Below are 105,169 nucleotides of genomic sequence, written 5' to 3' on the forward strand. Positions count from 1 at the left end.
GCTTCCTAATCTTCCCCCCGGGCTCCTCCCGTTAGACCTGTGCTTAGTACAGTGCCCTGCACACAGTAAGCGCTCAATAAATACGATTGAATGAATGCTCCCCTGCCTCCTCCCCCTCCTCTAGGGACCAAACCCAAGAGCAGAGATCCACACCAAGAGAAAAATGCGGATAAAGGACTTTATTTCTACTCCTGACCCAGGTTCGGGGGACGGAGGAAAGCTGTAGTGGCGGGGCGGGGGCAGGAGGGAGGAGCCGGGACAGGTGCTGGGGGTGGCATGCTGCAGGTGTTGGCATGCGTAGCCCGCTGGGGTGGTGGGCACGGGGTCAGGGGAGCTGGGGACGGCGGGGCGGCCCCACTTGGCCCCACATCCGAAGGCAGGCCCGGCGACGGTGGGGAGGGGTAGAGACAAGTTAATCGGGTCAGACACAGTTCCCGTCCCGCACGGGGTTCACAGTCTAAGTAGGAGGGGGAACATATATAGGTTGCCAACTTGTATTTCCCAAGCGCTTAGTACAGTGCTTTGCACACAGTAAGCGCTCAATAAATACGATTGATTGATTGATTGAGGGGGGCAAACCGGCTCCATTCCACTGAGGCCTTCTGGGTGGCTTCTAAGGGAACTGAAGGGGAGGGATGTGAACCACTCAATCGATAACCAGAACCTCCTCCTCCTCCTCTTTCCCTTCCTTTCCTCTTCGTCAGCCACCCTTCCCCTCCCTCTTCCCGGCCTGGGGTCCTGGGGATAGAAGCTTTTCCGCCCAGTTCACGGACCTGACCGTGATCCTTCACCTCCCGGATCAATCAATCAATCGCATTTATTGAGCGCTTACCGTGTGCAGAGCACTGTATTAAGCGGATCTGCCAGGAGGCACAGGGGAGTAAAGTGTGGGGATTTCGGGGGGGAGGGCATGTAGAAGAACTAGCCCCACCAGGGAGGGTCCGAGGGAACGGACCCTCTTTCAATCAATCGTATTTATTGAGTGCTTACTGTGTGCAGAGCACTGTACGAAGCGCTTGGGAAGTACAAGTTGGCAACATATAGAGACGGTCCCTATCCAACAGTGGGCTCAGTTACCGGGGGCTGAGACAAATTGTCGATTCTCAACCAGGGTCAGAGTGGGGAATCCGAGGGTGAGGAGAGAACCGCCCTGGGGTTTGTCTTGTTTTTTGTTTCCGCGGGGTGGGATATCCGTTTGTCCTTCATCTTGGCTCGGGGGTTCCAGTCCCCCTCGGGAAACCGTGGCAGGGGGAAGGGGTTGGGCTCTCGAGAAGGGGGATCGGGAGAAAGACAGCAAACAGCATCAGTCCTCGGAGGCCTCCTGCCCACTCTCCCGGTCCCCCGGCTCAACCCGGTCCCCCCCCTCAGCCTCCACCGTGACCTGGTGGGCGACGCTCATGGCGCTGCGAGGGGTCACGGGAAGCCGGCTCCCCGGCTCGGGGACGCGGAGTCGCTGCATGAAGGTCGTCACACGGATCGCTTTCTGGAATTGAGGGGGGGGAAGCAGGTGAGGAAGGGAGCCGGCTGGGGAAAACAAAGCTCAGGAAGGGAACTCCAAGGACACTGGAGCCCCAAGAAATGGGTCAAAACCAATGCTGGGAACTGGGGGCGCAGCTGGAGAGAGCAACGGAGCCTAGTGAAGGGAGCAAGGGTGTGGGAGCCCGTGGACCTGGATTCTCATCCTATCCCGTCTGGACTACTGCATCAGCCTTCTCTCTGATCTCCCATCCTCGTGTCTCTCTCCACTTCAATCCATACTTCATGCTGCTGCCCGAATTATCTTTGTCCAGAAACGCTATGGGCATATCACTCCCCTCCTCAAAAATCTCCAGTGGCTACCAATCAATCTGCGCATCGGGCAGAAACTCCTCCCCCTGGGCTTCAAGGCAGTCCATCCCCTCGCCCCCCTCCTCCCTCACCTCCCTTCTCTCCTTGTCCAGCCCAGCCCGCACCCTCCGCTCCTCCGCCACTGATCTCCTCACCGTACCTCGCTCTCGCCTGTCCCGCCATCGACCCCCGGCCCACGTCATCCCCCGGGCCTGGAATGCCCTGCTCCCTCTGCCCATCCGCCAAGCTAGCTCTCTTCCTCCCTTCAAGGCCCTGCTGAGAGCTCACCTCCTCCAGGAGGCCTTCCCAGACTGAGCCCCTTCCTTCCTCTCCCCCTCGTCCCCCTCTCCATCCCCCCATCTTACCTCCTTCCCTTCCCCACAGCACCTGTATATATGTATATATGTTTGTACATATATATATATATATTTTTAAACTCTATTTATTTAATTTGTTTGTACATATCTATTCTATTTATTTTATTTTGTTAGTATGTTTGGTTTTGTTCTCTGTCTCCCCCTTTTAGACTGTGAGCCCACTGTTGGGTAGGGACTGTCTCTATATGTTGCCAATTTGTACTTCCCAAGCGCTTAGTACAGTGCTCTGCACATAGTAAGCGTTCAATAAATACGATTGATGATGATGATGATGATGATGATTCTAACCCTGGCTCCGCCACTTGCCTGCTGTGTGACTTCGGGCCAGTCCTTTAACTTCTCTGAGCCTCAGTTTCCTCAGCTGTAAAATGGGGATTCAATACCCGTTCCCCCTCCTACTTAGGCTGTGAACCCCGTGCGGAACGGGGACTGCGTCTGACCCGATTAACTTGTCTCTACCCCAGCACTCAGAACGGTGTTTGACCCCCTGGTAACAGATATCACCATGGTGTATCCCATTGAGAAGCAGCATGACTCAGTGGAAAGAGCATGGGCTTGAGTGTCAGAGGTCATGGGTTCAAATCCCATCTCGGCCAACTGTCAGCTGTGTGACCTCGGGCAAGTCACTTCTCTGGGCCTCAGTTACCTCATCTGTAAAACGGGGGTGAAGACGGTGAGCCCCCCGTGGGACAACCTGATCACCTTGTATCCTCCCCAGCGCTTAGAACAGTGCTGTGCACATAGCAAGTGCTTCACAAATGCCATCATTATTATCATAAAGGAGAAAACTCTGTGCCTCAGTTACCTCATCTGTAAAATGGGGGTGAAGACGGTGAGCCCCCCGTGGGACAACCTGATCACCTTGTATCCTCCCCAGTGCTTAGAACAGTGCTTTGCACATAGTAAGTGCTTCACAAATGCCATCATTATTATCATAAGGGAGAAAACTCTGTGCCTCAGTTACCTCATCTGTAAAATGGGGGTGAAGACGGTGAGCCCCCCGTGGGACAACCTGATCACCTTGTATCCTCCCCAGCGCTTAGACAGTGCTTTGCACATAGTAAGTGCTTCACAAATGCCATCATTATTATCATAAGGGAGAAAACTCTGTGCCTCAGTTACCTCATCTGTAAAATGGGGGTGAAGACGGTGAGCCCCCCGTGGGACAACCTGATCACCTTGTATCCTCCCCAGCGCTTAGAACAGTGCTGTGCACATAGTAAGTGCTTCACAAATGCCATCATTATCATCATAAAGGAGAAAAAGGGCCCATTTCCAGTCCTCAGTGCCTAGAAATAGGGCAGTTGGTGGTGGGGGTAGGGGGGGAGGCGAGTGAGAGCTTCCTCTTTCTCCTCCACAGGTCTTGCCACCCCCGAAGGAGGGTATGGAAGATGCCACCTCCTCCACAGGCCCTACCTGCCATTTGGCTTTGGCGAAATTCTTCTGGATCTGGGCGCACACACCTTCCCGCAGGTTCTTCTCAGCTGCCATGTTCCCCGAGATCCTGGGGGAAGGGTTAGGGGGGGCGTCTGTCAGGACCCGCCCGGCTCTGGCGACCCTCTCGTCCCGGCCCTCCCGTCCACCTGGTCATCCCTGCGGGCGCTCCCCCACCCCAATCCCCTCCAGGCCCCTCCGGCCTTCCCCACCAGACATGGCCGAGCGCTTCCTGGGCCGTGATGCGTTGGTCCTGATCGATCTCCATGAGCCTCATCACCAGCTTCTTAGCTGCGGTGGGAAAGGGAGTGATCAAAGGGGCGGGGCAGAGTTAGGGGATTGGGAGGGGGCAGTTGGGGTCAGGATCGTGGACGGGTAAGGGGTACCTGCAGGGGAGATGTCTCCCCAGTACAGGGGGTCAAAGCTGTAGTCTCCTGCCAGGATCTTGCGGAAGACGGCGCGGTTGCTGCTGCTGCCGCCGCCCCCCTCCTCCTCCTGCTCGTCGTAGAAAGGGGGATTCCCAGACAGCCTAAGGGGCAGAGGGCAGTCCCAGGGGTCAGGGGTCCCCCAGGAGAGCCCACCCGTGGATCAGCAGGTCGCAGTGGTCTGAGAGCCGGGAGGTCTCCAGCGGGGGAGTCGGCGGGGGGCGGAGGGGGGGACCTGGGATCAATCGGCAGCCTGGGTCCCGGAGACAAGGGGAGGAGGCCTTGGCCGGTGGAAGGGGAGGAGAATCCAGGGAGGCAGGGGTCAGGCTCCAGGGGGAAATCGAAATCCCCTCCTACCTCACCTCCCTTCTCTCCTTCTCCAGCCCAGCCCGCACCCTCCGCTCCTCTGCCGCCACTCACCTCCTCACCGGGCCTCCTTCTCGCCTGTCCTGCCGTCGACCCCCGGCCCACGTCCTCCCCCTGGCCCGGAATGCCCTCCCTCCGCACATCCGCCAAGCTCGCTCTCTTCCTCCCTTCAAAGCCCTACTGAGAGCTCACCTCCTCCAGAAGGCCTTCCCAAACTGAGCCCCATCCTTCCTCTCCCGATCCCCCCCGCCCTACCTCCTTCCCCTCCCCACAGCACCTGTATACATGCTGGTACAGATTTACTACTCTATTTTACTTGTACATATTTACTATTCTATTTATTTTGTTAACGATGTGCCTCTAGCTTTAATTCTGTTTGCTCTGACGACTTGACACCTGTCCACATGTTTCGTTTCGTTGTCTGTCTCCCCCTTCTAGACTGTGAGCCCGTCGTCGGGTAGGGACCGTCTCCATATGTCGCCGACTTGCACTTCCCAAGCGCTTAGTACAGTGCTCTGCACACGGTAAGCGCTCGAGAAATACGACTGAATGAATGAATGAGGCAGGCTCGGGGAGACGCACGTTACTCACAGGATGAACATGATGACCCCAACGGCCCAGCAGTCGATGGGGCGGCCGTATCGTTGCCGCGCGACAACTTCGGGGGCTGAGGGGAGAGACCCACCGCGCTGACATACGTAGCCACGCTTTATTGATTTATATTCACGTCTGTCACCCCCTCGACCCTGTAAGCTCCTTGTGGGCAGGGAATATGTCTACCGACTCAGGCTGTACGGTTAGGGTAGTGCCCCGCACACAGTAAGCGCTCAATAAATACCATCGATTGAGCCAGGGATCTGGATTTGGGAGTGAGCGGAAGCCCTCACATACCTGACTGTGAGCCCACTGTTGGGTAGGGACTGTCTCTATACGTTGCCAATTTGTACTTCCCAAGCGCTCAGTACAGTGCTCTGCACACATTAAGCGCTCAATAAATACGATTGATGATAAATACGATTGACGATGACCTGCGGGAATGAGCTCCGGACCCGAGCCCCATCCCCGCCCCGGCGGACGCACTCACCCAGGTACTCGGGGGTGCCGCAGGGCTCCGTGAGGGCTCCGCTCTCGAAGCGGGACAGGTAGAAGTCTCTGAGCATCACCTTGGAGTGGCTGTTCTGGGAGTAATACATCAAGTTCTCCAGCTGGAAGAGTGGAGGGGGAGGCCGGAGATGAATTCAGGGGGGCCGGGGCGGGGGGGACCCGCCCTGTCCCTCCCGCCCCGCCGGTCACCTTGATGTTGCGGTGCACGATGCGCAGACCGTGCAGGTAAGCGAGGGCTTCCAGCACCTGCCGCACCACGCCGGCTGCATCGCGCTCCGTGTAGGAGCCCTGCTCCAGGATCCAATCAAACACGTCTCCCCCCGTGGCCCTGGAAACACGGGGCGGAGACATCCCTCGCTCCAGTCATCCTTTTAAGGGGCCAACCGCTAGCGACCCCCAGAATGACCCCGGGCCTAGACAGGTTCGGCTTCCTCCTCGGGTGAGCTCCCGCCCGGGCCAGCCGAGGAGGTGGCCACTTGGGTCACGGGAGATTCAGACGGACGACGGATGGATCTGCGGAAGCTCGGAGCGGGCAGGGGGTCTGGGAAGGGAGCGGGGCGGGGATGCAGGGGGCTCACAGTTCCTGGATGATATAAAACTCCTTGCGCGTCTCAAAGGTGTCGATGAGTTGCAAGATGTTGGGGTGATTCACCCTGAGGAGGAGACTCGGGGTCAAGACCACCGTCGGAAGGCCTGAACCCGCCCCCTCCGCCCGAGACCCCTCATCTCCAGTTCCCCCGGCTCCTTAGCGGCCCGGCTCACATCTTGAGGATGAGGATCTCGTTGCGGGCTGCCCGGCGCACCTGCCGCCCATCTCTCTTCAAAAATTTCTTGCAGACATAGAGGCGTTCCGTCCGGCGCTCCCGGGCCACGCACAATTCGCAGAACTCCTTCCTGGGAGGGGAGGGAGGGAGGCAGGCGGGCGGGCAGGTCTGCCCCGAGTCCCGCCACAGCTCCGTCCGGCCCTCCCTAGCCGGCCCGGTCGGTGCTCCCCGCGGCCCCGACCCCACAGTCCCTCCCCGCCAAGACCTACTTCCCTGCAGCCTCCCCCGATCCCGTGACCTTTCTGAGCGCCCTCCCTCCCTCCCTCTCTCCTTCCCTCCATCCCTCCCGCTGCGGCCTCCTGGTCCCAGCAGCGATTCCCGCAGCCCGGCCCGGGTGGCCCCGGCCTCATCCCCTCCCTGCGGCCTGGGCCCGCGGCCTGGACTCCCCCAACGCTCCCATCCCACCCCCCTCGAGCCGCCGCGGCGACCCCACCCTGACACTCACGCCCGCAGCAGTGCCCCCATCTCATACTTGTCGGCGATGTCGCTCTCGCTGTTGTAGTTTTTGTCGTGGCGGAGGCCCAGGCAGCCAAACGGCATCGCGGGCAGCCCCGGGTCAGGCCAGGTCAGGGGGCTGGGACCGAGGGCCGGGGGCCCCTCCCGGGGGAAGCGGAGGGACTGGGGGGTTAGGAATCCACATGGAAAGGAATCCGGTTAGCGAACTCCCGTCCCCTTGTCCCCTCCCCTGGCCAGAAAGGAGGGGGGGGACACGACAGGAAATCATCACTAACCCCTCAGAAGCAGCCCGATACCTGTAATGGAGCCGTCACCATGGCAACTGGGCTACAGGCACTCATTTGGACCGGGAGGAAGGATAAACTAATGTGCAGAGAGGGCCCAGGGGAGTGATAGCATGTGTGTCTGTTTGTGGGAGTCTCAGACGTCCCTACGCATGCGCATGAGGAACCCAGAGAGAGATTCAGAGACGGACGGAGAGACGTGGAGGAAAGGAGAGGCAGCGAGAGAGAGAGAGAGAGACCAGGCGAGGCAGTGACAGAAGCAGGGCCGTACGCAATCCCGATCCCGGCTGTTACCCTCTCCGGTCGGAAGGAGGTACGGGACTCGGTCGGGTGTGAGGTCAGAGGTCACCGTCAGGGATGCGCCGGTTGGAGAGACTGGCGTCCCAGGGGAGACCCTACAGCCCAGAAGAGGAGGGGAAGGAGGGAGGAATGAGGGGCATTTTGGGCTGTGGAACGTACCCGACGATAAGGAAGCTCAGGAGGAGCTGAGGCCAGGCCCTCTATGTCCCCGGACATCTCCCTCCGGAGTCTGAGCAGTTCTCCGTGTGTGGGCGGATCGGAGGCGGGAGAGGCTCCCCCCAACCGGGTAGGTGAAATGCAACCCACGGGAGAAGGGGGAGGCCGTGGAGGGAGGGGGCGAGCGGGCAAACCATCCACATTTTCAGCTGGGGAGGAGCCGACCGGCAATGTCACACGCGTCACTCGGACCGACCCGGCGAGACGCGGGCGTACGGCTCCACCTGCCTCAACCTTCACACCTAGATCACGGCCCCGCGGACGCAGGTGAGGGAGCGGGAGGCGATCGCCCGCTCTGCCACCCCCTCGGCCCGGCCCTGACCGAGGCGGGGCGACTCATTTGGCGGCCCTGACCGCCAAGCGCGGAGATGCGGGGAGACTCATTTCGGGGGGCGGGGTTGGGGGGGAGATTGTGCCCTCTGGTCTCCCCTCCTTCCCCTCCCAGAGATCTCTACCGAGCCCAGGGAGGGGACGGGGACCTCCCTTTAATGGATCGCCCTGAGATCCTGGGGAGGGAGAGTGTGAGTCCCTGGGACCCAAAGGGGTCCGGGGAGATGGATGGCCCGAACCTGGGGACTGCTGGGCTTAGACGACCGCCGGCCTCGCCCCGGGGGGCTCTAAGGACCCCGGAGAGCCTGCCCCTCCCGCCCCCCATCCCCGGGCCTCCTCACCTCGGGGAGTTGATGAGCGAGGCCGGTCCGGGGCCCTTTGGGAGCCGTTGGGAGATGCCCTTCGGAGCCGTTCGGAGATGCCCGTCGGAGCCTCCCGTCGGAGTCCGGTCCAAGCCCGGTCGGAGCGGGAGCCGAAGGCGCAGTGCGGCCGCGGGGCCACCAGGGGGCGCCTCCCGCCCGCACGACGTGGGAGGGGCGGCCCGGGACCACTCATTCAATCAATCTATCAATCAATCAATCAATCGCATTGATTGAGCGCTTACTGTGTGCTGAGCACTGGACTATATGTTGCCAATTTGTACTTCCCAAGCGCTTAGTCCAGTGCTCTGCACATAGTAAGCGCTCAATAAATACGATTGATTGATTGATTGATTGACTAAGCGCTTGGGAAGCCCAAGTTGGCAACATCTAGGGACAGTCCCTACCCAACAGCGGGCTCACAGTCTAAAAGGGGGAGACAGAGAACAAAACCAAACATACTAACAAAATAAAATAAATAGAATAGATATGTACAAGTAAAATAAGTAGAGTAATAAATATGTACAAACACATATACATATACACATATACACATACACCTCCTTCCCTTCCCCACAGCACCTGTATATATGTACATATGTTTGTACAGATTTATTACTCTATTTATTTATTTATTTTACTTGTACATATCTATTCTATTTATTTTATTTTGTTAGTATGTTTGGTTTTGTTCTCTGTCTCCCCCTTTTAGACTGTGAGCCCACTGTTGGGTAGGGGGTGTCTCTATATGTCGCCAATTTGTTCTACCCAAGCGCTTAGTACAGTGCTCTGCACATAGTAAGCGCTCAATAAATACGATTGATGATGATATACATAGATACAGGTGCTGTGGGGAAGGGAAGGAGGTAAGATGGGGGGGATGGAGAGGGGGACGAGGGGGAGAGGAAGGAAGGGGCTCAGTCTGGGAAGGCCTCCTGGAGGAGGCGAGCGCTCAGTAGGGCCTTGATCACTGTACTAAGCTCTTGGGAAGTACAAGTTGGCAACATATAGAGACGGTCCCTACCCAACAGTGGGCTCACAGCCCTATTTATTTCTTTAAATGGCATTTATTAAGCGCTTACTACGTGCAAAGCACCGTTCTAATTGCTGGGGAGGTGACAAGGCGACAAGGCGACAAGGTGGAGAAGCAGCATGGCTCAGTGGAAAGAGCCCGGGCTTTGGAGTCAGAGGCCATGGGTTCCAATCCCAGCTCCACCACTTGTCAGCTGGGGGACTTTGGGCAAATCACTTCACTTCTCTGGGCCTCACCTGGAAAATGGGGATTAAGATTGTGAGCCCCCCCCCGTGGGACAACCTGATCACCTTGTAACCTCCCCAGTGTTTAGAACAGTGCTTTGCACATAGTAAGCACTTAATAAATGCCATAAGGGCCCCCTGTCTTCATCCCCATTTTACAGTTGAGGTAACTGAGGCCCACAGAATAATAATAACAATGATGGCATATATTAAGCGCTCACTATGGGCAAAGCACTGTTCTAAGCGCCGGGGAGGTTACAAGGTGATCAGGTTGTCCCACAGGGGGCTCCCTGTCTTCATCCCCATTTTACAGTTGAGGTAACTGAGGCCCAGAGAATAATAATAATAACAATGATGGCATTTATTAAGCACTTACTATGTGCAAAGCACTGTTCTAATTGCTGGGGAGGTTACAAGGTGATCAGGTTGTCCCACGGGGGATTCCCAGTCTTCATCCCCATTTTACAGTTGAGGTAACTGAGGCCCAGAGAAGTGACTTCATTCATTCATTCAATCGTATTTATTGAGCGCTTACTGTGTGCAGAGCACTGGACTAAGCGTTTGGGAAGTACAAGTTGGCAACATATAGGGACGGTCCCTACCCCACAGTCTTCTAGACTTGCCCAAAGTCACCCAGAGGACAAGTGGCGGAGCGGGGATTTGAACCCATGACCTCTGACTCCAAAGCCTGGGCTCTCTCCGCTGAGCCATGCTGCTTCCCACTTATTGTGTGCACAGCACTGGGCTAAGCGCTTGGGAAGTACAAGTTCATTCATTCATTCAATCGGATTTATTGAGCGCTTACTGTGTGCAGAGCACTGGACTAAGGGCTTGGGAAGGACAAGTTGGCAACATCTAGAGACGGTCCCGACCCAACAGCGGGTTCACAGTCTAGACGGGGGAGACAGACAACAAAACAAGACATATTACCAAAATAAAATAGAGTAATAAATCCGTACAAACATATATATCCAGGTGCTGTGGGGAGGGGAAGGAGGTAAGGCGGGGGCGATGGGGAGGGGGAGAGGAAGTTGGCAACATATAGAGACAGTTCCTACCCAACAACGGGCTCACAGTCTGGGCTCGGGTTGGTTCGCCCCGGGCCAGGACGGGACGGAGACTCTCCCCCCCCGACCCATCCCGAAGCAGCGTGGCTCAGTGGAAAGAGCCCGGGCTTTGGAGTCAGAGGTCGTGGGTTCAAATCCCAGCTCTGCCACTTAGCTGGGTGTCTATGGGCATGTCACTTCTCTGGGCCTCAGTTCCCTCCTCTGGAAAATGGGGATGAAGAGTGTGACCCCGCCGTGGGCCAACCTGAGGACCTTGGAACCTCTCCAGCACTTAATAAATGCCATCATTATTATTATCATCTCCTCCCCCTGGCTCTCCTGCAGGGTCGGGGGGCGGACAACTGGCCTCCCTTCACGGGCCCCCACGGGCCTGACTGGGGGCAAAGCGAGGGAGAAGTTGGGGCCACTCCACCGGTCACGAACCGCCTTCCGCTCCTCCGTCTTCGCTGGGTTGGACGGACCCGGTGGGGGTTGGGGGTCTTCGGGCCGGTGGCGGGGGTCCGGGGGCCGTGAGGCCAGCGGCGGCGGCTGGCACCGCACACAAAGACCCCCACGGGGCTCTGGCCGCTGCTAAAGGGCACACGGGCATCAATTATTAACTGCTCAGCCCAGGAGTCTGATCCTGCGCTTTTGGCAGGGAGGAGGCGGGATGAGGTCTCAGCCTTTGAGTAGGAGGGGTGGGGTCTCAGCTGGGGGTCTCACAGCTGGGAGAGCCATCCTGCCAATGCCCAGACCCCCACATTCCCCTCCGGCGACTTGGGGTGGTCGGGGAGGGGACCTCCCTCGGGCCGGCCCTCCCTCAGGAGGGATCGGACGGCTCCGGGGGGACGGAGGAGGGGGCTGCCCCCACCCCGCCGCCATCCCCTCCCGGGAAAAGAGCCTTCGGAGCCGGAGCGTGAGAGTGAATCATTTTATTGGGGGAAGGGGGGGACAAGGAGTCGGGCTCAGTCGTCGTCATCAGGCAACACGATCTTGCTGGGGTCGAAGTAGTTGGAGACTATGAGGGGCAGGCCCTTCGCCTCGCGCTCCTTCACCTGGCGCTCCGCTTCCCGCCGCGCCCACTCCCGCATCCTGCAGCGCCCGCCACGCGGGGGGACAGAGGGTCAGGGGTGGGGGGGCTGCGGGCCGGGGAGCGGACCCACCTCCGGGGCCCCGGGCGGCCTGGGTCTAGCCGGGCGGTCTTCCTGCCGCGAGGGCCAACGGGACGGGAGGTCGGGGGGCGTTTTGAGTCGGGGGAGCTCAGCGGCCACCCCCAGAGATGGGAGGGAGGGGCTGTGGACAGAGCTGACGGCGGAGGAGGGCGAGGGGACGACCCCCGGAGGGGACGTGGCCGGCGGGCAGGGGCGGGCTGCACAGAGGGGGAGGGCAGTCCGAGGGACAGGGAAGGGAGCCTCGCATGGAAACAGCCACGGCGCTAGCCGCCCGGCTCCGCTCCCGCCCCCCACAGCTCTGCCCTACATTCCCAAAGAGCTATTTCGGGCACATTCCCACGTCAACGCTCCTGCAGGGAGGCGGGGGAGCGGCAGCCCTGCTGGGCCCAGGGCCTTCTCCCCCAGTCCTGCCGCACCCCACGGACTTGTGCGTTCCCGTCACAAAATGCGGGCCTTCTTGCAGTTGGAAAGGGCGTCTGGCGGAAGCCTCCCACCCGCCTCTCCAAAAATACGACAGGGAGGGAGCGCTGGGCGCCGGACTCTTACTTGAGCAAGCTTCCCCGCACCTCCCCAGGGCCTCAGGGCAGGGCCGGGGGAGGGCGGCAACCGGGGCGGGCTGGGGTCCCGGGGAGCGGAGGGGGAGAGGGGGCCGGGGCCCTGCTCACCGATAGTCAGGCAGATAGGCAACGAAGACCGAGCCCAGAACCAGGGTGATGGAGACTCCACAGAAGAAGACAAGACGCATGTTCCACAGGTCCATGACAGGGTCCACGTGAAAGCCGTGGGAGTCGGGGTTCTGAGGGAACGGGGTGCAGGCTCAGATGAGGGAGGGAGCTCCCTAGCCTGCACATCCCTTCCTCCCTAAGAGCTGGGGTAGCCTGAGGTATCTTCCGAAGCGGACAACTGGCCCAGGACTTCCCCAGCTCACTCGCTCACCTCCGGCGACACCGCCCGCGAGACTGTTAGCCCCCGGGAACGGGGAGCACACATGAGGAGGCAGGTGTGGGGCAGGGGAGGGTCAATTCTATCATGCAGCATGAATGGGGGAGCGAATGAGTGAGTGGCTGGACCGCGTCCAACCCGCGTTGCTTGTATCTACCCCAGTGCTTAGTACAGTGCCCCACACGTAATAAGCACTTAACAGATACAATTATTACTATTAACTGCGGAGTAGCCACTGCCACGTGTCCAGGGTAAGCGATACCTGTCTTTGGCTCACCCCAAGGTCACCGCTCCCTCTCGTCCCGGCCCGGCTCCGGCCCGCCGCCCCCCGCCCCGAGCTGTCCACAGTTTACCCATTCACAGCATTCACAGCAAGGTGGTGGTGGTTTAAGCTTGGTTTTTTTGCTGGAACAGGTGAATGGTTTGCAGGTGACAGATGGGCATGGGGGCTAAATAGAGTATCCACTCATCCACGCAGGGCTCTGTCCACCTAGCCTTGCATAGCTGAAGCAAGCACCCCCCATCCCCGGCCCCCACAACCAACCCTGGCCCTGTTTTGGGAACAATCAGATGGAGGAGCATGTGTCCAAGTGGGGCTGGGGTACCAACGGTTTCCAATCAGACCCCAGCAGGCAGAAGCCCCACAGGACAACACCTGGAGTCCAAGCCCCGGGATAAGGGGGGTCACTTTGTCTGACACTCCTATCCTCCCCAGCCTCGCTGCTGCCTTCCCCAGCCCCTGCCCATGGGGAGAAAAGAAAGGGGAAGCGTCCCAAATGTACAGCCCTACCCAGGCACGGGGCGGGGGCCGAGGAGGATGGTCATAGAAAGTATGAAAGCCTAAAGCCTCTTTCTGGCTGTTGTGACATCATAAACAAGAAAGGGGCAATGAGAAAGTGCAACTTAGGAAAACTGAGTGGCAGATTTAACAGATGAAGAAGGGGATGAGAATAATAATAGTGGTATTTGTTAAGCGCTCACTGTGTGCCATGCACAGTATTAAGCCCTTGGGGTAGATACAAGGTAATCGGGTTAGACACTGTCCCTGTCCCACCTCAGGCTCACAGTCTTAATCCCCTTTGTACAGATGAGGTAACCGAGGCACACAAGTGAAGTGACTTGCTCAAGGTCCTACAGCAGGCAAGCGGTAGGGCCGGGATTAGAACTCGGGTCCTCCTTACTCCAAGACCTGTGCTCTCTCCACTAAACCACACTGCCCAAGAAAAAGGCCCACGAAGCCGGGGGTCAGAGAACTGGGAGCACGTGAAAATACTCGTTCTCGCTACCCACTTCACTGCTAGAGGAGAGGGAAGGGAGAATGGGGTAGGGTGGAAACGGTCATCACTGCCTTCCAGTCTCAGGGGGCAGGACCCAGGGTAATAATAATAATAATGATAGCACTTATTAAGCGCATACTATGTGCAAAGCACTGTTCTAAGCGCTGGGGAGGTTACAAGGTGATCAGGTTGTCCCACGGGGGGCTCCCGGTCTTCACCCCCATTTGACAGATGAGGTCACTGAGGCAGAGAAGCGAAGTGAATTGCCCAAAGTCACCCAGCTGGCAATTGGTGGAGCCGGGATTTGAACCCATGACCTCTGACTCCAAAGCCCGGGCTCTTTCCACTGAGCCGTGCTGCTTCTCTAGGTAGGAAGGGAAGCCGAAATAGCCGCCAGGAAGAGGGACGAGTCGAGGGGAAGAAAGAGATTCCAGCACCGGCTCCTCGCCCCTTCATGGGGTCCCATAGGGGATCGTAACGACGTCAGCCACTGGCTCGGGAGGGTGGCCCCAAGACAGATTCCCCCAGGCTTCTGCCTTCCTTGCCCAGAGGCTCGGAGAAGCAGTGTGGCCTAATGGAAAGAGCACGGGCCTGAGTGTCAGAAGACCCCCTGGGGTCTAATCCCAGCTCCACCACGTGTCTGCTGTGTGACCTTGGACAAGTAACAACTTCTCTCCGCCTGTTCTCCCTCCTACGTGAACCGTGAGCCCCACGTGGAAGAGGGACCGTTTCCAACCTGATTAACTCGTACGTACTCCAGTGCTGACAGCAGTGCTCGGCACAAAATCAGTTCTCAACAAGTACCATTATTACAGGATTTCTAGGGCCTTGGTTACAGGATCTTCCAACCCGTCCTATCCCCTGGGAGTGGGAAATCTATTCAGTGGCGAGCGTGGGACCCGAAGAAGAGAGGGAGAGCCCCCCATCCCTCCCATCTCCATCCAAACTCAGGAACTTTTGACATTTTAGGAACTCAGGAAGCAGCCACAGATCAAGTTTCCCAAAAAGGGGCGGGGGGGTAGGGGTGGGAAGAAGCCTGTTTTCCAATGGGGGCTGGATCAGCCCAATTTGCACTTCCCAAGCGCTTAGTACAGTGCTCTGCACATAGTAAGCGCTCAATAAATACGATTGATGATGATCAGCCAACCTCTTAGGCATCATACTACACACATCCCCTTTTCCATCTTCCTACTACCTGTAAGCTACTTTTCTGTCTGTCTCCTAGACTGCAAAGTTCTAGAGCGCAGGGATCATGATTACTTGTTCTTTGCTACTCTCCTGAGGGTTTAGTACAGTGCCCGAAACAGTGCACACCCTGGGCATCAGCTTGGTCCTTGGGAAGTCAGCGGACTGTATTTACTGAGTGTTGGAGAAGCAGCGTGGCTCAGTGGAAAGAGCCCGGGCTTTGGAGTCAGAGGTCAGGGGTTCAAATCCCAGCTCCACCGATTGCCAGCTGTGTGACTTTGGGGGCAAGTCACTTCACTTCTCTGTGCCTCAGTTCCCTCATCTGTAAAATGGGGATTAGTCAATCAATCAATCAATCGTATTTATTGAGCGCTTACTGTGTGCAGAGCTTGGGAAGTACAAGCTGGCAACATATAGAGACGGTCCCTACCAACAGTGGGCTCACAGTCTAAAAGGGGGAGACGGAGAACAAAACCAAACATACTGACAAAATAAAATAAATAGAATAGATAGGTACAAGTAAAATAGAGTAATAAATATGTACAAACATATATACATACATACAGGTGCTGCGGGGAAGGGAAGGAGGTAAGATGGGGGGGATGGAGAGCCCCCCGTGGGACAAACTGATCACCTTGTAACCTCCCCAGCGCTTAGAACAGTGCTTTGCACATAGTAAGTGCTTAATAAAAATGCCATTATCATTATTATTATTATTATTTACTGTGTGCAGAGCACTGAACTAAGCGCTAGGGATAGTACAAAAGAACACTAGCCAAGCACCTTCTCTGCCCACGACGATCTTACAGTCTGAAGTCCCTCTTTGACCAGGCTTCTTGGTGGCCGGAGACTGCCTGGGTTGCTTTACATCTAGCCAAGAGCACGGGAACTTGAAAACCCCAGGAAGATCGGGAGCCTCCCTCCAGGAAAAACAACCCATTCCGAACAGGCTCCCGGGGCCAGTTAGAGGCCGGAGAAACCCCGAGGATGGAGGGTGGAAGGATGGACAGAAACAGCGTGGCTTAGTGGAAAGAGCCCGGCTTTAGGAGTCAGAGGACGTGGGTTCTAATCCCAGCTCCACCACCTGTCTGCTGTGTGACCTTGGAAAAGCCATTTAACTTTTCTGGGCCTCAGTTACCTCATCTGTAAAATGGGGATGAAGAGCGCGAGCCCCACGTGGGACAACCTGATTACCTTGTATCTACCCCGGCGCTTGGCATAGAGTAACTGCTCAACAAATACCGCAAAAGAAGTCGCCTGCAGGAGCTCAGTGGTGATAAAGAGAAGCTGCGTGGCTCAGTGGCAAGAGCCCGGGCCTGGGAGTCGGAAGTCGTGGGTTCTAATCCCGACTCTGCCACTTGTCAGCTGGGTGACTTTGGGCAAGTCACTTCACTGGGCTCAGTGACCTCATCTGGAAAATGGGGATGGAGACTGTGAGCCCCACGTGGAACAACCTGATGACCTTGTATCCCCTCAGTGCTTAACCCATAGTAAGCGCTTAACAAAAGCCACCATCATCAAGCAGCGTGGCTCAGTGGCAACAGCCCGGGCTTGGGAGTCAGAGGTCATGGGTTCTAATCCCGGCTCCGCTGCTTGTTAGCTTTATGACCCTGGGCAAGTCGCTTCGCTTCTCCGGGCCTCAGCTTCCTCATCTGTCAAATGGGGACAAAGACTGTGAGCCCCACGTGAGACGACCTGACGACCCTGTATCCCCTCAGTGCTTAACGCATAGTAGGCGCTTAACAAACGCCACCATCATCAAGCAGCATGGCTCAGTGGAAAGAGCCTGGGCTTGGGAGTCAGAGGTCATGGATTCTAATCCCGGCTCCACCGCTTGTCAGCTTTGTGACACCGGGCAAGCCGCTTTGCTTCTCTGGGCCTCAGTTCCCTCATCTGTAAAATGGGGATAAAGACTGTGAGCCCCACGTGGGACAACCTGACGACCCTGTAACCCCTTGGCGCTTAGAACAGCTCAGTTCCCTCATCTGTAAAATGGGGATTAAGACTGTGAGCCCCACATGGGACAACCTGATCACCTTGTAACCTCCCCAGCGCATAGAACGGTGCTTTGCACATAGTAAGCGCTCAATAAATGCCATCATCATCATTATTATTATTAAGAAATACTACCATTATTATTAGTCTTGGGTTTATGAAGCGTGTCGGCCGTGTGAGGCAGGGCTCCCGCCCCCCAACCCCCTGCAGACCACCAGGCCCTGGGCAAGGGTGGGCTGTCTGTCTCCTGGAGATTCCCAGCTGGAGCTCCGGCCGGCCCCGGCCCTACGTAACTTGGCATTCAATACGGGCTTTGCCTAACGGCTGGGGCGAGAGCCAAATGTCATTGCTATATACTGTCAATGCCATCACTATATACTGTCATGTATATATGACATATGCATATTGCCACTGCTATATATTGTCATGTATATATAACATATATATTGTCATGTACATATGACATATGTATTGTCATGCATATACGACATATATATCGCCATATATTACTATATATTGCATATATTGTCACTGCTATATATATTGCTGTCACTGCCATTGTCAATGGCATAACAAATACCATTGCTATAACTGTCCAAAATATAGCTGTGGCATCCGGATCGGGCAGGTTCTGGGGTCAGGGCTGTCAGTGGCCCCTCCAGGAGTCAGCACTTCGCAGGCATAAAAAGGCCCAAGGTCCAGCTTAGCTGCGGGGCAGGCGGCCGGGTGCACGGACGGCTCTGCATCCAAACACTATTCTATTTATTTTATTTTGTTCATATGGTTTGTTTTGTGGTCGGTCTCCCCCTTCTAGACTGTGAGCCCGCTGTTGGGTAGGGACCGTCTCTAGATGTTGCCAACTTGGACTTCCCAAGCGCTTAGTCCAGTGCTCTGCACACAGTAAGCGCTCAATAAATACGATTGAATGAATGAATATGTCGCCAACTTGTACTTCCCAAGCGCTTAGTCCAGTGCTCTGCACACAGTCAGCACTCAAGAAATACGATTGAATGAATATGTCGCCAACTTGGACTTCCCAAGCGCTTAGTTCAGTGCTCTGCACAGAGTAATTGCTCAATACGATTGAATGAACGAATATGTCGCCAACTTGGACTTCCCAAGCGCTTAGTCCAGTGCTCTGCACAGAGTAATTGCTCAATAAATACGATTGAATGAATGAATATGTCGCTAACTTGGACTTCCCAAGCTCTTAGTCCAGTGCTCTGCACACAGTAATTGCTCAATAAATACGACTGAGTGAATGAATGTTGCCAACTTGTACTTCCCAAGCGCTTAGTCCAGTGCTCTGCACACAGTAAGGGCTCAATAAATACGATTGAATGAATGAATATGTTGCCAACTTGGACTTCCCAAGCGCTTAGTCCAGTGCTGTGCACACAGTAAGCGCTCAATAAATTCGATTGAATGAATGAATATGTCACCAACTTGGACTTCCCAAGCGCTTAATACAGTGCTCTAAGCGCTCAATAAATATGATTGAATGAATGACTATGTTGCCAACTTGGACTTCCCAAGCGCTTGGTCCAGTGCTCTGCACACAGTCAGAGCTCAATAAATGCGATTGAATGAATGAATATGCCGCCAACTTGGACTTCCCAAGCGCTTAGTCCAGTGCTCTGCACACAGTAAGCGCTCAATAAATGCGATTGAATGAATGAATATATTGCCAACTTGGACTTCCCAAGCGCTTAGTCCAGTGCTCTGCACACAGTAAGCGCTCAATAAAAATGATTGAATGAATGAATATGTTGCCAACTTGGACTTCCCAAGCGCTTAGTCCAGTGCTCTGCACACAGTAATTGCTCAATAAATACGGTTGAATGAATATGTTGCCAACTTGGACTTCCCAAACGCTTAGTACAGTGCTCTAAGCGCTCAATAAATATGATTGAATGAATGAATATGGTGCCAACTTGGACTTCCCAAGCGCTTAGTCCAGTGCTGTGCACACGGGAAGCGCTCAATAAATACGATTGAATGAATATGTCACCAACTTGGACTTCCCAAGCGCTTAGTCCAGTGCTCTGCACATAGTAGGTGCTCAGTAAATACGATTGAATGAATGAATATGTCGCCAACTAGGACTTCCCAAGCGCTTAGTCCAGTGCTCTGCACACAGTAAGCGCTCAATAAATACGACTGAATGAATGAATATGTTGCCAACTTGTACTTCGCAAGCGCTTAGTCCAGCGCTCTGCACACAGTAAAGGCTCTATAAATACGATTGAATGAATGACTATGTTACCAACTTGTACTTCCCAAGCGCTTAGCCCAGTGCTCTGCACACAGTCAGCGCTCACTAAATACGATTGAATAAATGAATATGTCGCCAACTTGGACTTCCCAAGCGCTTAGTCCAGTGTTCTAAGCGCTCAATAAATACGACTGACTGAATGACTATGTTGCCAACTTGTACTTCCCAAGCGCTTAGCCCAGTGCTCTGCACACAGTCAGCGCTCACTAAATACGATTGAATAAATGAATATGTCGCCAACTTGGACTTCCCAAGCGCTTAGCCCAGTGCTCTAAGCGCTCAATAAATACGACTGAATGAATGAATATGGTGCCAACTTGGACTTCCCAAGCGCTTAGTCCAGTGCTCTGCACACAGTCAGCGCTCAATAAATGCGATTGAATGAATGAATATGCTGCCAACTTGGACTTCCCAAGCGCTTAGCCCAGTGCTGTGCGCACACAGTAAGCGCTCAATAAATATGAATGACTGAATGAATGGTCTTGCTGCTGCTGCTGCTCCTCCTGCCGGTCCCCCCCCCCCGCCCACTTCCGGCGCCCGTCGGCCTCCTTCACCTTCTCGTAGAGATTAAGCGCTCAATAAATACGATTGAATGAATGAATGAATGAATGAATGAATGGATGGTCCTGCTGCTCCTGCCGGTCCCCCCGCCCCCCCCACTTCCGGCGCCCGCCGGCCTCCTTCACCTTCTCGTAGAGATTGACGTCCTCCGGCTCGGGGTCCTCCTGGGGCCGCAGCACCGGGTCCGGGCGGCCCTTGTCCGCCGCCACGGCGCCCACCCCGCCGGACCGCCAGCGCGGGCCGCCGCCGCCCCCTGGGACCCGGGCCGCCCCGACCAGCCGGCGGGACCACCAGCCCCTCAGCCACGGCAGCCCCGCCGCCGCCATGACACCCGCGTCCTCCTCCTCCTCCTTCTCCTCAGCCAGAACCGGAAGCGGAAGTGGCCGCTCGCGCAGGCGCCCTGCCGGCCCCCGCGTCCCCGCGCTCCTTGCGTGAGGCGAGGCCCCGATCGCCACAACGACGCTACTACTACTACTAATAAAGATGCGGGTGTTTGTTAATAACAATAATAATAATAATAATGATGATGTTGGTATTTGTTAACAAAAACAACAATACTACTACTACTAATAATGATGTTGGTATTTGTTAATAATAATAATAATGATGGTATTTATTAATCATGATGGTATTTGTTAATAAAAACAACAATACTACCACTACTAATCATAATGATGTTGGTATTTGTTAATAAAAACAACAATACTACTACTACTACTAATGATGTTGGTGTTTGTTGATAATGATAATAATGATGTTGGTATTTGTTAATAATCATGGTGTTGGTATTTGTTAATAAAAACAATACTACTACTACTAATGATAATGATGTTGGTATTTGTTAATAATAACAATAATGATGTTGGTATTTGTTAATAAAAACAACAATACTACTACTACTAATAATAATGATGATGTTGGTATTTGTTAATAATAATAATAATGATGTTGGTATTTGTTAATAAAAACAACAATACTACTACTACTACTAATAATGATGATGTTGGTATTTGTTAATAATAATAATAATGATGTTGGTATTTGTTAATGATCATGATGTATTTGTTAATAAAACCAATACTACTACTACTACTACTAATGATGTTGGTATTTGTTAATAAAAACAACACTACTACTACTACTACTAATGATGTTGGTGTTTGTTGATAATAATAATGATGATGTTGGTATTTGTTAATAATCATGGTGTTGGTATTTGTTAATAAAAACAACAATACTACTACTACTAATGATAATGATGTTGGTATTTGTTAATAATAATAATGATGTTGGCATTTGTTAATAAAAACAACAACACTACTACTACTACTACTACTAATAATAATAATAATGATGTTGGTATTTGTTAATAATAATAATAATGATGTTGGTATTTGTTAATCATGATGTATTTGTTAATAAAAACAACAACACTACTACTACTAATAATAATGCTGTTGGTATTTGTTAATAATAATCATGATGCTGGTATTTGTTAATAAAAACAACAATACTACTACTACTAATAATAATGATGTTGGTATTTGTTAATAATAATGATGATGCTGGTATTTGTTAATAAAAACAACAATACTACTACTAATAATAATGATGTTGGTATTTGGTCATAAAAACAACAATACTACTACTACTACTACTACTACTACTAATGATGTTGGTATTTGTTAATAATAATAATGATGTTGGTATTTGTTAATCATGACGTATTTGTTAATAAAAACAACAATACTACTAATAATGATGTTGGTATTTGTTAATAATGATCATGATGTTGGTATTTGCTAATAAAAACTACAATACTACTACTAATCATAATGATGTTTGTATTTGTTAATAATAATCATAATGTTGGTATTTGTTAATAAAAACAACAATACTACTACTGCTACTAATAATAATGATGTTGGTATTTGTTAATAATGATCATGATGTTGGTATTTGTTAATAAAAACAACAATACTACTACTAATCATAATTATGTTGGTATTTGTTAATAATAGTAATGATGTTGGTATTTGTTAATGATGATGATGATGATGTTGGTATTTGTTAATAATAATAACCATGATGTTGGCATTTGTTAAAAACAACGATACTACTACTAATAATAATAATGACGTTGGTATTTGTTAATAATAATGCTGTTGGCATTTGTTAGTAAAAACAATACTACTAATAATGATGTTGGTATTTGTTAATAAAGACAACAATACTGCTACTACTACTAATAATGATGTTGGTATTTGTTAACAATAATAATAATGATGGTATTTGTTAATAATAATGACATTGGTATTACTTAATAATTATAATGATGTTGGCATTTGTTAGTAAAAACAACAATACTGCTACTACTAATAATAATGATGTTGGTGTTAATAATAATAATGATGATGTTGGTATTTGTTAATAAAAACAACAATACTACTACTACTAATAATGATGTTGGTATTTGTTAATAATAATAATGATGTTGGTATTTGTTAATAAAAACAATACTACTACTACTACTACTACTACTAATAATGATGTTGGTATTTGTTAATAATAATCATGATGTTGGTATTTGTTAATAAAAACAACAATACCACCACTACTACTAATAATGATGTTGGTATTTGTTAATAATAATAATGATGTTGGTATTTGTTGATAAAAACAATACTACTACTACCACTACTAATAATAATGATGCTGGTATTTGTTAATAATAATAATCATTATTATTGAGCGCACACAGTAAGCGCTCAATAAACACGATTGAATGAATGAGTATGTTGCCAACTTGGACTTCCCAAGCGCTTAGTCCAGTGCTCTGCACACAGTCAGCGCTCAATAAATACGATTGAATGAATGAATATGTTGCCAACTTGGACTTCCCAAGCGCTTAGCCCAGTGCTCTGCACACAGTAAGCGCTCACTAAATACGATTGAATGAATATGTTGCCAGCTTGTACTTCCTAAGCGCTTAGTCCAGTGCTCTGCACACAGTCAGCGCTCACTAAATACGATTGAATGAATGAATGAATATGTTGCCAACTTGGACTTCCCAAGCGTTTAGTCCAGTGCTGTGCACACAGTAAGCGCTCAATAAATACGATTGAATGAATGAATATGTTGCCAACTTGGACTTCCCAAGCGCTTAGTCCAGTGCTGTGCACACAGTCAGCGCTCAATAAATACGATTGAATGAATGAATATGTTGCCAACTTGAACTTCCCAAGCGCTTAGTCCAGTGTTCTGCACACAGTGAGCGCTCAATAAATACGATTGAATGAATGAATGAATATGTTGCCAACTTGGACTTCCCAAGCGCTTAGTACAGTGTTCTGCACACAGTAAGTGCTCAATAAATACGATTGAATGAATGAATATGTTGCCAGCTTGTACTTCCCAAGCGCTTAGTCCAGTGCTCTGCACACGGTCAGCGCTCAATACATACGATTGAATGAATGAATGAATGTGTTGCCAACTTGGACTTCCCAAGCGCTTTGTACAGTGTTCTGCACACAGTAAGTGCTCAATAAATACGATTGAATGAATGACTATGTTGCCAGCTTGTATTTCCCAAGCGCTTAGTCCAGTGCTCTGCACACAGTAAGTGCTCAATAAATACGATTGAATGAATGAATATGTTGCCAGCTTGGACTTCCCAAGCGCTTAGTCCAGTGCTCCGCACACAGTCAGCGCTCAATAAAGGCGATTGAATGAATGAATGAATGAATGAAAAGCCCCCGCCCCGCCCACCTCGGACGTCACTCTGTTTTATGGCGTGATTGACAGCTACGAAAGTCCCTTTGCAGTTCGTCTGGCCCTTTAAAACCTGGCGGGGGGGCTAACGTCCCCGACGAATCGACCAATCGCGGGGCTTCCTTCGGTGGGGGGGCGGTGACGCACATGCGGAGGGGCGGCCGGAAGTGCCTCCCGGCCCTGACGGACAGCGGCGCCCGCCAATCCCCGCCGGCCCCCGGACCTCGGGGCGGGCCCGGGCGAGGGGGGCGGGGTCGGGGTCGCGACGGGCAGGCGGGACCGCCAATGGGGAGGGCGCGGGCCGGGCTTCCGGTCCGCGGGAGCCAATGGGAGGCGCCGCCGTCGTCCCGAGCGTTGAGGGGCGGGGGGCTTGCGGGGCGCCGCGGGGGCCGCCATTTTGTGCCGGGGGTTGGCGGCCGCCGGCGGTGATGTCCGGGGCTTCCCGCCTCGCAGCCCGGGCTGAGGAGGTGAGCGCGCGCGCGCGCGCGTGTCCGCCGCCGCCGCCTGTGGGTGTGTGTGAGGGGAGGGCGCGCGCGCGCACGTGCGCGCTCCCGAGGGGTGGCGGGAGCCCGCGCTGAGGGGGCGGAGGGCCTGGGTTCTAATCCCGCCACTGCTCAGCCCGCCGACTTCGGGCAACTCACGTCGCTCCTCTGGGCCTCAGTGACCCCATCTGGAAAATGGGGACGAATTCTGAGGGCCGACCTGGAGTCCTCCCTCAGCGCTTAGTACAGTGCCCTGCACACAGTAAGCGTCCAATAAGTACGATTGATTGATTGCCTGGCACGTAGTAAGCGCTCTATAAATGTCACCATTAATTCTCTGGGCCCCTGGCCTCAGTTGGAAAATGGGGAGGAAGACTGGGGGCCGACCTGCTCACCTTGTGTCCTCCTTAAGCGCTTAGTACAGTGCCCTGTACACAGTAAGCGCTCAATAAGTACGGTTGACTGATTGGCACGTAGTAAGCGCTCGATAAATGTCACCATTAATTCTTTGGGCCCCTGACCTCAGTTGGGAAATGGGGAGGAAGACTGGGGGGCGACCTGGTCACCTTGTGTCCTCCCCAAGCGCTTAGTACAGTGCCCTGCACACAGTAAGCGCTCACTAAATACGATTGATTGATTGCCTGGCACGTAGTAAGCGCCCGATAAACGTCACCAGTAGTTCTTTGGGCCCCTGACCTCAATTGGAAAATGGGGAGGAAGACTGGGGGCCGACCTGATCACCTTGTGTCTTCCTCAAGCGCTTAGTACAGTGCCCTGCACACAGTAAGGGCTCAAGAAGTACGGTTTATTGATTGCCTGGCACGTAGTAAGCGCCCGATAAATGTCACCATTAGTTCCCTGGGCCCCTGACCTCAATTGGAAAGTGGGGAGGAAGACTGGGGGGCGACCTGGTCACCTTGTGTCCTCCTCACCGCTTAAATCGGTGCTTCAAGCGCTTAGTACAGTGCTCTGCACACAGTAAGCGCCCAATAAGTAAGACTGATTGATTGCCTGGCACGTAGTAAGCGCCCGATAAATGTCACCATTAACTCTCTGGGCCCCTGGCCTCAGTTGGAAAATGGAGAGGAAGACTGGGGGCCGACCTGCTCACCTTGTGTCCTCCCCAGCGCTTAGTACAGTGTCCTGCACACAGTAAGCGCCCAATAAGTACAATTGATTGATTGCCTGGCACGTAGTAGGCGCCCGATAAATGTCACCATTAGTTCTCTGGGCCCCTGGCCTCAGTTGGAAAATGGGGAGGAAGGCTGGGGGCCGACCTGCTCACCTTGTGCCCTCCACAAGCGCTTAGTACAGTGCCCTGTACACAGTAAGTGTCCAATAAGTACGATTGATTGATTGCCTGGCGTGTAGTAAGCGCTCGATAAATGTCACCACTAGTTCTCTGGGCCCCTGACCTCAATTGGAAAAGGGGGAGGAAGACTGGGGGCCGACCTGCTCACCTTGTGCCCTCCTTAAGCGCTTAGTACAGTGCCCTGTACATAGTAAGCGGTCAATAAGTACGATTGACTGATTGGCACGTAGTAAGCGCTCGATAAACGTCACCATTAGTTCCCTGGGCCCTAGTTCTCTGGGCCCCTGACCTCAATTGGAAAAGGGGGAGGAAGACTGGGGGCCGACCTGCTCACCTTGTGCCCTCCTTAAGCGCTTAGTACAGTGCCCTGTACATAGTAAACGGTCAATAAGTACGATTGACTGATTGGCACGTAGTAAGCGCTCGATAAATGTCACCATTAGTTCCCTGGGCCCCTGACCTCAATTGGAAAAGGGGGAGAAAGACTGGGGGCCGACCTGATCACCTTGGGTCCTCCCCAGCGCTTAAAACAGTGCCTCAAGCGCTTAGTACAGTGCCCTGCACACAATAAGAGCTCACTAAATACGATTGATTGATTGCCTGGCACGTAGTAAGCGCTCGATAAATGTCACCATTAGTTCTCTGGGCCCCTGACCTCAGTTGGAAAATGGAGAGGAAGACTGGGGCCCGACCTGATCACCTTGTGTCCTCCCCAGCGCTTAGTACAGTGCCTTGCACACAGTAAGCGCCCAATAAGCACGATTAATTGATTGCCTGGCGTGTAGTAAGCGCTCGATAAATGTCACCACTAGTTCTTTGGCCCCTGACCTCAATTGGAAAATGGGGAGGAAGACTGGGGGCCGACCTGCTCACCTTGTGCCCTCCCCAGCGCGTAGTACAGTGTTCTGCACACAGTAAGCGCCCAATAAGTAAGATTGATTGATTGCCTGGCACGTAGTAAGCGCCCGATAAATGTCACCATTAACTCTCTGGGCCCCTGGCCTCAGTTGGAAAATGGAGAGGAAGACTGGGGGCCGACCTGCTCACCTTGTGTCCTCCCCAGCGCTTAGTACAGTGTCCTGCACACAGTAAGCGCCCAATAAGTACAATTGATTGATTGATTGCCTGGCACGTAGTAGGCGCCCGATAAACGTCACCATTAGTTCTCTGGGCCCCTGGCCTCAATTGGAAAATGGGGAGGAAGGCTGGGGGCCGACCTGCTCACCTTGTGCCCTCCCCAAGCGCTTAGTACAGTGCCCTGTACACAGTAAGTGTCCAATAAGTACGATTGATTGATTGCCTGGCGTGTAGTAAGCGCTCGATAAATGTCACCACTAGTTCTTTGGGCCCCTGACCTCAATTGGAAAAGGGGGAGGAAGACTGGGGGCCGACCTGCTCACCTTGTGTCCTCCTTAAGCGCTTAGTACAGTGCCCTGTACACAGTAAGCGGTCAATAAGTATGATTGACTGATTGGCATGTAGTAAGCGCTCGATAAATGTCACCATTAATTCCCTGGGCCCCTGACCTCAATTGGAAAATGGGGAGGAAGACTGGGGCCCGACCTGATCACCTTGTGTCCTCCCCAGCGCTTAAAACAGTGCCTCAAGCGCTTAGTACAGTGCCCTGTACACAGTAAGAGCTCACTAAATACGATTGATTGATTGCCTGGCACGTAGTAGGCACCCGATAAATGTCACCATTAGTTCTCTGGGGCCCCTGGCCTCAATTGGAAAATGGGGAGGAAGACTGGGGGCCGATCTGGTCACCTTGTGTCCTCCCCACCGCTTAAATCAGTGCTTCAAGCGCTTAGTACAGTGCTCTGCACACAGTAAGCGCCCAATAAGTACGATTGATTGAGTGCCTGGAACGTAGTAATTGCCCCATAAATGTCACCATTAATTTTCTGGGCCCCTGACCTCAGTTGGGAAATGGAGAGGAAGACTGGGGGCCGACCTGCTCACCTTGTGCCCTCCCCAAGCGCCTAGTACAGTGCTCTGCACACAGTAAGCGCCCAATAAGTACGATTGATTGATTGCCTGGCACGTAGTAGGCACCCGATAAATGTCACCATTAGTTCTTTGGGCCCCTGACCTCAATTGGAAAATGGGGAGGAAGACTGGGGGCCGACCTGATCACCTTGTGTCCTCCCCAGCGCTTAAAACAGTGCCTCAAGCGCTTAGTACAGTGCTCTGCACACAGTAAGCGCTCAAGAAGTACGATTGATTGCCTGGCACGTAGTAAGCGCTCGATAAATGTCACCATTAATTCTCTGGGCCCCTGACCTCAATTGGAAAATGGAGAGGAAGACTGGGGGCCGACCTGGTCACCTTGTGCCCTCCCCAAGCGCTTAGTACAGTGCTCTGCACACAGTAAGCGCTCAATAAATACGATTGATTGATTGATTGATTGATTGCCTGGCACATAGTAAGCGCCCGATAAATGTCACCATTAATTCTCTGGGCCCCTGACCTCAATTGGAAAATGGGGAGGAAGACTGGGGGGCGACCTGATCACCTTGTGTCCTTCCCAGTGCTTAGAACAGTGCCTGGCACATAGTAAGCGCCCAATAAATGCCACCATTAATTCTCTGGGCTTCTGACCTCATCTGAAAAATGGGGAGGAAGACTGGGGGGGGGCAACCTGATCACCTTGTGTCCTCCCCAGCGCTTAGAACAGTGCCTGGCACACAGTAAGTGTTTAGTAAATGCCACCATTAATTCTCTGGGCCTCAGTGACCTCATCTGGAAAATGGGGAGGAAGGCTGGGAGCCCGTCGTGGGACAACATGATTGCCCTGTATAATAATAATAATGATGGTATTTGTTAAGCACTTAATAAATGCCACCATTAATTAATTTAATCATTCTCTGGGCCTCAGTGACCTCATCTGAAAAATGGGGAGGAAGACTGGGAGCCCCCCGTGGGACAACCTGATCACCGTGTAACATCCCCAGTGCTTAGAACAGTGTTTGGCACACAGTAAGTGCTTAATAAATGCCACCATTAGTTAATTCTCTGGGCCTCTGACCTCATCTGGAAAATGGGGAGGAAGACTGGGGGGCGACCTGATCACCTTGTGTCCTCCCCAGCGCTTAGAACAGTGCTTGGCACATAGTAAGCGCTTAATAAATGCCTTCATTAATTCTCTGGGCCTCAGTGACCTCATCTGGAAAATGGGGAGGAAGACTGGGAGCCCATCGTGGGACAAACCTGATTGCCTTGTATAATGATGGCATTTGTTAAGCACTTAATAAATGCCATCATTCCTTACTTAATTCAATCTCTGGGCCTCAGTGACCTCATCTGGAAAATGGGGAGGAAGACTGGGAGCCCGTCGTGGGACAAACCTGATTGCCTTGTATAATGATGGCATTTGTTAAACACTTAATAAGTGCTATCATTAATTAATTAATTCATTCTCTGGGCCTCAGTGACCTCATCTGGAAAATGGGGAGGAAGACTGGGAGCCCGTCGTGGGACAAACCTGATTGCCTTGTATAATGATGGCATTTGTTAAACACTTAATAAATGCCATCTTTAATTCATTCATTCTCTGGGCCTCAGTGACCTCATCTGGAAAATGGGGAGGAAGACTGGGAGCCCATCGTGGGACAAACCTGATTGCCTTGTATAATGATGGCTTTTGTTAAGCACTTAATAAATGCCATCATTAATTAATTCATTCATTCTCTGGGCCTCAGTGACCTCATCTGGAAAATGGGGAGGAAGACTGGGAGCCCCCCGTGGGACAAGCCTGATTGCCTTGTATAATAATGATGGCATTTGTTAAGTGCTTACTCTGTGCCAAGCACTTTTCTAAGCGCTGGGGAGGATACAAGGTGATCAGGTTGTCCTACGTGGGGGTCACAGTCTTCATCCCCATTTTACAGATGGGGAAACTGGGGCACTCACCCTGTATCCTCCCCGGCGCTTAGAACAGTGCTTTGCACTTAGTAAGCGCTTAACAAACGCCATCATTAGTATTAAGTGACTTGCCCAGAGTCACACAGCTGACAAGCGTCGGAGCCGGGATTTCCACCCCAGTGTTTAGAACAGTGCTGGGCACCCAGTAATGATAATGATGGCATTTGTTAAGCGCTTACTATGTGCAAAGCACTGTTCTAAGCGCTGGGGGGGATACAAGGTGATCAGGTTGTCATCATCATCATCATCAATCGTATTTATTGAGCGCTTACTATGTGCAGAGCACTGTACTAAGCGCTTGGGAAGTACAAATTGGCAACATATAGAGACAGTCCCTACCCAACAGTGGGCTCACAGTCTAAAAGGGGGAGACAGAGAACAAAACCAAACATACTAACAAAATTAAATAGAATAGATATGTACACATAAATTAAATAAATATATAAATAGAGTAAAAAAATATGTACAAACATATATACATATATGCAGGTGCTGTGGGGAAGGGAGGGAGGTAAGATGGGGGGGTGGAGAGGGGGACGAGGGGGAGAGGAAGGAAGGGGCTCAGTCTGGGCAGGCCTCCTGGAGGAGGTGAGCTCTCAGCAGGGCCTTGAAGGGAGGAAGAGAGCTAGCGTGGCGGATGGGCAGAGGGAGGCCATTCCAGGCCCGGGGGATGACGTGGGCCGGGGGTCGATGGCGGGACAGGCCCATGTGGGGCTCGCAGTCTTCATCCGCATTTTACAGATGAGGGAATAAATGCTATTATTATTATTAAGGGGCAGGTGGAGGAGCTGGCCAAGGCGCAGGGAGGCCCCAGGTGATCCCCACTAGGGAAAACCGGGAAGGTTCACGGACCGGGAACCCTTGAAAAGCGGCCTTCTCCTCGCCGCCTGGGGCTTCGGGCCAGCAGAGCAAAGTGAGCCAACCGGCCTCCGTGCCACGGGACTGACGGCCAGCCCGCCCGCGGGGGCCGGGTGGCCCACCTGGGGAAGGGAGTGAGATTTCCCGTCAGGAAAATCCCTCGGCCGTTGGGAAAAAACGGTGCTTCCTGCTCCTTCCTCCTTGTTCTCAGAGGAGAACAGGCCACCAGGCTGAGGAGAGCCCTCCTGGGGGTGCTGAGCGGCCCGCTTCTTTGGGAAGGGGCAGGGGCCGGTGACTCTCTTAGACTGTGAGCCCACTGTTGGGTAGGGACCGTCTCTATATGTTGCCAATTTGTGCTTCCCAAGCGCTTAGTACAGTGCTCTGCACATAGTAAGCACTCAATAAATACGATTGATGATGATGATGATGATGACTCCGTCTCCAGGGTGGATGCGGCCTTGGCACTGAGCTCGGCAGCCCGCGAGGGGTGGCTCACGTGGGGCCTGTCACCTAAGGCCCCCACTCTGGGCCTCAGTTTCCCCCTCTGGGACCTCACAGAGTGTCAAGGGAACAGGTGGGCTGTATGTATGTTTGTACATATTTATTACTCTATTTATTTTACTTGTACATATCTATTCTATTTATTTTATTTTGTTAGTATGTTTGGTTTTGTTCTCCGTCTCCCCCTTTTAGACTCTGAGCCCACTGTTGGGTAGGGACTGTCTCTAGATGTTGCCAATTTGGACTTTCCAAGCGCTTAGTACAGTGCTGTGCACATAGTAAGCGCTCAATAAATGCGATTGATGATGATGATGATGAGCCGGTCCTTGGCCCCAGACCCCAGCGGTCAGTGACAAGGAAGGAGCTAAAGGACCTGGGTGGGGGGTCTGTATATCTATATATACGTGTGTGTGTGTGTGTACACACAACTTGTACTTCCCAAGCGTTTAGTACAGTTCTCTGCACACAGCGCTCAATGAATACGATTGAATGAATGAATATATGCGTATATGCGCGTCTATATATATATATGTATATATATGTGTGTGTGTGTGTGTGTGTGTGTGTATATATATATATATATATATATATGGGAAGACCCGTTTTCTGTTGATGTAATGGTTTCCGAGCACTAGGATCCCTGCCTCCGTACAGAATAGCAAACCATCACACCTCCTCCCCAAGGAACTGATGTACCTTTATTTTTGGCAGTGCGGTAGGCTCCCTTTTGGGCAGTTGGACACCCTCTAAAACAGGGTGAGGATTCTGACGTCGCGTCTTTCCCCAGGAGCAGCATGGCCTAGTAGATAGAGGACGGGCCCGGGGAGTCCGAAGGACCTGGTGCCTAATCCCGGCTCCTCCGCTTGCCTGCTGTGTGACCCCGGGCAAGTCGCTTCACTTCTCTGTGCCCCAGTTCCCTCATCTGTAAAACGAGGGTGAAGATGGGACAGCGACTGTGTCCAACCTGATTAGCTTGTCTCCCCCTTTTAGACTGTGAGCCCACTGTTGGGTAGGGACTGTCTCTAGATGTTGCCAATTTGTACTTCCCAAGCGCTTAGTACAGTGCTCTGCACATAGTAAGCGCTCAATAAATACGATTGATGATGATGATGATAGCTTGTATCTGCCCCAGCTTGGAGCAGTGCTTGACACTCGTAAACGCATAACACATGCGTGGGAGCGGGCGTTGTGCGTGGGATCATGGCTCGGTGGGAAGAGCGTGGGCTTTGGAGTCACAGGTCATGGGTTCAAATCCCAGCCCTGCCAGTTGTCAGCTGTGTGACTTCGGGCAAGTCACTTCACTTCTCTGGGCCTCAGTTCCCTCATCTGTCAAATGGGGATGAAGACTGCGAGCCCCCCGTGGGACAACCTGATCACCTTGGAACCCCCCCAGCGCTTAGAACAGTGCTTTGCAATCAATCAATCAGTCAGTCGTATTTATAGGTGAAGCAGCGTGGCTCAGTGGGAAAGAGCCTGGGCTTTGGAGTCAGAGGTCATGGGTTCGAATCCCGACTCCGCCACTTAGCTGTGTGACTTTGGGCAAGTCACTTCACTTCTCTGTGCCTCAGTTCCCTCATCTGTAAAATGGGGATGAAGACTGTGAGCCCCACGTGGGACAGCCTCATCACCTTGTATCCCCCCAGCGCTTAGAACTGGTGCTTGGCACATAGTAAGCGCTTAATAAATGCCATCATTATTATTATTGTTATAACACACCATAATTAATCACCAGGCTATTATGGAGTTGGTTCATTTTGCTCCTAAATCATCACTGTACGATGAAGTCCCCATCCGGGAATGACGGATGAGCCCGAGTGAAGAAATGGATTATCCCGTGAGAGCGGTTTGCACAGGGCCAACTCCTACTCTCTCCTCGCTGCCAGTAATATTCCTTCTGGGGCACAGATTGCAGTGAGCAAGAAGGCGGGCAGGGGTTTAGACCCTTGCGTGAGAAGCTCAAAGGCTTTTTGCGAGTCAGGCCCATCTCCGGCCAAGCGAGCGCAGCATAGTGCCGAGGCTGGGCCCTCGTTCAATTAATAATAATGATGGTATTTGTTAAGCGCTTACTATGTACCAAGCACTGCTCTAAGCGCCGGGGGGATGCAAGGCGATCGAGTTGTCCCACGTGGGGGCTCACAGTCTTCACCCCCATTTTACAGATGAGGCCCGGTGAAGCGAATTGCCCAAAGTCACACAGTCGATAAGTGGCGGAGCCGGGATGAGAACCCACGACCTCTGACTCCCAAGCGGGAACCGCTGCGGTTTACGCCGCCCGTGTCGGCCGGCTGTTCTCCAGGTTCTCGGCAGGGCCTGTCCACTTCGTGGAGGTGACTCTTCAGTCCGAAACCTTAACCACCAATGGCATAGCCTCAGCAGGCAGAATTAGGCCTGGAATTCCGATCTCCCGATTCCCAAGGCGGTGCTCTTTCTCTTAGATCCACAACAGAGCTCCTCGGCATCAAGCTGTTGAGGTGACGACTGGATATACGTGAGAGAGCTTACTCTGTTCCCGGTTTCGGGAACCGTTGTCCCCCCCAAAGCACCTTTCCGAGGCAGAGCGTTCCCGCATTGGCCAAGGCCGTTGATGCGTAAAGCGGCAAAAGCAACTTGTCCTTGAGTAGTGTTGGATCTAGGACTAGAATTCCCAGGCTTTGTGATCCATTGAGTGTCCTGAACCTCCTGACCCATCAGACTCTAAACTCAACTTGGTTTCCCCAGCCCAAATAACTAAAGTTGGCCTGGGGTGAAGCGGTCTCGCAGGCTCTCAGGTGCAAGGATCCTGTGCACAGAATCCCCTACCCCCTTCCCCACCCCCTCACCATCCGCAACAGGGACCGAAGGGTCGATTTTGGGGGGTATCGGGGCAGGGCGGTGACTAAATGCCCTTATCCTTCCATCAAGGGCCAAAGCGGGGCCACCTGGACGTCACAGAAGAGCCTGCTTGCCAGTGTGGCTATGGGAGACCTGGGTCACTTTGAGCAAGACTTAATGCTCCTGAATGAGATGATGAGTGGAAGTCAAAGCCCAGCAAAATAACCCCCCCACTTCCTCTGATCCCTGAGCTTGTTGCTGACTGAAAGCCATTTAGCTCAGCCCCCGAGCAGGCCTAGCCAGCTTGCGCGGGGGTGCCGTGGTCGGGGTGATTTGGGGGTGTGGAGGGGCGGTGGTGGGGAAAGTTGGGTTTCTGTGACTGTCTGGAGGGACAGAAGGGCCAGGAGACAAAAGAACAGGGAAGCAGCTTCCGTGTGAAGGGAGACTGAAAAGAGAAGGCCTTTCCAGTTTGGCAAACTGAAGGCCCAGAGAGGCCGCAGCTGGAGGCCAAAATCCAGAAGAGTGCGGGAAGGGCTACCGTGGGATGGTTGTTCGCCAAGTGCCACACCAGTAGGTGAAGAAGGCCCCCATTTAAGCAGAAAGACAATAAGTTCAAGACAAATGCAGTGCAGCCCTTTTCAACCCAGAGAGAAGCGGTATGACCTAGTGCATAGAGCACAGGCCTGGAAATCAGAAGGACCTGGGTTCTGATCCTTCTTCCCTCTATTGGAAGGTGTCTACCAACTCTTACTTGGTACTCTCCCAAGCGCTCGGCACAGTGCTTTTCACACAGCGCTCAAATACACTCGATTGATTTACGTGTCCTCTCCTGGGCTGGGCTTCTGTAGCGGCCTCCCTCAGTCACCTGGCGGCTCAACTGAATCTTCCCTTTTGCGCTCTCTCCGCTTGCCACCGATTCGTTGTCCAGCGTTGATTTGGATTTTTTTCCTCTTGTGTCTTAACTCTTTCCCACGTTCTGGGTGTTTCATTTCACACTTTCTCCTCTTCCATTTCAGAACGCTTTTTCAGTCCCCGCCTCCTCTCTTCCAAGCGTAGCCTCTTGGTACCGTTCGCCTGCCATCCTTTCCTCCTCCGGGCCTAGACTGTCCATCCCGGGGTGGTGACGTTCTCCTGGTCTGCCGGTCCGTTAGGTTTGAGCAGGCGGGTAGGTTGGCGGGTGTGGCAGAGGCCAAGCAGACCAGAAGCCAAATTGGATGTGGCGAGGAGGGCCACGTGTCGGTTCTCAGAAGGTCGAGGACTGCTGGTACTTAGTATAATAATGAGGCTAGTAATTACGGCATATGTTAAGCACTTACAGTGTACCAAGCACTGTTCTAAGCATTGGGGTAGATACAAGGTCATCGGGTTGTCCCACGTGGGGCTCACAGTCTTAATCCCCGCTTTACAGATGAGGTAACTGAGGCACAGAGAAGTGAAGTGGCTTGCCAAAGGTCCCACAGCAGACAAGTGGCGGAGCCAGGTTTAGAACCCACATCCTCCGACTCCCAAACCCGGGTTCATCCCACTAAGCTCGATGCCTTTCCGCTCCCAGTTGGGCAGCTGGGAGGGCCGTTACTTTGTGGTGGGGGCCCAACAGCGGGTCGCGTCGTACCGCCAAGACTGCCAGTGGGCACCGGAACTGTCTGGCCCAGCTCCGAAAACCAGCGGATCTGCAATCTGGGGCTCGTAGGAGGGACGTTGGGAGCTTAAGTGGTTTTCCGTCCACGGCCATGCTCTGGCCCCAAGACCGTGAGTACTGGGGGCTTGCGACCTCCCCCATTATCGTTCCCTCCCCCGCTGTTAAGTTCGCTGAGGCCCCGTAGGGAGAGAAAGGGATGAGACAGGCAACTCATAAGGAACTCTGCTCCAGCCCCACGTTCGACTGCTGCCAATGGGAGCTGTTTTCCTGCAGTCCTTGTTGAGGCCTAACGAAGCGTCGGGCTGTCACCGTGCGATCCCCTTTGGGCTGCCAACACGCCCTCCTCGGCAAGTGTTTTAATTCCCTGAGAGCCCGAGTCATTTCTCTTAGGTTCCTGCTCGGGACTGCTGCCCGGCTGCCTTCTTGAGTTCCCCTCCCTTCAGTGCATGTGAAGAGCATCCCTGGGAGAGGCTTAAAAGAGGCTTTTTTTTCCCTTTCTGTTTTTCTAGACTGCCATTTGGAAGGATCCTAAGTGGGCTGTAAAGAGTGGTTGGTATCTCACCCACCTGGGCCAGAGCCTTGCCTTGGAAGGGAGTGCCTTTTGGACCCGCACCCACTCCTCTTGTTAATTCCAGGTTGGCTTTCCAGGAGGATCCGCTCAGATCCCCGAACTCTGCCCCCGAGAACCGGGGGCGGAGCCCTTGGGTCGCTGGCTCCGTGGCCTCTTTGTCCCGGACCGAAGTCCTCAGTCAGGTTCAGTGGGACGGAGCCCCCAGCGCCCCGTAGGACGGGGCGCCCGGCTCTGCCGTCGCCACTGCGCGTTTGGGCTAGCGCGTGATTAGAGAGTCAGGGAGCCCGCGACGCGAGGCCGTGTGGCTACGGGGCGCCGCGCTCTCCGGAGGAAAAGTTTCCGCACAGCTTGGGACACGGTGAGTACTTCCACGCCGGTCTTGCTTTCCGCAGGGTTTTGCTAGAATGCAGGCCCCGGGGAAGGCGCATGCCGGGAAGGGAACCCAACAATCGCCTCGTCGGACCCGCCGGCCCTTCGTCTCCGTGAGCCTCCTTCAGATGTTTGGACTGAGGCAGGAGAGGCAGCCCACGCTCCGCCTGGTCGAGGGCGTGCGGAAGTTGGGCTTTAGGGGTCCTTTTCCCCGGTAGTCTAAGCCGACTTGCCAATTTCGGGGGGGGCCCACCCGTTCGGCCACTCTGGAGGCTCCCAGAAGGTGCCGTCCTCCGTTCCTGGTAGTCAGAGCTCCTGACTTGGTGGAGGCAGGCCCTCGCGCTTCCAGGCTCCGTAACAGAAGCCCGGGTCTTCCCTGTCCGCTGGGAACGCTTCAAGGAAGCAGTGTGGCCTAGTGGCTAAAAGCATGGGCCCGAGAGCCAGAGTTTAATCCCGGCTCCACCACTCACTTGCTCTGTGACCTTGGGCAAGACACTACACTCCTCTGTGCCTCAGTTTCCTCAACTACAGAAGGGAGATTCGATAGCTGTTCTCCCTCCCTCTGAACCCCACGTGGGACAGGGTCGGCATCCGGCCCGATCGACTTGTAACTACCCCAGTGCTTAGAACAGTGTTTGACACCATAGGACGTACTTAACTGCCGTAAAATTAAAAAAAGAAAAAGCACTTGAGTAGCACGGCGTGTCCAGCTTTTGTCAGAGAGCCACGTCTGGGTGTGGGCCGGTCAGCTTGCTGAAGCTGGCGCTTGGAGAGGGCCCCGATTTTGGGGGTGAGGTGGGATCAGGGAATTCCGGGCAGCTGAAGATGTCCAGGAAGGATTAGAGGGAGGCTCGGAGAGCTCAGAATTCTGGGGCCTGGTTAAAGTCGTCGTCATCTTTCCCTCCTTGCCCTCTCTCCCTCCAGGGTGGGATGAAGGCATATCCCACTGGAAATGACGGATGAGCCTCATGCCTGTGAGGGGGAATCGGTCCCCCAGAGCGAAGCAAGTTGGCAGACCAGGGGCAGCACGCCGCCCGGGCCGCGGGGACGGGGGTCATATCCCACGGGACTCATTTACGGCCAACACTGCTGGGGCATCCGTAGAGTTACCGTTACCCGGCCGGGGCTGTCGCCTCAGTGACCCCCGGGACCTCGACCACCCCAGGGAACATTTTCGGAAACCCTTTTGGGTCCATCCACCTGATGGAATGTGCCAGGGAGTTTTTCGGTCAGAGCCCCCCATCCCTCCCCACGAAACCCCTACTTGCCGAGCCGGACCCAGGACTGGGCCCTTTCCCCTGGAGCCCCAGCAGGATAAAACCCGAGGCTCTTCCCAGAAAAGTCCCGTCTGCTCCTCCGATCCTCCACCTGTCCAGTTGTGGCTCAACGGAAATAGACCGATGGGAAGCTCCCAGGACTCGGCTTTAGTGAGTCGTTCACCCTGTTTTCTAAAAAAGTAACTGAAATCAACTCTGTCGGCCCGGGAAGCCCAGCACCCTGTTGAGCGGCTCTCCCCGAGACCGATTTTTAGAGGTGCCGGATAGGATTTGAGCAGAAACGAACGGCGCAGGAGCTGCCTGCTTCCTGAGGAGCCAGAGTCCCGCTCAAGACATCGGAGAGAGCCAGCCTGGGCCTGGGAACCAGGCTTCTAAGTCCGCGGAGGCCGGGGTCAGAGTTGGATTTCTTCCTCGGCAGAAACGAGACGGATTGGGCCGGCTGACCGGGAAGGAAAAGGAAGCAGGCTTGGCTGAGGAGCCCGGGGGTTCGGCCCTCCTCATTCCTTCCCTCCCCGACAGATGCGGGAGGTTCTGTCGTGTCCCGTGTCCCGTCCCCCTGCCTCGGCTGATTCTCGGCTTCCTTGGTTTTGGCAGGTCTCCGGTGGGAGCCCGTCCCCCAGGCTGGCGGAGCATGGTGGCAGCGGCGGTGGCGGCTGGGAACTGAAAAGGAGCCAGCGGCCGAGGAGGGGCCCCTGCAGCCCCCGCAGGCCCCAGCAGGAGATGGAGTATGAGAGACGGTAATGCCCCCGCCTCCCACCCCGTCCCGGCCGGGGGAGTGGAGCGGAGAGGGAGGGAGGGAGAGGCAGGGGTGAGTCCGGCGGCCAAAATCTGCCCTTTTCCCAGGCCCCGCGGCCTGGAGGTCTGCCCCGGGGGACAGAGCGACCACTGGCCCCGCTCCTTAAGGAGCTTGAGGGTGAGCTTGGTGATAGGCTCCTCCCTGAGGCAGGTAGCGGCTGCAGCTAAGCCCCCTCCCCCGGCTCCAGCCCCCCACCACCAGAGTTCTGCACCCCAGTTTGCCGGAGAAGCCCAGACTTCTATCCAGATTTTCCAACCCCCGACTCGGAACTCTGCCCTTTCTGTGTGCTCCAGCAGAAAGATCAAGGGCCTGGGAAGCAGAAGACCTGGGTTCAGTCCCGGCATTGCCCCTTTCCTGCTGTGTGACCTCGGGCAAGTCACTTCACTTCTCCGTGCCTCAGTTCCCGCATCTGTAAAATGGGGGCTCAGCACACTAAGACTGTGAGCACCATGGGGGACAGGGGACTTGATGATCTCGCATCCACCCCGCTGCTTGGCGCATTGTAAGCGCTTAGTAAAGGTTATCATTATTATTTCTTTTGACCCCCTGCTCCGGGCCCCCACTTCTTTGCCTGGGAAATAGAAAGGATCACGTCGGGGGAGTGGTCCGGGGAAGCTCTCCGTTAATCGGTAGTATTTATTGAGCGTCAACTCTGTCCCGAGCACTTTCCTAGTCACCTAGCAGAGTGTCACGTCCCGAAGAGAAGCAGCGCGGCCCGTTGGGAAGAGCAGGGACCTGGGAGTAGTCCGAGGACCTGGGTTCTAATTCCGGCTCCACCACTTGTCTGCCGGGTGACCTTGGGCAAATCATTTCACTTCTCGGTGCCTCGGTTCCCTCATCTGCAAAATGGAGAGTCAATACCTGTTCTCCCTCCTACTTAGACTGTGAGCCCCAGGTGGGATCTGATGATCTTGGATCCACCCCAGTGCATAGCCCAGTGCTTGGCACGTACTAAGCGCATAACAGATACCACAGTTACGATGATTATTCCTGCACCGGAGGAGTTTACAGCCTAATGTCCTCCCAGGCAGGACAGTTAAATGCTTTCCCAATCAACGAATAGAATACTATTACTTGGATGGGGATGAATCCAGAATAGCCCCCGGAATTGCTTCACAATGGGAACCACCAGGGCAAGCGTCGTTGACGCCCAGCCGCGCTTCGCCAGCAAGCCGATTTCAGGGCGGGCCAACTGGCTCTTTGGCGTGCCAGGGCCTTCGTGGTTCAAAGCCAAGGCACGTACCTATGTGGGACGGGGATCGACCTGATCCGATTAGACTACCGTTCTTCCGGGGCTGCCGGTGGGAGGCAGAAGAATCTCAGGGGGGCCCGCCGAGAAGCAGAGGAGCTCACGATGGTCGGCCGCTGGGATTGCTCCCCCACCCCACCACAGCCACTGGGGCCACCGAACCCCGCTGCTGGTTATCAGCCGTGGGGGCTCTGCTGGCAGTGATAGCTGCAGCCCGCAGCCTCCCCTGCTACTGTTTCCATCCCTTTCTGCCTCGCTCCCGGGGTCTCTCTGTTTCCCTCTTCTTAACCCCAGGCAAAGTAGGGGTCGTTCTCCTAGTTTTTAAAGCGAGAGATGGCCAGCGAGACAGACTGCTAAATGGAATGGGAAAGAAGCTACTTGCGGTTGTGCTATTACAACTCACGGGGGGAACCCTGTAGGGAAGAGAAGCCTGGAGCCACTGTCCCCACCTAAACCGCACAGGTCGGGGGCCTCTGACTCCTGCTGCCGCTGTAGCGGAAAATCAGGTGGAAACCGGAGCCCGTGAAGAAGAACGTGATGGTCGTTCTTCCGTCGTTTACCTATTACCTCCCTCCCTTCGGCCTGCCTTCCTCCCACCGTCGGCCTGGGGGGTCCATCTTAGGGAGGCACAGATGGACCAGGGGGTCCGTTTTAGGGAGGCACAGATGGACGGAAGGGTCTGATTCGTCGACGTGTGGAGTTTGATCCCACTTCTGCCTGCTCATGGCCCTTCTCGGTGCTCCTTCCCACTGGTTGCCCGGCCGAGTTGAAAGATGCCTCCGAAGGTGGGCGGTGGGGAGGGGAGCCCTCCTGTGGGAAACTAACCCGCCCTCGCGTCTCCGTCCCCTCAGAGGCGGCCGCGGAGATCGAACCGGCCGCTACGGCGCCACCGACCGCTCCCAGGACGACGGGGGGGGAGAGCCGCAGCCAGAGGGACCATGACTATCGGGACATGGACTACCGCTCCTACCCCCGGGACTTCGGCGGCCAGGACTCCAAGCACGACTACGAAGACTCGTCTGAGGAGCAGAGTGCAGAGGTGAGGGTTGAGGCGCCGGGCCCCAGGTCGTGTCTCTCCTCCCAGCCGCCCTCTCCCTCGGCGAGAACGGAAGGACGCCGGCACCTCGTCGTGAACGTGACCCGGTCTCCGGGGAGAGACTGGAGATGGGGCAGCTGGGGACCCTTGGGCGTCGCAGTTCGTGGCTTCCTTAGGCCGGCGGTCGGGAGTCGCGCGATGGGCCGGCGGGGAGTCGGCCCTGGCTGAGGGAGGCCGTTTAGACCCAGCCGGAGTGATGGGAATTAGGGAGGTGGGACCGTCGTTTGTCTCCCACCCAGAGGTCTGACCCAGATGGGCACCGTGAGGCTCTGGGGATTCTCCACCTCCTCCGGGGCCGGGGTTTCTGGCCGCGTAGGCGTCTCAGTCGGCTAGCTGGGGTGGAGAACCGCCGGCTGCTAGGTCGAGCCATCCTTCCCTCCCCCGTCCAACTCCTTGGCTGCTACGGAAGTCCAGGTCAAACAGGGTCAGGGATGCGTGCGCTGAATGCCCCCGGCAAGGAGATGAGACGAGCGTGGATTGGCACGGGCGGGTTATCCCGCCAACCGGCCCCCACGGATCCATCGCGCGCTTTCTTGACAAGCGGCTTGAGCTGGGCCCAGGGAAAGCGGCGGTCTTTTGTCCTGGGCCTTAAACTCCAGAGTTCGGAGACTACGCTAACCCTCCCCGAGTTGGGTTTTGGCCCGGCTGGGCCGACCTCGGCCGATTCCGAGCCTGGGCTTGTCGGGGCGGGGCGTCCTCTCTGCAGGGTCCCAGAGACAGCACTTGGAGCAGGCCATCCGGGATGATGCCCGGCTAATCGGTCCCTGCTGGTTCACTTCACTAGCATCCTCCACCAGGTTCTCTAGCCGGAATTGGGGTTGGGATCTCCGTCTTCCTCCTCCGCAACCGTCCCGTGGCCTTGGTAGTCTTCAGCCCCCGCCGAACGGTTCTCCTCTCCCAAAGTTTTCTCTGGGACAAAGTCTCTGGTCTCGCTGCAGGAACAGCGGAACAGGGGCTTGGGGTTCTGCGGCTTGCCCCACCTGCCGTGCGGCCAAAGTCCCGTCTCATCTCCCGATGTCGGGAACTAGCCGGGTTTTCCCTGCCGGGCCGGGTGGCGTGCTGACACCTGGAATGGAGTGGGTCGGGTGCTGAGCACCTGAGGATGACCTAGGGACCAGAATGGTGGGCTCCCCGGGGCCCTCGCGGCTGTTGCCTCCCTCTGCCCCCCGCCTCATCCTTTCCTTCCCCACGTCTCGGGGGCCTTCCATGTACTTTCTGCTAAGCCTTCCGGGGTGTCCGAGCAGGGTGAAACCTGAGGGCCAGTGGGCTTAGGTTCTTCCTGGTTTCTCTCCCCTCCCTTGTATCCATCCAGAGAAGCTTTTCCCCAGTTTCTGCCACTCGCCCCAGCTTCTGGTCCGAGTCAGGTTGCACCCTAACGGAGCCCCCCACCCCGTCCCCGGCCTTTAAGGTTCAGCGGCCGGCCTTCCTGACGCAAACGCTGTCCCAGGCTGGCTGCTGGGATTTGGGGCGGGCCCGGCTTGGGAGCAGGGCTGGGAGGGGCAGGCCGTAATAAGCCAGGCGCCTCATTCAGATCCTGTGAGGAAGCCCGTCTTTCCTCTGTCGGGGTCTTGGTACATTTGGTTGGTTTTGGGGGGTGTCAGCAGAATCGATGCAGTGGGGCAGGGCAAGAAAGAGGTGGCATTTCCCTGCCCTGGGATACCGGGGGGATTTGGCTTCCGCCCTTGATGTTGCCGGACGGAACTTCGGTTGTCCTGAAAGAAGCAGGTGGGGCGGGACCATCAGCTTCAAAGTCTCTACCCGCCCTCTGTCCTCGTTCGTCCCTTTCCCCCCACCTCCCCCAGAGACTGATGGATAAGCCCTTTGTCCCTCTCTGCCTGAGACTTGGGAGGCTAGAAGACTCTGTCTCGCTTTACTCTTCCCGGAGGGGGACCGTGGTGGTGGAGTAAAGAGCCCGTCAGCGTCTCCCCCGTTAATGCTCCTAATGTCGAGGGGTCAGAGAAGGGGCCGTGGACCGTCTGCTCCCAGTAACGTGGTCCCTGCTCCGGCCCGTCTACCGGGGCTCCGGGGGCTGCCGTCCTAAGGGTGGGAGGTAGGGGCAAGAGAATAACTGAAACCAACGCGTTCTGCTCCGCCCGATGGCGGGCCACCAGCAGAGAGGAGAGAGGTTCGGCGTTGTTTTTAATCACACGTGGGGTTTCGGTCGGCCTGACCGAGACAGTGGTGTTTATTGAGGACTTACTGAGTGCAGGGCACTGTCCTGAGCCCTGTAGAATATTGTACGTAGAATCGGTCCCTGCCTCCGAGGAGCTTACAGCCTAGCCGGGGAGAGAGATGTCAGCATCAATTTCCAGGAAGAAGAAGCAGTCGAGTCTAGAAGGGTTCAGTTGGGGTGAGGGTGTAAACGCTTAGAAATGCAGACTTCAGTGCAGAGGTGATGCATCCGGAAGGGAAAATGGAACGGGGAGGTGAGAGGTTAGTCAGGGAAGGCTTTCTGGAGGGGCTGTGATTTTAGTAGGTCTTTGAAGATGGGAAGGTGGTGGTCTGTCTGATTGATTCAGTCGTATTTACCGAGCACTTAAACCGTGTGCAGAGCACTGCTCTGAGCGCTTGTAAAGTACAGTTCGGCAACAAATAGAGACAATCCATACCCAACAGCGGGCTCACGGTCTGATGGGAAGTGGGAGGGAGTTCCCGGCGGGAGCGAGGGCATGTGTGCGGACTGGGCGCTGGCGGCGGTCCGGGGGAGCGAAGCCGATTGAGTCCTCCAAGTTGGGAATGGCAGTCAACGGCCCCAAGCCAGTCACGGCAGGGCCTGCTTAGCGGCGTCTTACCGGGCCGGGGCCGGGATTAAGGGGCACTAGCGAGACGAGCTTCACTGCCGCTGTACGTCCGAGTCCCAGGATCCTCGGCGAGGAAATCAGACGGGGTGGGGGAGACGCCCTCCGCTTGTCGAGGCCACCGATTGAACGGAGCCGAGCTGGGGGATGCGTAGCTGAATCAGCCCCAGAGGGGAAGGCCGTCAGTGGCCAGCTTGATGCTGGACCAGTCTCTGCTCCCATTCATCGCTCTCCTTGCCCTCACATCTGGGCAGACGTGCCCGCAGACCGTCTCCTGCTCTGGCTCCTGCCGTCCACCTCGCCAGAGACAAAGTCTTCCCTTCCGGGAGCCCGCCACGGGCGCCGCGTTGCGCCGCTTGCCTCCGGAGCCGGATTCCGCTGGCCCGGTTCTTTTCCCCCCCCCGGGTTCACCGTTGGTTTGCCGTGCCTCACCTCCACCCCCGCCGGCCTGGCCCGGCACACGGGCAGACGGGACTTGGGGAACCCGCCTGGTTGACGGGGCGTCCGGATCCCGGGAGGGAAGGGGTGAGAAGGAAACCCGCTCCGGTCTGTCGCGAACTACGGGCCGAGGAGACGGTCGCTAGACAGTGGGAGGAAGGGGAGCCATCGGTGGGGTGTAACCGGCCTCGCTCTACGGTGCCCGGGCCTCCCCCCTTCAATCTCATTTAGGTGTCGTCTGTCCGCTCTGTGCGGACTAAGGCGGGCCAGCGGGTCTTGCCTGAGACCCCGCCTGCTCCTCGTGAGCTGTGGTGGCAGCACGGTCCTCGGTGGCCTCTGGGTTGTCGGTGGATGAGGGGTCTCTCCCAGGGCTGGCGGCCCTCGGGCTCGAAGCCGTGGCCGCCCCACAGAAACGTCCCCAGCCCTTCCTAACGTCTGGCCTGGTTGCCGAGCGATCTCTGGTCCCAGCCCCCACCTTGCTCCCCTAGACCGTGGCAGGAGAGGTCTGCTTCTGGGAACAGCCAGGTGGGCCAAAGCATGGCCCCCGAGGCGGCCGGTCGCTTAGCCGCCTGAGCTGGGAAGGATCAGGAGAACAGCCGGCTGGCTTGGAGAGAGCCGCGGGCTCGGCGGACGGGGTCCGTGGGGAGGCCGAGGGCTGCCACAGCCGTCTTACACCTGCAGGCCCCCACATCCTCCCCGGCGAGGTCCTTGCTGGCCGCCCGACCCGGCGGCGGTCACGGTTCTCGGCGAATCCCTCCTCCAGTCCTCTCGGTCAGCGCTCGGCTTCGTCTCCGACCCGGCACGTGGGGGGCTGGGGAGAGGGGCGCGGCGGGACTCCCAGCTCGGTTGGGCCCCTTTGGGGGCTGCCTCGCTCTCGGCCGGCTCCCCCCACGCCCCAGGCAGAAGACGGTCGGGCACGTGGCCTCCCAGAGCCCGAGAGGGGCTCCTGAGCACCGGCTCTTCGGAGCCGTGAGCAGCCTTCCCGGTCCCCAGGCCGGGGCCGGGCTCACCGTCCGGTCTCGTCTCGTTCTGTTGATCAGGATTCCTATGAGGCTTCCTCGGGGTCTGAGACTCAGCGCAAGCGGGACAGCCCTACCGAGCCGTTGGGTTTCCCCGGAGACGGCGACTACCGGGACCAGGACTATCGGACAGAGCAAGGGGAGGAGGAGGAGGAGAAGGCCAGTAACATCATCATGCTGAGGATGCTCCCTCAGTCAGCCACTGAAAACGACGTACGTGCAGCCAGGGCTTTGTGCGCTCCCCTCCTCCCCGCTTGGTTGGGGACCCTGGCCGCGAACGTCCGAGATTCCGAGCAGCCCCAGATTTGGGGGGGGACGGGCCGGGGGCCGGGAAGGGGTGGGACCGTGGGGGGCGGACGGCCCCGGAGCCGCTCTCCGCTGCCTCTCTCCTCTTGCCTCGGGCCGTAGCAAGGGCCACGCGACTCGAATCAGGTCCTCGCTGCTCCGCTCCCGCCTGCGGGCGGGGGGCCGGCGGGCAGGAGAGGTGACAGCTGAAGGGGGGAGAGGCCCGCTCGTATCGGGAGAGCTCCGGGACGGAAGCGTCGGTAAAGTCGAGGAGTGCGTTCGGGGCCGGCCGTCTGTCCGCGCCCCTCGCCCACATGGACACACCGGGGGCCGCCGAGGAGAGCGGGGGTGGGGTGTCTGTAGTGCGCCGCTCCAGTGTCATTTGGCAGGAAGCCGCTCTCGGGAGTGGGGTGTCTGAGGCTGAGCTTTCCTGGCGTCGGAGAGGGAGCGGGGCCACGAGGGCACTCGGGAGTTCTGGGTTTCTCAGGGACCGGGATGTTGCTCGTTGACTCCTAGGCCCACTCGTCTTGCCGCCCCGCTCCCCGAGGTCGTCTGCTTCCCCGGGGCGGGTCGCTCCGTGTGGGGAAGCTCCCTTCGCTCCGGAGACGGCCGTTTGCTCTGGTGGGGTAATGGACCCCGTCCCTCGGCTCTGGTGGTTCCGCTCCGGCCCGGGGCGGGGGGTCGATCCAGGTCCGAATCCTGAGCCCCCTTCTTTCTCTCCGCCCCCCGAGCTTTATCTTGTACGCCGGCAGCCGGGGCGGGGAGGAGCCCTGGGCTGGAGGGGTTCGTGGGCCGTGTTTGTCCCGGGGCCGCTGGTGTCCGGGAGGCTCCCCGTGGTCACTCGTTCCGGTTTGTCAGCAGGACCCGTCCGGACCTGGGCGGGGGGGAGGAGGACGGGGCAGGGGATGGAGAGCGGCCCAGCCGGCCCAAGCCTACTTGTCTCTCCATCCCTGGTCTGGGGATGGCGGCGGGGGCTGCCGAGGAAGCGGAGTCGGGCGTCGTCCGGCCCCGGGGCGGCCCCGGTGAGGGCTGCGCCTCCTCGCCGGGGGTGTCGGCGGGAGTCCCGCCCCTGGCACGGGAACCTCCGAGCAAGGAAGCTTTCGCTCTGCCGCCTCGTGGGGAGGGCATTGAAAGAGCTGCGAGGGCAGGCCCGCCGTCCTTCCCCACTCTGGCCAGTCCAAGCCACGGTGGGGTCCGGACTGCCAGGCGACGAGGGGCCCGGCCGGTTGGGGGTGTGGAGGGAGCGCCTCAGGGTGGAGCCGGGCAGAGGAGCGGGCATCCGAACCCTGGGCCCGCTAGAAAGAAGCGGTACCCACCCGAGACGTCCGCAGAAGGGCCCAAAAGGCCGTGCGGGGGTTTCCCGGATCTCCCCCAGGCGTTCCGCCCCAAGGAAAAAAGCCACACGGGTCCACGCGTTTAGCAGCCTTGACGTTCCTTCTGCTTCTCCACAGATCCGAGCGCAGCTGCAGTCACACGGGATCCAGGCGCGGGAGGTGCGGCTGATGCGGAACAAATCATCAGGTGAGCTTTCGTTCGCAGTGCCGCCTCCTTCTGACCTCAGTGCACACATCTCTCCCCTTCCCGCCCTGATTCTTTCCCTTCCGCCCCAATTCCTGCTGTAGCTGCAACTGGAATCGTGGCCCTCTCTCCCCCACCCCTTTCCTTCCCTCTCCTTCCTTTCCCGCTCCACCCAGCAACTCCCGTGAGGGGGATTGTGGAAACTAGCGGCTGCTTCGAGGGATGGGTGCGGGGCCCGGGGGGCAGGCCCAGGCCCGGAGAGGAGCAGTTCCTCCGCAGAGCTTTCCCCGGGGATGCTCCCCCTCGACCGGGCCTCGGGCGGCTGACGAGGCGACAGCCTCTGCCCAGAAGTCAGAGGGAAGTGTGCCTAGTCGTGCCTGGAGGCACGTACCCGGAGAGGAGAAAGGGGCGGTCCTGTGCCGGGCCCGTCCCAATGAGAGGAGGCACCCCATATTCCCTCCTTCCCCCAGCCGGTCAGTTTGGAACTGATCTCTCACTTGGAAGTGGCTCTCAGCAGGATGAAGCAGAGTGGGGCATCACTCTGTGTTTCCTATTGCTTCTTCTCTTTCTCCCTGTCACGCTCTCACTCTTTTCTCCAGGTCCCCCTTCCTCCCTCCCCCTCTCCCCCCCCCGCGCCCCCCGTAGCCCACTGCCAGGTTTAGCCCCCCCGAGTTAGTCGTGCCATTTTCTCTAAGAATAACCAAGACTGGCAATTTCTTGCCAGTCAGGTCTGCTAAACCGTTGCCCTCTCCCAAATGCTTAGAACGGTGGTCTGCACACAGTGAGTGCTCAGTAAAGTGCTTTGCACATAGTGCTTAATAAATGCTATTATTGTTATTAGTAAATTGAAGATGGGGGGGGTCCCCTCAAGAAGCTTTTTCTTCCCTTCCTCTCCCCCAGCTGAGCAACTTTTAATGGCCCTGAATCGAATAATAATCATCATCATTTCCTCAAAGAACCTCTCCAAGACTCTGGCCTTGATCGGGGGCAGGATTACCAGTTCAGACCTGTGCCCTCCCCCCGTTCCAGTAATCACTAAGCCGAACCCCCTAGGTCAGATCGGCGAGGTTTTGCAGACACGGCCTCCTCTTCTCTCCCGGAGGCTTCGTGGTTTCCCCCCCCCCGTCTCCCCAAGTGGAGATCAGCGGGGCCCGGGGCCGCTCCAGATGGCGGTTCCTGGCCGGGAGCGCACCTCGGCCACTGCTCTCCGTTGGATCAAGTGACGCGGCCCCGTGGTGGGCTTTTGGGCGGCTCTCCGTGCCAACCGTAAATTGCGGTCCGGGGTGGGGTGAGGGTTGGTTTAGCCGCTCCTGAAGGTGTGGGGTCTGAGAATGAGGTGAGGGGGAGGCTCTGTGCTGGAAGCCCTTAGCTGTGAGGGGCCGGGAAATCCTTAAGATGGAACGGAAAGGGGAGCATCATCCTTTCAAAACCCGTGACCGGGGCTTGGGCAGGCAGAAGCCATGCCGTGGCCTTGATTTTCCTCCCACACATCGGTGTTTGGGCTGAGCCAGAACCCTGAGGGTCTCCAGGATGCCCGGTGGAGCGGGAGCCCGACAGACCCAAGTCAAGTCCCTGCTCGTCTGTCGCTTTTATCCCCCCTACCCCGCCGTAGTTACCCTGGGGGGTGAGTTGTGTGTTCCCGAGATTGGCCCGTGGCCTCATCCAATCGACACCGTAGTACCCTCGCTCTCTGAGCCTGGCGTGATCTGTGTCTCGGTTCCACCCACGCTTCCGGCCAGTGATGTTCCCGGATGATCCCAGGAGCCCTCCCCGGAGGTTGGGCTGCCATCCCCTACGACTTAGTTGCCTCCTGGCCTCCCTGCCGAGGCAGCCAGAGGCCGGCCGTCACCTCCCGGGCTCATCGCGGTTGCCCTTCTAACCAGAAATCTTGGGGCAGATTAAGAATATTAACCCGCCCCCACGTCCTAGAGTCAGAGGACCCCGTCGTTAGCCCAGATCGCTCCCCTCCATCCCCGTTTCTTCAGCTCCGTAATTGTAGAGAGAGAGAGGAGCAGGCGAGCTGAGTGTTTCTTTCAAAGCCTGGGCCCCAGGCCCTGGTTTATGAGTGCGACTGCTGGAGCACGTTGCCTTTAGCCGAGCCCCCGTGGGCAGGCAGGGCCCCTCCCGTCCCTTCCCCGTCCCCCGCCACCCACCCCTTCGCGTCCCTCCTCCCCGGGCCCGCATCCTCTCTCTTCTCTCTCTTTCTACCTCTTCCCCTTCCTTCCCTGCCCCCTCCCGGCCTCCCCTCCTTCCCCCCCCCCCCCCCCCCCGTTTCTGGTACAGCCCCCCGGGAACGTGATGTGACCAAAGCTGTTGACTAACCCACTGCGTCTGTATCTGAATGCTGTCTCCAGGTCAGAGCCGAGGCTTCGCCTTCGTCGAGTTTAATCACTTGCAGGACGCTACACGATGGATGGAAGCCAATCAGGTTGCTTTGCCGCACTTGAACCCCACAAGTACTCCTCTGTAAATGACCGCTCCCGTCGGCTGGGTCACAGCGACGCAGCTAGCTCTCCCCGCCCGCCGGCCCCCGGCCCCTCCTCCCCTCGCCGGGCTCCGGGTCGAGGACCCGGCGCGCCCACCGGTCCGAGACGGCGGCTTCGGGGGAAGCCGCCGCCTCCTCCGGATTCTCCCCTCGGCTCTCTCCTCCGTCCCCGTCCCCCCGCAGTCCCCGGGTGTCTGTCGGACACCCGCAGAGGAACCTGCGGGCCGGCCGCCGGCCTCGTTCTCCTCCGAGCCCTCGCTGCGCTGTAGGGTAAGCCCTGGCCGAGGAGCGCGGGCACCCGGAGAGAGGCGGGCCCGTTTCTCCCAGGAGGCCCGACTTGCCCAGTCTGCCGGGCCGGGCCGGAGCGGTTCCTCTCGCCCCCCCGTCAGGGACACCTCAAAGGAAGGCCCCGAGTTTCATCTCGGTAACGGCCGCCTCCGGTCACAGTGGTGGGCAGCGAGCGGGAGGAAGAGGGGGCCTTTTCGGGCCCCCTCAGCTGCCGCTCTTCCCTGGGGGGGCTGGAGAGTCCCTCTCCCTGCCCCCCGCGCCCATCCGCCCGGGAAGGATGGTCGCCTGCGGGAGCCAGGCTGTGGAGACTCGCGGGCGTTCGTTAGCCGGACCAGTCAGTGTCCTTTCTCTTTGCGTTTGAGTCTGCCGGTCGCTTCCCACCCCTCTCCCCGACCCCGGGTCCCTAGAGGAGCGGGGGCTTACCGCCCGTGGTCCTGGGGCTCCTCGTTGAAGCTGGTTGGCACGGGGCCGGGCCCGGACGGCCGGCGTGTGGCGGGCCGACGGGGCAGCCGTCCCTCCCGCGCTCCCGGGCCGAAGTAGGCTAGCGTCCCTTCCGGGGTCGGACCTGGGCGTCGGGGCCGGGAACCGTTTCCGCTCCCACGCGCATCAGGGCCAGAGAGGCGATCTCTAGCTGATCTCCATCTAGTTCCCTTGCCCCCGGGCCCCCCCCCATGCCCTCCGGTCGCCCCAGAGGGAGCAGCGTTTTGCTCCCGGGGAGCGGCGGCTCGGGGCGATGAGAGGCTGGGAGACGGGAGGCGTGGCCAAGGAAAGGGTCCAGGCAGGGCCGAGCCCCGACCGGGCCCCGGCGGTCGGTCGCAAGTAGCCGCGGAGGCCGAGGCTGGAACCGACGGCACGTAGGGTAGTGCGGCGGGCCCGGGGCCCAGCCGGTCGTGAAGGAGGTGGCCTCACGCCAGGAGCTTTCGTCTTTGATCATGGCTGCTTTCTCTCTCTTTGTCTCTTCTCTCTCTCTCCATCTTTCTGTTTCTCTCTCTCTCTCTCGTCCCTAAGCGTAGCCGCTGTAGCGTGGGCCCCGGGCCTGGCCAGTTATCAGTGCCAAGCCGGCCCCCCCCCGCCAGCGGGTTGACGTTGGTTAGACAGTGCGCGCGCGCACGTGTGTGTGGCAAAGCAGTGCCCGAGTGCCGCACCCTGAGGCTGTGGCCCCTGTCCCTCCGCTCCCTGTCCCTCATCCATTCAGCTGAAGGGCTCGTTCACTCTCTTTTCCTGTGCTGAGGCGGTGTGCCAGGCGCTGCCCCTCTAGCCCCGGCCTCATTGTCCTCTACTTCTTCCCCGCAGCACTCCCTCAGCATCCTGGGCCAGAAGGTTTCCATGCACTACAGCGACCCAAAGCCCAAGATCAACGAGGACTGGCTCTGCAACAAGGTGAGGCGGGGCCGGCCGGACCCCGAGAGAGGCGGGAGTCCCGGCAGAGGCCCAGGTCGGGGACGGGTGGGCCGAGTCCTTGCCCGGCCCCGTGGAGGGTGGCCGGGTTTTCCCCTCAGGGGTCGTCCCTGCCTCCGTTCGGAATCCTTGCCCTATCCCGGCGTCGGTGAGGATACTCCCAGGAGCGGCTCCGTAGTTGGGAGCGCCCAGGCCGTGCCCCCGAGCAGCGCCGACACGTTCTTTCCCCAAACTGTCTCTATATGTTGCCAATTTGTACTTCCCAAGCGCTTAGTACAGTGCTCCACACATAGTAAGCGCTCAATAAATACGATTGATGATGGTGATGATGAAATGGCAACTGAGAGAGAGAGAGAGCGCGGGCCGAGCGGCTTCCGTGCCCCGGGGCCGGGGTCTCGGCGGGCCGGCCCCACCTCCATCCCTCCCTCCCCCCCCGTCATCCTCTCCGTGGGCCGGCCTGTGTCTTGCAGTGTGGCGTGCAGAACTTCAAACGGCGGGAAAAGTGCTTCAAATGCGGAGTGCCTAAATCAGGTGAGCCGCCGTCGGGGGAGGGAGGCCCTGGGCGGCGTCCCCCCCGGGGGCAGCCTTGGCGCTCCCGTCTCACCCACGTGATGCCCCTTCCCCGCCAGACCCCGTCCTGAGGGGATAGATGGGAGTTTGGCTCAGCGCCCCGGGTTTGCGGGTGGGGGGAAAGGAAGGTGTCCCTTAAGGTAGTAAGTGCCCAAGGGGCCAGGGGGTGATATGCCGGGTCCCTCCCTCTGCCCCCCGGCCCAGAAGCGGTGGTACCCCAGCCTGAGGGCCTTCCCTTCCGGGGCCGGGCCCCGGTCTTGCTCTCCTGCCTCTTCCCGCCTCCTCACCTCCCGCCCTCCCGCTTCCAGAGGCCGAGCAGAAGCTGCCCCCGGGCACCCGACTGGAACAACAGATCGTGCCCCTGGGGGGCCGGGAGCTGAGCCAGGGGCTGCTGCCCTTGCCCCAGCCCTACCAGGGCCAGGGCGTCCTGCCCGCCCAGCCCCTCTCCCAAGGCTCGGAGCCCTGCGCGGAGAACGCCAACGACAGTGAGTGCGGAGCCCGGCCCGGGCCCGGACCGGGGGGAGCGCGGTGGGGTCCTCCTTGAGGGTCGCGGGCGGCAGGCCCGTGACCCCCGCCCGTCCCCCACTGCGCAGCCATCATCCTGCGGAACCTGAACCCACACAGCACCATGGATTCGATCCTGGGAGCCCTGGCCCCCTACGCCGTCTTGTCCTCCTCCAACGTCCGGGTCATCAAGGACAAGCAGACGCAGCTGAACCGCGGCTTTGCCTTCATCCAGCTCTCCACCATCGTGGTGAGGGCGGCACAGGGGGGGCCGGGCAGCCAGGGCCCCGGTCCCCGTATGAGCGTGCGTCTCCCCGGGGGGCGGGGGACCGGCTGGGCGCTCCCGGCTCCCGGGAGAGGGGGCTCCCGGGCACCGCCGCTGCCCCGGGTCGCCCCCGGCAGCGGAGCGGCTTTGGGAGAGCCCGCCCCTCTCCCTCCCCCGTCCCCCGTCCCTCCCCTCCCGGAGAAGGCCCAACGGAGCCGGGGGCCCCCCCGGCCTGACCCTCTTCTCCTCCCAACGGCAGGAGGCCGCTCAGCTGCTCCAGATCCTGCAGGCCCTGCACCCTCCTCTCACTATCGACGGCAAGACCATCAACGTGGAATTTGCCAAAGGGTCCAAGAGGTGCGGCCCGTGCCGGGGGGCGGCGGCGGCGGGGCCGAGCCCTTCCGCCCCCGGCGCCTCACGCGCGCTCCTTCTCCCCCCAGGGACATGGCCTCCAACGACGGCAACCGCATCAATGCCGCCTCGGTGGCCAGTACGGCCATCGCGGCAGCTCAGTGGGCCATCTCCCAGGTAACGGCGGGGAGCCAGCGGCCCGTCTCGTCGTGCCGTGCCTCCGTCCGTCCGCCTCCGTAACCCACCTTCCGCCTCGACCCGTTCCCCTTCAGGCGTCCCAGGGTGGGGACGGGAGCTGGGCGGCCCAGGAGGAGCAGGCCGTGGATTACGGCTACTACCAGCAGGACGACAGCTACTGCAGCCAGAGCGCAGAGGCCGCCCTCTACGCCCACAGCTACCTCAAGGGAGCCAAGCCCCCGGGCAGCGCAGGCGGCAAAGGGGACCCTACGGGATCAGGTGGGTGCCCTCCCTGAGCCGGGACCGCGGGCCTCCCGGGGCGGGTCCCCCCCCCCGCCCCCCAGCTTGCTTCCTGTCCCCTCTCTCTCTCTCCCACAGGGAGCGAGGCGTCCCTGGAGCCGGGGGTGCCCGGAGTGGAGCCCGTGCCATTGCTTCAGCCCTTCCCCCGGGCCCAGCCCGGCACCGTGCCCAACGTCTACCAACAGCCAGGGGCCGAGGCGGGCGGCCCGCAAGGAGCCGCCCCCAACAACCAGGTGGGGAGGAGGACCCCGGGCCGAGCCCCGGCCCTCGGCGGCGTCCGGCTCCCGAGCCTTTCCAGAACCGGGGGGGGGAGCGTGGCCGGCCTCGACCACCTGATCCCCGGTGACCCGGCCCCCCCACCGCCCCTAGGCCCAGCCCTACACCATCGTGTCTCCAGCCGTGCTGAAACCGGACCTCCTGAGCCCCGCGCAGCCCGGCACCGCCCCCCCTCCGGCCACCAGCCCCACCGGCCAGGAGCCCTACGGCCAGTACCGTGAGTAGCCGGCGGGCCCGGGGCCCGGGTGGGTGTCTCCCCGGACCCGAGCGGTCGGGTGCATCTGCCTTGGCTAGACGGGCGGAGTGAAGGTGGGTGACCTCCCCCTCGCCTACCCCCTCGACTTCCCTCTCCAGCCGTCCCCGACGTCTCCACCTATCAGTACGACGAGACCTCCGGCTACTACTATGACCCCCAGACGGGCCTCTACTACGACCCCAACTCTCAGGTGAGCAGCGGGACAGAGGGGAGCAGGTGATCAGGGGTCTTGGAGGGGGGCGGTAGCCCCAAGGCACCCAGTGAGGTCGGGGGTTGGGGGGGGAACTCTCCTCTCTCACCCTCCTCTCCGCCCCCCGCCCCAGTATTACTACAACGCCCAGAGCCAGCAGTACCTGTACTGGGACGGGGACCGCCGAACCTACGTGCCGGCCATGGAGCAGACCGCCGACGGCCACAAAGAGGGCGGGCCCGGGCTAAAGGAGGGCAAGGAGAAGAAGGAGAAGCACAAGACCAAGACTGCCCAGCAGGTGAGAAGGGGCCCCGGCCCAGGGGGCTCGGGGGGGCCCAGAGAGGGGTGTGTGATGGGCCACCCCTTTCCCCCGGCCTGGCCCCAGATTGCCAAAGATATGGAGCGCTGGGCTCGCAGCCTCAACAAGCAAAAGGAGAATTTCAAGAACAGCTTCCAGCCCATCAGCTCCCTGCGCGAAGACGAGCGGCGAGAGTCTGCCACGGCCGACGCTGGCTACGCCATCCTCGAAAAGAAGGTGCCTACCTCCCGTCCTCGCCACCCCTCTCTGCCCCCGTCCGGCCTCTCGTAAAACCGTCCTCCCGCTCGCGGGTCGAGAGTCGGGCTGCTGGGCCGCCCGGCCCCGCCACTCAGCCGGGAGCGTGTCTTTTCTCAGGGAGCGCTGGCCGAGAGGCAGCACGCCAGCCTGGACGTCCCGAAGCTGACCAGCGATGACCGGCTGGTGAGTCGTCCCCCCCCCGCCCCCGGAGCGCACGGGGGGGAGGCGGGCGGGACGCGGGGACGGAAGCCGCTGAGCCCTAACCCTTCTCCGTGGGGTGAGGGTTGGAGTAGGAACGTCCTCGGCTTCCTCCTGCTCCCGGGCCCGCCAGCGGGGTGATCCTCCTCCCCATCCTCCCCATCCTCCTCCTCCTCAGAGCCCACCGCGGGGGCTGGTGGCGGCCTACAGCGGGGAGAGCGACAGCGAGGAGGAGCAGGAGCGCAGCGCCGAGCGGGAGGAGAAACTGACGGACTGGCAGAAGCTGGCTTGCCTGCTCTGCCGCCGCCAGTTCCCCAGCAAGGAGGCCCTCATCCGCCACCAGCAGCTGTCGGGGCTGCACAAGGTAGCGAGCCGGGAGGGCCGGGGCCGCCGGGGCCCCGGGGCGCTGACCCCCGAGGGCCCGACCGCCGGCTCAACCGTCCCTCTCCGCAGCAAAACCTGGAGATCCACCGGCGGGCCCACCTGTCGGAGAACGAGCTGGAGGCCTTGGAGAAAAACGACATGGAGGTGAGGGGGAGCGGACCGGCGGCCCTCCCTCCCTCCCGGCGCGGGGCCTGCCCCTCCCCTCCGCCCGCAAACCCCCCGCCTCTCGCCGTAGATGAAGTACCGGGACCGCGCCGCAGAACGCAGGGAGAAGTACGGCATCCCGGAGCCCCCCGAGCCCAAGAAGAGGAAGTACGGAGCCGTAGCCGCTGCCACAGTGTGAGTGTCTGGGAACGGGGAAGGGCCCCGGGGCCGGCTCCGGGATGAGGCCGGGCCTGCCCGCTCCCTCCTCCCTCCCTCACCCGCCCCCCTCTTCCCTCTCCCGCCAGGGACTTCGAGCAGCCGACCCGGGACGGGCTGGGGAGCGACAACATCGGGAGCCGCATGTTGCAGGCCATGGGGTGGAAGGAGGGCAGCGGGCTGGGCCGCAAGAAACAGGGCATCGTCGCACCCATCGAGGTGAGGACCCGGGCTCCCCTTGCCCCCGAGCCGCCTCGGGGCCGACTCCCAACGGGCCCCCCCCCCTTCTTGCCCCCTCCCCCAAACGGTCTTCTCTCCTCAGGCCCAGACCCGGGTGCGAGGCTCAGGCCTGGGGGCCCGGGGGAGCTCCTATGGCGTCACCTCAACCGAATCCTACAAGGAAACGCTGCATAAGACCATGCTGACCCGCTTCAATGAGGCCGAGTGAGGCATCCCCCGCCCCCGGCGCCATTAGCAGCAAGCCCAGGAAGGGGCCCCCGCGGCCCGGCCCCGGCCCCCGACTCGCTGCCCCATCCCCCTGGGACCTCGCTTCTCCCACCGGGGTGGGTTAGGTTCAGTTCTGTTCAGTTTGCGTCTTTATTGGGAAGCGATGCACTGTCACGTTCTTTTGTAATAAAACCCGAAAAGCCCTCAGTCCCTTCTTGGTCCCCAAGGCGGGGCGAGTGCCGAGACCTTCCCCCGCTGCAGCTACGGCACTTGGTGCATCGCCGAGACCAATTCCAGGTACAGGGGTTCTGAGGGGAGAGGCCAAGAGAGAGGAGATGGAGGCCGTCCTGGCTCCGGGCTCCCCTCCCCACCATCCCCTCCGTCCTTGCCCTCACCGTGGTCAGGCTGCAGGAGCCCATGGCGGAGAAGGAAATCCAGCACCACCAGGGCACAGTTGGGTTTAAAGTCGGTGCCGCTCACGGCCTCTCGGACCTAAAAGGGAGAGAGGAAAATCTGAGAGGCCACATGCAGCGGCCGGCTCTCGGGCTCCCCTGACCCGAGGGCCGGAGGAGAGGTGGGCAAGCACGCGTGGGGCTCGCTGGGGACGGCGGCCGAGCCGCATCCCCGGGCCCGCTGACCTTGTCGATCGGCCAGAGGTAGAACTCCTGCACTTCCCCGTCGCCCACCGTGGGCACAAAGTCCGCTGGCACCTCCAGGTCAAAGACGAACAGGCACTCGCGCACCACCCCTTTCAACTTGTCCTCGTAGGCGTAGCTGGAGGAGCGGGGAGAGGAGGGAAGGGGTGCTGACCGCCCCTCACCCAGCCCCTCCCTGGAGGCCTGGAGGCGGGGGCCGAGTTACCTGACACAGCCGGTGGGCACCGCCTGAGCCGCCAGCTCCGGGGGGATGCGCGCCTCCTCCCAGCATTCCTTTATCATGGTCTGTTTCGCACCCAGGCCTGAGCTGATGCCCCCGGCAGCCTGCGGGAAGGAAAAAAAGCACGCGGGGCGGGGGGCGGCTGACCTCCCCCAAACCCTCTCCCCTCCTCTCGGACCCCGGCCGGCTCAGTCGATCCTATTTACTGAGCGCTTACGGCGTGCGGGGCTCGGGAGGATGCGGTATAAGCAAGTCGGGAGACCTAATTCCCTGCCCCAAAGGTTCCTTTTCTGTTTTGAGCCAAGGGGGCCGCCAGGCCGGCCAGCCCACCTGCCCGGTAGCCCGCTGTCCTCACCAAGTTGTCCAAAAGGCCCGGGTACGTGGTTTTGGTCAGGGATCTCCGCGCCAACCACATGAACGGCTCGCCATCCCGCAGCACGTAGCCGTTGAGGTGGGCCCCGTACTGGACCAGGCCCAGCAGGGCTGAAGGAGAGAGGATGGCTGGTAGCGTTATCATCATCGATCGTATTTATTGAGCGCTTACTGTGTGCAGAGCGCTGTACGAAGCGCTTGGGAAGTACAAGTTGGCAACATATAGAGATGGTCCCTACCCAACAGTGAGCTCACAGTTTAAATACCCCCTTCTGTGGGTTGTAAGACTCTTGTGTTAGGCAAAAGAAATCTTCTAATTGGGTGGGGGGAGCCAGGGGCTAAAGGATGTGGCTCAGTGGAAAGAGCCCCGGCGTGGGAGCCAGAGGTCACGGGTTCTAATCCCGACTCCACCACTTGGCAGCTGTGTGACTTTGGGCAAGTCACTTCTCTGGGCTTCAGTTCCCTCAGCTGTCAAACGGGGATGAAGACCGTGAGCCCCACGTGGGGCAACCTGATCACCTTGTATCCCCCCCCACTAGCGCTTAGAACAGTGCTTGGCACATAGTAGGTGCTTAACAAATGCCGTTATTATTATTATTATTAATAAAGACGACCGTGTTATTATTACTGGGCAATATGTGGAAAGCTTACTATGTGCCAAGCACAGGGGCAGACGCAAGATAATCTGGTTGGGCATGGTCCCTGTCCCTGTATGGGGCTCACAGTCTAGGAAGCAGTCGGATTTAACCCCCCTTTTACAGATGAGGAAACTGAGGCACAGGGAAGTTTAAGTGACCTGACCAGAGTCTCGCAAACAGACCCTCGGAATCACAAGCCCCTGATTTTCCCCCTAGGCTGCTGCTGCCCCAAATCACGTAATGAAAACCTGTGCTCTGGTGGGACAGACTCTAACAATCAATGTACTTGAGCGGGGTTCGATGGAAAGAGCCCAGGCTTGGGAGCCAGAGGTCAGGGGTTCAAATCTCGGCTCCGTCCACCATCAGCTGTGTGGCTTTGGGCAAGTCACCTCTGGGCCTCAGTTCCATCATCTGTAAAATGGGAGGTGAAGACTGGGCCCCCACGGTGGGACAACCTGATCACCTTGTATCCTCCCCAGCGCTCAACAACTGCCATCATTATTATTGAGGGGTGGGGGGATGGACAACCCTTCTAAAGACCCCGGAGGCTTCAATCAAGCAATCAATCGTATTTATTGAGCGCTTACTGTGTGCAGAGCACTGTACTAAGCGCTTGGGAAGTACAAATTTGGCAACATATAGAGACAGTCCCTACCCAACAGTGGGCTCACAGTCTAAAAGGGGGAGACAAAACCAAACATACTAACAAAATAAAATGAATAGAATAGATATGTACAAGTAAAATAGAGTAATAACTGTACAATCAATCAATCGTATTTATTGAGCGCTTACTGTGTGCAGAGCACTGTACTAAGCGCTTGGGAAGTACAAGTTGGCAACATATGTTGATGAGTGGGAACTAACTGAGCGTCTTCAAGGCGCCCTCCTGGCCCCGGGGGGGTGGCATTTTATTTTTATTTTATTTTATTTTGTTAGTATGTTTGGTTTTGTTCTCTGTCTCCCCCTTTTAGACTGTGAGCCCGCTGTTGGGTAGGGACCGTCTCTCTATGTTGCCACCTTGGACTTCCCCAGCGCTTAGTCCAGTGCTCCGCACACAGTAAGTGTTCAATAAATACGATTGATTGATTGATTGATTGATTGATTGATGCTTTCTTCCCGTGCCCAGTGGGCGCGGAGGGGACCCCTGCCAACCGGGGGGGACTCACGAGTGGCAGCTCGCTCCACGTGCAGCAGCGGCGGATCTCCGAAGCGGGACTTCACTTCGTACAACTGCGGAGAAAAGAAGTCCTGGTTGCTTTGGGCCGATCCATCCCTCGGCCCCAACTGCATCGGGTTTCCTCTCCTGAAGCCTCAGGCCTCTTCCCTAGGTGGACGGGATTCATTCAGTCAGTCATATTTATTGAGCGCTTACTGTGTGCAGAGCACTGCACTCAGCGCTTGGGAAGTCCAAGTTGGCAACATATCATCATCATCATCATCAATCGTATTTATGGAGCGCTTACTATGTGCACAGCACTGGACTAAGCGCTTGGGAAGGACAAATTGGCAACATATAGAGACAGTCCCTACCCACCAGTGGGCTCACAGTCTAAAAGGGGGAGACGGAGAACAAAACCAAACATACTAACAAAATAAATAGAATAGATGTGTACAAATAAATTAGAGTTAAAAAAATATGTACAAACATATATACATATATACAGGTGCTGTGGGGAAGGGAGGGAGGTAAGATGGGGGGATGGAGAGGGGGATGAGGGGGAGGAAGGAAGGGGCTCAGTGTGGGATGGCCTCCTGGAGGAGGTGAGCTCTCAGCAGGGCCTTGAAGGGAGGAAGAGAGCTACAGAGACGGTCCCTACCCAACAGCGGGTTCCCAGTCTAGAAGGGGGAGACGGACAACAAAACATATTAACAAAATAAAGTAAATAGAATATAATAGAATAAATATGTACAAGTAAAATAGAGTAATAAATATGTACAAACATATCTACAGGTATATATAGAGTCATATATGTAACACACACATATATATACATACATATATATATATGTATTCATTTAATCATATTTATTGAGCGCTTACTGTGTGCAGAGCACTGGACTAAGCGCTTGGGAAGTCCAAGTTGGCAACATCTAGAGACGGTCCCTACCCAACAGCGGGTTCACAGTCTAGAAGGGGGAGACAGACAACAAAACAAAACATATTAACAATATAAAGTAAATAGAATAAATATATATAGAATAAATATGTACAAGTAAAATAGAGTAATAAATATGTACAAACATATATACAGGTATATATAGAGTCATATATGTAACACACACACACACACATATATATACATACATATATATATGTATTCATTCATTTAATCGTCTTTATTGAGCGCTTACTGTGTGCAGAGCACCGTACTAAGCGCTTGGGAAGTACAAGTTGGCAACATCTAGGGACGGTCCCTACCCAACAGCGGGTTCACAGTTTAGAAGGGGGAGACAGACAACAAAACAAAACATATGAACAATATAAAGTAAATAGAATAAATATATATAGAATAAATATGTACAAGTAAAATAGAGTAATAAATATGTACAAACATATATACAGGTATATATAGAGTCATATATGTAACACACACACACACACACACACACACACACATATATATATACATATATATTCATTTAATCGTACTTATTGAGCACTCACTGATATCTGTAAAGCACTTACCACATGCCGGGCACTTAAGTGCTGGGGTGGACTCAGTGCAGAGCCCCGTCCCCCGCGGGGCTCCCATTTGACAGATGAGGGAGCTGAGGCCCGGAGAAGCGAAGTGACTTATCCAAGGCCACACGGAAGGTAAGGAGTCATAGAATGGTGCTTGGCACATAGTAAGCGCTTAACAAATGCCATAATTATTATTATTATTCTCTGGGCCTCAGCTCCCTCATCTGTCAAATGGGGATGAAGACTGTGAGCCCCATGTGGGACCACCTGATCACCTTGTATCCCCCCAGTGCTTAGAATGGTGCTTGGCACATAGTAAGAGCTTAACAAATGCCATTATTATTATTCTCTGGGCCTCAGTTGCTCTGCACATAGCGCTTAACAGATGCCATTATTATTATTCTCTGGGCCTCAGTTGCTCTGCACATAGTAAGCGCTTAACAGATGCCATTATTATTATTTTCTGGGCCTCAGTTGCTCTGCACATAAGTAAGCGCTTAACTGATGCCATTATTATTATTCTCTGGGCCTCAGTTGCTCTGCACATAGTAAGCGCTTAACAGATGCCATTATTATTATTCTCTGGGCCTCAGTTGCTCTGCACATAGTAAGCGCTTAACTGATGCCATTATTATTATTCTCTGGGCCTCAGTTGCTCTGCACATAGTAAGCGCTTAACAGATGCCATTATTATTATTCTCTGGGCCTCAGTTGCTCTGCACATAGTAAGCACTTAAAAGATGCCATTATTATTATTCTCTGGGCTTCAGTTGCTCTGCACATAGTAAGCGCTTAACAGATGCCATTAATATTATTCACTGGGCCTCAGTTGCTCTGCACATAGTAAGCACTTAACAGATGCCATTAATATTATTCACTGGGCCTCAGTTGCTCTGCACATAGTAAGCGCTTAACAGATGCCATTATTATTATTCTCTGGGCTTCAGTTGCTCTGCACATACTAAGCGCTTAACAGATGCCATTAATATTATTCACTGGGCCTCAGTTGCTCTGCACATAGTAAGCGCTTAACACATGCCATTATTATTATTCTCTGGGCCTCAGTTGCTCTGCACATAGTAAGCGCTTAACAGATGCCATTATTATTATTCTCTGGGCTTCAGTTGCTCTGCACATACTAAGCGCTTAACAGATGCCATTAATATTATTCACTGGGCCTCAGTTGCTCTGCACATAGTAAGCGCTTAACACATGCCATTATTATTATTCTCTGGGCCTCAGTTGCTCTGCACATAGTAAGCGCTTAACAGATGCCATTATTATTATTCTCTGGGCCTCAGTTGCTCTGCACATAGTAAGCGCTTAACTGATGCCATTATTACTATTCTCTGGGCCTCAGTTGCTCTGCACATAGTAAGCGCTTAACTGATGCCATTATTATTATTCTCTGGGCTTCAGTTGCTCTGCACATAGTAAGCGCTTAACAGATGCCATTCTTATTATTCTCTGGGCCTCAGTTGCTCTGCACATAGTAAGCGCTTAACAGATGCCATTATTATTATTCTCTGGACCTCAGTTGCTCTGCACATAGTAAGTGCTTAACTGATGCCATTATTATTATTCTCTGGGCCTCAGTTCCCTCACCTGTAAAATGGGGATGAAGACTGTGAGCCCCCCCGTGGGACAACCTGATCACCCTGTATCCCCCCAGCGCTTAGAACTGGTGCTTGGCACATAGTAAGCGCTTAACAGATGCCATTATTATTATTCTCTCGTCCTCAGTTCCCTCATCTGTAAAATGGGGATGAAGACTGTGAGCCCCCCCCCCCCGCGGGACAACCTGATCACCCTGTATCCCCCCAGCGCTTAGAACTGGTGCTTGGCACATAGTAAGCGCTTAACAGATGCCATTATTATTATTCTCTCGTCCTCAGTTCCCTCATCTGTAAAATGGGGATGAAGACTGTGAGCCCCCCCCGCGGGACAACCTGATCACCTTGTATCCCCCCAGCGCTTAGAACTGGTGCTTGGCACATAGTAAGCGCTTAACAGATGCCATTATTATTATTCTCTCGTCCTCAGTTGCCTCATCTGTAAAACGGGGATGAAGACTGTGAGCCCCCGGTGGGACAACCTGATCACCCCATAACCCCCCAGGGCTTAGGACTGGTGCTGGGCACATAGTAAGCGCTTAACAGATGCCATTATTATTATTCTCTGGGCCTCAGTTCCCTCATCAGTAAAATGGGGATGAAGACTGTGAGCCCCCTGTGGGACAACCTGATCACCTTGTATCCCCCCAGCGCTTAGAACTGGTGCTTGGCACATAGTAAGCGCTTAACAGATGCCATTATTATTATTCTCTGTGCCTCAGTTCCCTCATCTGTCAAATGGGGATGAAGACTGTGAGCCCGCCGCGGGACAACCTGATCACCTTGTATCCCCCCAGCGCTTAGAACTGGTGCTTGGCACATAGTAAGCGCCTGACAAGCACCATAATTCTTCATATTGATAATGACTAATATGATAATTGATAACGTTGTTATTCTTCTTCTTCTTCTTACCTCATCCCTCCAGAGGGCGAGCCCCGGGAAGGCGCGGCGGTCCCGCAGGCGGGCCAGCACGCGGGCCACGGCGGCGGAGCGCTGGGGGCAGGAGGTGAGGCTCCCGTTGAGCCGCACTTGGGCCGGGCCCGGCCCCTCGGCCCCGACGGAGAACACCTCGGGGAAGCCGCTCAGCTCCCGCGCCACGGCCGGCGGCACCAGCCCCACCGGCTCCTCTCCGACCAGCAGCGGCAGACACCCACCTGCGGGCAGGGGACGGGCGGGAGACAGCGGAGGTCAACGCCGGGCAAGGCCTCTCCGCGACGCTCCAACCCCCTCGACGCCGGGCCCGCGACAAGGCCGCTCATTCATTCAATCGTATTTAGTGAGCGCTTACTGTGTGCAGAGCAATGGACTAAGCGCTGGGGAAGTCCAAGTTGGCGACATAGAGAGACGGTCCCTACCCAACATTCATTCATTCAATTGTATTTATTGAGCACTGTGTGCAGAGCACCGGACTAAGCGCTGGGGAAGTCCAAGTTGGTGACATAGAGAGACAGTCCCTACCCAACAGTCATTCAATCGTATTTATTGAGCGCTGTGTGCAGAGCACCGGACTAAGCGCTGGGGAAGTCCAAGTTGGTGACATAGAGAGACAGTCCCTACCCAACAGTCATTCAATCGTATTTATTGAGCGCTTACTGTGTGCAGAGCACCAGACTAAGCACTGGGGAAGTCCAAGTTGGTGACATAGAGAGACGGTCCCTACCCAACATTCATTCATTCATTCAATTGTATTTATTGAGCGCTGACTGTGTGCAGAGCACCGGACTAAGCGCTTGGGAAGGACAAGTTGGTGACACAGAGAGACGGTCCCTACCCAACATTCATTCAATCGTATTTATTGAGCGCTGTGTGCACAGCACCGGCCTAAGCGCTGGGGAAGTCCAAGTTGGTAACATAGAGAGACGGTCCCTACCCAACATTCATTCATTCATTCAACTGCATTTATTGAGCACTGACTGTGTGCAGAGCACCGGACTAAGCACTTGGGGAGTCCAGGTTGGCAACATAGAGAGATGGTCAATCAATCAATCAATCAATCGTATTTATTGAGCGCTTACTGTGTGCAGAGCACTGTACTAAGCGCTTGGGAAGTACAAGTTGGCAACATATAGAGACAGTCCCTACCCAACAGTGGGCTCACAGTCTAAAAGGAAGAGAAAGAGGAAGAGGGGAGGAAGAGGGAAAAGGAGGAGGAGGGAGGAGGGGGAAGAAGAGGGGAGGAGAAAGGAGAAGGAAGGAAAAGGGGGAGGAGTAAGGAGGAGGAAGAGGGACGGAGGGAAGTCCAAGTTGGCAACATGGAGAGATGGTCCCTACTCAACATCCATTCATTCAATTGTATTTATTGAGCGCTGACTGTGTGCAGAGCACCGGACTAAGCGCTTGGGGAGTACAAGTTGGCAACATAGAGAGATGGTCCCTACCCAACATTCATTCATTCATTCATTCAATCGTATTTATTGAGCGCTGACTGTGTGCAGAGCACTGCACTAAGCGCTTGGGAAGTCCAAGTTGGCGACATAGAGAGACGGTCCCTACCCAACATTCATCCATTCATTCAATCGTATTTATTGAGCGCTGACTGTGTGCAGAGCACTGGACTAAGTGCTTGGGAAGGACAAGTTGGCGACATAGAGAGACGGTCCCCACCCAACAGCGGGCTCACAGTCTAGAAGGGGGAGACAGACAACAAAACAAAGCATATTAACAGAAGAAGATAAATAGAACCAATATGTACAAGTAAAATAAATAAGTAGAGTAATAAATCCGTCCAAACATATATACATAGATCCAGGTGCTGTGGGGAGGGGAAGGAGGTAAGGCAGGGGGGAGGAGGGGGAGAGGAAGGAGGGGGCTCAGTGTGGGAAGGCCTCCTGGAGGAGGGGAGCTCTCAGGAGGGCTTTGAAGGGAAGAAGAGGGGGTGAGTGTCCTGGGGGTGGTAGAATGCGGGTCTGGGGGCCAGAGTCGGGGGGAGGAGGCTGGGACTCTTGGGGGAGGGAGGGGGAGGAGGGGCATTCATTCATTCATTCAATAGTATTTCTTGAGCGCTTACTGTGTGCAGAGCATTCATTCATTCATTCAATAGTATTTCTTGAGCGCTTACTGTGTGCAGAGCACTCATTCATTCATTCAATCGTATTTATTGAGCGCTTACTGTGTGCAGAGCACTGGACTAAGCGCTTGGGAAGTCCAAGTTGGTGGTAGAATGCGGGTTTGGGGGCCAGAGTCGGGGGGGGAAGGGTGGGACTCTTGGGGAGGGAGGGGGAGGGTCATTCATTCATTCAATCGTATTTACTCCTCCCCCTGGGCTTCCAGGCTGTCCATCCCCTCGCCCCCTCCTACCTCACCTCCCTTCTGTCCTTCTCCAGCATCCTCCGCTCCTCTGCCACCGCTAACCTCCTCACCGTTAGGCCTCATTCTCGCCTGTCCCGCCATCGACCCCCGGCCCACGGCCTCCCCCTGGCCTGGAATGGCCTCCCTCTACCCATCCGCCAAGCTGGCTCTCTTCCTCCCTTCAAGGCCCTACTGAGAGCTCACCTCCTCCAGGAGGCCTTCCCAGACTGAGCCCCTTCCCTCCTCTCCCCCTCGTCCCCCTCTCCATCCCCCCCATCTCACCTCCTTCCCTTCCCCACAGCACCTGTATATATGTTTGTACATATATATTACTCTATTTATTTACTTATTTTACTTGTACATATCTATTCTATTTATTTTATTTTGTTAGTATGTTTGGTTTTGTTCTCCGTCTTCCCCTTCTAGACTGTGAGCCCACTGCTGGGTAGGGACCGTCTCTATATGTTGCCAACTTGGTCTTCCCAAGCGCTTAGTCCAGTGCTCTGCACACAGTGAGCGCTCAATAAATACGATTGATTGATTGATTTACTGAGCGCTGACTGTGTGCAGAGCACTGTACTGAGCGCTTGGGAAGTCCAAGTCGGCAACATCTAGAGACCATCCGTACCCAACAGCGGGCTCACAGGCTAGAAGCAGCGTGGCTCAGTGGAAAACAGCCCGGGCTTTGGAGTCAGCGGTCGTGGGTTCAAATCCCGGCTCTGCCACTTGTCAGCTGTGGGACTTTGGGCGAGTCACTTCACTTCTCTGGGCTTCACTGACCTCATCCGTCAAAGGGGGATGAAGACTGTGAGCCCCACGTGGGACCACCTCATCACCCTGTAACCTCCCCAGCGCTTAGAACAGTGCTTTGCACATAGTAAGCGCTTAATAAAGGCCATCATTATCATTATTACTATTATTATCAGCTCCCCCCCCCGCACCTGGCCGGCGGAAGGAGGTGAATTTCTGGAGCAAGCCGCGGATGCCCTCCGCCCAGCCCGGCCCCGTCGCCATGGCCACGCGCTCTACGCCACGGGACACGCCCCCTTACGTAGGTCACGCCCCCTCACGCAGGGCACGCGCACGTCTGTAGGCCACGCCCACGCACGCGGGCCACGCTCGTGGCCTCAGGCCACGCCCCCTCACTCAGGCCACGCCCTGTCCGTAGGCCACACCCCCGCACGGGGGTCACGCCCCGCACGCAGGCGACGCTCATGTCCGCAGGCCACGCCCCTCACGTGTGTCGCGCCCCCTACGCAGGCCACACACAAGGTTGTAGGCCACGCCCCGTCTGCAGGCCATGCCCCCTACGCAGGCCACGCCCCATCACGCAGACACGCGCGCGGCTGCAGGCCACGCCCCTGTCACAGGCCACGCCCCCTCGCGCAGGCCACACTCACGCCTGCAGGCCACGCCCCCTCACGCAAGCCACGCTCACTCCTTCAGGCCACGCCCCGCATGTGGGCCACGCCCCCTACGCAGGCCACGCTCGCGGCTGCAGGCCACGCCCCCTCACACAGACCACGCCACCACTTGTAGGCCACGCCTCGCACGCAGGCCACACTCACTCACGTACGCAGGCCACGCCCCCGACTGGAGGCCACGCCCACAGGCCACGCTCGGGTCGGCAGGCCACGCCCCGTAGGCAGGCCACGCCCCACACGCAGGCCACGCCCTGAACGCCGACCATCACGTCTTCAGGCCACGCAGCACATGCAGGCCACGCCCCTACCCGCAGACCACGCCCCGTAAGGAGGGCACAACGTAAGCCACACCCCCTTCTGTAGGCCACGCCCCCTTACGCATGTCACGCTCGCTCTGTAGGCCACGCCCCCGACCGCGGGTCCCGACGCCCTCAAATCTGTAGGCCATGCCCCAGTCTGTAGTAATGATGATAATAATAATAATAATAATAATAATAATATAGAATTTATTAAGCGCTTACTATGTGCAAAGCACTGTTCTAAGCGCTGGGGAGGTTACAAGGTGATCAGGTTGTCCCATCGTGGGGGCCTCACGGTCTTTATCCCCATTTTACAGATGAGGCAACTGAGGCACATTAAAGTGAAGCGACTTTCCCAAAGTCACACAGCTGATAGTTGGCGGAGCCGGGATTTAAATCCATAAGCCCTACTGAGAGCTCACCTCCTCCAGGAGGCCTTCCCACACTGAGCCCCCTCCTTCCTCTCCCCCTCCCCATCCCCCCCCGCCTTACCTCCTTTCCTTCCCCACAGCACCTGTAGATATGTTTGTACATATTTATTACTCTATTTATTTTACTTGTGCATAATTATTCTATTTATTTTATTTTGTCAGTATGTTTTGTTTTGTTGTCTGTCTCCCTCTTCTAGACTGTGAGCCCGCTGTTGGGTAGGGACCGTCTCTAGATGTTGCCAACTTGTAGTTCCCAAGCGCTTAGTACAGTGCTCTGCACACAGTAAGCGCTCAGTAAATACGATTGAATGAATGAATGACCTGACTCCAAAGCCCATGCTCTTTCCACTGACCCACGCTGCTTCTCTACCTCCTTCCCCTCCCCACAGCACTTGTCTATAGATATTTGTAGAGATTTATTACTCTATTTATTTTACTTGTACATATTTACTATCCTGTTTATTTTGTCAATGATGTGCATCTAGCTTTAATTCTGTTTGTTCTGACGATTTTGACGCCTGTCTACGGGTGTTGTTTTGTTGCCTGTCTCCCCCTTCTAGACTGTGAGCCCGTTGTTGGGTAGGGACCGTCTCTATCTGTTGCCGACTTGGACTTCCCAAGCGCTTAGTCCATTGTTCCGCACACAGTCAGCGCTCCATCAATACGGTTGAATGAATGAATTTACTATTCTATTTATTTTATCTCGTTAATATGTTTTGTTTTGTTGTCTGTCTCCCCCTTCTAGACTGTGAGCCCGCTGTTGGGTAGGGACCCTCTCTCTATATGTCACCAACTTGTACTTCCCACGCGCTTAGTCCAGTGCTCTGCACACAGTAAGTGCTTAATAACTATGATTGAATGAATGAATTTACTATTCTATTTATTTTATCTCATTAATATGTTTTGTTTTGTTTGTCTGTCTCCCCCTTCCAGACTGTGAGCCCACTGTTGGGTAGGGACCGTCTCTATATGTCACCAACTTGTACTTCCCAAGCGCTTAGTCCAGTGCTCTGCACACAGTAAGTGCTCAATAAATACGATTGAATGAATGAATGAATTTATTATTCTATTTATTTTATATCGTTAATATGTTTTGTTTTGTTTTGTTGTCTGTCTCCCCCTTCTAGACTGTGAGCCCGCTGTTGGGTAGGGACCCTCTCTCTATATGTCACCAACTTGTACTTCCCAAGCGCTTAGACCAGTGCTCTGCACACAGTAAGCACTCAATAAATACGATTGAATGAATGAATGAATGAATTTGCTATTCTATTTATTTTATCTTGTTCATATGTTTTGTTTTGTTGTCTGTCCCCCCCTTCTAGACTGTGAGCCCGCTGTTGGGTAGGGACCGTCTCTCTATGTCGCCAACTTGTACTTCCCAAGCGCTTAGTCCAGTGCTCTGCACACAGTAAGCGCTCAATAAATACGATTGAATGAATGAATGAATGAATAAATACGATTGAATGAATGAATGAATTTACTATTCTATTTATTTTATCTCGTTAATATGTTTTGTTTCGTTGTCTGTCTCCCCCTTCTAGACTGTGAGCCCATTGTTGGGTAGGGGCCGTCTCTATTTGTCGCCAACTTGTTCTTCCCAAGCGCTTAGTCCAGTGCTCTGCACACAGTAAGCGCTCAATAAATACGATTGAATGAATGAATGAATTTACTATTCTATTTATTTTATCTCATTAATATGTTTTGTTTTGTTGTCCGTCACCCCCTTCCAGACTGTGAGCCCACAGTTGGGTAGAGACCGTCTGTGTCCCCAACTTGTACATCCCAAGCGCTTAGTCCAGTGCTCTGCACACAGTAAGCGCTCAATAAATACGATTGAATGAATGAATGAATGAATGAATGAATGACCCCGGAGGGCTCCGAGGCCCCGCCCCTCTGCCAGGCTGCACCAATCACAGGCCGCCCCACAGCTGTCGTGGACGACACCTCGCCAGCTGCTTTTATTCCCGAAGACACAATAATAACGATGGCGTTTGTTAAGCGCTTACCAATAAAAATAATCATAATAATGGTATTTGCTAAGCGCTTACTACGTGCAAAGCACTGTTCTAAGCGCTGGGGAGGTTACAAGGTGATCAGGTGGTCCCACGGGGGGGCTCACAGTCTTCATCCCCATTTGACAGATGAGGGAACTGAGGCACAGAGAAGTAACTTGCCCAAAGTCACACAGCTGACACTAGGCGGAGCCGGGATTTGAACCCAGCACCTCTGACTTCAAAGCCCGGGCTCTTTCCACTGAGCCACGCTGCCACCGTTGGGGGATACAGGGTGATCGGGTTGTCCCACGTGGGGCTTACAGTCTTCATCTTGAGAAGCAGTGTGGCCCCTCAGTGTGGTTGTGGGTTCTAATCCCGGCTCCGCCGCTTGTCAGCTGGGTGACTTTGGGCAAGTCACTTCACTTCTCTGGGCCTCAGTTACCTCAGCTGTAAAATGGGGATGAAGACTGGGAGCCCCCCGTGGGACAACCTCATCACCTTGTAACCTCCCCAGCGCTTAGAACAGTGCTTTGCACATAGTAAGTGCTTAATAAATACCATTATCATTATTATTAGGCGGAGCCAGGATTTGAACCCATGACCTCTGACTCCAAAGCCCGGGCTCTTTCCAGTGAGCCACGCTGCCCCTGTTCTAAGCGCTGGGGGGGATACAGGGTGATCGGGTTGTCCCACGTGGGGCTTACAGTCTTCATCTTGAGAAGCAGTGTGGCTCCGTGGAAAGAGCCCGGGCTTAGGAGTCGGAGGTCGTGGGTTCTAATCCCGGCTCCGCCGCTTGTCAGCGCTCAGAACAGTGCTTTGCACATAGTAAGCGCTTTACAAATACCATCATTATTATTATTGTCAGCTGGGTGACGTTGGGCAAGTCACTTGACTTCCTCTGGGCCTCAGTGACCTCATCTGTAAAATGGGGATGAAGACCGTGAGCCCCCGGGGGACCACCTGATCACCCTGTAACCTCCCCAGCGCTCTGAGCAGTGCTCTGCACATAGTAAGCACTTCATAAATGTCATCATTATTATTATCCCCATTTTCCAGGTGAGGCCTAGAGAAGTGAAGGGGCTAGCCCAAAGTCACACAGCTGCCAAGGGGTAGAGCCGGGATTAGAACCCACGACCGAGCCATCCCGCTTCTTGAGCAGGGCCGCCCCGCAGCCCTATAAATACCAGTCCGTCGCCGCCGCGGGCACCCCCCCGGCCCCTAACTGACGTCCATGGGCGAGGGGGCCCGGCGGCTGCCCAGGCTGAGCCGGGCCAGGGGGGCGAGGGAGCAGTCGGCGGCCTCGGGCCCGGGGGGCGAGGCCGGGGCTCGCCCGGGGCGGCCGTCCACGGCCTGGCGAATGCAGGACAGCCACTGCTGCTTGTTGAAGGCGTCGTCGGCCTGCAGCGTGTGGGCCTGGCCCAGGGCCGGCTCCCGGAAACGCACCCGGAACGCGTTCTTGGCTGGGGAGAGACCGGGGCATTGCCACGGGGCTGGCCCCCCAGCCCGCCTTCCTGCCCGCCCGCGCACCCTCGTCCCATCTTGTCCCCGTTCCCCGGGGGGCCGCCCCACCTCTCTCGCCGCCCGGGGCGAAGGCCCCGCGGATGGACGTCCTGAGCCGGGCCTCCCCGTCGGGAAGGTCGTCCAAGATCAGCTGGTCCAGGGGCAGGGGCTGCCGGTACACCTGGAACCCGGTCTGCTCCTCGTGGGTCACCAGCCTCGTCACCACCAGCGCCTCTTCGAACAGAAACACGTGCAGCCTCTGTGGGGAGGGAAAAGGGACCGCAGAATAACGGTAACGTTGGCATTCGTTAAGCGCCTAGTATGTGCCAAGCGCCGGGGTTAACCCACGCGGGGCTCACACTCTTCATCCCCGTCTGACAGATGGGGTAACCGAGGCCCGGAGAAGCAACGTCGCTCGCCCCAAGTCACACAGCTGACCAGTGGCGGAGTGGGGATTAGAACCCGTGACCTCCGGCTCCCAAGAACGGGCTCTTTCCGCTGAGCCACGCTGCTTGGGACACGGGGTGGGCGGAAGGTTGGCACCTGCCCCTTGTTGTTGCGCAGCTCCCCGTGACAGTGCAGCAGGCGGGAGCGGGAGATGCCCGGAGCCCGCTGGGCCTCATCCGGGTAGACGAGCCGCTGCCGGTAGTAGCCACATTCGGCCTCTCCCGTCTTCCGGTTGATGGTGCCCACGATATCCTGCGACAGCGTCATCTGCCAGAGAGGAGAACCCAAGTCGCGAATCGGTTAATAATAATAAAAGCATTTTATTAAGCGCTTACTATGTGCAGAGCACTGTTCTAAGCGCTGGGGGGGGGATACAAGGTGATCGAGTTGTCCCACATGGGGCTCACAGTCTCAATCCCCATTTTACAGATGAGGGGACTGAGGCTCCGAGAAGTGAAGTGACTTGCCCAAGGTCACACAGCAGACATCATCATCATCATCGATCGTATTTATTGAGCGCTTACTGTGTGCAGAGCACTGGACCAAGCGCTTGGGAAGGACAAGTTGGCAACATCTAGAGACAGCCCCTACCCAGCAGTGGGCTCACAGTCTAGAGAAGCAGCGTGGCTCAGTGGAAAGAGCCCGGGCTTTGGAGTCAGAGGTCATGGGTTCGAATCCCGGCTCCGCCACATGTCTGCTGTGTGATCTTGGGCAAGTCACTTAACTTCTCTGAGCCTCAGTTACCCCATCTGTAAAATGGGGATTAAGACTGTGAACCCCACATGGGACAACCTGATTACTTTGTATCCCCCCAAGAGCTTAGAACAGTGCTTTGCACATAGTAAGCGCTTAACAAATGCCAACATTCTTATTATTATTATTATTATTAAGTACAAGTTTGCAACATATAGAGACAGTCCCTACCCAGCAGTAGGCTCACAGTCTAGAGAAGTAGCGTGGCTCAGTGGAAAGAGCCCGGGCTTTGGAGTCAGAGGTCATGGGTTCGAATCCCAGCTCCGCCACATGTCTGCTGTGTGATCTTGGGCAAGTCACTTAACTTCTCTGAGCCTCAGTTACCTCATCTGTAAAATGGGGATTAAGGCTGTGAACCCCACATGGGACAACCTGATCACTTTGTATCCCCCCCCCCCCAGCGCTTAGAACAGTGCTTTGCACATAGTAAGCGCTTAACAAATGCCAACATCATTATTATTATTAAAAGGGGGAGACGGAGAACAAAACCAAACATACTAACAAAATAAAATAAATAGAATAGATATGTACAAGTAAAATAAATAAATAAATAAATGATGATGATGTGTCCCCTCTTTTCCCCTTCCCCTCATGTGACTGGCGACAGACCCACTGCTTCTTTTAGACTGCGAGCCCACTGTTGGGTAGGGACCGGCTCTATATGTTGCCAATTTGTACTTCCCAAGCGCTTAGTCCAGTGCTCTGCACATAGTAAGCGCTTAACAAATGCCAACATTATTATTCTTATTAAAAGGGGGAGACGGAGAACAAAACCAAATCTACTAACGAAATAAAATAAATAGAATAGATATGTACAAGCGAAATAAATAATTAAATAAATAGAGCGCTCAATAAATACGATTGATGATGATGATGATGATGATGTGTCCCCTCTTTTCCCCTTCCCCTCATGCGACTAGCGACAGACCCACTGCTTCTTTTAGACTGCGAGCCCACTGTTGGGTAGGGACCGGCTCTATATGTTGCCAATTTGTACTTCCCAAGCGCTTAGTCCAGTGCTCTGCACATAGTAAGCGCTTAACAAATGGCAACATTATTATTATTATTAAAAGGGGGAGACGGAGAACAAAACCAAACATACTAACAAAATAAAATAAATAGAATAGATATGTACAAGCGAAATAAATAATTAAATAACTAGAGCGCTCAATAAATACGATTGATGATGATGATGATGATGATGTGTCCCCTCTTTTCCCCTTCCCCTCATGCGACTGGCGACAGACCCACTGCTTCTTTCAGACTGCGAGCCCACTGTTGGGTAGGGACCGGCTCTATATGTTGCCAATTTGTACTTCCCAAGCGCTGAGTCCAGTGCTCCGCACATAGTAAGCGCTTAACAAATGCCAACATTATTATTATTATTAAAAGGGGGAGACGGAGAACAAAACCAAACATACCAACAAAATAAAATAAATAGAATAGATATGTACAAGCGAAATAAATAATTAAATAACTAGAGCGCTCAATAAATACGATTGATGATGATGATGATGTTGTGTCCCCTCTTTTCCCCTTCCCCTCATGCGACTGGCGACAGACCCACTGCTTCTTTTAGACTGCGAGCCCACTGTTGGGTAGGGACTGTCTCTATATGTTGCCAATTTGTACTTCCCAAGCGCTCTGCACATAGTAAGGGCTCAATAAATACGATTGATTGATTGATTGATTGCTTCCTGCGGAGATTCCCGATCAGGGCGCTGTTTTGGGGGTCCCCCCGCCCCTCCGCACCCACCGCTTCCTGCAGAGGGGCCCAGTCAGGGTGTTCGGCCGCCGTGTGACGGAGCAGCTCCCGCAGCAGCAGCGGGTACTTGACCAAGCGACTGCGGGGCAGGTCCAGGAAGTTCCAGAGGTCGAGGCGACGGCTGAAGTTGGACTCCTGGCAGAGCCGCAGGAAGTTGCCCACCGGCCGGGCCCGCTTCTTGTGGTCCAGTAGCACCTTGGCCGCTACCTGATTGCAGCAGTAGGAGCTGTAGGCTCGCAGGCCGGGAAGCTGAGGGCCCACAGGGAGGGAAGAAGAAGAATCACCATCATCATCATCAATCGTATTTATTGAGCGCTTACTATGTGCCGTAAGGGGGGAGACAGAGAACAAAACCAAACATACTAACAAAATAAAATAGATTAGATATGTACAAGTAAAATAGAGTAATAAATATCATCATCATCATCATCATCAATCGAATTTATTGAGCGCTTACTGTGTGCAGAGCACTGGACTAAGCGCTTGGGAAGTCCAAATTGGCAACATAGAGAGACGGTCCCTACCCAACAGTGGGCTCACTGTGTGCCGTAAGCGGGGAGACAGTCCCTACCCAACAGTGGGCTTACTATGTGCCGTAAGGGGGGAGACAGAGAACAAAACCAAACATACTAACAAAATAAAATAGATTAGATATGTACAAGTAAAATAGAGTAATAAATATCATCATCATCATCATCAATCGTACTTATTGAGCGCTTACTGTGTGCAGAGCACTGGACTAAGCGCTTGGGAAGTCCAAATTGGCAACATAGAGAGACGGTTCCTACCCAACAGTGGGCTCGCTGTGTGCCGTAAGGGGGGAGACAGTCCCTACCCAACAGTGGGCTTACTATGTGCCGTAAGGGAGGAGACAGAGAACAAAACCAAACGTACTAACAAAATAAAATAAATAGATTAGATATGTACAAGTAAAATATATAAAGAGTAATAAATATCATCATCATCAATCGTATTTATTGAGCACTTACTGTGTGCAGAGCACTGGACTAAGTGCTTGGGAAGTCCAAATTGGCAACATAGAGAGACAGTCCCTACCCAACAGTGGGCTCACTGTGTGCCATAAGGGGGGAGACAGTCCCTACCCAACAGTGGGCTTACTATGTGCCGTAAGCGGGGAGACAGAGAACAAAACCAAACATACTAACAAAATAAAATAAACAGATTAGATATGTACAAGTAAAATAAATAGAGTAATAAATATCATCATCATCATCATCAATCGTATTTATTGAGCGCTTACTGTGTGCAGAGCACTGTATTAAGCGCTTGGGAAGTCCAAATTGGCAACATCTAGAGACAGTCCCTACCCAACAGTGGGCTCACAGTCTAAAAGGGGGAGACGGAGAACAAAACCCAACATACTAACAAAATAAAATAAATAGAATAGATGTGTACAAGTAAAATAAATAAATAAGAATGAGTGCCAAGCGCTGTTCTAAGCACTGGGGTATAATAACAATAATGATGGCATTTAGACTGTGAGCCCACTGTTGGGTAGGGACTGTCTCTAGATGTTGCCAATTTGGACTTCCCAAGCGCTTAGTACAGTGCTCTGCACACAGTAAGCGCTCAATCAATACGATTGATGATGATGATGATGATATTTATTACTCTATGTATTTATTTTACTTGTACATATCTAATCTATTTATTTTATTTTGTTAGTATGTTTGGTTTTGTTCTCTGTCTCCCCCCTTTTAGACTGTGAGCCCACTGTTGGGTAGGGACTGTCTGTATATGTTGCCAATTTGTACTTCCCAAGCGCTTAGTACTCAATATTTATTGAGCGCTTATTGTGTGCAGACCGCTTGTCAGCTGTGTGACTTTGGGCAAGTCACTTCACTTCTCTGGGCCTCAGTTCCCTCATCTGTAAAATGGGGACTAAGACTGTGAGCCCCCCGTGGGACAACCTGATAATCTTGTATCTACCCCAGCGCTTGGCACATAGTAAGCGCTTACCACATACCATCATTATGATTGTTATTATCATTATATCATCTATCAGTATATCTGATAGATGATCACTCCCCACTTCGGCGAAGCCTTACTGAAGACACATCTTGTCCAAGAAGGCTTCCCCAACTGAGCCCTCGTTTCCTCATTTCCACTCCCTTCTGGCCACCCTGATCGACTCCCTTTATTCACTCCTCCCTTGGCCCCGAGGCAGTTGAGTCCATACCTGTAATTTATTCATTTATATTAGTGTCTGTCTCGTCATCCTCGACTCCGCTCTCTCATTCACCCCTCACATCCAAGCCGTCACCAAAACCTGCCGGTCTCAGCTCCGCAACATTGCCAAGATCCGCCCTTTCCTCTCCATCCAAACCGCTACCCTGCTCATTCAAGCTCTCATCCTATCCCGTCTGGACTACTGCACTAGCCTTCTCTCTGATCTCCCATCCTCGTGTCTCTCTCCACTTCAATCCATACTTCATGCTGCTGCCTGGATTATCTTTGTCCAGAAACGCTCTGGGCATATTACTCCCCTCCTCAAAAATCTCCAGTGGCTACCAATCAATCTGCGCATCAGGCAGAAACTCCTCACCCTGGGCTTCAAGGCTGTCCATCACCTCGCCCCCTCCTACCTCACCTCCCTTCTCTCCTTCTACTGCCCAGCCCGCACCCTCCGCTCCTCCACCGCTAATCTCCTCACTGTACCTTGCTCTCGCCTGTCCCGCCGTCGACCCCCGGCCCACGTCATCCCCCGGGCCTGGAATGCCCTCCCTCTGCCCCTCCGCCAAGCTAGCTCTCTTCCTCCCTTCAAGGCCCTGCTGAGAGCTCACCTCCTCCAGGAGGCCTTCCCAGACTGAGCCCCTTCCTTCCTCTCCCCCTCGTTCCCCTCTCCATCCCCCCATCTTACCTCCTTCCCTTCCCCATAGCACCTGTATATATGTATATATGGTTGTACATATTTATTACTCTATTTATTTATTTATTTATTTTACTTGTACATTTCTATCCTATTTTATTTTGTTGGTATGTTTGGTTCTGTTCTGTCTCCCCCTTTTAGACTGTGAGCCCATTGTTGGGTAGGGACTGTCTCTATGTGTTGCCAACTTGTACTTCCCAAGCGCTTAGTACAGTGCTCTGCACATAGTAAGCGCTCAATAAATACGATTGATTGATTGATTGATTAGTACAGTGCTCTGCACATCGTAAGCGCTCAATAAATACGATTGATGATGATGATGATGATGATGATTTGTTAAAGCACTGTTCTAAGCACTGGGGAGGATACAAGGTGATCAGGTTGTCCCACAGGGGCTCACAGTCTTATTCCCCATTTTACAGATGGGGTTTGAACGCATGACCTCTGACTCCAAAGCCCATGCTCTTTCCACCGAGCCACGATCCCACGCACACAGTAGGCGCTCAATAAATACGACAGAATGAATCTCTTGCCCCGCGCAGCTCAGGTCCTCCCACCGACTCACCCAGCCGAGCAGAATCCGTCCGGCTTCAGACACCGTCCCGTCCTCCTGCCGCGCACGCTGGAGCTGGCTCAGCAAGTCTGCCAGAGCAGGGAGGTGAACAAAATCAAGTTGGACCCACGACGATCTCTTCCTACCCTGCCGCCTTTTTGGCCGGCCCTCCCACCCCCGAGGTCAACGGGGTCTACCCCAGGTCTGGAAACAGGAAACATACTTCTTTCCAGAAAAACGGGAAGAGTTGAGAAGAGATGGAAACGCAATACTTACTTCCTTTTTCCGCAAGCCCCTTTGTTACACAAAATAGCATTTGTGGGCACTATGAAATACAGAACTCTGTCTTACATCTAGTAAATCAGGAATGGCAGACAGGCCTGTAACCTCTGTTACACAAAACAGCATTTGTGGGTGCGATAATAATAATAATAATAATAATGGCATTTGTTAAGCGCTTACTATGTGCAGAGCACTGTTCTAAGCACTGGGGGTGGATACAAGGTGATCAGGTTGTCCCACATGGGGCTCACAGTCTTAATCCCCATTTTACAGATGAAGTAACTGAGGCTCAGAGAAGTTAAGTGACTTGCCCAAGGTCACACAGCAGACATGTGGGAGAGCCAGGATTTGAACCCTTGACCTCTGACTCCAAAGCCCAGGCTCTTCTCCACTGAGCCACACTGCTCCACACTGAAATGAAATGTAGAACTCTGTCTTACAGCTAGTAAATCTGGAATTGCAGACGGAGGCCTGTAAGATCGTTGCGGGCCGCGAATGTGTCCACCGACTCTCTATTTATTTATGTATTTTACTTGTACATATCTATTCTATTTATTTTATTTTGTTAATATGTTTGGTTTTGTTCTCTGTCTCCCCCTTTTAGACTGTGAGCCCACTGTTGGGTAGGGACGGTCTCTATATGTTGCCAACTTGGACTTCCCAAGCACTTAGTTCAGTGCTCTGCACAAAGTAAGTGCTCAATAAAGACGACTGATGGATGGATGGATAGTACCATACTCTCAGAGGCGCTTAATACAGTGCTCTCTGCACACAGTAAGTGCTCAATAGATACCACTGATGGTGATAAAAACGAGTTGAGGTTTCCAAGAGTCCCCTGGAGAGTCGGCCTTCCCTTCATCCACCCTCAATTCAGTGACATCAGTGCACTTCAGGGTACTGTGGGCCCTTTGGTCTGAGCCGTTTGGAGGATTTCACGTGACGGATTTCTCAAAAGGACATCATCAAGGCCGGCCCCCTGTCACAGCACATTTGAAAGGGAGCGGTGATTTTTCAGGAAAAGAAAAAACCTTTATATTAATAATACAAAATGCGGGCATAGGTTGTCCCCTATGAGATAGACGACAAAGTAGAATGGTGGGATTCTGCAGATGGCCACGGTGGCCCGAAAGTGAGCTAGCCTCCGCAGCGGGAATGTGCGTATGTCCGTCAGAATGCTTTCTTAATTTCTTATAAGTGACTGAAGAAAAATGTTGAGGTGCTTATTACAAAAGGAGTAAAAGGGAGGCCTTCCCAGACTGAGCCCCTTCCTTCCTCTCCCCCTCGTCCCCCTCTCCATCCCCCCATCTTACCTCCTTCCTTTCCCCACAGCACCTGTATATACGTATATATGGTTGTACATATTTATTACTCTATTTATTTTACTTGTACATATCTATCCTATTTATTTTATTTTGTTGGTATGTTTGGTTTTGTTCTCTGTCTCCCCCTTTTAGACTGTGAGCCCACTGTTGGGTAGGGACTGTCTCTATGTGTTGCCAATTTGTACTTCCCAAGCGCTTAGTACAGTGCTCTGCACATAGTAAGCGCTCAATAAATACGATTGATGGTGATGATGATGAGATATGCTATCATCATCAACAGTGATATGTTCAGAACACTGTACTAAGTGCTTGGGAGAGAACAGTACAACAGAGTCAGTAGAAACATTTCCTGACCACAGTGATTTTACAGTCTAGAGAGGAAGATAGCTATGGCAGAATAGCAAAAACAACAACAATAATGATAATCAATGTGGGCAGGGGATGTGACTACTGACTGCTATATTGTACTCTCCCAGGTGTTCAGTACAGTGGTCTGCACACAATAAACACTCAAATATGATTGAGTTGATGGATTCATTCCCTCCCTGCAACGAGCTTCCAGTTTAGAGGGGGAGACGGACATTAATATAAATAAATTACGGATATGTACAAAGGGGCTGTGGGCTGAGGGAGTGAATCAGGATGCAGAATGTAGTGGGAGAGAAGGAAATGAGGGCTGATCTTCTATAAGGCTTTGAAGGCGGGGAGAGTAATCGTCGGTCTGATATGAAGAGGGAGGGCATTCCGGGACAGAGGAAGGACTTGGGCAAACGATCAGTGGCGAGATAGACGTGGTCAAGGTAGAGTGAGTAGGTTGGCATTAGAGAAGCCAAGTGAGTGGGCTGGGTTTTAATAGGAGAGCAGCGAGGTGAGGTAGGAGGGGCTGAGGAGATTGACTGCTTTAAATAATAATATTAACAATAATAATAATAACGATAACATTTGTTAAGCACTTACTATGTGCCAAGCACTGTTCAAAGCACTGGGGAGGCTACACGGTGATCAGCTTGTCCCACGTGGGGCTCACAGTCTTCATCCCCATTTTACAGATGAGATAACTGAGGCCCAGAGAAGTTAAGTGACTTGCCCAAAGTCACACAGCTGACAAGCGGCGGAGACGGGATTAGAACGCATGACCTCTGACTCCCAAGGCCAACGGTAAGGAGTTTCTGTTTGAGGCGGAGGTGGATGGGCAACCACTGGAGGTTCTTGAGGAGGGGGGAAACATGGACTGAATGTTTCAGTAGAAAAATGCTCCGGGCAGCAGAGTGAAGTCTGGATTGCAATGGGGAGAGACAGGAGGCTGATACGGTTATCAAGACGGGATAGGATAAGTAGTCGTATTAACGTGGTAACAGTTTGGATGGAGAGGAATGGGTGGATTTTAGCAATGTCGTGAAGAGCGAACCGACAGGATTTGGTGATACATCGACTATGTGGGTTGAATGACGGAGCGGAGTCAAGGAAAACACGAAGGTTACAGGCTTGTGAGAAACGAATAAGGATATGGTGGTGCTGTCTACAGTGATGGGAAAGTCAGGGGAAACGACAGGGTTTGGGTGGGCAGATAAGGAGCTCTGTTTCAGACATGTTGAGTTTGAGGTAACCACGGGAGTGAAGGCAGGGGAAATGTGAGACTGCAGAGAGGGAGGGAGATTAAGGCTGGAGATGTAGATTTGGGAAGCATCTGCATAGAGGTGGTAGTTAATAACCACTCTATAATGGGTGGGAATATAATCAATCAATCAATCAATCGTATTTATTGAGCGCTTACTGTGTGCAGAGCACTGTACTAAGCGCTTGGGAAGTACAAGCTGGCAACATATAGAGACAGTCCCTCCCCAACAGTGGGCTCACAGTCTAGAAGGGGGAGACAGAGAACAAAACCAAACATACTAACAAAATAAAATAAATAGAATAGATAGGTACAAGTAAAATAAATAAATAAATGGAGTAATAAATATGTACAAACATATATACATATATACAGGTGCTGTGGGGAAGGGAAGGAGGTAAGATGCGGGGGATGGAGAGGGGGAGAGGAAGGAAGGGGATCAGTGTGGGAAGGCCTCCTGGAGGAGGTGAGCTCTCAGTAGGGCCTTGAAGGGAGGAAGAGAGCTAGCTTGGCGGATGGGCAGAGGGAGGGCATTCCAGGCCCCGGGGAGGACGTGGGGCCGGGGGTCTATGTTGGAACAGGAAGGCTGAGTAGGTGCGAATGAGGTTGTCGTTAATGTAACTTGGTGATAACAAGGGCCTTTTTCCCATTATAATGGGAATAATAGCCAATAAACCTAATTCCAAAAAAATCTGCCTCTCAATGCACCTATGTGGCTGCTTCCCTGGAGGCCACTTGCTGAGAGCGAGGAAGAGTGGCCCCTCTCCCAAGCCCCATCCCCAAATGGCACTGAAGAGGCCACCCCCCACACTCAGAATTCAGCAACCCGCCCCTCCCCTCATCATCATCATCATCATCAATCGTATTTATTGAGCGCTTACTGTGTGCAGAGCACTGTACTAAGCGCTTGGGAAGTACAAGTTGGCAACATATAGAGACAGTCCCTACCCAACAGTGGGCTCTGCACGGAGGCCTTAAGAAATGCTTCTATCTTTGTGAAAAAGAAGCACAGAACTTGTTAGTATTGTGACAGATGGAGTCAAAGACAGCTTCCTTTATCCCTTAATACCCTAGTAATAATAATAATACTAATGATGGCATTTGTTAAGCGCTTACTATGTGCAAAGCACTGTTTGAAGTGCTGAGAGGGCTACAAGGTGATCAGGTTGTCCCGCGTGGGGCTCCCAATCTTAATCCCCCTTACAGATGAGGTAACTGAGGCTCAGAGAAGTTAAGTGACTTGCCCAAGGTCACACGGCGGACATGTGGCAGAGCTGGGATTCGAACCCATGACCTCTGACTCCCAAGCCCGGGCTCCTTCCACTGAGCCACGCTGGTTAGTAGTGATAGTATGTACATATTTAGTGCTTACTATGTGTAAAGCTCTGTACTAAGTGCTGGGAAAGCAATAAAGTGAGCCCACTATTGGGTAGGGACTGTCTCCATATGTTGCCAACTTGTACTTCCCAAGCGCTTAGTACAGTGCTCTGCACACCGTAAGCGCTCAATAAATACGATTGATGATGATGATGATATAGACATGGACCTGGCCTAGAGGGGCTTACAATCTAAGAATGAAGGGGGAAAGGGAGGAAAGATCTAAAAGACGTAGGCGATGACGAACCAAAGAACTGAAGACTCTTTTTAGTTCTTTCTAGTTCAAGAGAAACAGAAAGGAACAAAGAAGCCATGAACAGTAAACAAAAGATGTTCTTATCTGAACTGGGAAAACCTCCTCCTCCAGAAGAAGAAAGGAATATTTTTAGAAAATAAGCTCAGGAAAAAAAAAAATGAACATGCTTTTAAAGGATAGCTCCAACAGTGTTTGAAAACCTCACCTGTCTTAAAAAAGTGTTTCATTTACCTTTGTAAAAGATTTCAAGAAGACCTCTGTGGCCTTCCCTTCAACTTTTCATTTTTTTCCATTTAAAAATGGGGAGTTTTCAGAGGGACAGCCAGGGCTCCCACTCCTTCCCGCTTTCCAACCTCACCTTGGTGGAGGGGAATCAGATCGTCCAGTGTGCCGAAGATCTGCTGGAGCTCCGTCTCCGACAAGATGGCCAGGGTCTGCATGGGCTCGTAGTAGTTCTGTGGAAGAGGGAGAGGGGTAGGCTTAGGGGCCAGGGCCGGTCTGGGAGAGCCAAATTCAACAGGAGGTGAAGTAGGAATGGCTGAATGGAGATCACTACAACTACTTGGTCTTAATAACAGGGTGGGCTTCCCCTTAGGACCACCCACCTCCCCCCCAGCAAGGCCAACGCAACCTGGGCTTTAGCCCTTTGTGGCCCCTCCAACCTCTAGCACCTTTTTCACCAGGGTCAGGTCTTTCACCAGCTGCTGCTCTCCAGTCGTCAGTTCAAAGATCACCTGGAAGGGGAACGTCATTCATTATAATCATTTATTTCTATTAATGTCCGTCTCCCTCTCTAGACTCGCTGCGGGCAGGGATTGTGTCCACCGACTCTGTCGGGTAGTGCCCTCCCCCGCCGCTTAATACAGTGTGCTCTGAACATCGTACGAAGCAGCGTGGCTCAGTGGAAGGAGCATGGGCTCTGGAGTCGGAGGTCATGGGTTCAAATCCCGGCTCCGCCACTTGTCAGCTGGGTGACTTTGGGGAAGTCACTTCACTTCTCTGGGCCTCAGTTCCCTCATCTGGAAAATGGGGATGAAGACTGTGAGCCCCCCCGTGGGACAACTTGATCACCTTGTAGCCTCCCCAGTGCTTAGAACAGTGCTTTAATAATGTTGGTATTTGTTAAGCGTTTACTATATGCCAAGCACTGTTCTAAGCGCTGTGGGGGGGAGATACAAGGTAATCAAGGTTGTCCCACGTGGGGCTCACAGTCTTCATCCCCATTTGACAGATGAGGGAACTGGGGCCCAGAGAAGTGACTTGCCCAAAGTCACACAGCTGACAAGCGGTGGAACCGGAATTAGAACCCACGACCTCTGACTCCCAAGGCGGGGCTCTTGCCACTGAGCCACGCTGCTTAGTAAGCGCTTAATAAATGCCATTTCTAAACTGCGAGACCGTTGTTGGGTAGGGACCGTCTCTATATGTTGCCAACTTGTACTTCCCAAGCGCTTAGTCCAGTGCTCTGCACACAGTAAGCGCTCAATAAATACGATTGAATGAATGAATAAAAAAAAACACAGGAAGCATCCAATAAATACGATGGATTGAAAGGTTCGGCTCTTTGAGAGGTCAGGGACCCTTCCCATTTTTCCCATCGACTGACTGATTTTCGTTTAGACTGTAGGTTCCTTCTGGTCAGGGAAGGTGCACTCCTCCCCCCTAAGTGCTTAGTATGGTGCTCTGTACACAGTGGGCACTCAATAAATGGGAGGGATGGATGGATGGAAGCAGTGTGGCTCAGTGGAAAGAGCCCGGGCTTGGGAGTCAGAGGTCATGGGTTTGAATCCCAGCTCCGCCACTTGTCAGCTGTGTGACTTTGGGGAAGTCACTTGACTTCTCTGGGCCTCATTTCCCTCATCTGTAAAATTGGGATGAAGGCTGTGAGCCCCCCGTGGGACAACCTGATCACCTTGTATCCCCCTTCCAGTGCTTAGAACAGTGCTTTGCACATAGTAAATGCTTAATAAATGCCATTATTATTATTATTGTTGGCTGTGTGACTTTGGGCAAGTCACTTCACTTCTCTGGGCTTCAGTTCCCTCATCTGTAAAATGGGGATGAAGGCTGAGAGCCCCCCGTGGGACAACCTGATCACCTTGTATCGCCCTTCCAGCACTTAGAACAGTGCTTTGCACATAGTAAGTGCTTAATAAATGCCATTATTATTATTATTGTCGGCTGTGTGACTTTGGGCAAGTCATTTCACTTCTCTGTGCCTCGGCAACCTCATCTGTAAAATGGGGATGAGGGCTGTGAGCCCCACGTGGGACAACCTGATGTCCTTGTATCCCCCCGCCCCCCGTCCCCCACCGGCGGTTAGAACAGTGCTTTGCACAGAGTAAGCGCTTAACCAATGCCACCATTATTATTAAGATGGCTGGTTAACAAATACCACCCTTATTATGATTATTATTCATTCATTCAATCGTATTTATTGAGCGCTTACTGTGTGCAGAGCACTGTACTAAGCGCTTGGGACATACAAGTCGGCAACATAGAGAGACGGTCCCTACCCAACAGCGGACTCACGTCTAGAAGGGGGAGACAGAGGACAAAACAAAGCATATTAACAAAATAAAATAAATAGGATAAATATGTACAAATAAAATAGAGTAATAAATACGTACAAACATATATACATATATACAGGTGCTGTGGGGAGGGGAATTAGGTAAGGCGGGGGGGATGGGGAGGGGGAGGAGGGGGAGAGGAAGGAGGGGGCTCAGTGTGGGAAGGCCTCCTGGAGGAGGTGAGCTCTCAGTAGGGCTTTGAAGGGAGGAAGAGAGCGAGCTTGGCTGATGGGCGGAGGGAGGGCATTCCGGGCCGGGGGAAAGACGTGGGCTGGGGGTCGACGACAGGACAGGCGAGAACGAGGCCTAACGGTGAGGAGGTTAGCGGCAGCAGAGGAGCGGAGGATGCTGGAGAAGGACAGAAGGGAGGTGAGGTAGGAGGGGGCGAGGTGATGGACAGCCTTGAAGCCCAGTGTGAGGAGTTTTTGCCTGATGCGTAGGTTGATTGGTAGCCATTGGAGATTTTTGAGGAGGGGAGTAACATGGCCAGAGCGTTTCTGCACAAAGATGATCCGGGCAGCGATGTGAAGTATGGATTGAAGTGGGGAGAGACAGGAGGATGGGAGATCACAGAGGAGGCTGTTGCGGTAATCCAGCCGGGATAGGATGAGAGATTGAACCAGCAGGGTAGCGGTTTGGATGGAGAGGAAAGGGCAGATCTTGGCAATGTTGCGGAGGTGAGACCAGCACGTTTTGGTGACGGATTGGATGTGAGGGGTGAACTAGAGAGCGGAGTCGAGGATGACACCAAGGTTGCGGGCTTGTGAGACGGGAAGGATTCTAGTGCCGTCAACAGTGACGGGAAAGTCAGGGAGAGGGCAGGGTTTGGGAGGGAAGATAAGGAGTTCAGTCTTGGACATACTGAGTTCTAGATGGCGGGCAGACATCCAGATGGAGATGTCCTCAAGGAGCAGGGGCAGAGATGTAGATTTGGGTGTCATCAGCGTAGAGATGACAGCTGAAGCCGTGGGAGCGAATGAGGTCACCAAGGGAGTGAGTGTAGATGGAGAACAGAAGGGGACCAAGAACTGACCCTTGAGGAACCCCTACAGTAAGGGGATGGGAGGGGGAGGAGGAGCCTGCAAAAGGGACTGAGAATGAACGGCCGGAGGGATAAGAGGAGAACCAGGGGAGGACGGAGTCTGTGAAGGTGTCTCGGGGGTCGTGTCCTTACCTCCTGCCTCCTGACTTCTCGGTCGCAGAGGGGTTCCGGGGCGGGACGCTGGAAGGTCTCGGTCCAGAGGCGGCAGCTGCCCCCGCGGGGCCTCCGGCTTGGTCCGGACGGTCCGGGGCCCATGCCGCTGCCCCGACGGCTGAGGCCAAACAGGCGGGAGCTCTCCGGACGGAAACTCATCGACCGCTAAAGGGGGGCGGGGGGGCGGCCGGTGGGGACAGCCGGGGGGGACAGCCACCCTCAGCTCGGGACAGGCTCGCCCCCGGCCCCGCCAGACATCACCACCCAATTATAATTTAATTTAATCCTGGAATTTGATAAGCCCTTACTATGGGCCAGGCGCTGGACTAAGCGCTTACTATCGGCCAGGCACTGTACCAAGCGCTGGGGTAAGAAGAAGGTCAATCAATCAATCAATCATATTTATTGAGCGCTTACTGTGTGCAGAGCACTGTACTAAGCGCTTGGGAAGTACAAGTTGCCAACATATAGAGACGGTCTCTACCCAACAGTGGGCTCACAGTCTAGAAGGGGGGGTCCAGAGCAGTCAAGTGACTTAATAATAATAATGATGATGATAGCATTTGTTAAGTGCTCACTATGTGCTTTGCGCTTAACAAATGCCATCATCATCACTGTTCTAAGCGCTGGGGTCAATACAAGGTCACTGGGCTGGACCTGTATATATGTTTGTAAGTATTTATTACTCTAGCTCGCTCTCTTCCTCCCTTCAAGGCCCTACTGAGAGCTCACCTCCTCCAGGAGGCCTTCCCACACTCAGCCCCCTCCTGCCTCCTCCATCCCCCCAGCCTTACCTCCTTCCCCTCCCCACAGCACCTGTATATATGTTTGTACATATTTATTACCCTATTGTTTTTTTACTTCATTTGTACATATTCTATTTATTTTATTTTGTGAATGTGTTTTGTTGTCTGTCTCCCCCTTCTAGACTGTGAGCCCACTGTTGGGTAGGGACCCTCTCTATATGTTGGCAACTTGTCCTTCCCAAGCGCTTAGTCCAGTGCTCTGCACACAGTAAGCGCTCAATAAATACGATTGATGATGATGATGATGAATAAATACGATTGAATGAATGAATGAATGACCCCTCAGGCCCCGCCCCCAAACCCCTCTGGCCCTTAGGCCCCGCCCCCAGGGCCTTCAAGCCCCGCCCCCAGAGCCCTCAGACCCTCGGGCCCCGCCCCCAGAACCCAGGCCCCGCCCTCAGGACACTCAGGCCCCGCCCCAATATCCCTCAGCTCCTTAGACCCCGCCCCCAGGACGCTCAGGCCCCGCCCTCAGGACCCCAGGCCCCGCCCCCAGATCCCTCAGCCCCTTAGGCCCCCGCCCCCAGAGCCCCCAGACCCCTCAGGCCCCGCCCTCAGGCCGCTCAGACCCCCCCCAGATCCCTCTGCCCTTTAGACCCCGCCCCCAGAGCCCTCAGCCCCCCGCAGGCCCCGCCCCCAGGACCCTCAGACCCCCGCAGGCCCCGCCCCCAGAGCCCTCAGGCCCCGCCCCCAGGACGCATAGACCCCCGCCCCAGATCCCTCAGAGCCCGCGGGCCCCGCCCCCGGTCCTTCAGACCCCCTTAGGCCCCGCCCCCAGAGCCCTCAGGCCCCGCCCCCAGAGCCCTCAGACCCCGTAGGTCAGCCCCCAGGGCCTTCAGGCCCCGCCCCCAGACCCCTCAAGCCACGCCCCCAGGGAATTCAGACCCCTTAGGCCCCGTCCCGTGTTGCCCAGGCCCCGCCCCCAGAGCCCTCAGACCCCATAGCCCCCAGAGCCCTCAAACCCCATAGCCCCCAGACCCTTCAGACCCACTTAGGCCCCGTCCCCAGAGCCCTCAGACCCCATAGCCCCCAGAGCCCCCAGAGCCCTCAGACCCCATAGCCCCCAGACCCTTCAGACCCCCTTAGGCCCCGCCCCCAGAGCCCTCAGACCCCATAGCCCCCAGAGCCCTCAGACCCCCTTAGGCCCCACCCCCAGAGCCCTCAGACCCCATAGCCCCCAGACCCTTCAGACCCCCTTAGGCCCCGCCCCCAGAGCCCTCAGACCCCATAGCCCCCAGAGCCCTCAAACCCCATAGCCCTCAGACCCTTCAGACCCCCTTAGGCCCTGCCCCCAGAGCCCTCAGACCCCATAGCCCCCAGAGCCCTCAAACCCCATAGCCCTCAGACCCCTCAGACGCCCTTAGGCCCCGCCCCCAGAGCCCTCAGACCCCATAGCCCCCAGACCCCTCAAACCACATAGCCCCCAGACCCTTCAGGCACCCTTAGGCCCTGCCCCCAGAGCCCTCAGACCCCATAGCCCCCATAGCCCCCGCCGGCCCCATGCGGTCCCGTCCCATCCCCGTCCGGCGAGCGCCCGGGCCTGACCTGGATGGACTGGCTGAGCCGCTGCAGGGGGGTGCCCTTGGGCGGGGGCCCGGACGACAGCACCGGCTTGACGCGCTTGTGGCGGGGGCCCTAGGGAGATACGGCGGACGCTGGCGGGGCACGGGGGGCACGGGGGGCACGATGCCCCCAGAGCCACGGGGAGCCGCACAGACGGCCGCCTCCGCCCACCCGGGCCAGGCTTGGCCCCGCGGGGACACGGAAGGAGAGGAGCGGCGCCGGGCAGGGAGAAGCAGCGTGGCTCAGTGCAAAGAGCCCGGCCTTGGGAGTCAGAGGTCGTGGGTTCTAATCCAGCCCCCGCCACTTGTCAGCTGGGTGACTTTGGGCCAGTCACTTCGCTTCTCTGGGCCTCAGTTCCCTCATCTGTACAATGGGGATGAAGACTGTGAGCCCCACGTGGGACAACCTCATCACCCTGTATCTCTCCCTGTGCTTGGCACATAGTAAGCACTTGACAGATAGTGCATATAGCTTTAATTCTATTTGTTCTGACTATTTTCACACCTGTCTACATGTTTTGTTGTCTGTCTCCCGCTTCTAGACTGCGAGCCTGTTGTTGAGTAGGAACCGTCTCTATATTTTGCCGACTTGTACCTCCCAAGCACTTAGTACAGTGCTCTGCACACAATGAGCGCTCAATAAATACGATTGAATGAATGAATGAACAAATACTACCGCTATTATTATTATGGACAAGTCCAAAAGCTCATAGTAAGCACTTAACAAATACTATCATTATTATTATTATGGACAAGGCCAAACCGCTCACCTCGGCCCCACAGCCTCAGAGGGCAGGGGAGCTGGGGAAAGGGAACGGCGGGCAAGGCCCCGGGGCAGAGATGGGGCAGAGGCCCGGCAGGGAAAAGTCAGGCAGAGGGGCTGGGGTCGGGCCTGCGGGTGCCCCCCATTCCCCCTCTGTCTCCCCACCACGTCACCTTGTCCTCCAGCGGCTGTGGGATCCGCGGCTCCTCCCCTGGGGTCACTTGCTGCTTCCGCTTCTTCTGCAGGGGTCGGCAGCGGGGAGGGAGTTTGGTGAGGAGTGAGAGGTGAGGGGACCTCGGCCCACCCGCTCCCCTGCTCCTACCCCTCCTCCTCGTTCTCCTCCGGGCCCCGGTGACTCACCCCGGTGGGATCGGGCAGCGGGGCCGGGGTGTCTGCGCGCTCCCTGGGATCCGGGGCCCTGCCAGGCCTGGGTGGAGGAGAGGAGTCGGCAGCCCACCCAAACCCATCACTTCTACCCCTCCAACCTTAGCCCAACTCTCTCTCTCCCACTGGGCCTCTCCCCGGCCCAGAATCCATAACCCCCCGACACATCCTCTAGGACTGTCAACCCCTTTTTCCTAAACCTACGTCAGTCCAGTCCAAGTCTCGGGCCTTTGGCTCACACCTCCCCATCCCTTGTCAATTGGCTTGCGACCCTCCCTTCCCTCCCTCCCCCAGCTCGTCCAGTGTTCGGGACCAGAAAGAGGCCTTCTCCATCCCCCGGCCCCTTCCCACGGCTCCGCCTTACCACATTTCGTCCCCTATGGCTTCAGACTTCTCCATGGTGACTCAAGGGGGGCTGTCCAGTGACCATGGAGGCCAGGAGCCTACTGGGGGGTGGATAAGGGGGAAATTGGGGCTGGCCCCAAACTAGTTCCCTGTGGAGGGGTCGGGAGCCCCTGCCTGGCCGGCACACAGGTATGACCCTCCGGTTTCCGAAGGGACCGGGCCAGGTGAAGGTCTTTGGCCGAGTTCCGTGTTCCGGAGCCCTGAGATTCGGCAGTTCGGCCTCTTCCTCTTGAATTGTGGCTTCCGGGGCGTGGGGGGGACAGGAAGTTAGCTTGGTCTCGCCACGGCCGCTAAGGCTGCCTCCCTTAGCATCTAGGCCTCAGCTGTGTGGCGGCTCCACCCCAGAGTCAGCAGCAAGACTTTGTAGCCGGAGGCAGCGGCTTCAGAGCCGCCAGAGTGGGAGAGGGGAGGGGGTCCCCTTTGTCTCTCGCCCACCCCGCACCTTTCCCAGTTGTGGTTCTGGGACAGTGGCCCTCGTGGGGGCTCGATGAACCAAGACGATACGCCACGGCTAAGCGGGCCTCCCAAATAGCAAAGGGTTAACGCCGGGCAGGGAAATGCCCCAGCAAAAAAGGAAAGGAAGTCAGTCAGGAAGTGTGTGCGCGGGTGGGTGGCGGGGGCGGGGGGGTGGAAGGGAAGGGAATCTGGAGGGAGGAGCAAGGTTGGAGAGCTAGTGGTGGGGTGGCTAGAGATGTTGTGAAAGGGCCAGCCAAGACGGAGAGCCAAGACCCACGCTGAGCTCCTAACCCTCCAGCCCCTTGCCCCCATTGGAATATGAAGCCTCCCTCCAACCGGCCCAGATTGGAGACCAAAGCAACCCAAGGTGGAGTTGTGCTCCCAATATGTGCTCGACAGACACCGCTGAACTGCGACGGCACCCTGAATCGGGAAGCAGGGATGGAGGACTTGAAACCTGACATCCTCAAGCCCAGTGTCCTGCGAATCTCCTTGGGGAAGGGAGGCTCAGCGTTTTAATGAAATGGAAATGGTAGATGTCCAGGACTTACCGTGTGCCAAGCACTTTCCTTAAGAGCTGGGCTAGATCCAACAGAAGTAGATCGGGCACAGTTCCTGTCACGCTTGGGCCGCTCAGTCTCAGAGGGTGAAGGGCGTGAAGACTCCCTCATCAAAAATGTGCTTTGACTCGTCCTCCGTGCCAGGGGTCTAGGATGAAGCTTCAAGGGAGCCAGCCCCAATTCAGTCTTGGTCCCTGGGCCACAGGCTGGCCAGTGGGATTCTGACCCCTTAGCCCGGACAGGAGACGGAGTCATCGAGAGATGGAGAATCTGAGCAACCAGCTCCCACGACCTCATCCTACTCTACTCCCGGGGCAGAGGTCGGCACGTGGAATTCAGTGTCTGAGGGGTGGGCCTCACTTCGGTGGGACCTGTGGCCCTGATAAAGGAGTGGGTGGGAAAGTTCCCAGGAAGAGAGGCGCACAGGGATGGACGTTTCACAGAAACCCCATTTTCTCATCTATTTCCTGTTCATCACTGCAGTGCGGGGACCACGGCTGCCACCATCACCTCTTTACCTTCCTAACCCCCAGCTGAGCCAGAGCCAGCAAACCAGAAGAGACACTGCTCTCTCCCTCCCACTCTCTCTCATGGGCCAGACAGGGAAGAGAGCCAAGCCAAAGACACACAGCTGGGGAGGTGGGAGCGCTGATGACCCTCACAGATAGCGGACAAGGAAACCCACACGATGACGTCACGGCAAAATGGGATGATGTCACACGGGCTATCGTGTGGAAGTCCAACTTTTCCCTGTCCTAGAGCATTTCTCCGGGGTGACCCCTTCGGTCCCATCGCTGGCTCTAGAGCCTCTGCGTTCCCCTCCCTCATCTACAGATACTCTACGGCCGCATCTGAGCCGTGAAACTCGGTGGCAGCAGCCGTGGCCCAGAGGGGCTCGGTGCTAAAAGTGTTAAAAGGGGGAAAGAAAAGGGGGGCAGGGGACACAAAAGCATCCGGACAGGGAACAGAGCGGTTGAAAGATGCATTGTCCTTTGTAAAAATGGGACGCCTGGCCAGCCGTGTCTTGGCTAGGCCCTCGGGACCTGAGAACTTGTCCTCTGAGGCTAGGCAGGGGACCAGAGGGAGGGTGGGAGGGTGGGAAGGACAGCGGCCCCCATCGCGATCCCTCTGGCAGGAAAACGAGCGGCTGACAAGGACGAGCAGAGGCAGCTGGCGGGAAAGTGAATTCCTTTTAATCTGCCGACGTCTAAGAAGGTACCCCATTGGGGAGTAAAAAAATAACCAACCTATCCAGAGGAGGTGGTGAGGTGAGGGCAGGGGACTCCTGGGGCTCCGGCAGCCCCGTGGCGGCAGGGGCGTGCGGGGAGGGGAGGAGGCCGCTGCCGTGGACGGGGGCAGGCACCCCGGAGGGGAAGGCGGTTGTACCCCAAAACCGCCCCCGGGACCAACGGGAAGCGGGGGAGACGGTGGCCAACCTGGGACCCGAGCCCCGGCAGGGGACCCCGGGAGCCTGCCCCCAAGCAGCTCCCTTTCCAGAGTTGAGCACGGGACCCAGGAGTCCCGGCTTCCAATCCTGGCAGAGGGGACACTGTGGCATCTCGAAAAGAGTAAAAAGCTGGTTTGATAGTGACTCCAAACCCGCTGTCGTCCTCTTTCGGAAAAGGCGGGAAGACAGACCTCGCCTCCCATTCCCCGGCCCCGCCACCCCCGGCCCCCGAACTCCCCAGAAGAGCGGATCTTGTGTGGGACGGAGGCAGGGGAGAGGGTCCTCCCTTCGCCTCCCTTGTCCCCCTTGTCCCCACTCCAACATGCCAGCCAGGCCAGAGCGTGGCAGAGGCAGGCACAGGGTGGCGGGCAGTGATTGCTGGCAGGACCCGGGGGGCTCCCGAAGGGCAGAGGAGAGGGTTGTCGGGAGAGTCCGACGGAAGGGGTTGGAGGCAGTGGGAGGAAGAGGGCACCGGGAGGATGGAGAAGGGTTCCGGGGCTCCCTCCGACCGTGGGGGTCAGGGTTCGCAGAGGTGACGGGTGGTGGTCTGGAGTTCTCAGGGGCTCCGGGTGGCGCTTCCTCTCCTCCCACCGCTCTCCCCCAACCCCCCATTCTCCGGCACGAGGCCTCCCCTGCCTAGGAGGAGCCGGAGGTGCTGGGGGGAAGGAGAGCTGGGGAACAGCAAGGGAAACTAGCAACGGGAAGGGGGACCGAAGCCTGAAGTCAAGAAGAAATAAATAACACTATATACAAGGTCAGGAGCTTAGCTCCCTCTGACCGGAGGACTGGGATGGGGGTTTTTAAGAGCCGAGAGAGCCCCAGCATTTTGGGGGAAGAGGGGTTTCCAGAGAGTGGCCAACGGGGAGAGAAACACTCTGGGCCAACCCTGCCCCTGTGGACATTTTGCTCCCGGGGACGGGCCAGACCTGTCTTCTTCGGCGCTGTTTTGACCCTTACCCTCCAAGCCACCGGCAAAAGGCCCTCTCACTCTCATCTTGGCCATCTAAGGGTCAGGGCGGGACCATGAGGCTTACACCGGGGGTCGGGGCAGAGCCAAGAGACTTAGACCGGAGCCTCCCGAGACCCAGGTCCCAGGGGGAGGAAGAAGGGCGGGCAGAGGGGCAGATCGGCTCGGGGGGAAAAAGTGCTAAAGTGCTTGGGGGCAAAGGGGTCTGGGGGAGAAGGAAGTCCTCCCAGACATCGCTCCCAGACCGGGGGGGAGGGAGGGGGCTGGACTGGGTTCCTTCTCTGCCACCAGCTTTTTCCGCGACGAACTGCAGTCGGGAAGGCCGCACCCCAACAGCGTGCTCCCCAAAGATGAAGCCAAGCCCTCCGGGAGCCCGCCGCCTGCCTCCTGCACCAGAGCGGCTCTCCGCGCCCCCTCCTCCCCCCCATCACTTGACTGTCCAGGAATGGTGGGGGGAGACGGAGGGAGTCGCGGTTGGGAGGGAGGGTGGGCGCCGTAAGGCCTAGGGCCTAGGGAGGGGGAAGGGAGCCAGTGTTGTGCCTTGCCAGCCCGTTGGTTCGTTCCCCACAGAAAGGACCGGAGAGAAAGATGATGGTGAGGGGGGCGTCTGAGGCAACCAGCCCTTCCCTCCTCCCGCTCGTCTCCCTGGGCTGGCCCAGGGGGGAGGGGGCACGGCCGGGCCGAGGGCTTCCCCTTTAATGTCCCAGCACAGTGTTTTCGGCGCAGTCCCCACCCAGCGAGGAGCGGAAGGCCTGCAGCTGGGAGACCCCGTGGAGGTGCACGCAGGCCGCGGCCACAACCAGCACGTGGAAGATCTGGTGAGAGTGGAACTGAAAGGAAGGGGGAGAATCCCCGTCAGAGCGGCCTCTTCCCGCCAGGCCTTCTCCCCACACCGAGGGACGAGGAATAGTGGAAATCCAGGGAAGCCTCCCGGAGAGGGATGGGGGAGGAAGCGGGGCCGGGCTGGGCAGTGTCCACCCCTCGGCATTCCCGGGAAGGGAGCTGGGCTTTCCCAACGCAGTCGGAAGGGAGAAGAACAGAAACAGTTCAAGTCCTAAAACCTCAGACTAACGAGACTGAGAGCAAGAAAAGGGGCCGGGGGGGTCAGAGGTTAAGGGCGTGGGCAGGATCGCCGCGCTTACCCAGATGTCGCACTTCCCTGGGAAGAACCTCTCGGGGATCCGGGCGGCATACAGGGCAACCCCCAGGATGTAAAGCAAGGCCATGAGGAAGAGCCAGCCGATCTGGCCCACTGTGGTGGCGCGGAAGAAGCCCTCGGCCAGCATGAAGTGCAGCGTGGGCACCAGCCCGCTTAGGCCCAGCCCCAGGAACACTCCTGCCAACAGAACCGGGGGGCGGGAAAAGTGACGCTCAACGCGAACCGGTGAATCGGGCTCCCGTCGCCTCCTCGGGCATCTCCCCTCTCACATCCGGGGCTCCCCCACCGAAGCCTGGCGGCTCCCGGGGTTCTCACCCGCCCGTACGGCCCGGTACTGCGGCGTGGCGAAGTAGTCCCACTGGGAGACCAGGATGGCAGTGGTGCCCAGCACGCAGATGATGACGAGGTAGATGACCTGGGGCTGGGGGTGGCAGTAGAAGGAGTAGTAGAGCCAGGGTACAAAGCTGCCCATGATCAGGAGAGCGATGCCCGAGTAGTCCAGCCTGGAACGACGACGGCGGCGGCGGGAGGGGAGGGGAGGCAGGGGCGGTTTAGCCTGGGAAGCACAGGCCTGTCGGGACACTTCGCGAAAGCACCCCGGTCCCGGGGTGACGGGTGGGCGCCCCTCGCCCTCCCCGGCTGCCGCCTTTCCCGAGGACCACTTTCCCGCGCCGGCCCAGCGGCCCGCCCTCCCTGGAAAAAGGAGCGGGCCTCACTTGGAAAACGTGCGGGAGACCTTCTCCGAGTGGCAGTAAACGGTGTGGAAGAGCCAGGAGAAGCTGAGACACAAGATGGCACCCAGGAAGAAGACGCCGAACACCACCCGCTCCTGCACCGGTGCCACGAAGTTGGTGTTGGGGCCGAACATGTAGCCAATGCCCAGGACCAGGAAGAACAGACAGCCTACGGCGGGTAAGGTTCCGGCACAGCCGGGTTAACCGCCCCACCTCAATCCGCCTCCGGCCCTGGGGAACCGGGGCCGTTCCCCCCGCGGTCGTCCACCCTACCCTCGTTCCACCCCCTCCCGGCTCGGGGGCCGGACTGACCGAGGAGGTGGGACCAGATGTTGCCAGTCTCCGTGTGCAGGCGGAAGATGCTGCGGAAGCAGGCGCGGAAAGAGGGCATGGGCGGGCGGTGTCCGTGCAACAGGAAATCGTTGTCCTTGAGCCAATCGGGCAGCACGTCGTGGGGGATGACCCTCCAGCGGCCCTCCCACACCTGTGGGGCGACAGGGGAGACGACGTGCTTGGCACCCACCTCGCCAGTCCGGCTTCCCCTCGAGGCCCCGCTCGCCTTCCCACCCTCCTTCCCCCAGCTGAGCTTGAGATCCCGGACAACCCTCAATCCACTCTGCCTCCCTCAACCCTGTGTCCAATCATTCAATCCTATTTATTGAGCACTCACTGCGTGCAGAGTACTGTACTAAGCGCTTGGGTGAGTACAACGCAATAATAAACGGACACATTCCCTGCCCACAAAGAGCTTATCCTGCCGCCCTTTCCCTCCCACTCTCCTGGGCTGTCACCACTGTGTATCCCATTGAGAAGTAGCGTGGCTCAATGGAAAGAGCCCAGGCTTTGGAGTCAGAGGTCATGGGTTCAAATCCCAACTCCGCCACTTGTCAGCTGTGTGACTTTGGGCAAGTCACTTCACTTCCCTGGGCCTCAGCGACCTCATCTGGAAAATGGGGATGAAGACTGTGAGCCCCCCCGTGGGACAATCTGATCACCTTGTAATCTCCCCAGTGCTTAGAACAGGGCTTTGCACTTAGTAAGCGCTTAATAAATGCCATTATGATGATTATTATCCCTCCCTCCCAAAGTCAAGCAAAGGAGCCAGGAGTCCCAGACTCCTGGGAGAGAGGTGGGGAAGGAGAAAAGGTAGAGGGAGGTGGGGAGAATTCCTAACGTGGGCATCCAAAGGCTCTGGCCAGCGTAGGGGCTGCTGAGCCTGGGGGAAAGCTGGGCTGGCCCTGGACCGGTACCTGCGGGTTGGAGCCGGCGCTCCTCACCATGGCTTGCCTTTTCCTGCAGCAGGTGGGCGCTCCCTTCCATCTCCGGCCCGCTCCTCGACATCGTGGGGCCGCGGCCACCTCCGCTTTCCCTATCTACCCCTGCCACGGCCACGCCGGCTGCGGCAGACGCGGGGGTGTGCGCTCACACAGGTGCGAGTGTGTGCACGCGTGTACCCACACACCAGCCCTCCCCCACCACTCTGCTCCAACAGCTGACCCAGGGAAATGTACCTGGGGGGGACCACTAGAGCTGGGGACGGTGGGGTTGTTGAGGAGGACTAGCTTTCAGCCCTGGGCCTGGAGTAGAGGCGGTCAGGGCGACAATCTCAGGCCCTCTATCCTAGGTCCCCCTCCCCCTGCCCCTCAGGCAATCAATGGGATTTATCAAGTGCTTATAGGACGCAGAGCACTGTACTAAGCAATTGGGAGAGTTTGATACGATGGGTGTTCCCTGCTCCCTCCCGGTGTGTGGGACCCTGGGGCGGCGGGGAGGGGACAGCCCGTCATGCACAGCAGGCCGAGACACCGGCTCTCCCGTCCGCCCACTGTCCCCCCAAGGAAGCACCTCTCCAGAGTCCCACTTGCTGGGAAGAGGTGACCCCTTGGACCTAGGTTCTGCCAGGATGAGCCTGGGAGTGGCAGCCAGTGATGGCCTGGAGGAAATGGGGTGGGAAGATTTCCACTCTTTCAACCTCTCATATTCCCCACCCCCGGTTGAAGGAACATTTTTCCCAGCAACTCCCAGTGGGCATTTCAATCCATTTGTCTCCTCCTCAAGAAGATGGGGAGTGCCTAAAGCTTGGATGGCCCATAGGACGTGACAATTTGGGTTTGGAGAGGGAATGGGAGGCCAAGGGAGGCCCCCAAGCCCGCCCCACCCTTCCCCACTGAACCTGAAAACCCTTAGCTTCCACTAATAGCTTGACCATCCTTCTTCCTCATCAGGAGTGTGGGTGTTTGGTGGTAGTGGACGCAAGGTGGGGAGGGGGGAGTTGCAGGGGAGTGAGGGAGGCAAGACGGGGAAAGAGGAAGCACCCGAGGGCAACGAAAGTCTCCCCTCCCAGCTCCAGACCTAATCCTCCTCCCGGCTAATTGATGATCAGGGAGCTCTCCCTTCCGTACCTGTTGTTTGAGCTGTCCCCCACCCTCATGACCCAGACTGTGGCCCTGGTGACTGGGCTCTGGGGGCCCAGGTGGGGAAAAGAGTGATATCACAATGCTGGGGTGGGGGAGAAGCGGCGGGCATCATAGGAAGGAGGGAATGTGGTCGACTGAGAGAAACGCTCCCACCCCTCTAGGAGTGCTTCACAAAGTGAACCCGATTCTCCCAGGGTCTTGGCTTACTTCTCGGAAGTCAACCCTTTCGGAGCAGAAGGGGACAATTTGCTGCAGGGCATGACTGCTCAGACAGAGTTAATGCTTTCTTCTAAACAAGATGATTACCGGGAGGAAAATTTAGGTGCTGGGAAAACTGGGTTCAATTTAGCAGCCGTATTTGGAGAGGTCCAAAGGATAAGAAAATAGTGACGTTGGCGATGATGACAATAAGGATTGTGGTATTTGTTCAGTATTTGCTCTGTGCCAAGAACTGGGGTAGATATAATACAATCAGATCAGAAACAATCTCTGTCCCGCATTTTACAGATGAGGAAACGGAGGCACTGAGCAGTTAAATGATTTGGCCGAGGTCACGAAACAGGCAGATGACGGGGCCAGGATTAGAACCCAGGTGTAATAACAAGAGTCTGCAGAGAGGCCACCCTAGGGACCGATGAGGTTTGGGGTGAAGCTGTAAGGCCACTTCCCAGTCAGGCCAGCCTCATCAGCAGCTGCCCAGCTCCAGAGGATTGACGGGTCAAAGCCCTGGATTATCGGGGCGTTGCTGTTAGGGTGGAAAGACACCGGAGCGGAAGACGGGGACGAGATCGGGCCAGGGTCGGTGGGGGAGCCCCGGGGGGAAGCCAAGAGGACCGCCCTCGCGTCCACCATCAGGCTCTGCCACCTGCCTGGAGTTCGGCACAGAAGACCCACGTCCTGTCCTCTGGCTGCCTGCCTTACCAGCTGCAATCCAGGTCTTTGCCCTCCCCTCATCCCCGCAATCCAGGGAGTCACCGGGAGTCAGGCTCAGGGCGACCAAAGGCGAAGACTCTGGGAGCGGCAGGCTGAGGAGGACTGGGGCACCTACCATGTACATAAACTCCTCCATCTTCTCCATGGCGTGGTGAGCCTGCAAGGGCAGCGTCACGACCCGCACGTTAGCTCGGGCCTCCTCCTCGTCATCCGTGTCCGTGTCCCAGCCCGGAGAGCCCCCGCCCCCCATCTTGACCTCGTCCTGGGGAAGCACAAGAAAGGAGAGACGGGGCTGGTTACTTGGCCCCTGCCGTATCTCCCCACTCGACCGGTCCTTCCCTCCACCCTCAACGTGGTTCCTCCACGTAGGGTGCCTTTGTAGGGTCCGGTGCTCATTACTTATTAATAGTCACCAAGGAGCTGGGTTGGCGCTAAAGACCCCTCCCCCTAAAAGCCCCCCCTCGCCACCTACAATTCTCATTATCATCCACAGCTTTTGAACTCTATGTGATAAGTGATGCGCTAAGCCCCTGGGCATATCCAGAAGAAGTAAAAGTCGTGCGACTGCCCCTGGAGAGCTTACAGATTAACGGGGGAGAGGTGAATGGAAGGAAAATACTGAACACAACACGGGTCAAAGGGACAGAATAAAGATGCATGATAGGCAAAACAGAATTAAGAGATAAGTGAGGCTGATGACATAGCTGCCTAGGAAGCTACGGGGAGGGAAGGGGGAGGAAATTAATAATGTCTCTGGGAATGGCAAGGCACAAAGCCACCATTCCTTGCCTTCACAGGAGTCTCGGCGAGGACGCTCCGATATCAGTGATCCCCACAGCCTTCTTCAAAGAGTTATTGATGCCTGTTGACTTGTATTGATGTCTGCTCTACCCCCTTCTCCATCCCACAGCACTTGTGTATATTTGTATGTATTTACTACTCTATTTTATTAATGACGTGTATATATCTATAATTCTATTTATCTATTTTGATGTTATCGTTTTGTCATCTGTCGCCCCCTTCTAGACTGTGAGCCCGATGTTGGGTAGGGATTATCTATATCTGTTGCCGAATTGTATGTTAATAATAATAATAATAATGTTGGTATTTGTTAAGCACTGTTCTAAGCGCTGGGGGGGAATACAAGGTGATCAGGTTGTCCCACGTGGGGCTCACAGTCAATCCCCATTTTACAGATGAGGGAACTGAGGCACAGAGAAGTTAAATGACTTGCCCAAGTCACACAGCTGACAAGTGGCGGAGGCAGGATTCGAACCCATGACCTGACTCCCAAGCCCATTCTCTTTCCATTGAGCCACGCTGCTTTCCAAGCGCTTAGTACAGTGCTCTGCACACAGTAAACGCTCAATAAATAAGACTGAATGAACGAATGTCTGTCTCCCCCGCTCTAGACTCTGAGCTCCTTGTGGGCAGGGATGGTCTCTCATTGAGAAGCAGCGTGGCTCAGTGGAAAGAGCGCGGGCTTGGGAGTCAGGGGTCGTGGGTTCGAATCCCAGTCTGCCACTTATTAGCTGTGTGGCTTTGGGCAAATCACTTTACTTCTCTGCGCCTCAGTTCCCTCATCTGGAAAACGGGGATTAAAGACTGTGAGCCCCACGTGGGACAACCTGATTACCTTGTATCTCCCCCCGCGCTTAGAACAGTGCTTCACACATAGTAAGCGCTTAACAAATGCCATTATTATTATTATTGTTTTGTTGTCTGTCTCCCCCTTCTAGACTGTGAGCTCGTTGTTGGGTAGGGACTGTCTCTGTTGCCGAATTGTCCTTCCCAAGCACTTAGCCCAGTGCTCTGCACACAGTAAGCACTCAATAAATACAACTGAATGGATGAACGTCTGCCTCCCCCCGCACCAGACCGTGCACTCGTTGTGGGGGCGGTCTCTCTTCACTGTTGCGTTGTACTTTCCCCAGCGCTTGGCACAGTGCTCTGCACGCAGTAAGCGCTGGATTCACTCCTTCATTCAATCGTATTTATTGAGTGCTTACTGCGTGCAGAGCACTGGACTAAGCGCTTGGGAAGGACAAGTTGGCAACCTATAGAGACGGTCCCTACCCCTGAAGAGAAGCAGTGTGGCTCAGTGGAAAGAGCCCGGGCTTTGGAGTCAGAGATCATGGGTTCAAATCCTGACTCCGCCCATTATCAGCTGTGTGACTTGGGGCAAATCACTTCACTGGGCCTCAGTGACCTCATCTGGAAAATGGGGATGAAGACTGTGAGCCCCCATGGGACAACCTGATCACCCTGTAATCACCTAACTTCTCTGTGCCTCAGTTCCCTCATCTGTAAAATGGGGATGAAGACTGTGAGCCCCATGTGGGACAACCTGATCACCTTGTATCACCCTGTGCTTAGAACAGTGCTTTACACATAGTAAGCGCTTAACAAATACCATCATTATTATTATTTTCTAGACTGTGAGCCCATGGTTGTTGGGTAGGGACTGTCTCTAGATGTTGCCAACTTGTACTTCCCAAGCGCTTAGGACAGTGCTCTGCACACAGTAAGCGCTCAATAAATATGACTGAATGAATGAATGAACAGTGCTTTGCACACAGTAAGCGCTTAATAAATGCCATCATCATTATTATTATTGTTATTAATACGAAGGAATGGATGCATGGAAGCGTCGAGGGCCCACCTCCGGCCGTCCCCATGTCCAACCCTGGTGGGCCCGACTGGGCAGAGAGGCCAGGGCGTGGGTGACCCCTCACTCCTCACCCTCAGCTTCCAGGCTGTCCATCCCCTCGCCCCCTCCTACCTCACCTCCCTTCTCTCCTTCTCCAGCCCAGCCCACACCCTCCGCTCCTTGGTCACTAACCTCCTCACTGTGCCTCGTTCTCGCCTGTCCCGCCATCAATCCCCGGCCCACATCCTCCCCTGGGCCTGGAATGCCCTCCCTCTGCCCATCCGCCAAGATAACTCTCTTCCTCCCTTCATAGCCCTACTGAGAGCTCACCTCCTCCAGGAGGCCTTCCCAGACTGAGCCCCCTTTTTCCTCCCTTCAAAGCCCTACCGTGAGCTCACCTCCTCCAGGAGGCCTTCCCAGACTGAGCCCCCTTTTTCCTCCCTTCAAAGCCCTACCCTGAGCTCACCTCCTCCAGGAGGCCTTCCCAGACTGAGCCCCCTTTTTCCTCCCTTCAAAGCCCTACTAAGAGCTCACCTCCTCCAGGAGGCCTTCCCACACTAAGCCCCCTTTCTCCTCCCTTCAAAGCCCTCCTGAGAGCTCCCCTCCTCCAGGAGGCCTTCCCAGACTGAGCCCCCTTTTTCCTCCCTTCAAAGCCCTACTAAGAGCTCACCTCCTCCAGGAGGCCTTCCCACACTAAGCCCCCTTTTTCCTCCCTTCAAAGCCCTCCTGAGAGCTCCCCTCCTCCAGGAGGCCTTCCCACACTGAGCCCCCTCCTTCCTCTCCCCATCCCCCCCGCCTTCCCTCCTTCCCCTCCCCACCGCCCCTGTATATATGTTCGTACATATTTACTACTCTACTTTACTTGTCCATATTTATTTTATTTTGTTCATATGTTTTGTTCTGTTGTCTGTCTCCCCCTTCTAGACCGCGAGCCCGCTGTTGGGTAGGGGACCGTCTCTAGATGTTGCCCACTTGGACTTCCCAAGCGCTTAGTCCAGGGCTCTGCACACGGTAAGTGCTCAACAAATACGATTGAATGATGGAACGAATGAAGCAATTGAATGATTGAAATTCATTCAATCGTGTTTATTGAGCGCTGACTGTGTGCAGAGCCCTGGACTAAGCGCTTGGGAAGTCCAAGTTGGCAACATCTAGGGGCGGTCCCTACCCACTGAATGCACTCACCGGGGTCAGGGGGGGGGCCCTGTTTTTCTTCTTCGGCCTGGTCCAGCAGCGGGCACAGCTCGCCTTCGTCCTCCTCCTCCTCGCCCTCCTGAAGATGGCTGGCAGGCGGCTGGCGGGGCCCGTGCCCCCCGGCGAGGCAGGCCATGGGGCCAGATGGGCAGGGTGGGAGCCCCTTAGTGTCCCCGCCAACCCCTCGCCTCCGGAAGAACTTTAGATGCCCTCGCTGTCTGGCTTCATCACCCTGCCTGGGAGGTGAATCAGAAGTGGGTACCACTCAGGGTGGCATCCCACCCCTTGACCTTTCCCTGACCTCCAGCGGTCCCCGCAATCCCCTTGCTCTTAACGAGGAGCCCTTATTAATGACTGCCCACTTTCCCGGCCAGTCCCCATCCCGCTCCCGCGTCTGGCCCAGCGTCCCGCTCAGGGCCCGAGCCGCAGCGAGGCGAGGCTCCGGGTCCCGCCCCCCCGTCTCCATGGCAACGGCGTCCCCGCGCGGACAGTGGCCCGCTGGCCCGTCCGTCTCCGCCCCGTCTCCTTCCGGCCGCCCGAGTGATCGACGCGCTCCTGGGCCCCGCCGGGCTCGCTTCCATCCTCCCGTTGCCAAGGCGACGGGCTCGCTTCCGTCCTCCCGTTGCCAAGGCGACGGACTTAGAGAGACACGCGCCGGAGCCGCACGGAGGCCGGGAGCAGCGCTATCAGACTCCGACCACAAGCCCGCAACCTCGGTGTCATCCTCCACTCCGCTCTCTCGTTCACCCCTCACATCCAAGCCGTCACCCAAACCTGCCTGTCTCAGCTCCGCATCATTGCCAAGATCCGCCCTTTCCTCTCTATCCAAACCGCTACCCTGCTCGTTCAAGCTCTCATCCTATCCCGTCTGGACTACTGCATCAGCATTCTCTCTGATCTCCCATCCTCCTGTCTCTCCCCACTTCAATCCAGACTTCACGCCGCTGCCCGGATTGTCTTGGTCCAGAAACGCTCTGGGCATGTTACACCCCTCCTCAAAAATCTCCAGTGGCTCCCAATCAATCTGCGCATCAGGCAGAAACTCCTCACCCTGGGCTTCAAGGCTGTCCATCCCCTCGCCCCCTCCTACCTCACCCCCCTTCTGTCCTTCTCCAGCCCAGCCCGCACCCTCCGCTCCTCTGCCGCTGATCTCCTCACCGTTAGGCCTCGCTCTCGCCCGGCCCGCCGTCGACCCCCGGCCCACGGCCTCCCCCGGGCCTGGAATGCCCTCCCTCTGCCCACCCGCCAAGCTAGCTCTCTCCTTCCCTTCAAGGCCCTACTGAGAGCTCACCTCCTCCAGGAGGCCTTCCCACACTGAGTCCCCTCCTTCCTCTCCCCCTCCTCCCCCTCTCCATCCCCCCGTCGTACCTCCTTCCCTTCCCCACAGCACCTGTATATATGTATATATATTTGTACATATTTATTACTCGAGTTATTTATTTATTTTACTTGTACATATCTATTCTATTTATTTTATTTTGTTAATATGTTTGGTTTTGTTCTCTGTCTCCCCCTTCTAGACTGGGAGCCCACTGTTGGGTAGGGACTGTCTCTAGATGTTGCCAACTTGTACTTCCCAAGCGCTTAGTACAGTGCTCTGCACACAGTAAGCGCTCAATAAATACGATTGATTGATTGACCCTCAGACCCCGCCCCCAGGGCCCTCAGGCCCCGCCCCGGGGTACTGAGGCCCCGCCCCCAGAGCCCTCAGGCCCCGCCCCCAGGACCCTCGAGCCCCCGCAGACCACGCCCGTTACGTCACGACTCACGCCTACGTCAAGGTCACGCACGTCTAAAGCCACGCCCACGCACGTCGCAGGCCACGCCCACGCGAAATGTTCATTCAATCAATCGTATTTATTGAGCGCCTACTGTGTGCAGAGCACTGTACTAAGCGCTTGGGAAGTCCAAGTTGGCAACATCTAGAGACGGTCCCTACCCAACAGTGGGCTCACAGTCTAGAAGGGGGAAAACACTGTTCTAAGCGCTGGGGAAGTTACAAAGTGATCAGGTTGTCCCATGGTGGGGGCCTCACAGTCTTCATCCCCATTTTACAGATGGGGTAACTGAGGCCCAGAGAAGTGAAGTGACTTGCCCAGAGTCATACAGCTGACAGTTGGCGGAGCCGGGATTTGAACCCATGACCTCTGACTCCAAAGCCCGGGCTCTTTCCACTGAGCCACGCTGCTTTTCATAACTAACTGGTGGCAGAGGAACTGGCTGTTGGTGGTTCTGCCCTGCTGTTTGATGCTGAATATGTCCCTTAGACATATCATAACATCCGGGTTATAAATAATAATAATCATGGCATTTATTAAGCGCTTACTATGTGCAAAGCACTGTGGAGGGTAATAATAATAAAAATAATGATGGCATTTATTAAGCGCTTACCATGTGCAAAGCACTGTTCTAAGCGCTGGGGAGGGTAGTGATGAAAATAATGATGGCATTTATTAAGCGCTTACTATGTGCAAAGCACTGTTCTAAGCGCTGGGGAGGTTACAAGGTGACAAGGTTGTCCCACGTGGGGCTCACAGTCTTCATCCCCATTTTACAGATGAGGTAACTGAGGCCCAGAGAAGTGAAGTGACTTGCCCAAAGTCATACAGCCGATAAGTGGCAGAGCTGGGATTTGAACCCATGACTTCTGACTCCAAAGCCCATGCTCTTTCCGCTGAGCCACACTGCTTACAAGGTGATCAGGTTGTCCCGCGGGGGGCTCACAGTCTTCATCCCCATTTGACAGATGAGGTCACTGAGGCAGGTCTCACCCCCACCCCTACTCCCAAGGTGGGGGCACTGCTTTTGACCCTTGATCTGGAGCTTGATGATCCATGGATAGGCCGGAATCCTTG

General features: G+C 55.6%; 6 protein-coding genes across 10 annotated transcripts; 1 reads left to right on the top strand and 5 right to left on the bottom strand.

The window, feature by feature from the left end:
* Positions 1–530: 530 nt before the first annotated feature.
* LOC119929799 (caM kinase-like vesicle-associated protein) lies at positions 531–8,408 on the bottom strand. 2 transcript variants are annotated; one of them, XM_038748085.1, is made up of 12 exons: positions 8,285–8,408; positions 7,392–7,492; positions 6,803–6,983; positions 6,296–6,427; positions 6,112–6,186; positions 5,723–5,861; positions 5,514–5,634; positions 5,021–5,096; positions 4,025–4,167; positions 3,851–3,929; positions 3,621–3,708; positions 1,304–1,483 (listed from the first exon to the last, which is right to left on the bottom strand). In XM_038748085.1, the coding sequence occupies exons 3-12, from the start codon at positions 6,895–6,897 to the stop codon at positions 1,304–1,306; spliced, it is 1,128 nt and encodes a 375-aa protein (XP_038604013.1). In that variant the 5' UTR covers positions 6,898–6,983; positions 7,392–7,492; positions 8,285–8,408. The 2 variants fall into 2 exon arrangements, with proteins under 2 accessions (XP_038604012.1, XP_038604013.1); XM_038748084.1 differs by lacking the exons at positions 7,392–7,492; positions 8,285–8,408 and having other exon boundaries at positions 531–1,483; positions 6,830–7,018.
* A 3,113-nt stretch (positions 8,409–11,521) lies between these two features.
* On the bottom strand, positions 11,522–20,360 carry NDUFB11 (NADH:ubiquinone oxidoreductase subunit B11). The gene is made up of 3 exons (XM_038748568.1): positions 20,138–20,360; positions 12,443–12,573; positions 11,522–11,697 (listed from the first exon to the last, which is right to left on the bottom strand). Exons 1-3 carry the CDS (start codon positions 20,336–20,338, stop codon positions 11,571–11,573), a joined length of 459 nt encoding a protein of 152 aa, XP_038604496.1. The 5' UTR covers positions 20,339–20,360; the 3' UTR covers positions 11,522–11,570.
* A 3,828-nt stretch (positions 20,361–24,188) lies between these two features.
* On the top strand, positions 24,189–55,938 carry RBM10 (RNA binding motif protein 10). The gene is given in 25 exon segments (XM_038747826.1): positions 24,189–24,250; positions 38,122–38,264; positions 40,424–40,481; positions 40,483–40,611; positions 44,945–45,136; positions 46,660–46,729; positions 49,081–49,154; positions 50,793–50,879; positions 51,368–51,428; positions 51,776–51,952; positions 52,061–52,221; positions 52,496–52,593; positions 52,677–52,764; positions 52,860–53,043; positions 53,143–53,297; positions 53,434–53,557; positions 53,695–53,786; positions 53,920–54,084; positions 54,172–54,321; positions 54,460–54,525; positions 54,719–54,904; positions 54,994–55,068; positions 55,160–55,263; positions 55,374–55,503; positions 55,607–55,938. Coding segments are annotated over 25 exon segments (2,934 nt in total). The 5' UTR covers positions 24,189–24,211; the 3' UTR covers positions 55,733–55,938.
* LOC119929644 (nudix hydrolase 24, chloroplastic-like) lies at positions 55,865–66,221 on the bottom strand. The gene is made up of 8 exons (XM_038747827.1): positions 66,143–66,221; positions 62,826–63,067; positions 58,784–58,847; positions 56,963–57,090; positions 56,593–56,711; positions 56,370–56,505; positions 56,127–56,223; positions 55,865–56,039 (listed from the first exon to the last, which is right to left on the bottom strand). Exons 1-8 carry the CDS (start codon positions 66,213–66,215, stop codon positions 55,993–55,995), a joined length of 906 nt encoding a protein of 301 aa, XP_038603755.1. The 5' UTR covers positions 66,216–66,221; the 3' UTR covers positions 55,865–55,992.
* A 4,278-nt stretch (positions 66,222–70,499) lies between these two features.
* Positions 70,500–89,937, bottom strand: LOC119929928 (rho guanine nucleotide exchange factor 3-like). The gene is made up of 12 exons (XM_038748290.1): positions 89,757–89,937; positions 89,369–89,435; positions 89,182–89,247; positions 88,229–88,318; positions 85,857–86,042; positions 82,781–82,843; positions 82,468–82,564; positions 77,270–77,346; positions 73,806–74,063; positions 71,393–71,563; positions 70,919–71,108; positions 70,500–70,809 (listed from the first exon to the last, which is right to left on the bottom strand). The coding sequence occupies exons 1-12, from the start codon at positions 89,789–89,791 to the stop codon at positions 70,568–70,570; spliced, it is 1,542 nt and encodes a 513-aa protein (XP_038604218.1). The 5' UTR covers positions 89,792–89,937; the 3' UTR covers positions 70,500–70,567.
* Positions 89,938–92,485: 2,548 nt separating this feature from the next.
* On the bottom strand, positions 92,486–102,760 carry LOC119929973 (adiponectin receptor protein 2-like). Of its 4 annotated transcripts, none has more exons than XM_038748368.1 (7): positions 102,306–102,760; positions 98,586–98,732; positions 95,433–95,604; positions 95,103–95,289; positions 94,702–94,889; positions 94,370–94,563; positions 92,486–94,057 (listed from the first exon to the last, which is right to left on the bottom strand). In XM_038748368.1, the coding sequence occupies exons 2-7, from the start codon at positions 98,718–98,720 to the stop codon at positions 93,923–93,925; spliced, it is 1,011 nt and encodes a 336-aa protein (XP_038604296.1). In that variant the 5' UTR covers positions 98,721–98,732; positions 102,306–102,760; the 3' UTR covers positions 92,486–93,922. The 4 variants fall into 4 exon arrangements, with proteins under 4 accessions (XP_038604296.1, XP_038604297.1, XP_038604298.1 ...); XM_038748369.1 differs by lacking the exons at positions 98,586–98,732; positions 102,306–102,760 and adding exons at positions 96,371–96,517; positions 97,523–97,585; XM_038748370.1 differs by lacking the exons at positions 98,586–98,732; positions 102,306–102,760 and adding exons at positions 96,371–96,517; positions 96,966–97,056.
* Between the last annotated feature and the right edge of the window lie 2,409 nt (positions 102,761–105,169).

This window comes from Tachyglossus aculeatus, chromosome 6 (genome assembly GCF_015852505.1).
Source record: "Tachyglossus aculeatus isolate mTacAcu1 chromosome 6, mTacAcu1.pri, whole genome shotgun sequence".
In the NCBI taxonomy this organism is placed as follows: domain Eukaryota; kingdom Metazoa; phylum Chordata; class Mammalia; order Monotremata; family Tachyglossidae; genus Tachyglossus; species Tachyglossus aculeatus.

What these genes read in the sequence shown, in the direction of transcription:
- LOC119929799 (XM_038748085.1), bottom strand. Translation starts at nt 6,897, where the DNA reads ATGCCGTTTGGCTGCCTGGGCCTCCGCCACGACAAAAACTACAACAGC. An exon ending in GAGATCCTCATCCTCAAGAT is followed by an intron (nt 6,187 to 6,295) that starts GTGAGCCGGGCC and finishes TCTCCTCCTCAG; the next exon opens with GGTGAATCACCCCAACATCT. An exon ending in TTTTATATCATCCAGGAACT is followed by an intron (nt 5,862 to 6,111) that starts GTGAGCCCCCTG and finishes CCGTGTTTCCAG; the next exon opens with GGCCACGGGGGGAGACGTGT.
- NDUFB11 (XM_038748568.1), bottom strand. Translation starts at nt 20,338, where the DNA reads ATGGCGGCGGCGGGGCTGCCGTGGCTGAGGGGCTGGTGGTCCCGCCGG. An exon ending in ACGTCAATCTCTACGAGAAG is followed by an intron (nt 12,574 to 20,137) that starts GTGAAGGAGGCC and finishes CCGTTCCCTCAG; the next exon opens with AACCCCGACTCCCACGGCTT. An exon ending in GCCTATCTGCCTGACTATCG is followed by an intron (nt 11,698 to 12,442) that starts GTGAGCAGGGCC and finishes CGGGCGCTGCAG; the next exon opens with GATGCGGGAGTGGGCGCGGC.
- LOC119929644 (XM_038747827.1), bottom strand. Translation starts at nt 66,215, where the DNA reads ATGGCGACGGGGCCGGGCTGGGCGGAGGGCATCCGCGGCTTGCTCCAG. An exon ending in TCGCCCTCTGGAGGGATGAG is followed by an intron (nt 58,848 to 62,825) that starts GTAAGAAGAAGA and finishes TTTTCTCCGCAG; the next exon opens with TTGTACGAAGTGAAGTCCCG. An exon ending in ACCTCTGGCCGATCGACAAG is followed by an intron (nt 56,224 to 56,369) that starts GTCAGCGGGCCC and finishes TCTCCCTTTTAG; the next exon opens with GTCCGAGAGGCCGTGAGCGG.
- LOC119929928 (XM_038748290.1), bottom strand. Translation starts at nt 89,791, where the DNA reads ATGGAGAAGTCTGAAGCCATAGGGGACGAAATGTG. An exon ending in GAGAAGTCAGGAGGCAGGAG is followed by an intron (nt 82,844 to 85,856) that starts GTAAGGACACGA and finishes TTCCCCTTCCAG; the next exon opens with GTGATCTTTGAACTGACGAC. An exon ending in GGGCCCCTCTGCAGGAAGCG is followed by an intron (nt 71,564 to 73,805) that starts GTGGGTGCGGAG and finishes CCTCTCTGGCAG; the next exon opens with ATGACGCTGTCGCAGGATAT.
- LOC119929973 (XM_038748368.1), bottom strand. Translation starts at nt 98,720, where the DNA reads ATGGGGGGCGGGGGCTCTCCGGGCTGGGACACGGACACGGATGACGAG. An exon ending in CATCTGGTCCCACCTCCTCG is followed by an intron (nt 95,290 to 95,432) that starts GTCAGTCCGGCC and finishes TACCCGCCGTAG; the next exon opens with GCTGTCTGTTCTTCCTGGTC. An exon ending in GTCTCCCGCACGTTTTCCAA is followed by an intron (nt 94,890 to 95,102) that starts GTGAGGCCCGCT and finishes TCGTCGTTCCAG; the next exon opens with GCTGGACTACTCGGGCATCG.